We start from the raw sequence: 105,430 nt of genomic DNA, 5'->3' as shown, positions 1-105,430 counted from the left end.
AAGGACTCAAACAAATAAAATCATCATGTCTGTAGAGTTCTACACGTTTTCTCAACTAATTTTGTCCTTCCTGTTCTTTTTAATTTGATATCTTAACATCTGCACAATTGGAGCCACTTCATTAAGTCTCTCTGTGAAGAGTTCAAAATCAGGATATATTCATATTACTGTGTAGTCGCAGATGAGTGGGCATACATCAGGATTTAAGGGCAACACATATTATATTGGATACTTTACTGACCTGTAAACCTTTAGGTACAACATAATGTGGCATTCAATCATGTCACAAAAACTTAACACAGAAAAAAGGCCATGTTCCTTAATTCATGTATTTATTCAAAATCATTTTATGCAGTGATTGAAAAAACCTGAGCAGAAACACCTCACATGTTACCCACCTACTTTATATAAATGTAACATTTACATTAAACACTACAAAAGATTTGTCTCAAGAGAACATTTATATATGAATAAATGTGTGTTCCTCAAAAAGAAACTGTGAGAATAACTTGAATTAGAAAAAACACCGACGTTCAGTAAAGATGTGAATATAGTTCATGGAGTTGAGCATCCACTCCTGAAAACCTTTGGAATAAAAAGTTTGTTTTGTGATTACTGATCCCAGATTTTGCTATAACATTTATCATCTAAGCAATTATAAATCTCAATAAACAGAGTAGCCTAGCAGATGTAGGTATAACAGAAGAATAGGCCTATTGTATTATTCCTTAAATCAGACTTGTCAAAGCCACAGGAATGGCTTCCAAATAGATTTTTATTTTAACCTCACAGAGGGAGGTGGGAGTGTCTTTATTCTCTATATATAGGATTCTGACTCCAACAATGTTCCTGCAGTAGAGGAGGCTGCACTTTCAGGACCGCAGTCCTAGGACCGCATTTCTAGGACCCTAGTGTTTCGCAACAGCGCCACCTAGCGAATTGGATAACTGCAAAAGCGTAACCAAGGCAGTATTTCACCCTGTCTAACTACTTTTACAGGTTTATTCCACCTAAATAATACTTTCTTTCTATCAATTCAACTTGGTTGCTAAGAGTTGCATGTTTGGCAGTTTGTGTAATTAGCTCATTATCTGGTCAAATAAAGATAGATTCATATGCTTTGGCCTTTGCAGTCACTAGATCTCAACCAGATGTTTGAACGGTTGGAGAGAGGCAAGACACAAGGACGACTCTGGGGGCAGACTCATGATTATATACACTGATTATATACACATATATAACCCCACCCATACTGGGTGCTTCTCCTTGCACAAAGAGAGGTGTTTAATGAAGTCCGGTTTACGTGACAGCATTGACTGGCAGTGGATCTGTGAATGGTACATTCTAAACATAAGGACATACAATAGTAGTATTATTCATTTATGATCGTATTATTAAAAAGTATAAATTGTGAATACCCAAAGTCTGAATTAAGTATCTGGTCACCACAAACAAATCAGAGAGGGTCTTCTTTTGATTCATTGCTCAAATGGAACTGATCCTAACATTCAGGCTGCTTTTAATGCATAGACACATTGTACATTTCACAGACATAAATTAGGCCTAAACCTGGTACTGGACCAAAAGACGTTTTGAATCTTCTGTCCTGGATTGAGCTTAATTCCCCCCCTATTTTTCTTTTTAGTTTCATTTAAAAAGCTTTGTGTCACTTTTAAAAACTCACCTGCTTCACCTTAAGTAGCTGTAGAGTGATATTCGTTTTTGCCGGTAGATGGCAGTAGCAGCTTACTATAGCTATACTTATCCAAGACTGTCTTTTTCTTGTATTTGCAGGTGAGATAAGTGGACAAGCCCCACATATATATATATATATATATATATATATATATACTGATGATGTGATAGCAGGGTGCCATTCCTGTAATTCTCAGACACAAGTTTAATAACACACATACACACACAGCATTGCTGTGCACTTTAAAGGCTACTAAGAACAAAACATAAATGGGATAACTTATGTACATTTTTATTCTAACATATACTATTTCTACATGTTTATAGAAACCTCTAATTCATTCATTTAATCTTAAAGCACAAAATATTATTTAAAAATATCAAGAACACTAATTTAACATGCTTACAAACTTGGATAGAAAACACATTTTTGCACCAATGTAAAAATAAAAGATAAGATAAAAATATTTAATCTTTAAAATGATGAAAGAATTTTGTCTCTAGGCCAAGCCGTTTACGAGGTAAACTTGATTATTATAGCGTCACCTTGAGGTCAGTGCGTGTCATTGCATGTGCCTGATTAATGGGTGGAATTTGCATTCCACCTGCCAATTTTTGTGTTTCTAGGTCTTACGGTTGTTGCTGCACAAACGCTTCTTAGCAGAGAAAAAAACAACAACAAGTAGAAATTTTCACGGGGTCACAATAGGCAACCTTCAACCTGATATGACCTCAGTGAGCACTTGAAAACACACCACATGCATGAATTGCCACATTGTTGGCAAGTAGGACTTCGCTGCCTGGGGATTTGAACCGCAGACCTTTGTAGCCCCAGAGAAGGTGAATTAGTGACTGCACCACTGGGGAGCGTAGTTTCCACTAACCTTCTTACATGTTGAGGCAATGACATCACATGTGTTTAAACTTAAAACACTTACAACAGTCAAAATGTTGGTGAGAAACTTCTGAAAAAAATCATACATCATTCTGCTGGTTTCGGGTGTATTGTCAAATATTTCGGTGACATTTGATCCAACACTGAGCAAAAAAGAAAATGTTGTGCATGCAGTACAAATTACAGCAAGATATTGAATATCACTGTGGACTCACTGTTTGACACCATGATATCTACCATCCAGAGAATGTCTGTGTTAATTTTGGTAGCATTTGAATGAAGACTTGTGGAGATATAGATGTTACTTGATTTTGCATATTTTGAAAAATAAGAGTAACGGATTCAACCATAGGTTGCAGTGATGCAAAAATGTCAGCACATCCAAACCGTCCAAATATAAAAAATTCTATTTTTTCTTTTTCCTGGATTGGTCCAGATATGCTATGTGAAAAATATGATGTCGATTGCTCAAAATGTGTAGGAGGAGCAGCTGCTGGGTTTGGGAACTGTAGCTGTTATAGTTTCTGAGCCCCAGATACTTTTAGGGCTTTGCTGCTTGGACCCCTAATAAAGATTCCTGAAAAGAAATCTATCAACATTTTTTAAAACAGATTTAGAATTTCAATTTTAAATTTGTAATGTGAAATAAACTTACATTTAACATTTACATATAAAGCACATAAATCATAACTATTACTTCTTGTTGCAGGAAGCCATCTGTTAGTATCTTTTACTTCTGTAAAGCTATATAATGTGACACATGTCAAAGTGTTTACTTTGTTCATCCCATAAGAGGAAACTCATTCAGTTTGTTTGTCATTCAGGTCTCTGATTCAGTCTCTCAGAGAGCTCAGAGCCGTTGTCAGGAGCTGTAAGGTCAGAAACAAACTGTGAAACAGCGTAAAGTCCACTCATCCTGCAATGAACTTTTCTAAACAGTAAATGCAAGTTCATTTGCACAATAATGTGAAACCCTTTTTAATCTACAGCATAAAGTGTGTGTCAGATCAGTTGAAATAGAATCAAAGTAAGTTTTACTTACGAGATGGAGGGCATTTGGCTGAAATCAAAACAGAAGACAAATAATTTCAGTTACAGTCGTAAATGCCAGAATATCTTTCGTCACCTTATCTACCAGTGAATATGATCCCCTCTTCTACTCACTCAAACTGAAAAAGGAATCCAGTCTACTCTTCTGTTTAGTCCTTACTTTATTTCTTTTTGTAAAAAAGCCCATGTTCAGTTTGTGTTCTTTTATTATAAGGGCTGTACAGCTATTATGTTGGTCATTGAATTTAATTGAGAGGGCGTGGCCTGTTTGGCGATCAGTTTCAATGCGCAAACGGCAGAGTGAAAGCATAGGTCCTGCAGTCTTCTCTCTTAAGCAGCAAAATAATTCAAATTAAGATCTCTTTTTGTAGCGATTTCACTTTGTGAACTGCAGGGAGAATATTTGTGATCTCGATTGGCAGTGGATGATGCTTAATTGTCTCAGACTTCTCGTTGAAGTTTCCTTCATGACGATTTTGGAATGTGCGTCATTGAAGACCTTGAGTTTCGTTTTGAGTATTCATTATATTATTATTATGCCATTTATTCACTGTTTAACTTGATATACCACTGCTAGATTATAATTTATGTAAAATGAATGCGTTTCCTCGATTATGTAAAGTATAGCGCTTTTATGATGGCGAGGATGATCGCCCATTATACAGCTACAATGACGCAGCAATTTCTGTTGTGCTGTTAACGTCATCGCACATTTATGCAGTTTTCTGTTACTGATTAGGTTTATTTGCTTATTATAGAACCACATTTTTGAGTCATACACAGCAACGGGATAAATCAATAACACGCATCATAGACTTTGCAATCTTCAACGCTGACGATTCATCGTGCATCAGGGGACCTGAGACTGCAGCTTAACGACCTTCACATCGCTATCCCGACATCTGATCATCTTAAAGAACTGTGGTGACCAACACAGACTGTTGCACTAATTGTTTACACTACATATTTGTGAGACTAGCCTCCATCTGTATCCTTGAAATCCAAATCTGTTAAAATAATTAAGTTTGTTTATTATTTTGCGTAGGCCTACGCTCTTTATATGTATATTTTATTTGCTATTTTGTTCATCTACTTTGATGGTAAATATATACACAGTGTATTTGATTATTGATATTCAACATCTTAAAGAGTAAATTAATATGATTTAATACAACGTCATTTCTCTCGTGGCCATTGGACATCAGATGTGGTAATCAACTCTCTGAGATGGTTGACACAGTAGTAGTAATTGGTGCATTGGTACAGTTCCTTTCAAACACTTTTCTTATCACTTCTCTCCACATCATCATGGTATAGTCATATTATCTGAGCCTCACAGCTTCAAAGTATGGCGTGCAGGGAACTGATGCTTGTTACAATTTTGCAACCTGGATAAAAGTATCAATTCAAAGACTAAAATCAAAGTACTGAAAAGGTCAATTAATCTTTCCATTTCTCTCTCTCACCTTTCTTCCTTTTGTAAACAATGAATCCAGCGGCAGCGATGAGGACGAGAACAAGAACAACCACTGCAGCAACGATGGAGACGGTCATGTCACTGGGCTTCTCTGTTGAACAAAAAAACAACAACAACAAAAAAATTAAACCACAACAGATAAAGCAGGTTAGTACATCCATCCATCTAGAGGACTGCATTGGGATTGGGATCTCGTGGGTCCCGCGGCACCCAACGCAAATCTCGAGGGAGCGGTGGTTTAAACTTTGCTGAGGGCGGGACCAGGCGGTCTGGAACACACAGGGTCCACACCATTACCACGCTGGCGCACGCCTGCGATGCGCCGAGTAGACGTGGAAAATGCCAGCCGTGCCGCTTTCATCCTTTTATCCAAGGTGCTTGGGAGGTTGCGCTACAGTTGTGCCTGCCGTTACTAAGCAACCAGTCCAAATCACAGTCAGACTGAATGAGTCTGAATCAGTTGCTCTTCCATCTTCAGTTACTTCAGTTTGGCTGACCTTCCAACCGGATGTTGTGACGTCCATGGACAGAGAGTGAAGTAAGTCATGTGAAGCTGATTGGTTCATTCTTGTCACAAGACCTGCGGTGCGCTAGCTGTATTAAAATTAGTTAAGTAAAGAGTGGACAGGAAGCACAAACCTGTCATTTGTGTGGTCAAAACAATAAGGTCTGTAAAATGCTTTAAAACTTTCTATGGCTTTAAGAAAATCAAAAAGGATCTTCTGATAATCTTGTTCAACTCAATTGGGTGAGCAACAAGTATTGGTTTAATTAAATTATTTAATTGGTTTACCCAACAAACCACAGACATGCAGTCCCATTCAGCCCCCTCTAATCTCAGTCTTACCCCAGTTGGTCCTGATCACTGCTTTGTCCAGTCTGGTGACGATGTCGTCCTTCACACCAGAGAGCTGAAACACACAGTCGTACCTCCTCCAGTCTTCAGGTGTGACTGATGAAAGGTTCAGGTCAACACTCATCTGGAAGGATCCATCGTGGTTGGGGAGGATCTCTCCGTGCTCCACCTCCTCATGAAGCTCCTCTCCATCTTTCCTCCAGAACATCACGGCTCTGTCAGGGTAGAAACCTGTAGCGTGGCAGCTGACTGGAGAGGAGGGAGTCTTCTGGAGGAGAGACACTGAGGGAAGCTCTGGAGAGAGAGAGAGAGAGAGAGAGAGAGAGAGAGAGAGAGAGAGAGAGAGAGAGAGAGAGAGAGAGAGAGGACAGAGAGGAATAGAGACAATAGAAGAGGAGCGAGAGAGGGACAAGGGGTATAGAAAGACGAGAAAGGGTGAACATGAAAGGAAAGAAATAAAGGTAAAAGAAAGATGAAGAAATTCAGTAGGGAGAAATCAAGATAAGAAACAGAGAAGCAGTTAAAGACATACTGTATGTGTGTTAGTTGAAAAATATCCCAGCTGTATGCACAGCGAGTGTCAGTATCAGTAGCAGTGGTAGATAATTGAGGCTGGCCAACCTTAAAGGGAGCTCAGTCAATGACAGAAGGTGTGAAAATCCAAGCAACATAAATAAGTAAGTACACACAACAAGACTAAAGTCTACAGCCATGCTAGCAGCTCTGTGAGGCTGTACTGAGGTACAGCAGTGCTTTGAGCTAAATGTTAATGTTAGCATGCTAACCATGATGATACCAGCATGCTGATGTTTGGCAGGTATAATACCATCTGAGTTCTGCATGTTAGCATGCTAATATTTGCTAATTAGCACTAAACATAAAGTATAACTGAGGCTGATGTGAATGTCATTAGTTTTGCAGATATAAAAACTGATAACCGATATCATAAATTGGATTTATTGAAATGGATACATCTTATTAACATTTTATTCAAACACCTGATGATGGCGTTAGATGGCTAATAATGCTAATACTAATATAGACTTTGATGCAAATCATAGCAAAAGGTTTTTTTCCTCTGAGGGCCAATCCCAACATTAGTCTGTGTATATTCTGACATGTGCAGGCTTCAATGAACTCAAGACACAACAGATAAGTTAGACTCACAACATGTCAACAACTTTTCTTTCAGGTAAATGCACTACAGGTACAGGCCCATACACCCATCTTATGAGCTATAAGAACATATGACAGTACTAAATAACAACCCATTTGCTACACAACCACCACACTGTCTGTATATAGACAGAGAAGGGAACTACACCACCACTAAAGAAACTCACTACAGTCAGAGAAGAAGGATCCGCCTGTTTTTATGGTTTACAGCAAAGCAGTCGATCACAGTGTCAATGTTCAGAGGAACAATTTCTATTTTGAAACACTGAAACTCTGTGAACTTACTTAACTCATGCTAACTGTGCACTGGCTATCACAGTCTCAGCTTTGACTGAAAGTAATGTCAGGGCACCCAAAATGTCCGTCTCTACTGATTGGTTAGGGCTAAATCAAATCTTACCGCCACAGAAAACGGCTAAAAAGAAGGTAATGTCAGACTGACTGGAGTGATAATACAAAGGCAGTTCAGTCTGAGCTATATGAACATTGTTGTGTCCATGAAACTACATCAGGTCATGTGATTCTACCTGTTCTCAGCAGAGAGCTCTTCCCAAAGGCCACATACTTCTTCAGCCACTCAGGGAAAATCTCAGTGAGGTAATTCTCATTGTATTTTATTCTAGCTTTGTCAGCATCCCATCTCAGTTTGGTGATGTCAGCCTGTGGTTTCAGAGCGATCCATGTCAATGTCTTCAGGTCGAATGATATGAAGTCTTCTCCATCATAACCATACTGCATAAAACCATTAACCTCTCCAGTCTCATCATCCCACTCACAGCCACATATCCTCTGTAAAACATGGACACCTGAGAGACAGAGACAGAAACAGAGACTGCAGTTAACATGACGTACAGATGATATCTCCAATGGAAAGATGATCTAAACAATATTGTGCATTTCATGATGCACTGCTATTCTCCCAGTCTTGTGGTGTGCTCATGATTCAAGAGCAGATAATCAGTGCACTTTTTCTTTATATGAGTGATGAAACGCAATTTCTATTTCACTGTTTCAAAGTTACAATGGTAGCTATTCTGTAAATTACCAGATGAAGCCAATGGCAGTAAACCAAGTGGTTATATCTTCTTGCATTCTGTGCACATCAAACTGTTATATACACAAAGTCAGGCCAGTGTAGGTCACCTCATATCTTTATGGGTTTATGATGCAGACCTTGTTGGAGTCCAGCTGGAGACCTTTGTTGCATCTTTCTCTCCTCATGTTCTTTAATCTTTTAACGGGTGCTATCTGAGAAAGGCATAAAATAAAATCTAAATTTAAAAAGCCACACCCGTGTGACACCTGCAGCCTTGGATGCAGCCTCAGGTTTGAGTGACCAGCATGACTGGCAGTTATCCAGGAATTCACTGAATCATAGTTATTGCATAACTTCTACTGGATTAGAAATAGAGCAAAGTGGGCAGCTGCAGAACTCCAGGGACCCTGAAAGCTCCAGGCTTACTGTGTCATCTAGTTTGGGAATATGCGCCACTAAAGCACAATACCAACTGACATAAAGGAAAACTATGCTTTGCTCTGGACATTGGTTCAGTTGGTTATGAAAACATTGTACTCACCAAAGTAATTGATGAGATCTCAGAACGTGGCAACATCGCTATAAATACGTCTAATGGGGCGATCATTCAGGTTGTAAACAAGCTGACAGTTTTGCCAGATTAACTAGCACAGATTAACTAGCACTTTATTTGGAGGTTAACCCAAAACTGCTGACATCAGCAATGATAACCTCATCAGATCAAGGCAGCTGTAGTTTTTAGAGCCAGGTACTGAAGGAACTTCAGTGCATGATGGGAAACTCCTGACTGTCTCCTGATCTAAAAGCTCATTGTATCAGATGTTTGACAACAAACATTACATGTTACAGAAACTCACATTTTTGAATTTGTCTGATTTTGTACTATGAATGATTCTGACAACAACTTTAATTAGTCTAATGGGGCTAGTATAAATAATTCCAAATATTCCAGATTCAATATCGTAGAATATGCAGAAACACAAAACTTTAGATGACAAGTGAGGATTCTTGAAATAACACCTGTACAGACGGACGTTAAACCCCATCAGTTCAATCATCTGACAGGTCAGTGCAGGAAATGAAGGATGTCTTGTATTCCTGCTTTTCCTCCTCCTGTGTATGTGTGTAATTTAAAAAAGATATTTTGACTATTGATTGAGGTTTTGAATTTCTTTATCTCAGGATGTGAATGAATTTGTGTTGACAGGCCCAGCAAACAAGTCTAACCAGCAGCTGATTCATGGTTGGCATGCAGACCGGTGGGTAGCGGCCGGCCCCTGTAGGCAAACAGATATGATGACATGCTTTACATGAACTGCAGCTCCGATCTGAACTAAAATTTTAGCTTCACTTAATTGGCTCCCTGTTCATGTCAGATCCGATTTCAAGGTGCTTTTCGTGACTTATAAAATTGTACATGGACTCGCCCCTTCACACCTGTCTGATGTCATTATACTTTATATCCCATCCCGTGCACTGCGCTCTCAGAATACAGGCCTCCTTTCTATCCCCAGAGTTAAAAAGAAGTCAGCTGGCTGCAGGGCCTTTTCCTATCGTGCCCCTTTCCTCTGGAATAATCTCCCTGCTGACATCAGACAGTCTGACTCTGTTGAGGCCTTAAAACTAAGCTGAAAACTCATCTTTTCACCTTAACTTTCAATTAGTGCTTATTCTTCGATGCCTCAGGCCTTGTATCTGTTACCATCATCCTACCGGCGGGTCGGTCTCAGTCTTAACCCTAGTACCTACAGTCCATGTTTGTTCTGCTGGCGAGAAAAGACAAAAAACCTGTAAACTTTCTGATAACCACAGCTTTTCTCTAACCCTCTGTTGTTTTTGTTTCCCACAAACGTCCCAGTGTGCGTCTCTCTCTCTGTTCTCTCTCCCTAGTTTTCTCCTCCTCATCTTCTCTTTTCACGAAGGCCCATGAGATACAGCCTCTCCCCCTCTCTCTCCTCTCTCCCCAGCTTGCAGGCTATCCTGATCTCTCTCTCCTCCCATGTGTTTGTTTGTCCCTCTATCTGTGTGAATGATGTGCTTGCCTTTTCTGTGTTTCTGTGGCCTGTCCTCTTTCCAGGTCTCCATGGTGTGAAGGATGTCGCGTGGCTCAGGTCCTACTGGCGACACCTGAAGTTGCTCAACGGATCCGTATTCTTCACATATGTTTTACAATCTACATGTGTCTGTAATTTTGTCAACTTGTATATACTGTGATTTATTTTCTGTTTGTGATATTGGGCTGCATAAATAAAACTGACTTGACTTGAATTTATATGTAAAATTATGTAGTAGTATGAAGGTTAAAATAAATTTAATGATTTTTCTCGCTGATTACATCTTAATTATTGGTTTGATAACATTTTATACAATCAGGATGTGATCTAATGGAATGTGAGTGTTTCTGTTATTGGTACCGAATTACGAGTCACATCAGGTTTCCCGAAAGTCCAAGTTGAACTAAAAAGGTGAACTCATTCCCCAACACAGTGCAGCAGTGTTTCTATTGGCCGCCCGAGTACTTCTGCCGGTTCCAAGTTGAACAAAAGGTGAACTCTAACCTGCAAATCTGAGAAAACAAGCGGCAACCTCCTGGTTTGAAAAATGAAAAAACTGCAGTTCCTCGAACAGCCACTTGAGGCTGGCTCCAAAACGGAGTCAATCGCCATTAACCCGCATGTTAAAATGCCCAACTTCACAGCAGAAATAAACATGTTTACAGTCTGGTACAAAAAACGGTTTTGGTCAGCTAATTTCCCCTTTCATGACAACTGTACTGGGGTTGAATTTTTATATAACTCACCGTTTAAATTATATTAAGGCTAAAAGTTATGCATAATTAAGGGCGTGGCTGTTTTGAGTGACAGGTGGGTGCCGTCACAGGTGGCTAGCCGCAGCAACCAGGCTTCATTTGGCCCACCTCACCTCCACCGACGCTACACCTCTTTCCCAATTTTTGGATTAGCTGAGAGTTGAGCGGAGTCACGAGTCACAGAGTAATACGTTAGAGTACTCAGATTACTTTTTTGTTGTCACAAGAAACGTAACGCATTAGTTTTGTAATTCAAGTAATCAGTTATTTTCAAATAAGCAATCTGTTACTGTTAAAACTTTACCGTATTTCCCTGTTCCATTTGTTGCCACAAAAAAAGAAAATCCCTGACGCATTCGCACTGTTTGTGTTTCTTTCCTACTTCTTGGAGGGTAGCTGCGTACTAGTGGAAGGTATCCAATCCTACAGTTGTGTCAGTGCTCATGTGTAACTCAGCTAGCGCAATGGCAGAGAGGACAGCCTTTACGTCGTGAAAGTAAATAACTAAGCATTGACTGAGCTGTGCCCAGTTCGCTGTTAGATCGTTGCCACGATCAGACAGGTGCCACATGTCAAGTACCCTCGGTTTCTATTTACTTTCATGTACTTCAAATAATTTTGCTAATAAATAATAAATTGCTTGTTAACATTAAAGCTGGCTAGAAAGTATGAATGTATTATGAATTTTAGCTGAAACCATTTGCTTGATTTCTTGCCATTTGCTTTCAAGTTATGTTAAATAGTATTTTTGTAGATCATATTAGGATATATTGGACATATCTGGATAAAATTGCACTTGTGTGGTTAATAAATAGGCCTGGCAGATACATATAACATATCTATGTAATGTCTTCCAAACTATATTTAAAAAACAAGGATAATCTAATGTATAATCTTTTCAGGGGCATTACTGAAATATATTGGTGCGACCTCCGCTGCACCAGGACCATCTACCTCGTCAGCTGACATGACTGCAGCTGAGGGAACATCGTCAGAGACTTCAGGGGCATCTACGCCCTCCTCCGACGAGACTGCAGCTGCAGAGGTCATAACAGAGCTACCACAGCCTTCTACATCCTCCTCCGACGAGACTGCAGCTGCAGATACTTTGCAGTTGTTAAGTGTTTCTTAACAAATTTTAATATATTTCAATATTGTTTTCAAATAAAGTTGTTGATAATTAATGTATCCATCTCTATTGTGTGTGTGTTAGTGTGTGTGCGTGTGTTCATTCAGTTATGAGCAGTGTGTGTGATTTGGTGTTTGTGCTGGGAGAGTTTTGGCCACCAAAATCCTAGAGCCGGCCCTGCAATTACTGCAAATAAAAGTAATTAGTTACTAGGGAAAGTAACTTTTACGTTAATTTTAAATGTCTGCTTCAGTTCTCTTAATAATGCACACAGAATCAACTTTTGGAGAAACGCAACCCGACATCACGCTGCGGTGGCCAATCCGGCGATCAGACCAATCAAACTGCTCACAGTCACCCTGAAAGATCAGTGACACCAGGAGCTATCCAGGCGGAGTTCATGGACCAAACTATGCTGCTCTGCCAGTTGTGTCCTGGCTTGGTTGATTTCGTGTACCCAGTTTCGAAGATTATAAAGATTTGTTGTTGAAGTCTGTGTCTGGCTTACAGTCTATGCTTAAAAATAACAATACCAAGAAGCTTCCTTTGGTTTGTGTTCATTGGTTTGAGAGAGAGAGCGGCAGCAGTGGTCAAGCGACCAATAGATTGAATGAGGAGAGGGAGCGGCAGGAGTGAGAAAGCTGGTGAATCAGAGAAATAAAACGTTGTTTTCTGTTACGTTCTAAAGCACCACGCCGCACAAACCTGCGGATAATCGCTGCAATGCCTGATTTGGTCTGAATGAAGTGATCGGGTGATGTTAGATCATAAACCGGAAAAACCGGGGAATAGGCTGCGTTTGTCTGCTGTTCTCTGCAGTTGTCCACTATTTTCAGGTAAGACAACAATAATGAGTAACTAGGCCATTTACATTTCAGTAACTGTAATTGTGTTATTTAATTTGAAAAAGTAATTAGTTACATGTCTAGTTAACACCACAAGTAGCATTACTCCCAACACTGGTCATTCCCGTGTGGTGGGGCCAAAAGCTGAGGGGACAGGAAATAGTGCAGGTTGTTAACATAACCTGCTGGAGCTAGCATGGCTAGCGGGCTAACAACAGCAGTCCACAAAATTGTAAATTATACATTTTACTGCAATTGCGCTCTGTCTCTGTCCTTACACTCACTAACTTATAGCCAAACAGCATCCCTTCTTATGTGCTACTTGTATTATTTCGTCGTGCAGTTATAAACTTTAACCCTATTTTCTTGGTTGGTTGCGTTCCCCAGTCCTTTTGGCCTGCGGGTAATAAGCGGGCTACAATAATAAAAATAATCTTCTTTAATTAACACCGACACTGGAGACAGTGTACACACCATAGACTGTATATAAAGATGGACGACTCGTCTCCACTTGCTCCCACTGTATAAAATTAAGCCAAAACATCCTGGATACAGGAGCTGCCATCTTGTGCTGGCGATGTCATTTGGAGCCAGAGTCTGTGTAGTGATCGGGGGTGGAGCCGCGGTATCGAGGTCCCGCCCACACACAGACTCAATCATGACGTGTAAGCCCCTTTTTATAGCATCAAATAAATAATTAAAACCAAACTTATCAGAAAAATGAACACTTGAACGTACATCAGCATGATAAGAACTACCTAAAATGACAGAAACCATCTTTGGGAAAAATGTATTTGACATATACTTTGATTTTTGATTTTGGCTCATGTCCCATCCGCTAACATGGAGGGGGCGGGGTTTATGACCTATACTGCAGCCAGCCACCAGGGGGCGATGGAGATGTTTTGGCTTCACTTTTGGGGAGCTGTCATGTCGTCCATCTTTATGTACAGTCTGTGGTACATCCAACTTCACTCTCTCAGGCTTCACAGCAGATCCCCACTCTACTGTCCCACACGTTACTCCGAGTCTGTTACACTCACAACTGTCCCTCGTAAAACAATAGCAGGTAGGAACTAAAATTACTCCTCCTGGCTCAAGTGGACATAAAATAGCAACTTAAATGTTACACATATAAATATATAAATAAAACAAGTTAAAGTGCTATAAGTGATAATTAAATAATTATTGTATGTAATAATAAAACTTGACTATGCAAGTCCTAAATAATACTGTGGGACTATTCCTACTGAAATGTATATAACTCACCACAGTATACTGTAGGCTACAGTTTAATAAGCAACATACATTAGTATGGTAAACTTAAGTAATTAAAATAACCCCAAAATGTAATGTGTACAGTAACTAAGGTTACATAAAACAAGAGTATAAACCATATTTCCTGAATGAGAGGCCAGTCCCACCCCGTCTCTCAGACTGGCTGGACACTGAAGAACCTCGTGACTTTGGTGTCAAAATTAAATCAGACTGAAGTCTGGCTGGTCACTTCACAAGTGGTCCTGATATTAACTTTACAACTAAGATGCAGAACCATTTAGTAGTAAAAAGTTAAAAATAACAGTAGCCTGCATACTGTACCTCCACTTTGGTTCAAGTCCTGCTTCAAACTATGAATCGTGGTTTTGAAGAAGTTTGGCACATTCTCAAAACACTCTTGGGTGTACCGCTGAGGATCATATTCGAACATTTTTTTCATCCAGTCCTGTTTTCTTTCTAATATCTTTTTGTTGCTGTCGCAGTAAAACGTCTGAACGCCATCAAACTGTGCTGTACCCACAACCTGGAAGTCTGAGACTCCAGAAGATGCAGTTACGAAAAACTTCAGGGAGTGTTTCACTGTAGGACAAACAAGGTTTATACGTTCAGTATAAATATACACACATCATCATCATCATCATCATCATCACACTCATCATAAATATGATGTATTCAGTAGCATTCAGGTAAAACATTTAGTCCGATCAAGTTGAAGTAAAAGTGAAACTAAACCACGAGTGTGATCCTGGGAACAAAAAGAGCTTAAAGTAAAGATTTAAAATGTGATCTTACCTGGTGATGAAACGTGACAGAAGAGAAGCAACAAAAATAATTTGCTCATCTTGTTTTGATAAAGACGTGTGAGTAAACGACCGAGCTGGTCCAGCTGTTTTGGCTTCTGTTTCCTCGCGGGAGTGCTTCTGTCCTCGAGACTAGTGACCAGAGCTGCGTGGTAGAGATGTGTCGGTCGCGAACGAGTCGGCTCTATGAGTCGGCTCTTTTAAGTGAACGAGTTATAGAAGTAGGATAGTTTTTCTTGAAACATCCCACTTTTTAACCATCAGTATGACAGAATATTTCAATGTATTGCAGAAGAATATTGCAGTGACCAGCAGAAGTGGTACTAAATGAAGAACTTTTTGGGAGCCGAAAGAGCCGGCTCTCGGAAAGGAACTGAGCCATAAGATCCGGCACCTTCAAAGAGCCATAATTCCCATCACTAACGGTAATGAAACATGTTGACTGTGGCTGTTTGGAAAGTTCATAAGTCACTGGGGCTTCACTTCATGTCCAGCCCTTCATCAAGTGATGGAAAGTCCACTGCTGGGACTGGCAGGTTGTTTTACTGTTCTCATCCTTACCATCATGTCTTTGTGTAAATCGTCATATTTCTCAATTATTCTCCTCTCTTCTTATCCCACTAATGTGCCGGTATTCTTCATTTGACACAAGATACGACACGATTTTTACTTTCAGGTTTCAGAATCATTAGGCCTACCATGATTTACCGGCAGTAAAACAACCTGCCAGTCCCAGCAGTGGACTTTCCATCACTTGATGAAGGGCTGGACATGAAGTGAAGCCCCAGTGACTTATGAACTTTCCAAACAGCCACAGTCAACATGTTTCATTTCACTGATGACTGGAATAAGTTGGCAATATGTGATGCAGAAACTGCACCATATTATAAGACAAGTTTAAATGACACATTTCACTTTACTGCAGTTCTGCTTTCAGTAACCATTAGTTAGCTCACCATTTGTATTGTGTATCTCAACACGGACATATCAGTCCTACTAGCTGCTTGTTTGGTTCTGATGAGGAAAATGAAGCCCTGATACAGGATTTCTCCCTACTTCCAGTGTTCATGCTAAGCTAAGCTAACCTTGTCTGGGAGCTAACTCTGCCCAGAGTTGAAACTGATATCGATCTTCTCATCCAACTCCTCTGTGAGAATACTGAATGCTCAGGTAATATTCATATTACTGCAACTATAGTCACAGATGAGTATGTGGAGCCAAACTCTTGAAAATTGGGGACTTTATTGAAAAGCAAAACATCAGCACCAAAAGAAAGAGCAATACATTTGATTTTGACATTCAGAAGATAACAACAACAGGGATTTATTCATCTCGTGCCTAACTTTAGTGGATTATAATATATCGGGTATGGAATTAATCTGCATATGCTCCGGTTGAAGAATAAACCAAACTTTTATATGGATGTCAGTTTTTGAGCCACGGCAAAGGCCAAAATATGGCCTGCAACAGACTAGGTAAGCCCATAGACTGTATAAAAAAAAGTAAAAAATTAATGAATGAATTAATAAATGAACAAAGTAATTAATTAAATGGCAAAGTAAATAAATAGGGGAATTAATACAAATGTAAATAATACAGAAGCAAATTACAACAGAAATATCCATTTTTGTCACATTTTTAAAAAATATTTATTGCCTACATTCATTTTAATATTATTTTTGGTTCATTTAATGGCATATTAATTTATTTAATGAGTCATTTTTTTATTTTTTATTTTGGCAGTTCCAGTCCTCCACAGTGGTCATCATTATTTCCTTTGATTATCATTTTACAAACCAGACAGCTGGGGAACAAAGTGCTGACAGATGAAAAGGACTCAAACAAATAAAATCATCAGCATCATTTTCATGTCAAGTAAAACCATAAATTCCTACTTAAGTTGTCTGTAGAGTTCCACACGTTTTCTCAACTAATTTTGTCCTTCCTGTTCTTTTTAATTTGATATCTTAACATCTGCACAATTGGAGCCACTTCATTAAGTGTCTCTGTGAAGAGTTAAAAATCAGGATATATTCATATTACTGTGCAGTCGCAGATGAGTGGGCATACATCAGGATTTAAGGGCAACACATATTATATTGGATACTTTACTGACCTGTAAACCTTTAGGTACAACATAATGTGGCATTCAATCATGTCACAAAAACTTAACACAGGAAAAAGGGCCATGTTCCTTAATTCATGTATTTATTCAAAATGATTTTATGCAGTGATTGAAAAAACCTGAGCAAAAACACCTCACATGTTACCCACCTACTTTATATAAATGTAACATTTACATTAAACACTACAAAAGATTTGTCTCAAGAGAACATTTCTATACAAATAAATGTGTGTTCCTCAAAAAGAAACTGTAATAATAATAAGCAGAGTATTCGCACAACTGGAAAATAAATCATAAACTGACATGTGTAAGTGTGTGTGGATGTGTGTGTATCTGTCTATATAAAAATGTGAATCTGAATGCATAGGAGCGAATATGTGTGAGTCTATATGTACATTTGCATTTGTATTATGAACTAACATCATCCAACCACCAATTCAAAATAATTCAAATACTGAACTGTAGCTACAGTAGATCAGTATCACATGAACACCCAAACCACAAAACTGATTATGTGATGGCAAGCACAGTGATGATTGTGTTCCTATACATGTTGCTTTAACTCTCACCAAAAGAAAAAGAAAGAAAACGTCATCTTGAATGTGTTTAACTATCATGTGGCTGAACACAAGAAATATTTATATCATAAAAAATATTTATATAGACATATCTATATTTGCCTATTTGCAGACATTATTTTTGTCAACAGCAGGGTCATCCTTCCTACTATTTCAATTAATTGTTCATCATTTAAAACAGTCATTATGAGCATTTATGTATCGTCATGGCTATACATACTTATAGGGATGGCGTGTAGTTTTAATGTGGCAAAGATCCACTGTGGATTGAAACATGTCATTTGACGTTCAGTAAAGATGTGAATATAGTTCATGGAGTTGAGGCTCTACATCAACCTTGTTTGAGCTGCCTGGCCAATATGTGGATCACTCGCCCAGATATTTCCCAGCCTGTGTGTCTGGAGTGAAACTCATTTTGCCAGTAGACGCTAAGTCTGATTATCTACTGTTCTAACTTGGATTGTTGTAAAATGTTGTTAGTGTCTGAGACTGAGAGACAGCAGCACAGTTACTCTCCTGTTGTTGGAGATTTCACCTGGTTTTGGTCTCCACCAACTCCTGAGGAAAACATCTGTCGCTTTAGCTGCTAAATGCTCCACTGTGTTCACCAGCTAGCTGCTAACGTTGTCTGTCAGCTGTTCAGAGCTGCTTCTGCTGAAACAGCTGGCTGTTGTGTCTGGAAATGTGGGTTGGTGAGTGCATTGAGAGTGAACCACAATGAGCTGAAAGTTGTTAAAACTTTCTGTAGAGCTGAGGGAAATTATCTGTGGGTTCGTCATTTGATCCATTTTTCATACAAAAATATTAATTAATGCTGCTTCAAAGCCTCATTGCACGAAATAAATGTAAATTATATTCAATTAATTTTGGTGGCATGTGACCCTTTTGTTTATGTTTGGATTACAGATTGTGTCTAAAACATGTTCACTTCTCGTGCAAAGCAGAAGGCTTCTCTTAGAAGTTCAATGTTGCCGACTCCTCATGGACTGGAGTTCATCCTCCATCTTCAAACTGTCACTCTGTTCGGACAAATAAATAAGCAATCAAAAATAAACAGTGCAAAAAGTAATGATGTATCAATAATGTATAAAAAATGGAAAGGTGTCAAACCGCCATGATAAAAAAGGAAATGCTTGTAATATGTGCAAAAACAGACAGACAAAGCCATTAGTTACCTTTGATCAGTGGTCTGGCGCTGGTTAGACTTTCTCTAGAAGAATCAGAAGAACTACTTGAAGAAGTCTCTGACCCTGAAGAGAGAAAAATACAAACTAATTTGAACCACAATCAAGGACAAAAATGGATATGATAAATGTATGTACAGACAGACAGACAGATAGATAGATAGATAGATAGATAGATAGATAGATAGATAGATAGATAGATAGATAGATAGATAGATAGATAGATAGATAGATAGATAGATAGATAGATAGATAGATAGATAGATAGATGATAGATAGATAGATAGATAGATAGATAGATAGATAGATAGAAACCTGATATGCTCATCAAAGTATCAGATGAAGTCGTCAAATCTACAAAAATAGAACAAATATAAATAAAGACAAGGCAGCACTAGCTCAAATAACCAAACCATGATGGACCATGACTTTCTCTACACAGATGTTACTAGTCTATAATGCTACATGCAGTGGATACAGGTGATGTGTCAGCCAGACAGAGCCTTTAGTTACCTTTCATCAATGGTGTGTTGCTCTGTTCAGTTTCTGTAGAAGGATTACTTGAAGGAATCTCTGACTCTGAAGTGAAAAGAGAATACAAAATAATTTGAACAGGACAGAAAGAAAGACAGACAGACATGACTTCCTCTACATAAATTAAACTAGTCTATAATGTTACTACTCATGTAATTGAAGACAGTACTTCTTCCCCACTAAATATCAGGTAGAAAGATAACAACATTGTCATAATCTCCAGTGTTTTGGTCAGTGTCATGAGGGCTAATACAGCTGGTGTGGTTCCAAAATGTTGCTTGGTATATAGATTGAAGTGCTCTGACTTTACACAGCAGTCTCCACATCCATTCAATTCTTTGTGATAATGCCTTTTTCTACCCAGACTGTAAACCCTTTGCAGACAAGGACTGAACCCCGAGTCTGTGTGGTGGAGTGAAAGAGTTCTGCATAAGCCCCTTAGAACAGAGTTGGGCTGTGAGGCATTTTCTTTGTATGAAAACGTAGTTTTACTTAGAATGTGTGGTTGGCATGGTTGCTGTAAATTTTGATCATTTAGATGTAGCTCATTCAACTTTTGCACTCAGTGTAACCCACTCTGGACATGAGCATCTACTCAAAGTATAACATTTGAAATACAATAAAATATAGTTCTACTTACCATGTGGAGGAGATTTAGCTGAAATAAAAAGAAAAGAAATATGATTTCAGATGCCACAGTTGCAAACGCCAGAGTATCTCCTCTCCGCTAAATCTGACGCCCTCTCCTTCTCACTTACAAAATACCTTCTACCGTTCTGTTTAGGTCTTAATTTATTTTCATATTACTTCTCTCTAAAGTCATTAAGATAGGGTCATATTATCATGACACAGTGGCTCTGAGTCTTACACTGCTTACTGGCGGCTGCTTCAGACTGTGGTGCGCACTGAACCGACATTTGATTCAATTTTGCAAACTGGATAAGAGTATCGACTCTTTCATCTCTGAACCTTGCATCCCACACTGCTGGTTGCTTCACATTTTGGTGAATTAGGAATTCAACCAACTTTAACACTCAGTAAAGCCACTTTAGAAACTCAAATCACAATCTAAAATGTAAAAACACAAAAACAAGTTGTACTTACAGGGTTGAGCATATTTGGCTGAAAAAAAACAGAAAGACAAATAGTTTCAGTTGTCAGGTATAAACGACACTGATCCCCTCCTCCTACTCAATCAAACTGCTTAAAAATCCCTTCTACCTTTTCGTTTGGATTTTATTTTAGTTATCAGTTCTCTCTTATATTACGATGGTACTGTCATATTATCACAACACTGTCTGAGCTTTACACTGCTTACTGGTGGCTGCTTCAGACTGTCGTGTGCAAGGACCTGACGCTTGTTTCACTTTGCAATCTTGATAAGCATTAACTCAAAGACTAAAATCAAAGAACTAGAAAAGTCACATTTGGAAATCCTTGGTTCTCTCACCATTCTTCTTTTTATAAATGATGAATCCAATCACAGCGATGAGGACGAGAAAAAAAACAACCACTGCAGCAATGATGATGAGGTTCATGTCACTGGGCTTCCCTGCTGAGCATAAAAAAACAAAACAAACAAAATAATCCCAACCTGTACAGTACAGAGTAAATGATTGGCTATTACTTTAAAAGACTGTCTCTGTGCTAAACACTTGTATTCTTAACTGCAGAAATAATCATTTGAAATTAATTATACCCCAATTAAAAACTTAAATAAAGAAACTAACAAAATCAATATTTTTCTAAAGTAACAAAACTAAAGTCCTCTTGAGTTTAAGTATAAACCATGAAATAAATGTTTTCTATGTTACATTACTGACCTTGTATCTTTCAGAGGTCAAAGAGTCAAAAAGCAGCACAAAGAAACAAGTCTTTGGGCCTCGTGCAAGATCATTTTCGTATTCTTATCCTAAATCTCTCTTTTTCTGTGAGGTTTGCTCGTACAAGTGTTCCAAGTTGGATTCACCCAACTCTCTTAACTGGACAAACTTGTCGTTTGTTTCAGCCTGATGAACGCCACCTGTTCATGAGGAGATGCGTGTTCATGAGATTTCATCATTAGCATAATCTACGCCTCTAAAATCGCTACATGAGGCTGCCTGTTCCCCTCCACTCGTGGGAAAGTTTCATTTACAAAATGTTACCAAAGAGTAAAAAGAAGAATTTCACGCTGCTGCTGTTGGAAATCAGCAAACAGGTCCAGCAGTGTCAGCGTAGTGGTATTAGAGGACCCGAAGCAGTTAGAAAATATTAACAGTACAGCTGTTAACGACGTGTTGGGAATGATTGGGATGCTACATAACGTCTTTCTAAAGCAAAGTGGTCCATATGAGTCCATGTGACAGTCACAGAGATATTTTAGACGACAGAATATTATTTCCCACAATAGGTGATGTTACACTGTTGGATGCTACAGAGGATGATACTGGACATAAAGACCCTGAGGAAGCTGTTGGACTGAGATCATTTTACTAACAACAACTGAACTGTGTAAGTATCATGTAATCTAAAAAAAAACCCTCCGTAAATCTAAAAAATAAAATAAAAAACTCAGTAAATTTTCAAGCCATGATGATGATGATGATATGGGAGATATTAATTTTGCATTAAGTTTGTTTTAGTGAATTTCGGTATCACATTGAAAATCCAAATTCTTTCAGATTAAGGCATTATGATTTCAGGTCTAGTTAGTGTTTTTTCTCCTGTGCAGAGCGGCAGACTGTGTGTATATGACTTGTACGACAGGGCTGGACCACTCGTGACTTTCATTTGTACCTAAGAGAAAATTCTAAATGTGAGAAAATTGGTTCTTGCATGAGGCCCACTGTGTGGTGAAAAACAGCAAAATTACTTTAAACAAGAAAATTCATCAGCTTAAACCACAAAAGCACAAGTTGGACTCAAAAATCAGTCAACCGCAGAACAAATTACATTTGTGTTTCCCACCTTCATCATTTCTGATACCAGTCTTACCCCAGTTGGTCCTGATCACTGCTTTGTCCAGTCTGGTGACGACGTCGCCCTCTACACCAGAGAGATGAAACACACAGTCGTACCTCCTCCAGTCTTCAGGTGTGACTGATGAAAGTTTCAGGTCAACACTCATCTGGAAGGATCCATCGTGGTTGTGGAGGATCTCTCCGTGCTCCACCTCCTCATGAAACTCCTCTCCATCTTTCCTCCAGAACATCACGGCTCTGTCAGGGTAGAAACCTGTAGCGTGGCAGCTGACTGGAGAGGAGGGAGTCTTCTGGAGGAGAGACACTGAGGGAAGCTCTGGAGAGTAAAGACAAAGACAGTTTATAGGGTCTTTATTATTATGTACTGTATATTAATATTATCATTCCTGTTTAATGTAATGTATTTTAAATGCCTTAGAAACACATACACTATATATAAACCTCATTGAAGTGTAAATGAGAAAAGAAGGGAGGGACAGAGGGGAAAAAGACAGATGAAGAGCGATGAGGAGGGGGGGCAGTGAGTGTGAGAAGTGACAGAGAGAAACTGAGACAAACAGAAACATGGCCGAGAGAAAATGGAGGGAACGAGTGGTGATAAGTGTGTGGGAGAGAGTGAGAGGAAATGGGGTAAAGGGAGAGGGAGGCAGAGAGATGAAGAGAGGTGAGAGAACATGAGAGGAAGAGAAATGTGTGTAAACAAAGTGGGTTTCTGTATGTTGGTTCACATTTATTGTAATGTTACTGTTGGTTAGAAACAAATGAGGCATATTAACATTGTTGTGTCCATGAAGCTTCATCAGGTCATGTGATTCTACCTGTTCTCAGCAGAGAGCTCCTCCCACAGTCCAAATACTTCTTCAGCCACTCAATGCACTCCTGGGTGAGGTAGTTCTTGTTCTGTGCGATCAAAACTTTGTTATGATCCAACTTCTGTTTGGTGATGACAGCCTGTGGTTTTGGAGCGATCCATGTCTCTGTCTTCAGGTCAAATGCTATGAAGTCTTCTCCATCATAACCAAACTGAGTGAAACCATCAACCTTTCCAGTCTCATCATCCCACTCACAGCCAACCATCCACTGGAAAATGTGGTCACCTGAGAGAGAGAGAGAGAGAGAGAGAGAGAGAGAGAGAGAGAGAGAGAGAGAGAGAATTGAATTTTAACACTTTTATTACAAGAAACTCTCCTATTCACAATACACTTCTACAAAGTAAAAAAATAAAAAAAACAAATAAATAAACTCACAAAGTATGCGAAAAAATCAATTCACCCTCAAAAACAGAGCACAGAGCCTCATTACAACACCAAATACATTAAAATGTGACGAAATCATCAATAGACTTATAATACAAAAAGTCAACCATAACTCTTGATTTCACCAAGTTAGAAAACAATGCTATTAAGTTCTGATTTATATTTTTATCTATTTTCTTTTTCCTACTTGTATAAATGGCCAGTTTTTCTTGGCCTAGAACAAAATTCAGACGCTGACAAACAAATCTTTTTTTCCTTACATATTTGTACCCCAAAATAAACGTCTCCAGAGAAAAGGTCTCATTACAACTCCTAAAAACATTGCTTACAACTAGAAATAAAGGCTGCAATCTACTACAATTCATAAAAGCATGAAATACAGTTTCTCTATTAGAGCTAAAAGGGTATGTAGACGCAACCTCAGGGTTTAAAACAGAAACAAAAGCATTAACCGCGACTGCACCATGGAGAATTCTCCATTGTAAATCACCTGTTCTCTTGGTCAGCGGTGGTTTATACAAGGATCTCCACTCAGGTTTTGTGCCTTGATCCAGTTTTAAAAAATCAAGCCAGGGAGAATTTTCCATTTAACACCTTTTTGTTAAAAACTAAAACACAAAGCCTGTACAAAGATTTACCAATACTCGAGAAAAAGTTTACACACAAAGATGCACCACTTTCAATGAAAGGGGATGTAATCCCTTCAACACTGATCGACAAAACCAAACAGGGGAAAGAGTCTTTGGGATTAGGAGCACAGGAACCTACACAATGCTCTGTTAACAAGACTATTTCAGTTGTTTTGAGGGCAGCTTTCCATTTCATGAGCAACTGGGTAACCAACCGAATCGACCTGATTCCCAAGTGTTGAGCTAATACTGCTCCATTCTTTAAATCCGGCCCTACAATATTTAGTAGGTGACTCAGAGTAATAATGTTGTGTTCAATCAGCAACCTACTAAGTCCAGGAAAAAAAGAGCTGTCCGTTAGGTCCAACCGAGAGCCGTGGATTAAAGGTTCCTCCAGTAGCCAGTGAAGAGAGTGTGAGCTTTCTGGTTGTTGAACAACAAAGAGACTCCAAACTTTAAAGATGTTCTTAGAAAAAATTGGCAATGTAGAAGTGTCCATTTTTAGGGGATCCATCAAAAAAAGTCCTTTGTTCAGCCCCAAACCTACAAAACTACGTAAAATCAGGCATGAAACAGCACGCCAGCTACAATTTAAAGGTCCATCCAACAGTCTAAGCACGAACTGCAGACGAAAAGTTGCAATTCTGCTTTGAAGATGCATCAGTCCTTGACCACCTTCCTCTTTAGGCAAAAACAATACATTTTGTGAGACCCAATGTAACCTATCCCAAAAAAAAATCCACCATGATATCCTGGATTTTTGATAGTAGCTGCAAAGGAGGATCTACACAGGCAAACTTATGCCATAAGGAAGAGGCCACCAAATTATTAACAATTAAAATGCGTCCTCTGTATGACAATTTTGGAGTCAAATACTTCTATTTGTCTAGGCGTCCTTTGACTTTTTCAATTAAACCTTCCCAATTTTTCTACTATTGTTAAAAAGACACCCAAATATTTAAAACCTTCATTTCCCCAATGTAAACCAGCAGGAAGTTTTGGTTTTCCACTTTTCCAGCTTCCTATCAGTAAAGCTCCACTTTTATTCCAATTAATATTAGCAGAAGATAAAACTTTAAATTTTTCAAGCAATTCAGATAAAACATGTACATCACTTTGCTTACTGATCATAACTACAATATCATCAGCGTATGCTGATAATAAAAAATGACCATTGCAATTTGGCAAAGATATACCATGAAGTTTTATTCTTATTTGCTGAAATAAAGGCTCTATGGCCAAAGAATACAGCATACCTGAAAGCGAACAGCCCTGTCTAAAACCTCTACAAACTCCAAAAGGTGCACATAACCCACCGGTGACCTTGAGAATACTCTGAACGTCACTGTAGAGAACTTTCACCTGATCTATACATTTTTGAGAAAAACCAAAGGCCCCCAAAACTCTCCATAAATAACCATGTTCAACACGGTCAAAAGCTTTCTCCTGATCCAACGATATTAACCCACAATCTAAATTTAACATCTTAGAGACATCAAGAAGATCTCGAATCAAGGAAACATTATCAAAGACTGACCTGCCGGGGACGCAGTATGTTTGCTCAGGATGTATGACCTGGTCCATAACCTCTGCCAATCGATTAGCTAAAACTTTAGAGAGCAGTTTGTAGCCACTGCACAGCAAGGAGACTGGCCGCCAGCACTTGATGTCCGTCAGATCCCCTTTTTTGGGTAGGAGAGTCAAGACTGCTCTGCGGCAACTCAACGGCAGTAGCCCTCCAGCGAAACTGTCATTCAGTACCTCCAGCAAGTCTTCTCCAAACTCTGACCAGAGAGACTTATAAAAGTCGACTGGCAGACCGTCAGTCCCTGGTGCTTTTCCCAACTCCATACCTTGGAGGGCTTTATACAGCTCCCCCATGGTCAAGGCACCTGAAATCTTTGCGTCATTCCTATAATCTGGACCCAGTTCAATTTTATATAAAGACTCATAAAAAGTGACTGCTCTCCTACGAATGACTTTGGGATCAGTCAATAAGTTTTTCAAACTTTCTTTAAAGCACAAATTACTCAATAAAGTGGTATTAAAATGCCAATACGCACTCTTTGGCTTTACAGAGTTTTAAAAAATAGTGCAATGAACCATACTGTGATCTGAGAGACATGATGGAGTAATAAAACTACTTTCAACAATGCTACCATGATGTTTAAAAACATAAAACCTATCCAATTGTGCTGAAGAAATCACGCCATCACGAACATGAGTCCAAGTGTATTGTCTTTGTTCTCCACCAAGCCGTCTCCAAACATCAATTAAATCATGCATTTTTAATATCTGGACAAGACGTTGTCGTGAAGGCAAATGAGGTTCAATGTGATTTCTATCCAAGTTGGACTCTCAATTAAAATCACCCCCCAAAACTAAATTCTCATCGACAGCAACGCTTTGTAACACAGAACACAAAGTATTTAAAAATAAAATTCTTTCAACAGCTGGTTGGAAGTTGGTATATACACACAAATGAAAACAAATACAACATTTTCAAAAGAGGCTCTTACTTTCAAAAGTCTACCTTTGATAACCTCTTCAACCTGATAAGAGTGTGAGCTGAAACTCTTAGAAAAGAGAACAGCAACTCCAGCACTAATTGAAGTTTTATGACTTAAAGCAGCGATCCCATTCCAGTCTCCTGCCCAGTCCGCAGCATCGTTCACATCAGTATGTGTCTCTTGTAACAGAGTGACATCAGTTTATTTCTGATGAACCACTTCAAATAATTCAGCTCTCTTGTGGATATCTCTAGCACCGTTCAGATGTAGAGTAGCAACATTAACATGGCACATGCTTAAGGAAAATAAATATAAAAATAAACAAAGGAAAAGCCCACATGGACCTTCTGCTACAACAGATGGAGTTAGGTTTTCTCACTGTCCTCGTTACTGAGCTCAGAGTTGAGTTTCCTCACTACTCGTTTCAGCCGGTAGACCTCTTTATCTGTAAAGGAGCCCTCCATCATGAAGCGCTTCGTTTTCTCAACAAACTGCTTTACGTCGGGAAAGTATTCATTGACGCACACTCCTCTCTTATCTTTTGTAGCTCTCAGGAACAGTTTAATGTCGTCAACCTCATAACGACGTCCAGAAAACTCACTCTGAGAAAGACAAACGCTTCAATCAGACGATTCACTATCGCTGTCCATTTCATCCTCATCACTTAACTCAGCTTTATCTACTTTCTTTGCGTGTCTAATAATCAGATCTTTACCAGCCTTCTTCCTCTTTAACGGGACTTTAAAATCTGTTTGCCCTGTTTCCTTTTTTTTTTTAAATAAATCTTTATTAAGTTTTAACAAGTTAAATACAAAGTTTACAAAAACACAGCATAAATAATTCAATACAATTCATACAAGAATACTAAACATAATACAAAGTGGTAAAAGTGCAAGCCAATATGAAGTGCCAAGCAATAAAGTGCACAAAAGGTAAAATATCAAAAGTCCAGTGTGTTCCAGGGGAATAAAAGACTTTTATCTAAATTTCTCCTCCTCCGGAGGTCAGTCAGCACGTGTTTCACGACCATGTCGCTGTCAATGACAGTCTACTGTAAAACCATGGCGCATCTGGTTTTCCAGATCTTTACACAGACAATACTGATGACCAGTTGAAACAGTTGTTTTTGTTTTGGAGGCATCTTCTCTTGTAGGAGGCCATACATGACCGAGTTGTAATTTACATTGAAAGAGAGACCGAGTCCTTTTGCCCTGTTTCCATTCGAGTGTCATCACGTGTTTCTCCCAGTAGATTGCAGGTCACTATTAAAATCATCGTTTAGATGCCTGTCTGTCTCAATACCAACATTAGACACCTCCACATCAGAAGCTGCACTTTCACACGCTAATTCTGCAGCATCAGTCACCGTGATCGCAGGTAAAACACCATCATGTTTGTTCTCCACTGCCTGTAGCCCTGAAACCCCCGGAGCTCCGTCTGCCGGCCCTGCTCCACCGGCTCCAGCGTTAACCACCAGTCACTTCCGGCAGCGACGCCAGCATCAGCTGACGAGTTTTTTGCGGGACACGCGCGGATTAAATGGCCAGACTGCCCACAATTAAAACATTTCATTTTGTCAGTCGTTACGTAAATAATGTAGTCGTAAGTGCAGAGACACATCTACACCAGCATCGTCTTTCATAATCATGTAAACGAGACAACATGTTTTAGTAACTGCGACTCACTGCTGATATTTCATCAGTAGAAAGTGAAACATGAACAAACCTCCAGTTTGGTTGAAGCGCTGCTTTGCAGTTTCAATGTTGGCTTTGAAGACCTGCTGGTCACCCACCCAGTTCCCAGTCTGCCACTCCCAGTACTGAGGCTCATCTGCTGTGACTCTGCTCATCCAGTCCTGTTTGGGTTCTGCTTTCATGGTGTTACTGTCATAGTGAATGATCTGAACTTCATCAACCAACCCAACAGCCACAAACTCTGGGAAGTTTGGGACTCCAGAAGATCCAGTGTTGAAATACTTCAGAGAGTGAGTCGCTGTAAGAAAAAGTTCATGATTTCAGTTTTTAGATCACAGTTTTATAAATCACTGAACGATGTTATTTTCCTGCACACAGAATCAAAAACAGCTTCAGCACATTCAAAACATCCTAATAATCTCTGTTGTGCAGTCAATAAATACAAAAATAAATGTATAGATAAAAACTTTTGCTCCAGAAACTCTTTACTTTAATATTTCTGATGATTTTGTCTTGAAAAACGTTTTTATTCTGAAATAAAATATTAAACGAGTCAAATATTTAGCTCATGCAGTCGTGTACCGGACTTTCACTGACAGGAAGCAGTTTGTAAAAACAGGCGTCATTTTGTCTCTAGTGCTGGATCTCAGTGTGAAGTGAAACTCCAGTTGAGTTTCCAGTTAGTGGAGTCATTTATTCTTCAGGATGCTTCATCAGCAGCTTTCACTCCTCGCTGTCGTATTAGTTTGAAATCTGAAATCACAAACCTCTGAACAAAATATATACTATATATTTTATTTTCTATATTCAACAGATTCAGACCTTTTCTGTTTGATTATATAACATCTCTTATCGTCTCTGTCTTATAATATAAATTGTGACCAATGACAACTTAAGTTTCTTCTTCCGAGGTTTTGAATTACAAATTTGAACTGTGAGTTTCCTGAAGATAAATCCTGCAGCAGTTTTCCTTCAGTTTTCAAAGTGGGTTGTTTTGCTCTTTTCTGTTGGTGTTGACTTTTTCAGAGTCGAGTAATCATTGATTTCATTTCTTTGTCAGAGGGTTTGTGGATTTCTAATGTTTGAGTATAAATGTTTTTTAATACAACCAACAAGAAAATAAATATCCGTCCCAGTTCTCTTGTGTATCTCACTTTCATATATCTTGATTTATGTAAACTGAAGAATTATATTTAAGTTTAACTCCCAATATCTTTGATAACCAATATTTTGTTTTAAAACCAAATCTTCTGTATTTTATGACAATCCCAGAAACACTTTAACTGACAACGCTCTGTATTTAAGAAAGTAATATTTTTATTTCTCATGAAGTCTTTCTGTACAGTTTCTATTAGTATCAGTTACAAAATGGATTAAAAGCAGATTTTTTATTTAATCAATCATATTTCTGTGTTAAGATGCACTTTAAAAATTCTCCACTGTTCACATCAAAAAAGTTTTGCAAATCTGTCCAAGAATAAATCGATTACCTGTTAATAGATCAAATCCCTAAACAGTTTACTGGATTTTTGATACTGACATCGCTAATTTTAGAAATGAAAGATAATTATAGAAATTAAAAATCTGATATATCGGTTGATAGTATTTCTTTTTTAAATATAGACACATAACATAAAGAATAAGTTTTTGTGACCAAGATACAAACTGAGCAGAACATGTCAGAGTTAGAAAATAAACCTGTCAGCGCTCTCTGGTGGACAAACTGTGTAAATGAGCTCAAACCTAATTTGGCTTTTCTGTTCTTCAGTTTCTTGTTACTTATCGGCCGACATTTACACTTACCGCTGATATCAGCTTATTGCAGATATATCTGTGGCGATTGATCATCTGGCTCTACTAAACAGCCTGCTACTGTACATACAGTCAGTGTAATAACTACCTGTGTGATGGAATCAGACCCAGCTAACAAACTCAGGATGGACGAACTGCGTTAAAGCATATGTGTGTTTCAGTGTGTGGAGTCAAACTGTGTCATTCTCTGGTGAATCGCTTAAATTGCTGTTTAAATATTATATCATTTAAGAAAATATCTAGAGGTCAAACAATACGAACTTAATATTTATGTTCAGCAGGTTTTACTTGATTATGTGTGTGTTTTTCTGTGTTCACCTATGTCAAATTAGAAAATATTCACAGATATCTACGTTTGTTATTTATTTATTATGAGAGGGGGCTATATATTTGTCTTCTCCTCGCTCCTTTTCAGTCATGAAATATGTATTATTTGGTTACAGATTACAATTTATATTTTGTGTTGGGAGTGTACCTTGAAGAGATTAAACAAAAGATAAATAATGAGTCATCATTATGTTACAATATCAGTAATGTTGTTTATATACATTAGTGAATGATATTGAATATTGTACCAACAAAGCAGGAAGTTGTTTTCAGCAGGCGTCAGTATCTATAAAAACACCATCAACTGACTTGTTGGTTAAAAACAAAAATCTAAATCTGCACAGCAGCCTGCAGAGGTGTTCAGAGGAAATGTAGTGACGTTTCTAGACTGTGGAAATATGTGAATTATTCCTAATGAATGCAAAGAACTAATACAAAACATTTACATAATTTCTAAAGCAGACAACAGCACTAAATGAACAACAACACACCTTTTATATAAAACGGTCATGAACAACAAGATTGAAATTGACGAGTGCGCTGTATAGCCTACAGTTTTGGACTACTAACCTGGTTTCTATGTGTTTTCTTATCTATTTTCTTTATTTACCTGAGAGTGTTGGACTGTTCTGCGCTGCGTAGTTAGGCTGCCATTTTGGCATCGCGGATAAATCAGACAGTATTGGCCTTAATGGTCCCGATATTATAGGCTAATTATAATTGCCCAAATAAAAGATGTGAAAGAAAAGACAAACTTTTTAACATGGTCAATTTAATGGTATTGTTAATATTTCTATAATCTGCAAGGAACTAAACATCAAAGTCTATCAATAAACATGAAATGTACATACAGGCCTAGGACTGCGAATCGGCCGATAAACACCCGAAGCATTTCTTTCTTTTACAATCAACCGACTAAAAGTTTCTAACTCACCTGCTGCTGCGCCATGCAGACCTATTCCCAGCAGAGCCAGGAGGACCAGGGTCTTCATTGTGACCTATCCCATCGAAACTTTGATAGATTAACGACTAATATGATTCTTTATCCAGAGAAACAGATAATGTAGGGATACTTCCAGTGGGAACACTAAGGGTGAAATGAGGATATAAAATGGGGCGTTAATGTCAATCTCCATCTGAGCCAATGGGAATTTAGTCTGAGCTGAACGTCACTCGGTTAAACTGAGGTTGTTAACAAAAGTGAAAGTAAACTGAGCTCATTTCAGCCTGTGGGAGAGGATGGGGAGACATGCGGGCCTTTATGTCGCTGTCTCATCTTTGTTCGTATGAAAGGAGTATTAAACCTGCTGCTGCTCAGATCTTGTGTAATGTTTTGTAGGCTGATGTGATGTAATGTGCAGACGTGTGTTCATGTTCTGGGAGGTCAGAGGTCACTGTCAGCTATAGATAGATAGATAGATAGATAGATAGATAGATAGATAGATAGATAGATAGATAGATATAAACCTGATATGCTCATCAAAGTATCAGATGAAGTCGTCAAATCTACAAAAATAGAACAAATATAAATAAAGACAAGGCAGCACTAGCTCAAATAACCAAACCATGATGGACCATGACTTTCTCTACACAGATGTTACTAGTCTATAATGCTACATGCAGTGGATACAGGTGATGTGTCAGCCAGACAGAGCCGTTAGTTACCTTTCATCAATGGTGTGTTGCTCTGTACATTTTCTGTAGAAGGATTACTTGCAGGAATTTCTGACTCTGAAGAGAAGAGAATACAAAATAATTTGAACAAGACAGAAAGAAAGACAGACAGACATGACTTCCTCTACATAAATTAAACTAGTCTATAATGATACTACTCATGTAATTGAAGACAGTACTTCTTCCCCACTAAATATCAGGTAGAAAGATAACAACATTGTCATAATCTCCAGTGTTTTGGTCAGTGTCATGAGGACTAATACAGCTGGTGTGGTTCCAAAATGTTGCTTGGTATATAGATTGAAGTGCTCTGACTTTACACAGCAGTCTCCACATCCATTCAATTCTTTGTGATAATGCCTTTTTCTACCCAGACTGTAAACCCTTTGCAGACAAGGACTGAACCCCGAGTCTGTGTGGTGGAGTGAAAGAGTTCTGCATAAGCCCCTTAGAACAGAGTTGGGCTGTGAGCCATTTTCTTTGTATGAAAACATAGTTTAACTTAGAATGTGTGGTTTACATGGTTGCTTTAAATTTTGATCAATTAGAAATTATAGCTCATTCAACTTTTGCACTCAGTGTAACCCACTCTGGACATGAGCATCTACTCAAAGTATAACATTTGAAATACAATAAAATCTAGTTCTGCTTACCATGTGGAGGAGATTTAGCTGAAATAAAAAGAAAAGAAATATGATTTCAGATGCCACAGTTGCAAACGCCAGAGTATCTTCTCTCCGCTAAATCTGACGCCCTCTCCTTCTCACTTACAAAATACCTTCTACCGTTCTGTTTAGGTCTTAATTTATTTTCATAATACTTCTCCCTAAAGTCATTAAGATAGGGTCATATTATCATGACACAGTGGCTCTGAGTCTTACACTGCTTACTGGCGGCTGCTTCAGACTGTGGTGTGCACTGAACCGACATTTGATTCAATTTTGCAAACTGGATACGAGTATCGACTCTTTCATCTCTGAACCTTGCATCCCACACTGCTGGTTGCTTCACATTTTGGTGAATTAGGAATTCAACCAACTTTAACACTCAGTAAAGCCACTTTAGAAACTCAAATCACAATCTAAAATGTAAAAACACAAAAACAGGTTGTACTTACAGGGTTGAGCATATTTGGCTGAAAAAAAACAGAAAGACAAGTAGTTTCAGTTGTCAGGTATAAACGACACTGATCCCCTCCTCCTACTCAATCAAACTGCTTAAAAATCCCTTCTACCTTTTCGTTTGGATTTTATTTTAGTTATCAGTTCTCTCTTATATTACGATGGTACTGTCATATTATCATGACACTGTCTGAGCTTTACACTGCTTACTGGTGGCTGCTTCAGACTGTCGTGTGCAAGGACCTGACGCTTGTTTCACTTTGCAATCTGGATAAGCATTAACTCAAAGACTAAAATCAAAGAAGAACTAGAAAAGTCACATTTGGAAATCCTTGGTTCTCTCACCATTCTTCTTTTTATAAATGATGAATCTAATCACGATGACGAGACCAACAACAACCACTGCAGCACTAATGACAGTAATGATGATGAGGATCATGTCACTGGGCTTCCCTGCTGAGCATAAAAAAACAAAACAAACAAAAGAATCACAACCTGTACAGTACAGAGTAAATGACTGGCTATTACTTTAAAAGACTGTCTCTGTACTAAACACTTGTATTCTTAACTGCAGAAATAATCATTTGAAATTAATTATACCCCAATTAAAAACTTAAATAAAAACTAAAGTCCTCTTAGAATATAAAATGTACATAAGTTATCCCATTTATGTTTTGTTCTTGCAAGTAGTATTTTATCCTAAATCTCAAGCACACAGCAATGCTGATGAACGCCACCTATATGTGTGTTATTAAACTTGTGTCTGTAGAGAATAACATTTAGGAATTTTTAAAGTACACCCTGCCATCCCATGACCGACAGGGCAGGCTGACACCGCACCAGATGGTCTCGAGTGTAGTGGCTGCTCCAAGGCCGCTCTCACGAGATAGACCTGACAACACCATTTTGTTTCTTTTCTTATTGTAGCAGTATATACTTCCCCCACCCCTTAGAAAACTATGTAACAGGGAATCTCCTAAACTAAATAAAAAAGAGGAGGCTGCATGGATGCACTTCAGAGTGAGTAGGAGATGTAACTGAATGCATCTATGCTTACTCTCCTCGAGTAAAACTTAAGTTAATGCCTTTGTCTTTCTTTCCTTGTATATGATTTAAATGTTCTAGGTATCTTGAACCTGACATTAACTTGGTCCTTCGAGCCGGATTCCAACATATCCAGAGTTTCCAGTGGACGCGGAGGATTCCAGGGAAGACTGTGCACAGCGGACCCCTAGGAGGGCTCCTAAGATCCTTTTGAGAGGAACTGGATTTCCTCCTCGTTGGCTGGAAACCGAGGATTGACGGAATCTGGAGGAGTTAGACGAAAGGCTGAGGACGGCGGAGTCCTGTCGCTGACTTAAATTCCGTGAGTAGGTTTTAAGTTAAAAACCTGTGTGACTGCGGCTGTTAGCGCGTCAAAAGGGAAACCTTTGTGACTGCGGCTGTTTAGCGCGTCAAAAGGAGAGCCTTTGTGACTGCGGCTGCTAGCGCGTCAAAAGGGAAACCTTTGTGACTGCGGCTGTTTAGCGCGTCAAAAGAAAAGCCCTGAGGATTCTAGACCCTATCAGGCAAGAGAATAATTCGGGTGGGACGGGGGAATCCCCTTTTAGTGAGACTAAAAGTTAAAACCCCATGGTAAATTAGTAGGCCTCAAAAGTGTGCGAAAAAGACGTCTGTAAATAAGTAAATAAAAGTGTGAATGATTGTGTGAGTGAACGGAGACAGAAATACCATTTGGTATTTTTTCTCATACCAAAGCAGTGGGAAAGAAAGCAATAAACCTTACAGGAAGCAAAGGCAAGAATTCTCCACTCGAAAGAGTTGAAGTGAGAATTACCTGGAAAGGTATTTTAATTATTGCCCCACTGATAACATCCCAACGTTTAGAACACCCTAGGTGTTAACCCAGCGTTGGACCAAAACACATAAAAAACAGCTCCAGTATGGGCAAGAGTCAAAGTAAGCCCAAAACTAGGGAGGATTTACAATGTAAAGATTGGAAGTATATAGAAAAACAGGATCCTGATAAAATAAAATATTTGGATAAATGGGTAAAAGATTACGGGTTTAATGGTAAACTAAACATCAAAAGAATTAAGCTACTACAGGAAACAATACAAAACAACACTAACAAAGATCCTAAAAAGATGAAAAAATCAGGTTATGAAGAAACCAAATATTGGATAAAAGTAGCTGAAAAACGTGAAGCTGGAGAAAGAGACAGAAAAAACAGGGAAAAAATAGGAGAAGTAGATGAGAAAACTGAAAAAAAACAACAAGTAATGTTTCACAGACAGGAGGATGATGAGACAGGGCCGGTAGGAAGAAGGGCAGAACAGAGAAATGAGGAAGGTGCCTCAGGGGGACTTCCTCCTACAGCTCGACTATACCCTGATATTCCCCAAGAGGAACCCCCTGAGTATGATACCACGCCTCCCAGAACACTAAGATCAACCCGAGGTACTGCAGGCCTCGGATGGTCTAAGAAATTGGGAGCAGTTTTTTCCCCAACTAATCCTCCAACCGTTGATATAAAAGTAGCAGATGAGTATCCTATGATACAAGTAGCTAATCCAAACAGGGATGAAGGCCAACCACCAACAATCCTTGTTTATAGAACTTGGAACATGAATGATGTTAAAAAAGCCTTAGAGGGCATAACTCCATACAAAGAAGATGTCACGCAATTTGTAATTGACATGGAAAATGTGCGAAAATCCTATCATCTAAATGGACAAGAAGTCCAACAAATCTGGATGTGTGCTCTGGGACCAGATTGGCATAACGTTAGAGGAGATTGGAATCCTCTGAACACAGCAGGTGATGCTCCTCTTCCATGGGACAGCCAACAAATGGCAGTAAGAGTAAACGGTCTGGCAACCAGAGCCACAGCTAGGTTTAAACAAAAAGCAAATTACACTGAAATAGGCAGAGCAAGACAAAAAGATGATGAAACTTTTGATGACTATAGACACCGCATGACTACAGTGTTTAAAATCCATTCGGGACTAATTGACGACAATAATGACCAAGGAGCTTACAGACAACAGTTGAAAAATGCTTTACATGCGGGCTCAAAAGACGCAATCAGAATCTGGGTGCAGAGGCACTACATTGGACTGTCTACTGGTACCCTTGATGAGTACATTAATCATGCTTTGCACGCAGAAAAAGTTGCTAAAGAAAAAAAGAAAAAGACAGTAGGAACGTTTTTTGGTGAGGAAGAGACTGAAGAAGTGTTTTACCATGACCAGAATAGAGAGAGGGGGAGAAACAATAGAGGGCGTAGATTTCATAGAAAAGGACAGAGAGGAGGCAGAGGCAGAGGAGGTTTTGGACAGAGAAACAGACAGAGAGAAGCAGAGTGTTGGAACTGTGGGAAAGATGGACACTTTGCTGTAGATTGTCCAGAGAATAAACAACAAGCATGACTAGAAGCTAATGCTACTCAGACACCAAGATTAGATGACGTCAGTGATCATGATGAAGTTCTAATAAACTACCAGGACTTGCTTGCAGTACATTTTGAGAAACCGATGGTGACTTTATGTGTAAATGGAAAACCAATTGATTTTCTTTGTGACACAGGAGCATGCAGAACAACTTGTAAGGAAAGTTTCCCTAGGGCTAAATCTAGTAATAGCAGTATTGCAGTACGAGCAGCAGATGGCAAATTGACTCATGTGGAAGAATCTGAGCCAGTCTGGTTGAGGGATCCGCAGGGACAGTCATGTCAGATATCTGTCTTGATGTTCCCAGAGTGTCCAGTAAATCTGTTGGGACGAGATGCTTTGTTTTTGTTGGGATTAGCTCTTGTTCCTACATCACAGGGAAGGATAGAGGTAAAGAGAAAAGCAGAACTAACCCAGGAAGACATCTTTGTCTTAAAAGGTTCAGGGCTACCTTATTACTACTATTCTTTAGATGTCCCAAATAAACCCCACACGACACTGCAACTGCATTAATGACAGAGGGAAGACAAGTTATTTCCAGACCACAAGACAAAATGGAGGAAGGAAATTTGCATGTCACTCTATGGTTCAAAATCACTCCAGGACCAGACACAGAGTATGAAGCAAAATTAGACAGAGCGACACCTGTTAAAATCACAATAGATTACATTTATTCGGATGCAGAAAATACTGCCGTTGCAGGTGTAATCATACCAGATAATTTAAAACCACTAAACAGGATGTGGCTCCCATCCCATATTTCGCTGTACAAAAATGAAAACTTGCAGTGGAAAGACCTGGGAAGCTGGTTCAGCAAGCCAAAGCGGCAACTGACTGGACAGCGACCTCCGTCAACACATGGACAAGCGCGTCCACAGGCCTGACTAAAAAGCACTGTTTTGGTCAGTCCAAGTCCAAAAGGCGTGCACCTCCGTGGTGCTAGTGTAAAAATTGACATGTGTTTTTACTCAGGAAGAAGAAAAGCTAATTCAAAGTGTTCCTGACTCATTATGGTCCAAGGGACCAACAGATGTAGGGCTAGTTAAAGGAGCATTACCTGTCCAGATTAGAGCTAAGACAGAATACCGTCCTTGTGTGAAACAATATCCACTGAAAGCAGATGCACGTGAAGGCATTAAACCAGTGATCGAAGATCTGATAGCTGCAGGAGTCATTATAAAATGTGACGATTCACCATGTAATACACCAATATTTCCAGTAAAAAAACAAGCACCATCAGTGGGTTGGCGAATGGTACAAGATCTGCAGGCTGTAAATAATGCTGTAATACAAAGAGCACCTTGTGTGCCTGATCCGCACACCCTTTTGAACTCATTAAGACCAGATGCTAAAGTCTTTACTGTAGTTGACATCAGCAATGCATTCTTTTCAGTCCCAGTTGACAAAGATAGTCAGTTTTGGTTTGCTTTTACTTACGAAGGTCAACGTTATACATATACCAGATTGCCCCAAGGATATTGTGAAAGTCCCACAATATACTCACAAGTGATGAGTGCTAGCATAGCTAAGTTCCAACCCCCAGGAAACAGTCAAGTTTTGTTGTATGTAGATGACATACTTTTAGCTTCTCCAGACGAAGACATTTGTAAAAAGAGACCATAGCACTGTTGACACATTTAGCTGAGCAAGGCCACAAAGCAAGTAAAAATAAGTTGCAACTGTGTAAAACACAAATAAAATATTTAGGTCATAATCTTAGCTCAGGAGGAAGAACAATAATTGAAGACAGAAAGACAACAATCTTAAAGGCTCCAAAACCACACACAAAAAAGCAATTGATTTCACTTTTAGGGTTAATGAATTACTGCAGGTGTTGGGTACCTAATTATGCTGAAATAACTGCTCCACTCCAGAAATTAATGTATGATGAAAACATTAAAATGACTACTCCATTGAAATGGACAGAAGAGGCAGAAAATGCGTTCTGTACTTTAAAACAAACTCTCGTTTCCAGTGCAGCATTAGCATTACCTGACTACAGCAAAATATTTGTGCAAATGGTAGACTGCAAAGGGAAATTTATGACTTCTGTTTTGACACAACAGCATGGCGATAAGATGAAACCTATAGCCTATTTCTCCTCTAAATTAGACAGCGTAGCATGTGCCCAGCCACACTGTGTTAGAGCGGTGGTGGCTGCTTCTATGGCAGTAGAAACTAGCACTGCTATTGTGTTATTTCACCCATTGGTGTTGAAAATACCACATGCAGTTTCAGCGCTGCTGCTGCAGACAAACATGACTTTTCTGTCTCCAGCGAGACATCTGTCATGTATGTGTTGCTTTCACAATCTCATTTAACTATTGAGCGATGCACAACCCTCAATCCAGCTACAAGAAAGAAAAGGATTTGTGGGTAAAACACGGAGCACAACTACAAAATGACATCTATGTATGACCAGAGAAAAAACCAATCCTTCCACACAACCTATACAAATGGGCTGGAACAACATTACACAACCTATGGATTTAACTCTTATTCAAAACATTTTTGTAGAGCATGCTTGATCTGTGCTAAGCACAATTCTCAGGGAAACTTAAGACCTAGAAGAGGGTGTTTCCCCTCACCACAGTATCCGTTTCAAGTAATACATATGGATTTTATAGAGTTAAATCAGAGTGAAGGAAAAAAGTATTGTCTGGTCATAATAGATGCCTTCTCTAAATGGGTAGAGCTGTTTCCAACCAAACACCCAGACGCATTAACAGTGGCAAAAGCGTTATGTAAAGACATAATATACCCGTTATGGAATTCCGGAAAAACTTTATAGTGATAATGGAGCACATTTTGTAAACCAATTGATCAAAAAGATAGGAATAATGTTTCACATTAATCTAAAAAACCACTGCGCATATCACCCTCAAAGTGCAGGATTAGTGGAACGAATGAATGGCACTATAAAAAACCGTTTAAAGAAATGTATTGAAGAAACAAGGAGACCTTGGACTCAGTGCATAGATTTAGTGAAAATGTACATCAACATAACAGCAACTTCAGGTTTAACTCCATATGAAATGTTGTTTGGTAGACCATACAGGCTGCCACAGTTTAAAAATCAATGGGAGCTGAGTGAAGAAACCAACCTAGCAGACTATATGAGAAAAATGTTAGAAAAACAAAAAGGAAAACAAGCTGATGAAAATCCTTCTGTTTCTCAACAGGAGATCCAATTAGTGGGACCAGGCGATTGGGTGCTGATACGAAGCATTAAGAGAAAACATTGGCACTCTCCCAAGTGGGAAGGGCCTTATCAGGTATTGTTGAACACTCCCACAGCCATAAAAATAGCTGAAAGATCCACGTGGGTACATCTTACTCATTGCAAAAAGGTCATCTCCTCCGACAGTTCCGCAGAGAAAAGTGACTCACAGTCTGATAATAGAGTGGACTCAGGTGTGTAGAACCTGAGTAGACTCGAAAGTCAGTGAAGTATTTCCAAGACACCAGACTCATTAGAGGACACTCTCGGGGAAGATGGCGACTAGATGGATAAGCGATGCAATTAGGTGCTGGGGAGTGACAATTGTATTCATATTAATTTTTCTTTTTACCTGGTACTTATGGGAAGCTCCTGGAACTTCCCTAAATAGCACTCATGTTCCGCCCACTTCATCCCAAGGTATCACCCAACCACATGCTAGAGTAAAACGCGGAGTAGGATATTATCGGCCCACTAGCGTTCTGACGACTTCAAAAAACCATGTAATGCGACCGGAGAAACGACGTCTAGGACCTATATTTGCTACAATACCACTACCTTTATCAGCACAGTAATCATCCCTATGAACTCCTTTCAGTTGGGCGGTTATGTAGGAAGCGAGTGGTATGATTGGACATTCTATTTAAACTCAGTGGGTTTTAAACAAACAGGTATAGACTGGGGATGGGTTTTCGCCACCACTGATAAAACCTGGAGGTCCGATTCCTATGGCTGGCGACCATGGGCACAATATTGGTCACGTGTGTTAACTCTAGAAAAGATAAAACTTGGAAACTCACCCTCCTTAGTTTTAAGATTTAATACCACAGTCAATCCATTATTGGAAAAAACCCCGTCGATGCCTAACTATCCAAATCCACCTTGTTACATTTTAGCTCTGTGTGCCTATTGGCCAAGTCATACAGACCCATGCACTTATGTGGCACTGTGCCCTAACATTACAGAAACACCCACTGCCGCAACAGACTCAGATTTGCAACCTGTGCCAGGACTGACGTTGGGGCCTAGGTCCACAACTAAAGTAAAGATAAAGATCCTCAATAAAAGACCTGACACTGACGAGTGGTTTCAAGTAACCACTGGAGTGTCAGGGAAAAACAATAATTGGCTGTTAATGGTAGAGCAGGCAGCAAATGCAACTAAAGCCGACTGTGTTGTGTGTATGGGCCCCCGCCCCTTACTACAAATAGTTCCTGCACCTATTCCAGCTGAATGCCTGTTGACTGTCATGAGCAAGACAGTTCCAGGACCAAATTGCAGTTATTGGGATGGTATCTTTCCAGTAACAAAAGGCGTAAGAATCAAACCTCTATTCCCTAAACATGTAGCACCAGGAAACTTCTCATGTATTAACCTGACCGGTAGGGGAACTCGTTTAGGTAGCCTTGCAGAGATAGCATGTCCAGTTACACTTCCTGTTTTTACACCCTTCACCCCAGTGTCTCGGGCTGACATATGGTGGTGGTGTGGGGATGAGAGATTATTTGACAAATTGCCTAAAGGTAATACAGGATTGTGTGCATTGGTAACCCTATTGCTACCAGTAAATGTGTACCCCATATCAGCTGATGCTCTGTATACACAAATAAACAGTACAATGCCCAGTGAGTGGAGACAGAAACGCTCCTCCTGGCGCTCTGAAACTGATCCTACATATATAGACGCTATAGGAGTTCCTCGCGGCGTACCAGACAAGTACAAGATAGCAGATCAGGTGGCTGCAGGGTTTGAGTCCCTGTTCTGTTGGTGGTGCACGATTAACAAAAACGTAGACCGAATCAATTACATCCATTATAACGTACAGAAATTGGGCAATTGGACACAGAGTGGGTTTGAGGCTGTTCATGGACAGCTTTCCTCTACGTCACTGATGGCATTCCAGAACCGCATAGCTCTTGATATGTTGCTTGCAGAGAAAGGAGGAGTGTGTGCTATGTTCAGAGAGCAATGCTGCACCTTCATTCCTAACAACACTGCAGCGGATGGCAGTCTCACCAAGGCCATAGAAGGGTTGAAAACTCTGAATGGTAAGATGAAAGATCAATCTGGTGTAGACGGCACTATGTGGGATTCTTGGTTGGATGCTTTTGGGAAATACCGAACCTTGGTGTCCTCAATTCTAATATCTCTAGCAGTCTTTGCTGCAATATTGACCTTATGTGGATGTTGTTGTATTCCGTGCCTGCGTTCTTTGTCTACTCGTCTCATCACCACAGCAATTGCACCTATGGAGGACCGCTTAACCCAGATGTATCCACTCCTGCAACAAAAACAAAATGACGATGAAGACACAGATGACGAATCAGAATATTGGCCTGATTTGTTCCCTGATCCAGGTGACTATGAGTCGCCCCTGTAATTAACCTAACACACACTCTGAGTGTAAACATTTTGCCAGACTCATAAAAATGATCTTGCAGTCGAAAATCTAGCGAAGAGACTGATTGAGTGATATGAGAATTTGAGAACAAAATGTGATAAACAGGAGGGAAATGTTAGAATAAAAATGTACATAAGTTATCCCATTTATGTTTTGTTCTTAGTAGCCTTTAAAGTACACAGCAATGCTGTGTGTATATGTGTGTTATTAAACTTGTGTGTGAGAATAACAGGAATGCACCCTGCCATCCTATGACCGACAGGGCAGGCTGACACCGCACCAGATGGTCTCATGAGTTGTGGCTGGCCTCAAGGCCGCTCTCACGAGATAGACCTGACAACACCACTTTGTTTCTTTTCTTATTGTAGTAGTATATACTTCCCCCACCCTTTAGAAAACTATGTAACAGGGAATCTCCTAAACTGAATAAAAAAGAGGAGGCTGCATGGATGCACTTCAGAGTGAGTAAGAGATGTAACTGAATGCATCTATGCTTACTCTCCTCGAGTAAAACTTAAGTTAATGCCTTTGTCTTTCTTTCCTTGTATATGATTTAAATGTTTTAGGTATCTTGAACCTGACAGTCAGAATAAGGCAGAGACCAGCAGGACCATTATGGAGACTGGGAGGCAGTCTGTGTGTCCTGATTGGTCCATCCATCAGTCAGTCATTCAGTATAACCAACAGCTGTTTCCACCTGCAGATGTTGGCTTGATGCTGCTGCTGGGACGGACCAACACACTGTGGTCAGCACAGTAGAGTTAATCTAATCTAATCTGCAGTTCTACTATATATTTACAGCTGAAACCAATCACTCTTTTCATTATCAATTCTTTTATGATTCATCGATTAACCATTTACTTATTTTAAAATGTCAGAAAATAGTGAAAGACGTCCATCACAAGTTCCCAGAGGCTGAGGTGAAATCTTTAAAAGCTTCTTTTGTCCGACCGACTCTGAACAGTTTTTAATATAAACTGATAGAAAACAGAGAAAAGTTGCAAATTCTCATATTTGAGAAACTGGAACTAGAACATATTTGGCATTTTTGTTTAATAAAAGACTTAAATGATCATCTGATTATCAAAATGTTTGTCAATTAATTTTCTGTTGATCAATCAATCGATGAACTGACTGACTGTTTCAGCTCGATATATGTTTATTATGGCAGAGACACGTAAAGTTAATCTAATCTAATCTGTAGATCTGTTCTACTATATATTAATATTATGGGATGGACACACTGTGTATCAGTTCAGTCGAGTTAATATAATATAATCTGTATTCTACTACATATTTAGGGCTCAAACTAATTATTCTTGTCATTATTGATTATGTAATTACTATTTCTTTCAGATTAATCAATAAGTCGTTTACCTGTTTATACAGTATATATTATGGGATGGACACACTGTGTATCAGTTCAGTCGAGTCGTGCTGTTAAACGTTTTAAACCTCTGATCTGAATGAGACATTTACCACGTCGTCCTGTCAGCCAGCTTTATTAAAACATGCTGCTGCTCCTCTCATATGGGGACCCAGCAGAAGCAGCCTGCGTCCCGTTTACAGTCCTGCTCCGTAGTTTAGGAAACCAGGCGGTACTGTTCCTCTGTCAGCTGTGTGTTGTGAAGCTGTTGTGATGAGTTATTATGGACCAACTCGCTGTGGGCAGTTCAGTCAAGTTATTCTGATCTAATCTAGTGGAGATAAAGTGTTAATAATCTGTGCTGGTTATTATGGGATGGACAGAAACATATCAGTGTAGTACAGCAGCGCCCAGTAGTCTCAGTCTCAGTAATGTTTCTGTTGAGTCTGACTGTGTTTCAGCCAAGAAAAGCCTCCATCAAACAGTTTAATCTACGAGAATAAAACACACAGACAGATGAAGAATGGTGTGTGTGTGTGTGTGTGTGTGTGTGTGTGTGTGTGTGTGTGGTAACATCCGTTTACTGAAATACAGGATGAAAATATAAACAACATTTCATCAGTAGAAAGTGAAACATGAACAAACCTCCAGTGTGGTTGAAGCGCTGCTTTACAGTTTCAATGTTGGCTTTGAAGACCTGTTGGGCAGCCACATCGATCTCTGTCTCCCTCTCCCAGTAGTCAGCTCTGTCTGCTGTGACTCTGCTCATCCAGTCCTGTTTGGGTTCTGCTTTCATGGTGTTACTGTCATAGTGAAACATCTGAACTTCATCAACCAACCCAACAGTCACAAACTCTGGGAAGTTTGGGACTCCAGAAGACGCAGTGTAGAAATACTTCAGAGAGTGAGTCGCTGTAAGAAAAAGTTCATGATTTCAGTTTTTAGATCACAGTTTTATAAATCACTGAACGATGATATTTTCCTGCACACAGAATCAAAAACAGCTTCAGTACGTTCAAAACATCCTAATAATCTCTGTTGTGCAGTCAATAAATACAAAAATAAATGTACAGATAAAAACTTTTGCTCCAGAAACTCTTTACTTTAATATTTCTGATGATTTTGTCTTGAAAAACGTTATTATTCTGAAATAAAATATCAAACGAGTCAAATATTTAGCTCATGCAGTCGTGTACCGGACTTTCACTGACAGGAAGCAGTTTGTAAAAACAGGCGTCATTTTGTCTCTAGTGCTGGATCTCTCAGTGTGAAGTGAAACTCCAGTTGAGTTTCCAGTTAGTGGAGTCATTTATTCTTCAGGATGCTTCATCAGCAGCTTTCACTCCTCGCTGTCGTATTAGTTTGAAATCTGAAATCACAAACCTCTGAACAAAATATTTACTATATATTTTATTTTCTATATTCAACAGATTCAGACCTTTTCTGTTTGATTATATAACATTTCTTATCGTCTCTGTCTTATAATATAAATTGTGACCAATGACAACTTACGTTTCAGAGTCGAGTAATCATTGATTTCATTTCTTTGTCAGAGGGTTTGTGGATTTCTAATGTTTGAGTATAAATGTTTTTTTAATACAACCAACAAGAAAATAAATATCCGTCCCAGTTCCCTTGTGTACCTCACTTTCATATATCTTGATTTATGTAAACTGAAGAATTATATTTAAGTTTAACTCCCAATATCTTTGATAACCAATATTTTGTTTTAAAACCAAATCTTCTGTATTTTATGACAATCCCAGAAACACTTTAACTGACAACGCTCTGTATTTAAGAAAGTAATATTTTTATTTCTCATGAAGTCATTCTGTACAGTTTCTATTAGTATCAGTTAGAAACTGGATTAAAAGCTGATTTTTATTAACTTTAATAAACTTTGATAAATTCAAACGTTGCCTCCACCATGAACTAAACATATTGTATTATATATTTATTCTCGATTTTTTTTTAAATATCAACAGAGTTGACTTTCTGCAGGTGTTTGTGAGTTTTGCCAGTTAAATTATTGTTGATTTCAGAATCCTTCACTGTCCTCTGCTGTCTGAATGCATGTAGATCATACTTCTGTGTTAAGCTGCACTTTAAAAATTCTCCACTGGTCGCATCAAAAAAGTTTTTGCAAATCTGTCCAAGAATAAATCGATTACCTGTTAATAGATCAAATCCCTAAACAGTTTACTGGATTTTTCAGGCTGATACTGATATCGCTACTTTTAGAAATGAAAGATAATTATAGAAATTAAAAGGCTGATATATCGGTTGATAGTTTTTATTTTTTTAAATATAGACACATAACATAAAGAATAAGTTTTTGTGACCAAGATACAAACTGAGCAGAACATGTCAGAGTTAGAAAATAAACCTGTCAGCGCTCTCTGGTGGACAAACTGTGTAAATGAGCTCAAACCTAATTTGGCTTTTCTGTTCTTCAGTTTCTTGTTACTTATCTGCCGACATTTACACTTACCGCTGATATCAGCTTATTGCAGATATATCTGTGGCCGATTGATCATCTGGCTCTACTAAACAGCCTGCTACTGTACATACAGTCAGTGTAATAACTACCTGTGTGATGGAATCAGACCCAGCTAACAAACTCAGGATGGACGAACTGCGTTAAAGCAGATGTGTGTTTCAGTGTGTGGAGTCAAACTGTGTCATTCTCTGGTGAATCGCTTAAATTGCTGTTTAAATATTATATAATTTAAGAAAATATCTAGAGGTCAAACAATACGAACTTAATATTTATGTTCAGCAGGTTTTCATTGATTATGTGTGTTTTTTCTGTGTGCACCTATGTCAAATTAGAAAATATTCACAGATATCTGTTTGTTATTTATTTATTTATTTATTATGAGAGGGGGCTATATTTTTGTCTTCTCCTCGCTCCTTTTCAGTCATGAAATATGTATTATTTGGTTACAGATTACAGTTTAGATTTTGTGTTTGGAGTGTACCTTGAAGAGATTAAACAAAAGATAAATAATGAGTCATCATTATGTTACAATATCAGTCATGTTGTTTATATACATTAGTGAATGATATTGAATATTGTACCAACAAAGCAGGAAGATGTTTTCAGCAGGCGTCAGTATCTATAAAAACACCATCAACTGACTTGTTGGTTAGAAACAAAAATCTAAAACTGCACAGCAGCCTGCAGAGGTGTTCAGAGGAAATGTAGTGACGTTTCTAGACTGTGGAAATATGTTAATTATTCCTAATGAATGCAAAGAACTAATACAAAACATTTACATAATTTCTAAAGCAGGCAACAGCACTAAATGAACAACAACACACATTTTCTATAAAACGGTCATGAACAACAAGATTGAAATTGACGAGTGCGCTGTATAGCCTATAGTTTTGGACCAGCCTGAGGGAGCTTGAGAGGTCCTGCAAAGAAGAATGGGAGAAACTGCCCAAAAATTGGTGTGCCAAGCTTGTAGCATCATACTCAAAGACTTGAGGCTGTAATTGGTGCCAAAGGTGATTCACTTTTTCCCCCAGTTTTTTATTTCTAAATAAAGATTTCAAACAAACACGTTGTCATTATGGGGTATTGTTTTTAGAATTTTGAGGGAAATAAAGAATTGAATCCATTTTGGAATAAGGCTGTAACATGAGAAAAAGTGAAGCGTTGTGAATACTTTCCGGATGCACTGTATTTTATGAAGTTCTTAACTCACCTGCTGCTGCGCCATGCAGACCTATTCCCAGGAGAGCCAGGAGGACCAGGGTCTTCATTGTGACCTATCCCATCGATACTTTGACAGATTAACGACTAATATGATTCTTTATCCAGAGAAACAGATAATGTAGGGATACTTCCAGTTCGAGCACCAAGGCTGAAATGAGGATATAAAATGGGCGCTGACATCAACCTCCATCTGAGCCAATGGGAATTTAGTCTGAGCTGAACGTCACTTGAGGTGCTCCCCCCAGTGGTTCAAACCTGCAGCTGCTGTGCAGCAGTAGCCTTGCTTATTCTACTGTTTTATGATTCGCTTTTATTGTTTTGTAGTTTTCATGATTTGTTTTGTCTTCACAGTGATCACAAGAAATTCAGTGTTTCTGTGAAACCCAAAGTGGACACATTACAACTAGAGTTGTAATGTATATCCCATGATTATATCGAACATGACTGGATTAGATTATATAGCTCATTTCACTTTACATAACACAACATTTTGTGGCAGCTTTTATCCAAAGGGCCTTGAATAGTAGCCTACGTGCATTTTCTGCAGGTAGCACTTGTAGGAATCAAACCCCTGACCCTGTCAGTGCCATGTTGTACCCACTGAGCTACAGGACTTTAAACTTAAATCAATCATGTGGCTCTGATTTATTTAAACTATAGTTTGTCTAGCATTTTATAGTCATATGTACAGCATCGTCCTATTTGCTGGGTTGATATGAAGATCCATATAAAAGTGTAGATGTACACCAATGCTCCAAAACAGCTTTATTTATTAAAAACTAGACAAAGGTTCAACCCAACAGTATTCATCAAGTCTCCAGGACAGTGTCTGACAGCAGAACATAACATGGGTTATTCCAAACATATTTACAGTTTATTGTACACTCAGCAAGAATCTTTGAATTCTCAGCTCAGAAAAATGCTATATTTCTGAAACATTTTTGACATGTTTGTGTATAGATCAAAGCTGTAATCTAGTCATGTTCAGAAATTAAACATTGTCTAATTAACTAATTGTCCTTCATTGAATGAGCTTTTTCTCATAATCTCTATAACTTGTGTTGTGGAACTGTGTAACTCAACCCATTGAATGGAGCACTTTTACACAGCCTAAATGATTCCACTGAATGGGCTTTTCCTCAGTTTTAAAGAAACATACAAGCAAACTTTTTACACAACTGGAAAATAAATTTTGTACTGATGTTTATATTTTGTGTATGTGTGTGCATAGGAGAGGCATTTAGTGATGTAGCAGTAACCAGATGGAAATATGTGTCCAATAAATGATGTACAAATCAATATAATTCAGCACAGTGATGTAAAACTCCATCCATACATTTCCTGTCCGGCTCGTCCTGCTGAGAGTCGCGGGGGACTGGAGTCAATCCCAGCATGCACTGGGCGAGAGGTGGAGTACAGTGTATCACCAGGAGTAACACCGACAGACAACCATTACATTGACACCTACAGGCAATTTAGGGTGACCAATTTCCGTAGAACATTTTAGTATGCTGCTGATTGATTTGCAGTATTGCCTACAGTGATCTAATACAACCAATTAAACAAAGAACGGCTTTATCAGTATATATACTATAGAAAACTCTCTGCTGGTTGACAAATATCTGTTATCTCAAGGTATATATCATCATATTGCCAGAACCTATGAGTATATATTTATGAAAATGGGAATGTGTGTGTGTGTGTGTCAATATATGTGTATTTACAATCATAATTGATTTTATCAGAAAACCCCAAAACCAGAAGTATTAAACTGTAACTATGGTGGATTTGTTTTAGATGAACACACAAATGTTTAAATCAGTTATGTATGTATGAAGAGTGCTGTGATGCTTTTATTGTTTTGAATCTTGTGTTTTACTTCTCTTCAAGAAAAAAATATAAATCGTCCTCGTTTGATTTTCCCACATTTAAGAAAACATTTTATCAGAGGAAATGTCACAAAATTAAACTAAATGATTAAAATAATTTAATGTCAACATTTATTTTTAAATATTTGTCAAATATTTATCAACTTATTTGTAAATTTGTTTTCTTTGTATTCAAACCAATAAGCATCAACTACTAGATTCCCAACCCTGATTCTATCAGTTTATGATATGATGACGAATAACCAATGAAGTCCCAGTTTACGGAGGACGATGTGGAGGCACCGCTCCTTGTTCCAGTGCAAAATTTATCCATAAACCTAAAGAGACAAACAGAAAAGAAATGGCATTAAATAGAAAACAAATTAATTTACTATAAACGTTTGAAAAGTTCAATTCCACAAAGCCTCAAAATTACAGTTTCATTTAGACTCGTGTCGTCTAAAGTGGATAAAGAAACAATCTCAGCAGGTTCTTTTACACACAGTTTAAAGCAGCTCTGTTTAACAACAGGTGTGAAATTCATGTCCCGTATGAAGCAACTCACTGTGTTCAGGGTGGTGTGTTTTTCATTTAGGCCCTTGGATTCAGCTCCTCCAAGACGTCAGAGCCGTTTACAGCTGTAAGGTTAGAAACACATTGTTAGCCCTCATCCTGCTCTGATCGGACTCTGTGTTTTACAAACTGCTGACACTGCAGGAAACAGTCCTGAAAACGTTCTTCAGCACAAAATCCAGACACCCTTTTTAATCTACAGAGAGCATGTCAGGTCAGAGAAAATAGAATAAAAACAGGTTTTACTCACGAGATGGAGGGCGTTTGGCTGAAATAAAAAGAAAAGACAAATTATTAATGTTGTTACAGTTAAAAATGCCAGACTTTGTCACCTTCTTTCCAGTGAAGATCCGCTCTTCTACTCACTCAAACTGATAAATAAATCCCTTCTACCTTTCCTTTCGATCTTTCAGTATTTCTTTTCCTATCACCTCTCCCACATCATCATGCTACAGTCATATGATCATGAAACTGTGGCTCTGGGCCTTACATCGCTTACTGTTGGTTGAAACGATTTTGGTGTGCTGGGAATTAAACCTGGTTTCACTTTTGGAATCTGAACAAAACATCAACTCAAAGTCTAAAATCAAAATACAAAAACAAAAGAGAGACTGTTTTCGTTTTGGCCTCTCACCATTCTTCTTTTTGTAAATGATGAATCCAATGGCAGCGACGGCGACAAGAGCAAGAACGGCCACTGCAGCAATGATGACGATCATGTAAATGGGATTCCCTGTTGAGCAGAAAACAACAAAACATAGTCACAACCTGTACAGATGAAGCAGGTTAGAGGAGAAGAACATCCATTTGTCAACCAGACCTCAGTCCTGTATATAGACATCATATGTTTGTTTGTCCTGCTGTTGTTAATTTAAATGTTTATCCCCACTCGTCTGGACATAATTACTGTATCTATGCTTGTTTATTCTGGTCTAACTTTTTTGTCTTTGTTGGTTTCTGTCCCATATGTTGGTTTTTGGCACAATGAGAGCTTCTGACAATCATATTCAAACTCCTTTTTCACTGTCAGCATACTTGGCCAATAAACTTCATTCTGTCTGATTTACTGATAGTTACATACATTCACCCAGTTATTAAATAATTCAATCTACTCATCTTCTAAAACTGACCAGTAGTTGAGTCAATACAGTGTCAATAATCTCTGAACTGCGGTTACACATGGTCTGAAAAAAAAAAGCTCTCAAACTTTAAGTAATTTTTTTTACAATGATTTAAAAACTAAAATAAATTTACAAAGTTGGTAAAAAACAGATTTCAAAATATAAAACGAAACCAAAAAAACGTTTTATGTTTTGTATGAAACATTATTTTTCTTTATTAATCAAAGCAGCACAAAAACATTGTGGTGGACTACTTTGACTTTAACTGAAATAAACTTTTCTTTTTTTAAAAAGGTGGGCACGTTTACTGGTTTAAAACTGATCTTCGCATTAAAATTAGATATAAAACTAGATCAAAGAGACTGACAACAAAACAATATGAGGAAACAAAACTTCCCATCCAACACATGAAAATACATGAACTGCAGGACTGTTACGGTAAAATAAAGATTTCCCACCTTCATCATTTCTGATACCAGCCTTACCTTCGTTGGTCCTGATCACTGCTTTGTCCAGTCTGGTGACGATGTCGTCCTTCACACCAGAGAGATGAAACACACAGTCGTACCTCCTCCAGTCTTCAGGTGTGACTGATGAAAGTTTCAGGTTAACACTCATCTGGAAGGATCCATCGTGGTTGGGGAGGATCTCTCCGTGCTCCACCTCCTCATGAAGCTGCTTTCCATCTTTCCTCCAGAACATCTCGACTCTGTCAGGGTAGAAACCTGTAGCGTGGCAGCTGACTGGAGAGGAGGGAGTCTTCTGGAGGAGAGACACTGAGGGAAGCTCTGGAGAGTAAAGACAAAGACAGTTTATAGGTTCTTTATTATTATGTACTGGATATTAATATTATCATTCCTGTTTAATGTAATGTATTTTAAATGCCTTAGAAACACATACACTATATATAAACCTCATTGAAGTGTAAATGAGAAAAGAAGGGAGGGACAGAGGGGAAAAAGACAGACGAAGAGGGGTGAGGAGGGGAGGCAGTGAGTGTGAGAAGAGACAGAGAGAAACTGAGACAGACAGAAACATGGCCGAGAGAAAATGGAGGGAAAGAGTGGTGATAAGACGACATGAGAGAAAGAGAAATGTGTGTAAACAAAGTGGGTCTCTGTTTGTTGGTTCATTTTTATTGTAATGTTACTGTTGGTTAGAAACAAATGAGGCATATTAACATTGTTGTGTCCATGAAACTACATCAGGTCATGTGATTCTACCTGTTCTCAGCAGAGAGCTCCTCCCATAGTCCAAATACTTCTTCAGCCACTCAGGGCAAATCTGGGTGAGGTAGTTCTTTCTCTGTGCGATCAAAGCTTTGTTATGATCCAACTTGTGTTTGGTGATTTCAGCCTGTGGTTTTGGTGTGATGTATGTCTCTGTCTTCAGGTCCAATGCTACGAAGTCTTCTCCATCATAACCATACTGATCAAAACCATTAACCTCTCCAGTCTCATCATCCCACTCACAGCCAACCATCCACTGGTTAATGTGGACACCTGAGAGAGAGAGAGAGAGAGAGAGAGAGAGAAAAAGAGAGAGAGAGAGAGAGAGAGAGAGAGAGAGAGAGAGAGAGAGAGAGAGAGAAAGAGAGAGAGAGAGAGAGAGAGAAAAGAGAGAAAAAACAGAGAGAGAGAAAAAGAGAGATTTCTTACGTTTTTTTTAAAAACTCAAAGTATGCGAAAAAATCAATTCACCCTCAAAAACAGAGCACAGAGCCTCATTACAACACCAAATACATTCAAAAGTGACAAAATCATCAATAGACTTATAATACAGAAAAATCAACCATAACTCTTGATTTCACCAAGTTAGAAAACAATGCTATTAAGTTCTGATTTATATTTTGATCTATTTTCTTTTTCCTACTTGTATAAATGACCAGTTTTTCTTGGCCTAGAACAAAATTCAGACGCTGACAAACAAATCTTTTTTTTCTCACATATTTGTACCCCAAAATAAACGTCTCCAGAGAAAAGGTCTCATTACAACTCCTAAAAACATTGCTTACAACTAGAAATAAAGGCTGCAATCTACTACAATTCATAAAAGCATGAAATACAGTTTCTCTATTAGAGCTAAAAGGGCATGCAGACGCAACCTCAGGGTTTAAAACAGAAACAAAAGCATTAACCGCGACTTGGAGGAACTGAATCCAAAGAACTCTCCATTGTAAATCACCTGTTCTCTTGGTCAGCGGTGGCTTATACAAGGATCTCCACTCAGGTTTTGTGCCTTGATCCAGTTTTTAAAAAATCACGGCAGGGAGAATCAACTTTTCCATTTAACACCTTTTTGTTAAAAACTAAAACACAAAGCCTGTACAAAGATTTACCAATACTCGAGAAAAAGTTTACACACAAAGATGCACCACTTTCAATGAAAGGGGATGTAATCCCTTCAACACTGATCGACAAAAACAAACAAGGAAAAGAGTCTTTGGGATTAGGAGCACAGGAACCTACACAACGCTCTGTTAACAAGTCTATTTCAGTTGTTTTGAGGGCAGCTTTCCATTTCATGAGCAACTGGGTAACCAGCCGAATAGACCTGATTCCCAAGTGTTGAGCTAATACTGCTCCATTCTTTAAATCCGGCCCTACAATATTTAGTAGGTGACTCAGAGTAATAACGTTGTGTTCAATCAGCAACCTACTAAGTCCAGGAAAAATAGAGCTGTCCGTTAGGTCCAACCGAGAGCCGTGGATTAAAGGTTCCTCCAGTAGCCAGTGAAGAGAGTGGGAGCTTTCTGGTCGTTGAACAACAAAGAGACTCTAAACTTTAAAGATGTTCTTATAAAAAACTGGCAATGTAGAAGTGTCCACCTTTAGGGGATCCATCAAAAAAAGTCCTTTGTCCAGCCCCAAACCTACAAAACTACGTAAAATCAGGCATGAAACAGTCTATACATTTTTGACAAAACTCTCCATAAATAACCATGTTCAACACGGTCAAAAGCTTTCTCCTGATCCAACGATATTAACCCACAATCTAAATTTAACATCTTAGAGACATCAAGAAGATCTCGAATCAAGGAAACATTATCAAAGACTGACCTGCCGGGGACGCAGTATGTTTGGTCAGGGTGTATGACCTGGTCCATAACCTCTGCCAACCGATTAGCTAAAACTTTAGACAGTAGTTTGTAGTCACTGCACAGCAAGGAGACTGGCCGCCAGCACTTGATGTCCGTCAGATCCCCTTTTTTGGGTAGGAGAGTCAAGAGTGCTCTGCGGCAACTCAACGGCAGTAGCCCTCCAGCTAAACTGTCATTCAGTACCTCCAGCAAGTCTTCTCCAAACTCTGACCAGAGTCGACTGGCAGACCGTCAGTCCCTGGTGCTTTTCCCAGCTCCATACCTTGGAGGGCTTTATACAGCTCCCCCACGGTCAAGGCACCTGAAATCTTTGTGTTGACTTCCTCTGCCACTCGAGGAAGATTATCAAAAAAATCACTGTCATTCCTATAATCTGGACCCAGTTCATTTTTATATAAAGATTCATAAAAAGTGACTGCTCTCCTACGAATGTCTTTGGGATCAGTCAATAATGCTCCAGATTCAGAACGTAGAGCATGAAGGACCCTGCTCTGTCCACTTTTCTTCTCCAAACCAAAAAAAAACCTTGACGGTACGTCCATCTCATTTGCACTTAGAAACCGTGACCTGACCAAAGCACCCTGCGCTTTAACCCCTAACAGATCAGATAACTGAGTCTTCTTATTTTTAATGAGAGACTCCACATCACTTTGATTTCCATGCAATTGAGCCAATTCTTGCAGTTTTAAAATATCAGTCTCTAAGGTGTTCAACATCACAGTTACTTCTCTAGTGACGCTCTGAGAGTATTGCTGACAAAACTGTTTTATCTGGACTTTCCCAAAATCCCACCATTGCTGCAGTTCCATAATGGAATGATGGAGTAATAAAACTACTTTCAACAATGCTACCATGATGTTTAAAAACATAAAACCTATCCAATCGTGCTGAAGAAATCACGGCATCACAAACATGAGTCCAAGTGTATTGTCTTTGTTCTCCACCAAGCCGTCTCCAAACATCAATTAAATCCAGCGTTTTTAATATCTGGACAAGACGTTGTCGTGAAGGCAAATGAGGTTCAATGTGATTTCTATCCAAGTTGGACTCTCAATTAAAATCACCACCCAAAACTAAATTCTCATCGACAGCAACGCTTTGTAACACAGAACACAAAGTGTTTAAAAATAAAATTCTTTCAACAGCTTGTCACAGTCGGTCTTGTTCGCTCCCCTTCACAGCGCACTCCTTCACCTGAGTATTAATTCCCAGCACCTGTCACCCATCGCACACCTGCACATAATCAGCCACTCTACTCCCTATATAACTCAGCTCCTCACCTCAGTCAGTGTCCGGTCTCGTTCATGGTAAAGGACAGAACGTTAGTTCCCCTGAAGCCTAGAACAATTTGGACTCACTTTGCCTAAACCTAACGATTCCCTGTAACTGCTTTTCAGTACCTCTTCCCTGGCTCCATCGTGTTCCTGTCTTCCGTGTGGTTCACTCCAGCTCCAGTCCCCATTGGTCTCCTGTCTCCCGTGAGTCTTCCACTCCATCTCCTGGGTTCGTGTGTCTCTCGTCTTCTGTGGGTGTTCACTCCAGCTCCAGTCCCCATTGGTCTCCTGTCTCCCGTGAGTCTTCCACTCCATCTCCTGGGTTCGTGTGTCTCTCGTCTTCTGTGGGTGTTGCTCCAGTCTCCTGGTTCGAGTTGAGCTTCTCATCTGGACTTCCCATTCTGCTCCAGATCTCCGCCAACTCCAGACTAAGGACAGTAGCTTTCCCACCAAACCCTATCCATGTTGTTGGTGTATAAATAAAGTACTCACTATTCTCCTTGTGTCTCCGGCCTGATCTGTCCGTAACACAGCTGAAGTACAAATTAAGCACAAATGAAAACAAATACAACATTTTCAAAAGAGGCTCTTACTTTCAAAAGTCTACCTTTGATAACCTCTTCAACCTGATAAGACTGTGAGCTGAAACTCTTAGAAAAGAGAACAGCAACTCCAGCACTAATTGAAGTTTTATGACTTAAAGCAGCGATCCCACTCCAGTCTCCTGCCCAGTCCGCAGCATCGTTCACATCAGTATGTGTCTCTTGTAACAGAGTGACATCAGTTTATTTCTCATGAATCACTTCAAATAATTCAGCTCTCTTGTGGATATCTCTAGCACTGTTCAGATGTAGAGTAGCAACATTAACATGGCACATGCTTAAGGAAAATAAATCTAAAAATAAACAAAGGAAAAGCCCACATGGACCTTCTGCTACAACAGATGGAGTTAGGTTTTCTCACTGTCCTCGTTACTGAGCTCAGAGTTGAGTTTCCTCACTACTCGTTTCAGCCGGTAGACCTCTTTATCTGTAAAGGAGCCCTCCATCATGAAGCGCTTCGTTTTCTCAACAAACTGCTTCACGTCGGGAAAGTATTCATTGACGCACACTCCTCTCTTATCTTTTGTAGCTCTCAGGAACAGTTTAATGTCGTCGACCTCATAACGACGTCCAGAAAACTCACTCTGAGAAAGACAAACGCTTCAGACGATTCACTATCGCTGTCCATTTCACCCTCATCACTTAACTCAGCTTTATCTACTTTCTTTGCATGTCTAATAATCAGATCTTTACCAGCCTTCTTCCTCTTTAACGGGACTTTAAAATCTGTTTGCCCTGTTTCCATTCGAGTGTCATCACATGTGTTTCTGTTGAAATCATCGTTTAGATGCCTGTCTGTCTCAGTAACAACATTAGACACCTCCACATCAGAAGCTGCACTTTCAGACGCTAATTCTGCAGCATCAGTCACCGTGATCGCAGGTAAAACACCATCATGTTTGTTCTCCACTGCCTGTAACCCTGAAACCCCCGGAGCTCCGTCTGCCGGCCCTGCTCCACCGGCTCCAGCGTCATCCACCACGTCACTTCCGGCAGCGACGCCAGCATCAGCTGACGAGTTGTTTGAGTTTTTTGCGGGACACGCGCGGATTAAATGGCCAGACTGCCCACAATTAAAACATTTCATTTTGTCAGTCGTTACGTAAATAATGTAGTGAGCCGAGCTGCGACCAAGCCTTTAAAAATCTTCAACACATCCAGAGAACCCTGTCCAGACAACTTATTTTTTCTTGATTTCCAGATAGCAAGTTTTGCTGTACCAGACAAAAAATTCAATAAAATCAACTGACTTTTCCTTTTTTCTGTATATTTTGGACCATATATAAACATTTCAAAAGAGAAAGCTTCACCAATTTCAATAAACCATTGGGATTAAAGTGAAAACAATTCATTTAGCCGAGTACACTGTACAAATAAATGGAAAACTGTTTCAACATCTGTACAGAAGGGACAACCCACCCCAACAGAAGGATCGCCCCATGTACAATCCTCCACTGAAGGTCACCTGTTCTTTTATCAATTGGGCGTTTGCATAAGGACCGCCAGCAGCCTCTAGGGGAAGAAACAACTCCAAAAAATTCAGTCCATTTTGTTGAAGTCAGTCCACTCAAAAGAACAGCATTAGATGCTTTTACACAGGAGATATATAGGGCTTTTTTCCCTACTTCTTCAAAAGTTCCAAGCTGAGGGGTTTTAAAAGACAAAAGACTCTTTCCATCATCTTGCCAATCTCCCACAGCAATATTTAAATTAAGAGAGGGGAAAACATAAGGAATCCCCTTTCTCCATTGATCAACTGCTATGGAGTCATTTGCCAAAGTCTTATGATCCCCATGCAAAGACGTTAAAATTTCCGTAGTAGCTTGTTCCAGCAGGCGCAAGGATCTCACCCCAGTCCTTTCACTCAGTTCCTCTATGCTTATAGTCAAAATATGTCCCAACTTTGTACATCCAGCAGCCGTTAAACATGCACGCAGACTGATACCAGACATAAGTCTTGAAGGTAAAAATTGTTCAGAAAAAGTGGCTCTTCAAAAGCCATAATCCATAATTTGTTTCTGAATGAACGTGAAATGGTAAAAACCTTCCATGCCTCCATGACTGATTTATAGAACAACGTAAGACTCGCGCCCGATCTTCATTCTGAAGCTCCATTAAAAACAAATGTTTATCCAGTCCCATACCTCTGACCGCCTGAGAAGAGCAGAAGCTGTCTTTAGCCATGATACATCTGTATGATACAACAATCTTTGAGCTGCTTGTAGCCGGAAAACCATAATTCGGGCTCTGATGTCTATCAATCCTTGACCTCCTTCTTGAACAGGAAGGTATAAAACAGCAGCACGTATCCAATGTTGTCCGGACCAAAAAAAAGTCACAAGTTTCCTTTGAATTTCTTCAATCATTCCAGCAGGTGGTTGTAACACACTTACTTTGTGCCACAATGTAGAAGCAACTAAATTATTAGTCACTAAAATCCTCCCCCTATAGGACAACTGAGGTAGCAACCATTTCCATTTAGACAACTTGCTGCACACTTTCTCCACTATACCCTCCCAATTTTTCTTTTGAAAATCATTTGACCCCCAAAAAACTCCTAACAATTTAAGTCCCTCCTTACCCCACTTAAGGCCCCCAGGTAGTTTTGGGAGATTCTCAGATTCCCCTTTAACAGCCCAAAAAGCTTCACTCTTAGCCCAGTTCACTTTAGCTGATGAAGCTTTCTCATAAAGATTGAGTACCTCAGATAAACACTTAATATCTTGAGTATGATTCACAAAGACCATAATGTCATCAGCATAAGCAGAGAGAAAACATTTTGAGTCTAAAAAAAACAAACAGGCACTTTAAAACCTGACAGTCTTTCTCTAAGTTTAATAAGCAATGGCTCAATTGCTAAACTATATAGCTGACCAGACAATGGACAGCCTTGTCTAATACCCCTTAAAATAGGAATTGGCCGACTCAAAGTGCCCCCTATCTTAACCATACATGATGCACCGTTATATAATAACCGTATCAAATTTAAAAAGTTTCACCAAAACCAAAAACCTTCAATACATTAAAAAGATAATTGTGATCAACACGATCAAAAGCCTTCTCTTGATCCAGAGCAATTAGTCCAACATCCATATTAAACCCATTGCAAATGTCTATAATGTCTCGTACTAAAAACAAATTGTCCAAAATAAACCTCTTTGGAATACAATATGATTGAATTGAATCAGGCTAAAATCTCCTTTTTTTGGCAATAATGATAAAACAGCATACTGACAGGTAGTAGGTAAAACACCCTCTTTTATAGATTCACATAAAACATCAAAATAATCATGTCCAATGCAATTCCAAAACTTTTTATAAAAGTCTGCTGGCAGTCCATCTATTCCAGGGGATCTTCCAGAACTAAGTTGTCACAGCAGCAGTAATTTCCTTAAATGTTATACTAGCATCCAAGACACTTTTAGATTCAGATTCCAGTTGAGGAAGACCTTGAAGAAATTGTGTCATCAATTCGTCATTTTCACAGTTTTCTGCAGCATAAAGACTTGAATAAAAATCCACAGCATGGTTTCTCATTTCTATAGTCTTATATGTTATCCTCCGATCAGGAGTTTAAGACATGGCATTTGTTTTGTTGAGCCACCTTATATTCCAAGTTAAAAAGAAAGAAGTTGGTGCATCCATCTCTGCTAAAGACATGAAACAGGACCTTATCAAAGCTCCCTTTACTTTTCATTTAGGACTAGACTTAGCTCTCCTTTTTTCTTTTGTAAATCTTCATATAGTACAGAATTATGTGCATCAACAAGCTGCAATTCCATCAATTGAATTTGCTCTCCAAGTGATTCAATCACATTCTTTATTCTACTACTACAGTTGGCTGAATACTGCTGACAAAAGGTTTTAATCTGAGTCTTACCTACATCCCACCACTGTTTCAAGTTTTCAAAAGGAACCTTTTTCTTTTTTCCAATTTTCCCAAAAGAAAACAAAATTATCACAAAAAACAGCATGAAGCAATTTAACATTAAAATGCCAATAAACAGATTTTCTAGGAACATTTGACATTGTCATTGTCATAATAATTAGATGATGATCAGAAAAACCTACAGGACAAATGCAACATTCAATTACTCTACTACTGAAATATTTAGACACATAAAATCTATCTAGTCTGGCAGCACTGACTCTATTATTAAAAGTCTTAATCCATGTATACTGTCTATCATCAGGATGTTTTATTCTCCACATATCCAATAATTGGAATTCTTTTATAAGTTTTGTCAATGCACTTGAAGACTGTATATGAGGTTCTTCAGTATTACGATCTATAGTAAAATTTATTGTGCAATTCCAGTCTCCACCAATAATAACACATCCTTCACTGGAATACTTTTTTAGACTCTCATTGAGGATACCTAGAAAATGTAAGCGTTCCTGTCCCACTGTTGGCGCATAAATATTAATTAGAAAAACAAGCATTCCTTCAATCTTAGCTTTAACTACCAATAAACGACCCTTTACTGGTTCCTCTGTACTTATAATATCTACCCTTATAATTGGAGAGAAAAGGATTCCTACCCCTCTACTTAAATTTGTACCATGACTAAGTATTTGATGTCCCTTCCACCACAAATTCCACTCAAATTCATTCTTTATATCACTATGAGTTTCTTGCAGGAAGACAATATCAAGTTTTTTTTGTTCAATTGCTTCATAGACTACAGCACGTTTTACACTATCCCTCCCACAATTGATATTTAAAGAGCCTATCCTCAAAACCGCCATGCTCAAAATTAAGATGGAAAGTAAAGAGTAAAGCATGATATGAAAGCAAGGAAAAGACACCATGTGGTACATGATTGTTTTAGATTTTTGATTTGTTCTTTTTTCTAGTCATTGCTTTGCCTTTTCTTATAGTGGTAAGATGCTTTTTCAGCCGAAAACGCTTCTTCTCACTAAGTTCCTCAACTCCAACAGTCCTCTGATAAAACATAACAGATTGAACAAATCTGTCTACATCAGAAAATAAATCGTTTATGTTAATTTGTTTACCATACGTCTCATCCAGGAAACTATTGATTTCTTCAAGACTATACAAAGAATCTTTCTTGAAACCTCCTGAAAAAGCTGCCTGAGACACATTAAGTGCAAGTTCCTGTGACCCACCCTCATTTCCACACATAGAAACTTGTGACTCTGTATCATCCGATTGCTCGTCCTCCACATCCTCATCATTCAAGACGCCTAAATACGATTTTTTTTCAATTCCGTCATTTGCAATTTCCAGCTGTTTAGTACCACTAGTACTAGCTACTTCATCAGTAACATCGGGAATTAAATCCATTACGCAATTCTTTGGGCCTACATTAACTACATCACCGTCCTTTTCAGTGTCAACAACCAGCAATGCATCATCTGAATTAACAGCACTCACCTCAACAGGTGGAACAACCTCGTCTTTGGACGCCGCAACCAGATCACCGTTATTATTTGCGACCCCATTCTCTGATCCAGCCGCGCTCTCCTCACCTGTGTTCTTGTGTGGACACGTAAGGTGTTTGTGTCCGATTTCTCCACACTCGAAACATCTTATGCTACCAGTAGTTGCATACACCGTATACAACCTTCCCTCATGTTTCACACGGAAATTGATATCCAGTGTTTTCTCAGGTGATTCTAGCACCATGTAGACGTACCGTCTGAAAGACGCAACGTGCTTCAGAGCCGGATGTTTACATCCAAGCGTAACAGTTTGAAAGGGACTAACAACTTTTCCAAAACGCACTAACTCACGTTGCAAAACATCATTAGATATGAAAGGCGGGATATTTGAAACTGTGACCTTTGTTGTCACAGTATACAGCGGAGACAGTTGCACGAACGCCTCATTAACAGTAAGACCAGTTACTATTAAACGATTAACTAGATTTTGTTCCTTCAAGAAAACAACAACAGCCTGATTCATACATGATGCCGATACAATATTCTCATGACCAATCTGATCACCAACTACAATTAAAACATCCTCCACAGTAGAATTATCCTCAGGAACGCACCTGAAACCATTACGGAGTGATAATGGCGGCGTCTCATCAAGAGACGCCATTCTGCCAAACACTCACCAGTATTCAACTATTTTACAGTTTCCTTTCTAAATCATGTATTTTCTATATAGAAAAGAAACAAAGAAAAGAAAAAAAACTAGATTTAGAAACTCTCACCACCACCACCACTCTCACCAACTCCCAGCATGCAACAGACACAGAGAGAGAGAGAGAGCAGTAAACCAGAGTGAGGTCACAGTCCAGCCATCATCATCATCATCATCAGTAGATATCACATCTTCACCACAGAGACACACTGACACCAAAACAGAGGATCTACACCTCCTGCTGTTATTGGCTGGATGGCAGCCACTCACAGCCAATCATCATCTGGACAGCGTCGATGTCTTACAGAGAGGCAGAGAGGCTGCTGGGAAACAGAGTTCATCTCCTCTGTTTTACCACAGAGACACACTGACTCCACTGAGACCAACAGTTTATCTCCACTGTTGAAGGTGGTGTGGCTTCATGTGAGCTGCAGGAACAGACACACACACTGAGGTGGAGTCCCGACTAGCAGACGCAGATCAAACCTGATCCTGGACTGAACTTTGCACCCACTGAGACCCTACAGCCAGTGGATCAGACCAACAGCATCCTCTTCCTGTGAGAAACTACAGAGCAGCCTGTCCTGAGGCTGCTCTACAAGCTTCCACTGAAGGACAGCTTCAATCCAGGAGTAGTCACTAGACTCCACCTGCTCAGCCGGGACAGTGTGTCCTGTTCAGCAGTGTGTTACTACAACTGGTCAGAATCAGGCAGAGACCAGCAGGACCATTATGGAGACTGGGAGGCAGTCTGTGTGTCCTGATTGGTCCATCCATCAGTCAATCATTCAGTACAACCAACAGCTGTCTCCACCTGCAGATGTTGGCTTGATGCTGCTGCTGGGACGGACCAACACACTGTGGTCAGCACAGTAGAATTAATCTAATCTAATCTGCAGTTCTACTATATATTTACAGCTGAAACCAATCACTCTTTTCATTATCAATTCTTTTATGATTCATCGATTAACCATTTACTTATTTTAAAATGTCAGAAAATAGTGAAAGACGTCCGACCAACTCTGAACAGTTTTTAATATAAACTGATAGAAAACAGAGAAAAGCTGCAAATTCTCATATTTGAGAAACTGGAACTAGAACATATTTGGCAGTATATATTATGGGATGGACACACTGTGTATCAGTAGTCGAGTCGTGCTGTTAAACGTTTTAAACCTCTGATCTGAATGAGACATTTACCACGTCGTCCTGTCAGCCAGCTTTATTAAAACATGCTGCTGCTCCTCTCATATGGGGACCCAGCAGAAGCAGCCTGCGTCCCGTTTACAGTCCTGCTCCGTAGTTTAGGAAACCAGGCAGTACTGTTCCTCTGTCAGCTGTGTGTTGTGAAGCTGTTGTGATGAACAGGCTCCTACAGGAGAGTTATTATGGACCAACTCGCTGTGGGCAGTTCAGTCGAGTTCTTCTGATCTAATCTAGTGGAGATAAAGAGTTAATAATCTCTGCTGGTTATTATGGGATGGACAGAAACACTGTATCAGTGTAGTACAGCAGCGCCCAGTAGTCTCAGTCTCAGTAATGTTTCTGTTGAGTCTGACTGTGTTTCAGCCAAGAAAAGCCTCCATCAAACAGTTTAATCTACGAGAATAAAACACACAGACAGATGAAGAATGTGTGTGTGTGTGTGTGTGTGTGTGTGTGTGTGTGTGTGTGTGTGTGTGGTAACATCCGTTTACTGAAATACAGGATGAAAATATAAACAACATTTCATCAGTAGAAAGTGAAACATGAACAAACCTCCAGTTTGGTTGAAGCGCTGCTTTACAGTTTCAATGTTGGCTTTGAAGACCTGCTGGGCAGCCACATCGATCTCTGTCTCCCTCTCCCAGTAGTCAGCTCTGTCTGCTGTGACTCTGATCATCCAGTCCTGTTTGGGTTCTGCTTTCATGGTGTTACTGTCATAGTGAAACATCTGAACTTCATCAACCAACCCAACAGTCACAAACTCTGGGAAGTTTGGGACTCCAGAAGACGCAGTGTAGAAATACTTCAGAGAGTGAGTCGCTGTAAGAAAAAGTTCATGATTTCAGTTTTTAGATCACAGTTTTATAAATCACTGAACGATGATATTTTCCTGCACACAGAATCAAAAACAGCTTCAGTACGTTCAAAACATCCTAATAATCTCTGTTGTGCAGTCAATAAATACAAAAATAAATGTACAGATAAAAACTTTTGCTCCAGAAACTCTTTACTTTAATATTTCTGATGATTTTGTCTTGAAAAACGTTTTTATTCTGAAATAAAATATCAAACGAGTCAAATATTTAGCTCATGCAGTCGTGCACCGGACTTTCACTGACAGGAAGCAGTTTGTAAAAACAGGCGTCATTTTGTCTCTAGTGCTGGATCTCAGTGTGAAGTGAAACTCCAGTTGAGTTTCCAGTTAGTGGAGTCATTTATTCTTCAGGATGCTTCATCAGCAGCTTTCACTCCTCGCTGTCGTATTAGTTTGAAATCTGAAATCACAAACCTCTGAACAAAATATATACTATATATTTTATTTTCTATATTCAACAGATTCAGACCTTTTCTGTTTGATTATATAACATCTCTTATCGTCTCTGTCTTATAATATAAATTGTGACCAATGACAACTTACGTTTCAGAGTCGAGTAATCATTGATTTCATTTCTTTGTCAGAGGGTTTGTGGATTTCTAATGTTTGAGTATAAATGTTTTTTTAATACAACCAACAAGAAAATAAATATCCGGCCCAGTTCCCTTGTGTATCTCACTTTCATATATCTTGATTTATGTAAACTGAAGAATTATATTTAAGTTTAACTCCCAATATCTTTGATAACCAATATTTTGTTTTAAAACCAAATCTTCTGTATTTTATGACAATCCCAGAAACACTTTAACTGACAACGCTCTGTATTTAAGAAAGTAATATTTTTATTTCTCATGAAGTCTTTCTGTACAGTTTCTATTAGTATCAGTTAGAAACTGGATTAAAAGCTGATTTTTATTAACTTTAATAAACTTTGATAAATTCAAACGTTGCCTCCACCATGAACTAAACATATTATATTATATATTTATTCTCGATTTTTAAAAAAAATATCAACAGAGTTGACTTTCTGCAGGTGTTTGTGAGTTTTGCCAGTTAAATTATTGTTGATTTCAGAATCCTTCACTGTCCTCTGCTGTCTGAATGCATGTAGATCATATTTCTGTGTTAAGCTGCACTTTAAAAATTCTCCACTGGTCGCATCAAAAAAGTTTTGCAAATCTGTCCAAGAATAAATCGATTACCTGTTAATAGATCAAATCCCTGAACAGTTTACTGGATTTTTCAGGCTGATACTGATATCGCTAATTTTAGAAATGAAAGATAATTATAGAAATTAAAAGGCTGATATATCGGTTGATAGTTTTTATTTTTTTAAATATAGACACATAACATAAAGAATAAGTTTTTGTGACCAAGATACAAACTGAGCAGAACATGTCAGAGTTAGAAAATAAACCTGTCAGCGCTCTCTGGTGGACAAACTGTGTAAATGAGCTCAAACCTAATTTGGCTTTTCTGTTCTTCAGTTTCTTGTTACTTATCGGCCGACATTTACACTTACCGCTGATATCAGCTTATTGCAGATATATCTGTGGCCGATTGATCATCTGGCTCCACTAAACAGCCCGCTACTGTACACACAGTCAGTGTAATAACTACCTGTGTGATGGAATCAGACCCAGCTAACAAACTCAGGATGGACGAACTGCGTTAAAGCAGATGTGTGTTTCAGTGTGTGGAGTCAAACTGTGTCATTCTCTGGTGAATCACTTAAATTGTGGTTTAAATATTATATCATTTAAGAAAATATCTAGAGGTCAAACAATACGAACTTAATATTTATGTTCAGCAGGTTTTGATTGATTATGTGTGTGTTTTTCTGTGTGCACATAATTGTGTTAATTGGACACAATTCAGATACAGTGACGTTTATCGAGACTGTGAAAATATGTTAATTTTGCCTAATGAAGGAAAAAAACGAATACATTTTTAAACAATATTTCTAAATTAATAATCATGATTAATAACACTAAACACTAAAACACACTTTTTATATAAAACGGTCATGAGTAACTTAAAGACTGAATTTGGTGCTACATCCTTGTTTTGTTTTCACGCCTTGTTTTCATGTTTTTGCTTATTGTCTTGATTTAACGGAGTGTGTGTTGGACTGTTCTGCGCTGCTCTGTTGCCAGTTAAGGTCGACGCAGTCTGATCGATCTTAAGAGTCCTGATATTATAAAATAAAGTCCCAAATAACGGGAAAGAAAAGACAAATACACTTTTTAACAGCTATTTTCAGAAATATATCATGATTTCCTTCTAACAGTAACTATTAGGGATCAATGAGGTGAACAGACGGGATTTACTATCGTGAACTTTAAAATAATGGGTTTGTTACTTTTTAATATTTCTATAAGTAAACAACTGAACATCAAAGATTCAAAAGAACCTTAAATTCACATTAACAGTATATAAAGACACGACGCATTTTTTTCTTTTACAATCAACTAACTTAAAAAAAAAAAACCTTAACTCACCTGCTGCTGTGCCATGCAGACCTATTCCCAGGAGAGCCAGGAGGACCAGGGTCTTCATCGTGTCCTGTCGCATCAAAAGCTTTGATAGATTAACGACTAATATGATTCTTTATCCAGAGAAACAGATAATGTAGGGATGCTTCCAGTTCGAGCACCAAGGCTGAAATTAGGATATAAAATGGGGTGTTAATGTCAACCTCTATCTGAGCCAATGGGAATTTAATCTGAGCTGAAGGTCACTTATAACTCGGTAAAACTGACCCACTGAGGTTGTTAACGAAAGTGAAAGTAAACTGAGCTCATTTCAGCCTGTGGGAGAGGATGGGGAGACATGCGGGCCTTTATGTCGCTGTCTCATCTTTGTTCGTATGAAAGGAGTATTAAACCTGCTGCTGCTCAGATCTTGTGTAATGTTTTGTAGGCTGATGTGATGTAATGTGCAGACGTGTGTTCATGTTCTGGGAGGTCAGAGGTTACTGTCAGCTACAGCTCAGATGCTCTGGAGTCTGTGGGGATGCAGTAGTGCCTTATTGTTCTTTTGTTGTGTGTGGCTGCCCTGGGACTGAAAACAGTCCTGATCAACAACAAACAACAAATCCAAGTGTGCTTTCATTGATGTTATAGTGAGTAAATGTGGGGAGGTGCTCCCCCCAGTGGTTCAAATCTGCTATAATAAAACACAAGATAGTTTCTATGAAACAACATTTCACCTTCAAGTTTGACTTTGAAACAAAAACAAGAACCAAAGAAATAAAATGGGAGCAGAAAGAGAGTCCGAGAGCTTCTTAAACACAAACATCAGATCAGCTGGGCTCTGTCCTCCAGGCTAAATGCTCCGGAGCTGATTTGGAGCTGTGGACGCTGCAAACTGCTTGAACAAGAGAAATGTAACACCTGTGTTGATGCTTGAACACCTGATGCTGCTTTTCATTTTGCTCTGTTTCAATCCTCACTTTATTAAAGGTTATAGAATTGATGTTGAATAAAAACTCTTTTGTTCTCACTTCTTCAGCTGAGACAGTTTTATTCATAACTAGGAGAGTGCACTCAGTAGAGCGCAGATCTCCCCAGGTGTGTCTGGGGGCATGTGGGTGGGGAACAGGGAGTGCAGGGAAGGCTGAGTGTCCAACGTGTATCCATGAGAGTAGTGGAATGAAGGGGAGAAAGTTTTTTTTGCATAATATAGTGTAAGTTTTCTCATATAGATGTATGCAACATTTTTAATAAAGTGCTTTTTATAGTAGTATAGTCTGTGTTCTTTAAGATGCATAGAATTGAGTAATGGTATTGTAACTGAGTGTCCTGGGTTCGCCCAACTATATAAACTTAATAAGGAAACAATAATCGGAACGATAAGTCTAAACTATATGTAGAGCTCTTCTTAACATAAGAAGAGCTCTACACATTAACATTATTGAACACATTAACAGTAGAAAGTTAAAGGCAGTTATTCTCAGCCTTGATGCTGAAAAAGCCTTTGATTCAGTTCAGTAGGATTTCCTCTACCTGGTAATGAAAATGTTTGGATTCTGTAGTGATTTTATAAAATGTATTCAGGCTCTCTACTCCTGCCCTACAGCCCGAATAAAGATAAATGGAAGCCTTTGTGACCCGGTACAGCTGCAACGTGGATGTCGACAAGGACGTCCTGGAAGTCCAAATTTATTTAACTTATTTATTGAGCCCCTAGCCCAAGCAATACGCCAGGAAAGTGGATTAAAGGGTATTCAAATAGGCGGGGAGGAATATAAAGTATGCTTATATGCTGACGATGTTTTGATAACAATAACAGAGCCTGACACTGGTGTACCAGTTCTGATGAAAATGTTGGAACTGTATGGGTCATATTCCGGCTATGTCCTCAACATTCATAAAACACAAATTTTATGACATTTAACTTTCATCCTAGTCAGGAACTGATGTCTAAATTTAATTTTAATTGGTATGCTGACCACATCAAGTACTTAGGGGTTTCTTTACCCAAAGAACTATCGCAATTGTTTGAGAGAAATTACAACCCCATTAACCAAGAAATATATAACAACCTTGATAGTTGGAGCCTGCTCCCCTCTTGACTTTGGGAACAGAATACAGGCGATCAAGATGAACATTCTTCCTAAATTATTGTACCTTTTTTATTACTGCCTGTGCCTGTGCCTGACAAACAGTTCAGGGAGTGGAATAAGCAAATCTCAAGGTTTATTTGGCTCAATAAAAGACCTAGAGTTAGGTTCTCCACCTTGCAGTTGCCGAGGGAAAAGGGGGGACAGGCTCTGCCTTCTTTGCGGGACTATTACATATCAGCTCAGTTGAGGCCACTGGTTTGTTGGTGTAACCCATCTTATGATGCAAAATGGAAAACAATTGAAATGTCCTTATCCAATGTGCCAATTCAGTGCAAGGTCTGCCACATTGCCTTTGAGAGCAAACATTTTCTGACAACCAGCCAGTGGGTTTATCTGTCACTTAAAATCTGGAAGTTGGAGGTGAGACAACTACAACTTCAGGAGGAGGTTAAACTACTCAGATGGCTTGCATACGAACTCTGATTTTCCACCTGCCTTCCAGGATGCTAGATTTAGACAGTGGGCGTAAATGCGGTGTTACAGTTGTGTGCTCTGTATATGAAAACTCTAATTTAATGCCATTTGAAGTTTTGTGTAAGAAGTATGATCTGGAAAAACAAGATTTCTTCAGATACTTGCAGCTTCGCGACTATATTACTAAAAAAATTCGATGTAATGTTAATGACTCTTCAGCACTCGTTAATATTTTCAGTAATGCCTATAATTCATCAAGTCTTAAAAGTTTAATAAGCAAGCTATACCGCAGTTTGATCACACTTAAGACAGCAACTTACATAAAGCAAAAATGGGAGAGTGAATTGAATGTTGTGATTTCAGAAGACATGTGGACTGAGGCCTGCGCAGTGCCGTTCTCAACGACCAATTCCAACACATGGAGAGACTTCTGTTGGAAAAACTCAGTCCGCTTCTTCATTACACCGAAACAAAAGTCCAAGTTCAGCTCGGCCCCCGCTCACTGTTGGAGAGAATGTGGGGAGGTATCAGCAGACCATGGACACATTTTCTGGTACTGCCCAATCATTCAGCCTTTCTGGACAGAGGTGACGAAAATAATTTCAAAAACATGTCTACCTCTTAAAAATCTTGTTGGCTTCGGCCAAGAAGTCCATAACAAAACATTGGTTACAGAAACAGCCCCCCACCACAAACCTCTTCATCTCTGTGGTAGAAAGTATTAAAACCATGGAGTGTATGACTTATACCCTGCGACTTCAGGAAGAACTAGGAAGAAGACGTTGGAAAAAATGGCGGAATTTTTCAGATTGTGAAAGTACTTGATTCAGACGAAACAAATGTGAAATGTACACTCGCTTTATACTTTATATTTTTGTCACGGTAGCCACCCCTAACCTCATGTGTTTCTTTGTGTTATAAAACTGTTATAAATGTTGTACATAAAAAGTAAAAAAAAAAAAAGATAAAACCAAACTTTTATATGGATGTCAGTTTTTGAGCCACAGCAAAAGCCAAAATGTGGCCTGCAACAGACTAGGTAAGCCCATAGGCCGTATAAAAAAATGTAAAAAAATAAATAAATGAACAAATTAATTAATTAAATGGAAAATTAAATGGTAAAGTAAATAAATAGGGGAATGAATACAAATGTAAATAATACACAAGCAAATTACAACAGAAATATCAATTTTTGTCACATTTTTAAAAATTATTTAATGCCTACATTCATTTTAATATTATTTTTGGTTCATTTAATGGCATATTAATTTATTTATTGAGTCATTTTTTTATTTTTATTTTGGCAGTTCCAGTCCTCCATGGTGGTCATCATTATGTCCTTTGATTATCATTTTACAAACCAGACAGCTGGGGAACAAAATCATCAGCATCATTTTCATGTCAAGTAAAAACATAAATTCCTACTTAAGTTGTCTGTAGAGTTCCACACGTTTTCTCAACTAATTTTGTCCTTCCTGTTCCTTTTAATTTGATATCTTAACATCTGCACAATTGGAGCCACTTCATTAAGTCTCTCTGTGAAGAGTTAAAAATCAGGATATATTCATATTACTGTGCAGTCGCAGATGAGTGGGCATACATCAGGATTTAAGGGCAACACATATTATATTGGATACTTTACTGACCTGTAAACCTTTAGGTACAACATAATGTGGCATTCAATCATGTCACAAAAACTTAACACAGAAAAAGGGCCATGTTCCTTAATTCATGTATTTATTCAAAATAATTTTATGCAGTGATTGAAAAAATCTATATATACATATCTATATTTACTTATTACAGACATTATTTTTGTCATTTACACAGTCATTATGAACATTTATGTATCGTCATGGCTATACATACTTATAGGGATGGCGTGTAGTTTTAATGTGGCAAAGATCCACTGTGGATTGAAACATGTCATTTAACGTTCAGTAAAGATGTGAATATAGTTCATGGAGTTGAGGCTCTACATCAACCTTGTTTGAGCTGCCTGGCCAATATGTGGATCAGATATTTCCCAGCCTGTGTGTCTGGAGTGAAACTCATTTTGCCAGTAGACTCTAAGTCTAATTATCTACTGTTCCAACTTGGATTGTTGTAAAATGTTGTCAGTGTCTGAGACTGAGAGACAGCCCGACAGCAGCACAGTTACTCTCCTGTTGTTGGAGATTTCACCTGGTTTTGGTCTCCACCAACTCCTGAGGAAAACATCTGTCGCTTTAGCTGCTAAATGCTCCACTGTGTTCACCAGCTAGCTGCTAACGTTGTCTGTCAGCTGCTCAGAGCTGCTTCTGCTGAAACAGCTGGCTGTTGTGTCTGGAAATGTGGGTTGGTGAGTGCATTGAGAGTGAACCACGATGAGCTGAAAGTTGTTAAAACTTTCTGTAGAACTGAGGGAAATTATCTGTGGGTTCGTCATTTGATCAATTTTTCATACAAAAATATTAATTAATGCTGCTTCAAAGCCTCATTGCACCATATAAATGTAAAAGATATTCACTTCATTTTGGTGGTGTGTGACCCTTTTGTTTATGTTTGGATTACAGATTGTGTCTAAAACATGTTCACTTCTCGTGCAAAGCAGAAGGATTCTCTTAGAAGTTCAATGTTGCCGACTCCTCGTGGACTGGAGTTCATCCTCCATCTTCAAACTGTCCCTCTGTTCGGACAAATAAATAAGCAATCAAAAATAAACAGTGCAAAAAGTAATGATGTATCAATAATGTATAAAAAATGGAAAGGTGTGAAACCGCCATGATGAAAAAGGAAACGCTCGTAATTTCTACAAATTGTGCAAAAACAGACAGACAAAGCCATTAGTTACCTTTGATCAGTGGTCTGGCGCTGGTTAGACTTTCTCTAGAAGAAGCAGAAGAACTACCTGAAGAAATCTCTGATCCTGAAGAGAGAAAAATACAAACTGAAGAAATCTCTGATCCTGAAGAGAGAAAATGAAGTCGTCAAACAAAATAAATGAAGACAAGGCAGCACTAGCTCAACTAACCAAAACTAATTCAGAACCACAATCAAGTAAAGGACAAAAATGGATATGATAGATTTATGTACAGACAGACAGAAAGACAGACAGACATGACTTCCTCTACATAAATTAAACTAGACTTTAATGTTACTACTCATGTAATTGAAGACAGTACTTCTTCCCCACTAAATATCAGGTAGAAAGATAACAACATTGTCATAATCTCCAGTGTTTTGGTCAGTGTCATGAGGACTAATACAGCTGGTGTGGTTCCAAAATGTTGCTTGGTATATAGACTGGAGTGCTCTGACTTTACACAGCAGTCTCCACATCCATTCAATTCTTTGTGATAATGCCTTTTTCTACCCAGACTGTAAACCCTTTGCAGACAAGGACTGAACCCCGAGTCTGTGTGGTGGAGTGAAAGAGTTCTGCAAAAGCCCCTTAGAACAGAGTTGGGCTGTGAGGCATTTTCTTTGTATGAAAACAGTTTAACTTAGAATGTGTGGTTGGCATGGTTGCTTTAAATTTTGATCAATTAGAAATTATAGCTCATTCAACTTTTGCACTCAGTGTAACCCACTCTGGACATGAGCATCTACTCAAAGTATAACATTTGAAATATAATAAAACCAAGTTCTGCTTACCATCTGGAGGAGATTTAGCTGAAATAAATAGAAAAGAAATATGATTTCAGTTGCCACAGTTGCAAACGCCAGAGTATCTTCTCTCCGCTAAATCTGACGCCCTCTCCTTCTCACTTACAAAATACCTTCTACCGTTCTGTTTAGGTCTTAATTTATTTTCATATTACTTCTCCCTAAAGTCATTAAGCTAGGGTCATATTATCATGACACAGTGGCTCTGAGTCTTACACTGCTTACTGGCAGCTGCTTCAGACTGTGGTGTGCACTGAACCGACATTTGATTCAATTTTGCAAACTGGATAAGAGTATCGACTCTTTCATCTCTGAACCTTGCATCCCACACTGCTGGTTGCTTCACATTTTGGTGAATTAGGAATTCAACCAACTTTAACACTCAGTAAAGCCACTTTAGAAACTCAAATCACAATCTAAAATGTAAAAACACAAAAACAAGTTGTACTTATAGGGTTGAGCATATTTGGCTGAAAAAAACAGAAAGACAAATAGTTTCAGTTGTCAGGTATAAACGACACTGATCCCCTCCTCCTACTCAATCAAACTGCTTAAAATCCCTTCTACCTTTTCGTTTGGATTTTATTTTAGTTATCAGTTCTCTCTTATATTACGATGGTACGGTCATATTATCACGACACTGTCTGAGCTTTACACTGCTTACTGGTGGCTGCTTCAGACTGTCGTGTGCAAGGACCTGACGCTTGTTTCACTTTGCAATCTGGATAAGCATTAACTCAACGACTAAAATCAAAGAACTAGAAAAGTCACATTTGGAAATCCTTGGTTCTCTCACCATTCTTCTTTTTATAAATGATGAATCCAATCACAGCGATGAGGACGAGAAAAAAAACAACCACTACAACAATGATGACAGCAATGATGATGAGGATCATGTCACTGGGCTTCCCTGCTGAGCATAAAAAAACAAAACAAACAAAATAATCCCAACCTGTACAGTACAGAGTAAATGATTGGCTATTACTTTAAAAGACTGTCTCTGTGCTAAACACTTGTATTCTTAACTGCAGAAATAATCATTTGAAATTAATTATACCCCAATTAAAAACTTAAATAAAGAAACTAACAAAATCAATATTTTTCTAAAGTAACAAAACTAAAGTCCTCTTGAGTTTAAGTACAAACCATGAAATAAATGTTTTCTATGTTGCATTACTGACCTTGTATCTTTCAGAGGTCAAAGAGTCAAAAAGCAGCACAAAGAAACAAGTCTTTGGGCCTCGTGCAAGAACATTTTTGTATTCTTATCCTAAATCTCTCTTTTTCTGTGAGGTTTGCTCGTACAAGTGTTCCAAGTTGGATTCACCCAACTCTCTTAACTGGACAAACTTGTCGTTTGTTTCAGCCTGATGAACGCCACCTGTTCATGAGGAGGTGCGCGTTCATGAGATTTCATCACTAGCATAATCTACGCCTCTAAAATCGCTACAAGAGGCTGCCTGTTCCCTCCACTCGTGGGAAAGTTTCATTTACAAAATGTTACCAAAGAGTAAAAAGAAGAATTTCACGCTGCTGCTGTTGGAAATCAGCAAACAGGTCCAGCAGTGTCAGCGTAGTGGTATTAGAGGACCCGAAGCAGTTAGAAAATATTAACAGTACAGCTGTTAACGACGTGTGATCAGAGCAGCACTGTACTGTGACAGAAATAAAGAGGGAATGATTGGGATGCTACATAACGCCTTTCTAAAGCAAAGTGGTCCATATGAGTCCATGTGACAGTCACAGAGATATTTTAGACAGCAGAATATTATTTCCCACAATAGGTGATGTTACACTGTGGGATGCTACAGAGGATGATACTGGACATAAAAACCCTGAGGAAGCTGTTGGACTGAGATCATTTTACTAACAACAACTGAACTGTGTAAGTATCATGTAATCTAAAAAAAAACCCTCCGTAAATCTAAAAAATAAAATAAAAAACTCAGTAAATTTTCAAGCCATGATGATGATGATGATATGGGAGATAGAATATAAATTTTGCATTAAGTTTGTTTTAGTGAATTTCGGTATCACACTGAAAATCCAAATTCTTTCAGATTAAAGCATTAGGATTTCAGGTCAAGTTAGTGTTTTTTCTCCTGTGCAGAGAGGCAGACTGTGTGTATATGACTTGTACGACAGGGCTGGACCACTCGTGACTTTCATTTGTACCTAAGAGAAAATTCTAAATGTCAGAAAAGTGGTTCTTGCATGAGGCCCACTGTGTGGTGAAAAACAGCAAAATTACTTTAAACAAGAAAATTCATCAGCTTAAACCACAAAAGCACAAGTTGGACTCAGCACAAAAAAATCAGTCAACCGCAGATCAAATTACATTTGTGTTTCCCACCTTCATCATTTCTGATACCAGTCTTACCTTCGTTGGTCCTGATCACTGCTTTGTCCAGTCTGGTGACGATGTCGTCCTTCACACCAGAGAGATGAAACACACAGTCGTACCTCCTCCAGTCTTCAGGTGTGACTGATGAAAGTTTCAGGTTAACACTCATCTGGAAGGATCCATCGTGGTTGGGGAGGATCTCTCCGTGCTCCACCTCCTCATGAAGCTGCTTTCCATCTTTCCTCCAGAACATCTCGACTCTGTCAGGGTAGAAACCTGTAGCGTGGCAGCTGACTGGAGAGGAGGGAGTCTTCTGGAGGAGAGACACTGAGGGAAGCTCTGGAGAGAGAGAGAGAGAGAGAGAGAGAGAGAGAGAGAGAGAGAGAGAGAGAGAGAGAGAGAGAGAGACAGGGGGTATAGAAAGACGAGAAAGGGTGAACATGAAAGGAAAGAAAGGTAAAAGAAAGATGAAGAAATTCAGTAGGGAGAAATCAAGATAAGAAACAGAGAAGCAGTTAAAGACATACTGTATGTGTGTTAGTTGAAAAATATCACAGCTGTATGCACAGCGAGTGTCAGTATCAGTAGCAGTGGTAGATAATTGAGGCTGGCCAACCTTAAAGGGAGCTCAGTCAATGACAGAAGGTGTGAAAATCCAAGCAACATAAATAAGTAAGTACACACAACAAGACTAAAGTCTACAGCCATGCTAGCAGCTCTGTGAGGCTGTACTGAGGTACAGCAGTGCTTTGTGCTAAATGCTAATGTTAGTATGCTAACAATGATGATACCAGCATGCTGATGTTTGGCAGGTATAATACCATCTGAGTTCTGCATGTTAGCATGCTAATATTTCCTAATTAGCAATAAACATAAAGTATAACTGAGGCGGATGTGAATGTCATTAGTTTTGCAGATATAAAAACTGATAACCGATATCATAAATTGGATTTATTGAAATGGATACATCTTATTAACATTTTATTCAAAGACCTGATGATGGCGTTAGATGGCTAATAATGCTAAAACTAATATAGACTTTGATGTAAATCATAGCAAAAGGTTTTTTTCCTCTGAGGGCCAATACAGGCCCATACACCCATCTTATGAGCTATAAGAACATATGACAGTACTAAATAACAACCCATTTGCTACACAACCACCACACTGTCTGTATATAGACAGAGAAGGGAACTACACCACCACTAAAGAAACTCACTACAGTCAGAGAAGAAGGATCCACCTGTTTTTATGGTTTACAGCAAAGCAGTCGATCACAGTGTCAAAGTTCAGCGGAACAATTTCTATTTTGAAACTCTGTGAACTGACTCATGCTAACTGTGCACTGGCTATCACAGTCTCAGCTTTGACTGAAAGTAATGTCAGGGCACCCAAAAATGTCCGTCTCTACTGATTGGTTAGGGCTAAATCAAATCTTACCGCCACAGAAAACGGTTAAAAAGAAGGTAATGTCAGACTGACTGGAGTGATAATACAATGGCAGTTCAGTCTGAGCGATATGAACATTGTTGTGTCCATGAAACTACATCAGGTCATGTGATTCTACCTGTTCTCAGCAGAGAGCTCTTCCCAAAGGCCACATACTTCTTCAGCCACTCAGGGAAAATCTCAGTGAGGTCATTCTCAATATATTTTATTCTAGCTTTCTCAGCATCCCATCTCAGTTTGGTGTTGAAAGCCTGTGGTTTCGGAGCGATCCATGTCAATGTCTTCAGGTCGAATGATATGAAGTCTTCTCCATCATAACCATACTGATTAAAACCGTACGTAACCTCTCCAGTCTCATCATCCCACTCACAGCCGTTCATCCTCTGTAAAACATGGACACCTGAGAGACAGAGACAGAAACAGAGACTGCAATTAACATGATGTACAGATGATATCTCCAGTGGAAAGATGATCTAAACAATATTGTGCATTTCATGATGCACTGCTATTCTTCCAGTCTTGTGGTGTGCTCATGATTCAAGAGCAGATAATCAGTGCACTTTTTCTTTATGTCTTTTGTCATATGTCATTCTTTATAACATCAGCAACGATAACCTCATCAGATCAAGGCAGCTGCAGTTTCTAGAGCCAGGTACCGAAGTTTCTCTTTGACTGTAAAACTTGGCTGTCTGCCTGGCTATCTAATATTTGACGACAAACATTATGTGTTATAGAAATTCTTCATTTTCTGTTTAATTTTAAAGATTTTGATTTTATTAGTCAGATCTTATACTATGAAACTAATTTTTAAGTATTAAGCAGCAACACAAAACTTTAGATGACAAGTCGGGTGTGAGGATTCTTGAAATAACACCTGTACAGACAATTATCCAATGCAGTTTTTAGAGCCAGGTATCTGACAGATCAATGCAGGAAATGAAGGATGTCTTGTATTCCAGCTTTTACTCTTCCTGTGTATGTGTGTAATTGTGAGGATATTTTATCTATTAATTGAGGTTTTGAATTACTTTATCTCAGGATGGGAATGAGCTTGTGTTGAACAGGCCCAGCAAACAAGTGTAACCAGCAGCAGGCAGGGCTGGACTGGGATTGAAAAATGGCCCTGGACCTTTTGACTCAGACCGGCCCACCGTACCCCCCCGCCCCCTCCCGCAAAACACGACCACCCAAACAACCCAAGCCACACAACAACAAGATTATCGAACAAAATTTATAACAATAACTTTTAGTAAAATGATAATATAATAGTATGTTATTACATTATTAATAAATGAACTATAATAATGTTAGTATATTCATATAAATTCATATAATAGTATACTATATGCCACTAGTGTAATATTAATTCCAATTGGACAATACAGCTGTTTAAAAGTTCTACTGATAATATTTTTACGTAGACGAATATTAAAAAAAAATAAACATCCACAGAGCTTTTAGACAGGTGCAGAATAAAGGTATCACTTTGATTGTGAATTAATCATTTAAAAAAATTTGATGATGAATTTTTTGTTTATCTCTGTGTGAGATGTCTGACGTTTGGTTCCTGCTTCTAACAAGGCTTGTGAGCCAATAGTATAACGCCGTCGGTATCACGTGGTATAGTTGCCAGTTGGTGTGTATTGTCCGTTCTGGACCCTGACATTAGCACATATTAGCTATCTTAGCTTAATAGTCCAAACAACAATAACCCATAAAATTACAGTTCTGCATATTTAAACAAAATAAACAACAACTACCGACAGTCATAGTCCTTACAACCTTAACTAATGTATTTTCACCGGTTAGATTGTCAAAATTAAAAAAAATAACAGCTTCAATCGCTGAGGAGCTACATTAGCACAAGTGACGGTTGCGTCCAGTTACCTAACTTTATAGTTCCCTCAAGCAATGTAAAGTTATAATGAAGATGCGTATCAGAGGGGATTTAGAAGTGGGCCAGGGTCCGTCCGGGCCAGTGGCGGACTGGTCCGCTTATGAAAAGACGGTCGCTCTTCTTTAAGAACAGAGTGGACGTGGGATCCCAATATATTACCAATGTGTCATGTTGAAGGTAAATTAAAGTTCAGAACTACTGTAAATCTGCTGACCACTCGACCATGAGATATGCAGGTTGTGCAACGAACTGGGAACCACTTGAATGGAAGCGGGGAGGGGGAGTGCACCATCTGGTGGCTGGATGTTATCAATAGCACCTTTAATTTTTGTAGGTTTTAATCCTTCATTAAATCCTTGTGCAAGAAAAATGGTTTGTCTTTCATTTGGTAATGCGAAGTCCTAACTTGTCATTAATACAATTCATGCACAGGGCCCAGGTAAAGTTAGAATCAACTGGACCAAAAGTAATTGGCTGGGAGAGAGGCTGACAGATGTAATACCTAACCGCAGTATTTTATTTTGTGTATACTTCACATCATGCCTGATAACCTTGGTGAATATGGTGAAGTTTCTTCTTTCCTAGCAAAAGTTAGAGTGGGATACAAATTATTTTAGATTGCATTTTTGGCCCTCCACAAAACGCAACCCCACCAGAAACCATGACAAAAATACTATGAAGGGCACATATTCTGAACGCTCACTCTGAAACTGGTTTCTGGCTTCCTTGTAGCTGTGAATTATTAAAGCTTTCTATTCACCAAGGTTATTAAGCATGATGTGAAGTATACACAAAATAAAATACTTGATAGTAGGCCATCATCTGTGCATTATGATTGCATATTTTGGCAGATGTCCAGCCTGGTAGTAGAAGTAGCCTACCTTAATCGCTTTGTGTTATGAAAAGTGATATTTAATGACAATGCATTATCATTATGATGATTATTATGATTATTATTATTTAGCCTTTATGGGGGGGATTCAGAAACAATTACAACAATATCCAAAGGCAGGCTATCATTTGCAATATAAACGTGGATTACAAGGACAAAATATTGTTTACAATACTCCATTCAGTTCAGTGTACATTTCGAGTCAGGTAGATGCAGGCTAAGTGAGGCGAGCAACGTGTTTACAGGTTACAGTCATCTTGATTTTATCTTCCGCAGCTGTTTGAATGAACAACTTCCTCACAAAAGGTTGCAGCGTGTCTGGATCTAGCTTCCAAAGAGTCACATACAATGACCAAGTAATTGACTCCGTGGTAAAATTTTTCATTTACTCAGGCGAAATCGAAGCGTAGTAATGAAAGTCAACCTTCACCCAATGCATGCGCGCTCCCGCGGCCACGGGCACACTTCCTATCGGAGGTTATTACCCTGGCCCTGCAGGTGTCCCCTGGGCCAGTCAGCCATACTGGTGCATCGGGCCCCTGTTGGCAAGCCGATGCGATGGCGGCGTCCTGATTATTATACAACCCTGTAGACGGTCACTTTACTTTACAACTAAGATGCAGAACAGCTGAGCAGTAAAAAGTGAAATATAACATAATACATAACTACTGTACCTCCACTTTGGTTGAAGCGCTGCTTCAAATTATCCATCCTCTTTTTTAAGGAGTTTGGCTGATTCTCGACACACTCTCCAATGTAAAGCTTCAAGTGCTGAGGATCGTCTTCGAATAATTTTTTCACCCAGTCCTGTTTTGGTTCTACTATGTTTTTGTTGCTGTCGCAGTAACCCACAAGAAGGTCATCAACCAGTGCAGCTGCCACAAACTCTGGGAAGTTTGGGACTCCAGAAGATGCAGTGTAGAAAAACTTCAGGGTGTGTTTCACTGCAGGACAACAAGGTTTATACATTCACTACAAATATACACACATCATCATCATCATCATCATCATCACACTCATCACAAATATATGATTCATTTGAAACACAGTCTGATAAAGTTGTGAAACTAGTGAAACTAAATTAGTGTCCTGGAGCTACGCAGGAGCAAAATGCAAAGAGCGTAAAGTAAATATGTAAAATGTGATCTTACCTGGTGATGAAACGTGACAGAAGAGAAGCAACAAAAATAACTTTTTCATCTTGTTCTGATAAAGACGTGTGAGTTAAAGACGTTAGTTGCGTATCGCAACTCCAGATTCTGAGTATAGACTTCGCCCTCTAAGGCTGTCGCTAGTGTGATAAGGACGAAGCAGGATATGGTGCCGCCATAAAATAATATACAATATTCTCCATGAGGGGGGCTGGGAATAAATAAGTGTTGTGACAAAGCAGAGACGCAGTAACAGTCCAGCGAGGGGCGGAGTGGGGACAAAGGGCAGCTCTCCGTGCGCCGACAGGCAGGAGGGAGAGCGCATAACCGAATCCCCTGAGAACAATCACTCCGACAAAACTCTCAGTACAGAGTGAGTCATAGAGAAGGAGACATCCCGCAGATAGAAGCGGATCAAAGAACAAGGAGAAGACCATGAAGCTGCAGTGCAAATGTCTTCCACTGTCATTCCTCCGCGCAAAGCCGTGGAGGATGAACTCCCTCTGATCAGGCTGTCCTCATTCAGTTTTCCTACTTACGAAAAGTAATGTACTATAATTCGTATATAACCCACGTAATAGCGTGCCGGGAGGCAGTGATCACGTGACTTATGCGCTGCAGGTCATTGCTAGAATTAAGGCATATCGTTGCATTTAGTTGAAATTCATTATAACTTCTAAAATCGATGATCACAAACATTTTTCTTCATCTCTGTTTTATTGTAAGGTGAGAGGTGACGTCGCCACTTTGGTTAAGGTTAGGGTTAAGGTAAAGGTTAGGTTTATAGACAACTTAAATAGACGAAATATAAAGAAATAAAACACACAAAAGCAATAAAAAAAACAGCCAGTTCAGGTAAAAATCAGGATCTGCTTTCAGATAAAAATGTGTTTTGAGAAGAGACTTAAACGAAGACACTGACTCAGACAACTAATATCTTCAGGCAAGTTGTTCCAGAGCCTCGGGGCCCTGATAGCAAAAGCTCTGTCCCCCTTAGTTTTCATCCTGGACTCAGGAACAGACAGGAGACCCTCGCCCGAAGATCTCAAACTATGTGAAGGTTCATAAGGGATTACAAGGTCTAAAATATAATCTGGAGCCAGGCCATGAAGAGCCTTAAAAGTAATCAGCAAGATTTTAAAATCAATCCTAAATCAAACAGGGAGCCGATGTAAAGAGGCTGAAACAGGTGTGATGTGGTCGTACTTCTTGGTCCTGGTTAACAGCCGAGCAGCTCAGTTTTGTACAGTCTGCAGTCGTGTCAAAGTTTTTTGATTAAGACAAGTGAACAGGCTGTTACAATAATCGAGGCGTGAGGAGATAAAAGCATGCACAACAGTTTCTGCATCACTAAGATTTAGAATAGATTGGATTTTTGCATTGTTTCTGATGTGATAGAAACATGATTGGACAGTTAAGCTTAGTGATATGTTGCTCAAAACATAAATTGTTATCAAACAGGACACCAAGATTTGTTGCAACAGGCTTGATATGTTGTGACAGGTAGCCAGTGGATGGCAGTATTTGTTTAGTGATGTGTACTGTAAATGATTCGATATTTTTTTAAATGTTGGCTCAAGTTGATGACATACATCATCTGTGGGAACACCTGACATCTCTCTGTTCAGCCCACATCCTTTATCTTAGTGTCCAGCATAAGCAAAATGTCTCCAATCCAGGAGGCAGAGTCAGGGATTCTCAGTCAGGGGTGTCGCTATCGGTGTAAACTATTTATTATACTATTTAAGTTTACAGGTCGTAGGGCTGTCCTCGACTGAAGAGATAGTCTAATAATAAATAAGTCAATAGTCAATGAGTTTATTTTATTGACAAATCTGTAAAATTGTGTTTCCCATATGCAGTCATGTTGAAGTACCTCTTTAAATCTAGTGCTTACCAGAGACATGCTTATACATTTTCAGGAAATAATTAGGCAAATTGAGTACGAAAAACCAACAAACATTTAAAGCGACTCATCGACTAACAAAGTGTTGATCAATGAAGACCAAAGCGACCAATTAATCGACTATGAGAGGCCAGCCCTAGTCAGAAAAAAGTTTAAAGGTGTTACGATACACGGAGATTCTGGACTTAAAAGCACGACTTACACCGAGAGAGATGGAGTGATTAGTTTCAGTTTATTGTAAACGCTAAGAGACACCAGGTGTGTAGAGGGAAACGCCGGGAGACGGTGGACTAGGCGATGACGGCTGGCTGGCGAGGGACTGGTGAGAGCAGGCGGGCGGAGCGAGGACAGCAGGCTGAGGTGGAGCAGCAGAGAATCTGTGGTAAGCGGTTGCTGGAGGAGCCGGTGAAGGGTTGGAGATCGGTGTCGGTAGACGAGGTGAGCCTGGACACAGGAATTCAGAAAGTTAGTCAGGGGTTCAGAAAAACAAGCAAGAGACTCTTTCACAGATCCTGAGGCTGATGCGTAATACCACGTAGGTAAACAGGCGAGCTGGCAAAGACTGGTGAGAAGAGCCAGGTATGTATACTGCCAGGTGCTGATTGGTGGATGGAGAGCAGATGGGTAACAGCAGGTGAGTAGCAGGTGTGTCAGTTCCTGATTGGAGGCTCCTCGGAGGCCAACAGGGGTCAAACAGACAGAGACACTAGGAATGGTACAGCTGTACCTTGACAAAAGGGTGCACCTGTATTCCTAACGGAGCTGTAAATTGGCCCGCTGTACATTCCAATGGCTTTGAGTGAACTAGGCTAATACGATCAGTATCACACTCTTTAATTGCAATTAGTTAATAAGTGTTTAATGTCACCCTTGTTTTTGTTTAGTTTCCCCTCAGATATCTAACTTTACGCTTAGTCATCCAGAAGTTAATGCTATTCCCACGTAATGTCAAACTGTAATAGAAAGAGTAACTGAATAATAATGCATTTTTATTTTCCCCTTTCAGCTGGAAAGCCGGGCTCTACGATGAAACTGCATATCTTGCATGCGACACATATGTGTTGCATGCAAGATATGCAGGAAGTAATTTGTTACTTGTGATCTCTTTGTCCGATCTGCACCAAACTATTCATGTGTACTACAATAGCAAGGAGGTCTGTGAGGTTTTGAGTTATTTGGCTTCATGGTGGCGGTATTCTGACAAAATTTACATTCTCCTAAGCCGTTCATTTCACTTTCAATAAACTGTATGTTTGGCATCTATTGACCACTATTTAATAGAGTTGGTAGGCCAAACTGTTTGACCAGCTCAGGGGCGTGGTCAAAAGGCACCACAAGGCTTTGGGGCATTTCAGGGATCTACCCTGTTGTCTGCCACTGACAGCATAAATTGCTCTCATTTTAGTAGTTCATCCACTTTGATTATGTTCCTAATTTGTTTGCAGGTTCAAGTTGGCGGGTTTACACCCTTTTTTTTGTTTGGATATAAAAAAAAGACTGACCGTGTCCTGTGAAAACCTCAGTGGCCTGGAGGCAGTCACGGACCAAGAACATGCCACAGTCAAAGCCATACACAATCTGTATGAGAGCCTCTTAAAAGCTTAGTCCACAGAATATTTTATTTGTGCTTGTTTATTCTTATTTTATTTTCATTTTTTTGGTTCATTTTACAACTTAAGATCTCACAGCACCAACTTGGGGTGGATGCACTCTACAATAAGCTATGAACACTATTGGAATGACTTTCTAACACTAACTTTTAAGATTGGAAACCAAAGTAGAGGAACATCTACAACCCCTGGGGCCTCGTGTATAAAACTGCAGACAATTCTACACTAAATGTTTTCGTACAGAAGAAAGATGAAACCTTTGTACAGCTAAAAATACTCTGATGTATTGCTTGTGTATGCCTACAAGTGGTAAGCAATGTGGCCTAAATTTCATATCATGATAACTTAATAAGAAATAACTTAATATTTCTGTCTTGCTGATTGAATTTTCCAAAGTCATCCTTGGTGTATGGAAAAGACAAGCTTAGAGTCTCAGTTACTTGATGACTACAAATAAGATTAACTACTGATAAGCCTACAATACTGATAGCTACACCAACAGTGAAAATGTAAACCAAACTGGAAATATTGTCCTGCATTCTTTGCATTCAGCCATCCTATAGTCTATAATTTTGTTAATTATTTCATCGTGCATTAGCCACGACATTTGCACAAACTGGTTTCTGTAATTGCACCTGAAACCCCCTCAGGATAAACATGTCAAAGGTTGCTATTTTAAGTCCAGTGATGGGCGTGTGAAAGAGGAGGACTGATATATATCTGCAAAGAAAACAGAGGTGAAAAACAGCAGAGATCATAGAGGGGAACCTGCTCAACTGGAAAATGAAATATTTGAAACCATATGATGCATTTCTACAAACTACTAAAGTACAACAACAAAGATTTACTCAGAGTAACTTTTTACTCAAGTTTTAATCAAATCAAACCATGTTACTAATCGTTCTGTCTTCATGGGGTCAAGGGTCAACTCCTAGATTGTGAACAATTCATTCATTTCCCATCAGGGAGAATGGGACACATCCAAACTCTGACGCTCACATGTTGATTAGATCGCTCACCCAGTAACATTTGATTAGTTTCTCAACTTTTCTCTTTCTAAATGTGTCACCAATAGCTGCAGTTTTGACTTCATGAATGGAATGGGAGACCAATTGACATATTGATATGCTTTTAGCAATGATTTATTAGGAATAGGTGATGAAAGCATCCTTTTTCAACAGTGAAGTGACCAGGAAATCCATACATTCCTAAATATTGGGAATGAGAGGGGGCTTCTCAAGATTTAAAAACATAAATTTCTTTAAAACAGAAACAACAGTTTGTTTTATGTACAGAACAGCATTGTGTACATGTGGTGTATCAAAGGGGCAGTCCAGTAATGTCCATATATGTCCACTGTAACAGGAAGGATTTGTGCCTTTTTGTACATCAGCGTAGATTGGAATCAAGAAATAAGTGTTTGATTTTATGCATACTGATTTTATGAACCCATGCTTTTTCTACCCTGGGATGGAGAGGTAGCATGATGCTGCTAAACAGGTCTGATGAGATTCAGCAAAAATCTCTCTGGGTTTGTTGCAAATGCTTAGAGTAATCAGTTTCTCTCATTTAAACCCTCTGTAACATCTCATAAAACATACTGTACATTATTTTATCACCTTGATACCTTACAACTTTCCCTAAATTTGTAGAAAATTGTAGAAATGAACACGATGTTGAACTGATGACACTGATGAATTAGTTCTGTTTGAGCTGTCAGCTGTAAAATATGGTCAAATAAAAAATTCCCAGTCTTTATCTCTCACGTGTGATAACAAAAATATTACATTAATATTATACTCTATTAAGTACACCAATGAGTAAAGGATTACTTTTTTTTTTTTTGCTTGTTGTCACCTATATTGTATTATGATTTGGCAAATAAATCAACAAATTGTGCGCATGTGTAAAATATACCATGTCTATTAAAAAGTAAATATAAAGAGTATCAACAGTGTCCTTTAACTTTGAGAATTCCAGTATGGACGTCCCAAGTCCCAGTTTCCATCACATGAAGAGAAAACACAACAGTGAAACAGCTCGACCGTGCAACACTGCACCTGTAAAGGCCATCTTTCCCCAAACTTGACTCTGTGGGCACCAGTCAGTAGTCTGATTTCCTGTATGTTTCTCCCTGTAGATACACTCATCTAGAACGTGGACAATGCCACCGTAACCTCTGGATTTTTCCAGCAGCTTTAGTGGAATCTGACAGCAGAAAATGCTTCAGAGATCTAAAACATCGAAAGTTCACTGCATGTTTTTATTTTGAATCAAAAGGTGAGGGGCTTCTTTGTGGGGCACCATTTTTTATCAGCAATCCATACATTAAATAATCCAGCAGAGCTCACAGGAGCAGTTGGACCACAATGCAATGTAACAACAACAGACTGGGGTTTGAATAATATGGAAACTAACGCTTTTACTTCCAATAATACAAGCTATTATTTACTCTGAGCATTTAAAGCAGACACCAGAGAGAATTTTGCTAAATTGAGGATAGTAGTTTCTCCATCCTCTATAACAATGTAAAACCCTTTGTGTCAGTATTTGAGAAATTGTGTTTGTGCTGAAACAGATTCACCATAAAATAAGGTCACTTGGTCTTATGGACCAGGTCTTATAGGCAAAATATTTTTCTCCAGGGCTTCTCAAAGCTTGTTAATTGTTCTTACTTACTGACAGTCACTTACTGCATTTTTCTGAAAATAATTACAGAGAAAAGCAAAGTTACTCAATGGACTGCTGCAGGTCACAAAAAGCTAGTTTGGGGAGTCCAAACCTTTTAAGAATGTGTAAATCTTCCACAAGTCTTTAAGGGCGTGAACGAGAAGGACCTGCATAAAAAGCGACAGATCGAGACACACAGCAGGCACATCTGCCCGAGAGCTGATCCTGAGACAGGTTCGACACCGACCTCCATCTGCAGAGCTTCATCTCCCTGCTGCTCCACCCAACCTCCAGACGGTAAGACCAGCTGCACGCTCTTCCTCTCTCTGCCTGGCTTCATGTGGACGATGCTTATGCACTTACAGGATGACTGCAGATCTTTAAAATCCTTCTGGTTCTATAAAGATGCGTCATGCCAACTCAATTAAGAAAATGCACTTAAATGTATCACTTCTCTGTTATATTCTTATATACCAGTCACACAATACATTGCATTGCTATTCATTTTAGACTTGTAAGATTCTTTTGATTACTTTCAAAGCCCTCCACAGCTTATTTCTGATCTTAGTTAAAGGTTTCACGGTCCAGGCTTAAGAAGAAGCTTTTAGTCTATCAGCTCAAACACAGTGGAATAAACTCCTCCTCAGTGTCAGATCAGCTGAGTTTGTGCCACATTTTAAAAAAGCTTTAAAAAAGTTTCATGTTGTTCCCATTTTGTTTAAATTCTCTCAATTTGATGATTTACTCTTGTTATGTTTTACGGTGAAACTAAAGTTCCTTACAACATCAACCACTTCAATGTTTCCTCATGGCCTTTACGTTTGACACACTCAGACGCAGGAGGGAAGTGTGAGCAAAATGTAAAATGGGTTCATTGGATGATAAAAAAAATAAAAATTAGACACTACTAGTGCTGCTGATAATAATGTACTCAACGTGATGTGATCACTGAGTTACGGCCACTAATGTCCACTCACAATCCGTATTAATCACCTTTGCTCAGTGCGACTGCGTGGGCCTCATCTAAAAGAGTTCACATGGAGCCTTTTGCAGTCAAACTAATTTCGTGAATAAGCCACAACTTAAGGGTTTATTTAAGGGATTTTAGATACAGTAAATTGCTTTTTTTAATAACCCTATGCAGCATGCAAGAAAGGCATTAAAACACTCATCAATCAAATCATGAATACTATCCCTCATACTGTGCTGTGTATATTTGCATGGATTTTACTATGTGAGCTGTATCTCTCCCAGCTCTCCAACAAGTCACTGCCGGGGCTCCATCATGGCGAAGCCGGGTGCTCTGCTTCTCCTTCTGGCAGGTAAGCTAAGCCAGTGAAAAGTGTTTTAGACTAGAACCCTTATTTTAAAGGCATTTGATGACTAGCCTACATTTTCAACATGTAGCGCGCCCTACAAGAGATTTTATTTTACACATTTCTTCCCTGGAACGATTTGTCTATATTGTGCTAATTTCCAATACAAAATTGACCTGAATGATACCTTTTTAAAAACATATGCTCATCCATGAAATCATTGTAAATGAATAAGGGTAAGGGCACCTTTTAATCAACATAAGTAAGTCAAGTTGGGGCAATTTTGTTTCACTGGAGAGATTTTGCACTAGATTCTAGTTTATTGCTCCACTTCTTCATGAGGTGCTTAACCTTTAAGTCCTCACATTTCTGAATAAAATAATACCCTCAGAATGAAGCCAGCTCCTGTAGTGATGATGGAAAATATGTTCTACAGTCTGAGTATTTATTTTATTAATTCATTCAGTCTTTTACACCCAGAAATCCTTGCCTTGATAAATGCCATTTGATGTTAGAATTGGTGTGAATTGGGAATGAAAAGAAAGAAAGTTGGTCTTGATAGATTGATGTATGATGTCTCATTTCTTTTCCCTTCACATTCACGCTGTAGTTGCTGCCAGCCATGTTGACCTTCTGTCTGCTGAAGTTATTGTTAATTCTGGAGTGGTGGACATCAGCTCGTGTCCCATCACCTTTTATGGACGCAAATACTCCATGGTGGATGTGAGTAAAATGAAAGATTGTTTGAGAAAAGGCTTGTCTTTCCCTCTACTGTTGTTACTGTATCTAACAGACAGACTGTTTGACTGCTGGTGACTGTCTATTAGCTAAGATATCTAACACACATTTCAGCGACAGTTCAATAAAGAGTTCAACATTTTGGGAAATGCGCTTATTTGCTTGAGAGTTAGATGAGAAGTGAGGCATCACTCTCATGTCTGTACAGTAAATACGAAGCTACAGCAGCAGCCTGCAGTGGTAGAAGAAGTACTCAGATCTTTCAAAGTAAAAGTAGCAATACTACAGCGTAGAAATACTCTGTTACAAGTAAAAGTCCTGCATTCAAAGTTTTGCGTAAAACAATGCAATTGTGACCCCTTGTCACAAGCTTAATAGTTAATGTATAGTGTGAGCAGGTTGTAGCTTCCCTGCTGTTTCTGTGCTGGATTAACTTAAATAGTCACCTGCTGTAAGAGATCAATCAGAACCACACAGATGTCTTCAAAGCCAAAGCCTTTATTTCCACCACCACAACCACATTCCTTCTGCACAACTGATGGGGAAGAAGTGGTTCTGTATGAAATCAGAATAATATACAAGAAAGAGATAACTGTAAATAACACAATACATGTATACAGTATACATGAAACATGCAAGCTGCTGAACTAAAACTACATGCAGATTACACTGTGCAATGTAGTGCGACCAGCAGTGAAATAGCATGACAGTGTACAGGCTAGAGGCATCTCTGAAGGTGAAACAGCAGGTTTAAGTCCATTGGTAAGGCAGCGCTGTCCTCTGCTGGCCGATAAATGATGTGCAGGGTAAATTACCAACGGCTGCCGCAGAGGCTGAGTTTCATCTGCTGTGCATGCCTTGTTATTTAATGAGCGCACCTACGACGTGGCCCCTGCACATTAATGTTAGCAACACTGCAAACTAACCCAAAGCAAACTTAACTCCAGCTACAGAGTAATACTGAAAGCATACTAGCATACAAGCTGGCGTAACTTAAATTCTTCTAGTCAGTGTGTAGCAGGTCAGCTGAACATACAAAGATGTGCAACTTGTCAGCAGGCAACTCAACTCAACATGTATGAAAAATAAATGGGTACTTGGGTTTAAATGGAGCAGTTCTTTCAAGAAATCTGTTATTAAACTCAACACAACTAACTGAGCTAACTGAAACAGCAGTCTCAGAACAGTGTGTTTATTTTCCCTGTGATCAATATTCAAACTGCATAGTTCTTTCCAGGAAACCTCCAAGAAATGATTAGGAAAGTATGAGGAAGTAACAGAGCCGCAAGAGCATTCGGGCATTACCGAATTCTTATCAGCCTCAAAGAGTAAAACTATCCAGTATTTAAAAATGCAATAATTATTTAAAAAACTGAATTTTGTGTTGTAGAGTGTATTTTTAATTGTATCCTATACTGGTAATAATCTTCTGACCTGTCAGATTTTTTTTTTATAGAACTGAATATCGCCCACAAATCTCCAAATTTCCCCCCAGCTCGCTGTGAACATCTATTTATTCTCTCTATGGCAAAACTGTTCATACAAGTAAAAAAACGACATATTTTGTGGTTTAGGTGTGAAGACTTGTTGGACTGAAAGGTTTTGCACCAAAATGAGAAAGATGTTTTGATGTCATTATTGACTTGATCTCATTATATTTTGGAGTAATTCATGTCTGGTGTCTCTCTGTTTTTGCAGGTGTCGTTCAAAGATTCATCTGCTGTTATTTGTTTCAAAGAGTCCAAAACTGAAACTCCAACAGACTGTGTTTTGATAAAAGATCAGCTGACTGCGGACAGAATGAATGTGACCGTTTCAGCTTTCCAAACAGTTCCTGGATCACCCATTCATCTAGCTGTGCCAAACATCAAGACCACTTCAGACTGCAATGTTCAATTTGACTTAATGGATGGCAGTTTGAGCCTATATGTGAGTGATCATCGGTTCCATGTTTTTAGATCGACTGACTGTCCAGCCTTTTGTACAACATTTCAGAGACATCGTGTGGCAAAGGAACTTCAAATCAAAGTTTATTTCTAACATATTTTGGAAGCCATTTCCTAATATTTTCAGTGTCTTGTCTGTTTATGCTTTCAGATCATTGTTAGTTTCTTCAACTTTGGCGCACAAACAGCTATGTCAAGCACGACATTTTTGGGATATACTTTGGCTACTTATGTAAGTATATGGAAGACCTAACTTTGGTCTCAGAGACGAGCCTGAGTCTGTTACTATGGCAACTTGTGTCCTTCAACTATTCTGCTTCATGGCAAGTTAACTTGATCCCAACCTCAGGCTGTGATGTTAGACTCCAGCTTTCAGCCAGAGGTTAACCACTGGATTTCACAGAGTCTCATCCCTGAGAGGAGCCTCTTGTTCCTCTCGTGTATTGCACCATTACAGTTGAGTATTGTGACCCGAGCATTCAATTATCCTAGAAATGAGCCCAGAAGGTCGTTTAACAAGAATCCTCAAAGACTCTTCTAACCATCTTGATTTAAAACATTCTACCTGCAGCAGGACAACAACAACAACAACAAAAGATTTTTTCCTCTTTCCAAGTTTTGGTTCTTTTAATATTCTGGTTGTGTTTTACAAAAAGACCAAGGACTCGTGTCACTTCTGGCTGCATGGCAACTTGTGAAATGGATTTCAAAAGTATTTTTTGTTGTGCAACGGATTCTGGAAATACCTCCAGAAGCGCGGCACATGTGACCTTCTGGGTTTTCAAACGTTGCCGGGTAATTATTGGGAAATGCTTAGATCTATGAGAGGTACAAACTGGGGCATCCTATGAGATGATTAGCAGTTTAGGAATTGAGCTTGAAACAGTTACTCACTGCTGATATGCAATGCAGTGATGCAATGGTTTGCTCTGTACTCGGCATGCTGGATTTTAAATGAACAGTGACAATGACATTAAAGTGACGATCGGCTTTTGTTTTTAGGGTATTTACGTCCACATAAGATGGAGAGTGTAGGAATTGTGAACCAAAATGTATTTTGAATAAAAACAGCACCAATCTGTATATATATTTTTTAATATTAACAATAGTCATTGTGTAAAAAGAGAGAGCTCACTCACAGTCTAAACCCACAGAGAATGATGAGTTGTTAAGCAGCAGCAGGCAGCTGTTCAGAGAAACTGAGTGCACACTACCTGCCCAGCACCAAACAGCAGACAGACACACGTACTGACTCGCAGCTGAAGAAAATGGAACATTTAAAGCCAGATACTTTTCTCAGGAGTTGGTGGAGACTAAAAGTGTCCAAAAAGGTTGATTAGGAATAATTAGTTTTAATAATTACACACAGGCGAGTGGTGCTCTTAGACTTTGCCTTTGCCAGTCTGGGAATTGAACCGCTGCCATCTGGTCATATGTCGGCTCATTCATCCAATGCTTAGGTCACCACTGCTCCCACTGTCCCACCGAATTGTCCTAAAATTGGAGAAAAATATTTATACACATATAAAAAGGAGGATTGAAGTCATTCATGTTCACTCAGTATTAGAGTATTACAGTATTACACTATTAATCTTGATTTTTGTCAATGCCTTTTCTAGAGCCTGAATGCAACGGTCGGTAGCTCATCTCTGGGTTCGTGGTCGTTTCCTAAATCTACAGACTGGAAATACGTGGACGTGAGCGGATGCAGACTCTCAGGTGGGCAAAGACGGGGCTGGGACTCTTCAGGGCTCCACAAAACAAATTGTGATATTTTAAAATGACTGTTACTTCCTTCCTTCCTTCCTTCTTAAATGTTGTACACTAGTTGGTGAAGTTTACTATTAAACTAATTTCATTAACCTCCTATCACCTCGCAGATGCCCCTTTTGTAGTCAATTCAAGTTACAAGAAGTTGAACCCAGAACAATGCTCCATGCAAGTTTGTGATGCGTCTGCATCCCTCTCTCCTGTCAGTACATGTGGAGCCCAGGAGTTCTGCCAGAACAGCAAGTAAATATGTTTTCTTTATATTATATTATTTCTAAAAATCCGTCTATTTTTTTGATCAGCTGATTAATCTTTCAGTATATAAAAAGAGTTTTCCAATGGTTTAGCATTTCAATAACATTGTCGGACTCACGATGGACAGTTTTTCTTCCTTGTCAAAACCTACATTACCCACAATGCAACTCATCTGCTGTCAGTCCTTTTGGAGATCTGGGTGTGTTGGGCTAGTAGCGGCTAATGTAGCCCGAAACCCAGGGTAATGTTTCAAATCTCTTGTTTTGTCTGCCCAACAGTACAACATAGCAGCAAATCCTTTTTGAGAAGCAAGAAACAATGAATTGATTGACGTCTTTTACGCCATTAATACTAACAACTACAAGCAGTACACCCGTGGAATGACAGACTCCAATAACCCTCAAAATAGTACTAGTAGTAGTAAAATAGTTTTCCCCATGATGAGGAGGAAAGTGACCTTTAGGTCTTTACTTTGCTTTCAAGTAAGGATTCCTATGAACTGGAAATGACATCATCATACGATCAATAAAAAGACATCTGTCCCTTTCCGTCTCCATCAGGTGCGTACAACCCATTCCCGTGTGCACTGTGACTGGCTCCACTGTCATCGATTTCTCCGGCAGAGTCTACTCTGTCCCGGATCGGTGTGTATACGGTCTGATGAAGCCTCAACAAAGCTCGAATTTCACCCTATTGGCGGGTTTCATGGAGCGACGCCGTCAAGATGTGCCGTTTTTGGACCACTTGATACTGCAGCTGGAAGATCCAGGTGTAAACATGTACCTGGAACAAGGTGGGAGAGTCCGGGTAAGCTGCCACAATCCATCTAAAAGCGAGTAACAGAGTTTTTATGGGGTAGTTTTCAAAGGTTTGACCAATCGCTGAAGATCATTACATGCCAGGAGTCACTTTGTGTTGATACATTTAAAGTATAGACAGGTGTGGTGGTACCTTTCCTTTCTGAATTATAGTGGGGCAGAAGTACAAAGCAGCGTAAAATAGGAATGGAAAGTTTTTTACAATTAACTCAGTATTTGTGTTCAATTGTTACATACTAATTGTCAGAGTATTATCTATTTGTGATGATATTTATTTATGTGTAGCAAAATAATCTAACTTTAAACTTCCACTCTTTGGCTTTGGCAGCTTTCAGGTGAGAGATATTTACTCGTTGTTATTTATTCATTTCATCAGTTAGATTTGTATCTAGTTTTTAGTATCATATTTTACTCCTCATGACTAGTAACTAGAGCTGCCAAATGTAGTTTTTAATACAACCCCCTTTATATGGAGAGATAATTAAAGATCCAGATGCACACTATCATCCTGTGTTCTGTTTCCTGCACCTGTGGGTGTAGAATGATCTGTCCAACATTGTTTAAAATGAACTTTTGAATAATAAATGTTTTATTGAGCCACACAAACAAAACATTTAGGTTACAGCCTAAATCCTGCACAGCCATGCATTCAGAAGTTCTCAGAATGCAACATTTTTTATGTGAACCTTACAGTGTAGTGATTTCAGAGCGTTCAACTTAAATACATTATCTGAAAAAAACCCCAGACAAATCAAAAATGACCAGAACCAGAGTACAAACCTGTACAGAATTACAACATCTTCATCATTTGTAAATAACAGCCATTTGAGGATTTCTACCTCTGATGGATGGATTTCTGCATCTATGACTAATGAACGCTGGTGCAACAGGAACATTGTGACAAAGCAAAAATATGATTTGTTTTTTTACCAATGTTCTTATTTACTGACGTCTTCTGTCACTTCTGTCATCTGTTACTTTTTCAGTGTGCTCTTGTTTCATCGTTCTCCCAGGAAAAAAATTAGAAGCTGTTATTATAACTATGAGTGAAGAGAGGAGACATTTTGATGGTGTAATCTGAGCTAAAGATTATTGTCATTTACTGAGTGTTGCCGTGAAAAAGCCTATTTAAGTGGGAACAAGCGCACATGCAAAGCACATGTATGGATGTATGGATGTATTTGTGATGTTTCAGCCAGTGTTTCTGCTGTGATGTAGGTTGACGACCAAATACTAACGCTCACCACCACGACTCAGCTGGTCCGCGGTGTGGAGCTCTCCAAGGACCAGACTGGAGTTACTGCCAAGATACTTTCCCTCAATACGATAGTCTTTTTTGATGGCAACACTGCACATGTGGCAGGTACAGAAAACTAAAGAAGGACAAAATATGTGTACCTTTTTAAAAGTATTTACGAATGCCAGCTGTGCTCATTAGGTTGAAAGTTCATTGGTTTGTCTTTAATTGTCTCTTGACATCTACCAGGACCTGCTGGAGCTGTAAAGGGCTTGTGCCCCACTCCAGCCAGTCAGACCACCACCCTGAGTGCAGAGAAGTCCTCTTCTTACAGTGCACGCGGGTACAACTCAGTCACAACAACATGAATGCACTGACTGATGTTACCTGTTTATTGATGTTGTATGGGTTTCAAATTGAATGTGCTGCGCTGTTTGTCTCCCCCTAGCTGCGAGCGTCAGCCCAACGACACCGTGGACAGTACGATCGTCTGCAGCCTCGCAACTGAACAGTAAGAACTGACCCATTCAAACACACACTGAACACTCCTGTCAGCCTTAAAACAGGAACGAGTCATCTTTATCACACAGTCCTGAGGTGCCATGACTCTGTTCAGAAAACTGGTCATTTACTCTCATCCTTCCTCTGTGAACAGCTGTAATCTCATGAGGCAGGCGCCCTTCACTGCTTGCCACAGCCTCACTGACCCAGAGCCCTACATAACCGCCTGCACAAACACTTTGTGCAAATACCCAGAGGTGGACGATCTCAAGTGCCAGTTTTTGGAGGCTTACGCCAAGTCCTGCAACCTGAAGGGCAGCATCGGGCTGGAGGACTGGAGGTCAAAGGCCAGCTGCTGTAAGATCGTCACTCACTTTCACTTCTGTGTTTCATACGATGAAATGGGGCGAGATGAGATAAGCGAAAATCAAAATGTATTGATTTCTGCCTGCTGTTCCAGGCTGAAACAAATGAATCATACAGAAGAGAGAAAGTAGAATTATTGACAGAAACAGAGCAACTTGGGGTTAAATACACCAAACACAAGCTTAAGTCTAAATGTATTTAAAATATATATGATATACATATACTAGTAAACAAATTTGGTGCAGTATACATTTGTTTAGTTAATTCCACTTGATCGTTGCGATGGTGATGGAATTCAGTCCCTTTACTTAAGAAACTATAATAATTTACAACTGCGTAAATACTGCAGAATGATCAGCAAAAGGTACTTAAAGTAGAAATATGTAGCAATGTAAGCAGCATTTTAATGTTCATTTTAAATGTTTTTTTAATCTGGTGTTATTTAAATATACCTTTTTTACTAAATCTATAATAATGCACCACATTTCATAAGATCATGACATGTTTTGTATGTATAATCTTGATCTGAAAAGTAACAAGTTGCTATTGCTGTCAAATAAATGCAGTGGGAATTAGAAGTATAAAGAAAAAAAAAAAAAAATCCTTTTTAAGATGTTCATGTCATTCATCCTTCACTTGATAGTGAAGCTCATCATGTGTCTGTGTGTCTGTCTGTAGCTGCTGTCCCTCAGGCCTTCTGTCAGGACCAGTACTGCAGCCCTCATGAGTTCTGCGGCGAGAAGCTCGGTGGAACCCGCTGCTACTGTCGGGCCATTTTTGCCTCCAAGTACAAACCAACAAACGCTTTAGGTACTGAGCAACAACCGTGGCGTGAAAAGACACCGTTAAGGGATGTAATGTTTCTTTAGAGGGAGAGTTGATCCAGACGTCCTGTAGCATTAGACAAAATCATCAGGATCAATTTGATGATTCCCTCCTGACCACAGCTACTGAATGGGGTTTTATTTATTTATTTAAATTGTTATAGCAAATCACCAACCAGTAGAGTTGGCTTTCTTTTATCTTGGTACATCATGTTTTGATCCTGTTATGAGAAGATTAACAGTTAACTTTGGTGTCCCCCCTGACTTTTTCTCCTCGGATTAGTGTTTAATTAAAAACGGGATGTGTTTGTGCCTCCATAATAGCTCTGAATCAAAGAAATGGTTGTAAATTTTAAAAAAAGATCAGCACAAACCAGCTGTTGCTTACTGAATACCTCGACCCCAAATAAATCCATATTGACGTGGCGATGGCTTCTTTGTCCTGTTGGGTGTTCAGGCGAGCCGACAGTCTGCATGAATAACTCTGCCACTCTTGCTCTGGCTGGATGTCTGCTGGAGGACAATGGCATCGACTACTCCGCCTTACAGCTCAATGACCAGAAGTGCAAAGGTTACATGGACGAGCAGACCCACATGGTGACTTTCAGCTTCGACGGCAGCAACACCTGCGGGACGGAGGTTACGGTGGGTACTCTCCTCTAGTTTTTTGCTCTCAACATGTACACACATGCTGTTTTTGCTGATCACTTCCCTGCAGACTGTAATGGCATAGTAATGAGTCTCAGCCAGGCTGCCATATATTAATATTTACAGGAAAGGTTAGGCTTCCAGGAAAGGCCTTCCTTTGGCATGTGAGTTTTTCTTCACCTGTTCCTTTCACAATCTAGACGAAAGACAACCAAATCATCTACAAGAACGCCATCAAGATGAGTACCAGCTCCGGCATCATCACCCGCGAGGACCAAGTATATATCGACTTCTCCTGCTTCTACACCCAGCCAGACGTCAAGAGTGTGGCCTTCAAGATCAAAGATGGGTGTGTGCTGAGCTTCACCTGGTTGTTAATGTGCTGACTGAAGCTTATTGTAGTTAAAGTTTAGGACAGCTGAAGTGTGTGTGTCTGTGCTCTCTAGCTCTGTGGTGCAGCATATTGTATCTGGAGTTTGGAATTACACTCTGACGATGAACGCCTACACCAACGCCGGCCGCACAAACCTCATCAAGCCGGACACTGAGATCGGGCTGAACCAGAAGATCTGGGTGGAGCTGAAGACGGAGGGGCTGGACGGCAACATGGTCGCCTTGGTGACCAAGTCCTGCTGGGCAACCAACCAGCTGTCACCTACTGATAGTCTGCGATACAACCTCATCATTAACGGGTGAGAAAAAGCTCAAACTGAAACTTTGTCAGTGGCTTTACTGCTGATGAAGTCATCATGACCGTCTTCCTGTTTCTGAACAGATGCCCGAACCCCGATGACCAGACGGTGAAGGTGGAGGGAAACGGACTGGGAACGTCCAACTCCTTCTCTTTCAACATGTTCCAGTTCTCTGGGAAAAGTGGCGAAATCTACCTGCACTGCAAACTGGAGCTGTGTGCCACACAGGGCCATTCCTGTGCTCAGGTAAGCAGGGTGGAGGAAATACTGCTTTACTAAAGTCAAAGTAGTAATACAACAATGTAAAAATAGTCCTGCATAAGTACAGAAGTATTATCATCAAATTGTACTTTAACAAAAGTAAAAGTACTCGTTATGCTGAATGGTTCCTTTCATGGTGTTATAAAATTATTATCATTGATCCATTAATATGTGAGCAGCATTGTTGTTGTAGCTGGCTGAGGTGGAGCTGATTTTAATACTTTATAAAACTCCAATGTTACAAAATCATTTCTGTCTTAAAAACCTTGTTTTGCTGTGTGTCAAGAATATTTCAGCCTGTTTTCAATTTAAATTTTGTTTGAAGTTTAAATTGAATGATTCTGAAATAATAACATAATAATAATAATATTAATAAGTTTCTGTGCTATATAATTAATACATAATGCTAAAGAGATACTATAATATTTGTATACAAAAAGCAAAACATTCACAAAGTGTTGTTGACCTTCATAAAGCCGACACAGTCTGAAGCCTGAACTCTAGCCATCCTCTCTGTCTTACAGTCCTGCGGTACAGGTGCTCTCAGGAGGCGCAGATCTTCCAGGTCTAAATATGCAGATGAAAACCCAGCCCTCATCACTATGGCCTGGAGTAACTAGGTAAACACAGCTCCCCTTTTGATTCATTACATGGTATGTATAAAGCCACTCAGAGTAAAGTCTGTCAAGGCTCTGAAGTCTAAAAAGCTCCCGCAATATTTAAGAGGGCTCCAGAAGTATCCTAACCCGGAGGAAGAGGACTCACACATTCCTGAATTTAATTTGTTTTTAATTAATTAATTTTGATCTTAGTAACTAACCAGAAAGACATTTGAGAGAGAAAGGTTGGATTGAAAAACATCATGCTGGTGATTTAGCTTTTCATGGAGCTAAACATGTAAAGTTTGTCCTGTGGGTGGCGCTAGAGGAAAGGTCATGGAGTCATTCAAATTTTGATATTTTCCTACATCAGAGATCAAATATAAATCACGACGAATCTGAGTTTTGTCTGGTTGTCTTCTCAGCTGATTCCCGACTGAACCTGCGTCCCGATAAGGAGCCTCACTGGTTTTGGAAGGTTGTTTGAAGTTATTGTTGCTGTGAAACCAGATATAATTGCCATAACACCGATCTTCATTTGACCCACCTGAGATATTACATATTATTTCTGCAGAATCTGTGGGGTGCTGATTCAGCCCACTGATTCATGCAAATTATTAATGAGATTTTGAAATGGAAGATAATCTTTGATGAAATAATAGATGTGAAGAAGTGAAGTGAAGAAGAAAAATAATCAAAGAAGGGTTTTATTTACTATTTGCACTACTTCCTGGCACTGTGGGTTCTTCTAAAATATATATATATATTTCTTTACCATGATGTTAACTGCCTACTTTAAATGCACACAGCCTAAATGCTACCCAGTGAATGCAGAAACTGAATTTCTGTGTTTTAGTGACATGAAGTTAAAAGAAATTTGTGACTGAAAGACGCTTTGCAGCAAGAAGGTTTAGAGATCCAGTGGAAGGAAAATACTGATGTGAATGTGAACGCAACATTAAAATGATGATTATTAGTGGATTGAAGTTACTATAAATGAAGATTATCAGTTGAAACTGGCTGTAATTACACTGAGACGTGCTGTTGTACCATTGTTATGTTATTATTGTTATTAGCATAGAAATCCCCCAAAAAATAAAGGGAGTGGGTTAAAACAAACATGAGTTCATCTTTTTTTTGGCATCAAAACCTATTTGCTTGATTTACATTAGCGTGTGTGTGTGTGTGTGTGTGTGTGTGTGTGTGTGTGTGTGTGTGTGTGTGTGTGTGGGAACAGATAATGTGGCTAACACAGAGTTAGTAAACTCAGATGTTGATCTTAAGATAATGAAGGAGCTCTAACATCAAATCATTAAGGAAATGTCCTTCACTTTTATTTGCATCGCTGAGACTTAACTTCAGCATCTTTAAGCTACAATATTATACTGTATATATTTTTTAGTCTGTTGTTCTCAAAAACATCTTAATATGTAATCTGAAGTGACTAAGGCCCTAAAATGTAAGAAAATGTAAAATGTAAGACAGTTACCACGCCCTCTCAAAGTCTCAGGTCTGCAGAGACACCCTACTCAGAGAGACACCCTACTCTGGCATGGGCTCTTCTTCTTCTTTGAGGTTTTACGGTTACCGGTTGGCCGTAAACATCGTAAATGTCTTGCAAAAAGGGCGAAAAGGGCAGGTGCTTGAGCACCACCTGGGGTCTATCTGTGCACGTGCCTGGAGTTGGTGTTGTGAGGTGGGGAAGCTTCATTTAATGGTAAGACAACATTTGGTTTCAGCCATGTCGCACATAAACAAATCACATCCAGATTATGCTCAAGAATCAAATAATTTATCAGTTAGGATTCGGTGGATAATGATCTGATATTCATAAAACCAAACTTGACGGTCTTGTTAGGGCTGCAGCTTTCAATACTAGACAAACCAGTTGAACGCACACTATTGTTTAAAATATCATTGTAGGTTGTGGCATTAAGATTTCCTGTAATTGGACATGTGGTGTATCAAAGGGGCAGTCCAGTTTATCCAGTAATGTCCATATTTGTTCACCGCAACAGCAAGAGTTTGTGTCTTTTTGTGTTTGGGCTGTCAGCTGTAAAATATGGTCAAAAAAATGCATAGTATTTAAAATGCACCTTTTTCCACGTGCGTGAGAGCGGGCGTGTGTATGTGAGTGTGTGTCCGCTGGAGCCATTTGGCTCCCAAGGCCCCCCCCAATCAAATTGTATTTTCCATAAAGTCAGATGCAGGATGTAAAACAGCAGTGTCTTATTCTCTTCATGTGATGGGCTCACATCTGTGGCTGTCTGTGATGGGAACTGGGACTTGGGACGTCCATACTGGAATTATCAAAGTTAAAGGACACTGTTGATACTCTTTATATTCACTTTTTAATAGACACAGTCTATTTCACACATGCGCACAATTTGTTGATTTATGTGCCAAATCATAATATAATATAGGAGACAACAAGCAAAAAGTGTCATTTAAAAAAAAAGTAAACCTTTACTCTTTGGTGTACTTAATAGAGTATAACATTATTGTAATATTTTGTGATCACACTTGAGAGATAAAGACTTGATAAGATTTGTAACAGGCTATCTAATCAGGAGATGATGACTTGTTATTTAATCACAAATACATTTCTGTTCACTTTTTTACCTTTAACTGAGGAAGATCATCTGTGGTTAATAATAATTCCAGTCTTTTCCAGGGAAAAGGCAGTACTGATGGTGTTTTTTCTTGTTGCTTTTCATTGACTTGCTGCTCAAGTTATTTTTCAGTAAATACTTTTGTATTTTGTGAAGTTGTTATTTTGATGACTACTTTTACAAACTACTAAAGTACAACAACAAAGATTGATTTGAGTAAAACTTGAGTAAAAGTTACTTTGAGTAAATCTTTGTTGTTAGTAATCATGTTAGTAATCTTTCTGTCTTCATGGGATCAAGAGTAACCTCCTAGAGTGTGAACAATTCACAGGGGTGCCCAAACTCTTTCCCTTGGAGGGCCAAAACTGAAACTTAATGGTGGGCCAAAAGGAAATCCCTATTGTATGGTATTGTTAAGATGCAAAATGGTACTAGGATCCAAAGTTCCCTTAATTGACTGACTTCCTGCTCAAAGTGTCACTCTGATAAAACAGATATGAAAATAAAACAGCATGAACTTTTTAAAAATAAAAATCTTTTCACTAGAAACATCTGGCGGGCCCACTTTGGGCAGCCCTGCACTAAAGCATCATGACCAATAAATAACACTGACAACTATTTAGTGAAGTCTTTACAGCCTCATTCTGTTATAGTTAGTCCAAAAGTGGACCCAAGCGCAGAACACAGACTAAGAGGCAGGTGAAGTTGATTTATTGAATGGGTTGAGGAGATGCTTTGGCTGGTTATGGCAGAGGGTTGAGGAGGAATGGAGAACGGCAAGGCAGTGGGGCCGGCAGAGGTAGCGGGGAAGCGTTGGTTAGAAAGCAGGCAGGAGTTCTGAGGCACAGGATCCAAAACCAGAGTTAATCACTGGAAGAAGAACAGTATTCTTCTATTGTTATTTAATTTCATATACTTCTATTTATCTATTTAATACGTGTCTCTCTTTATCTGGACTTATTTGTGTTCTTGTGCTGCTGCAACACCTGAATTTCTCCTCTGAGGATTAATAAAGGCTGATCTTATCACGGGCACAAGAGGAAATTTATATCCAACGCTACTACATACACAACATTTATTTTACGAGTTTGATTTGGTCTTTTCTCATTGGTCTAGGTGCTTATGAATGAAAAATTCTCTGGATGTATTTTCCAGATGTGAGTTATGTGTACAGTACTTGTTATTTTTAGCGGTAGTAGTATTTAGGTTTGACCCTTTCCTGTACTCCTCTGAGGTAAAAAAAAAAAAAAGTTTTTTTAAAAAAAAGGATGTGAAAGCAGTTAATTAATAAAAGAATGTTTTAAAAAACAACCTTCTGTTTAAGGAAGGCACCTGAAGAAACTGTTTGACAGAGTGAGAGGAAACCACAGGTCCAGCCACAGCAGGGGGGGAATTGGTTAAAAGCACAGTACATTTTATTTTTATGATTGTTAGCTGTATTTGTAATTGGCCCTTTTCTCTACTCTGTTGATTTAGAAAATGTTTAAAAAGTAATTTCAAAAATGGTCACAAACAGAGGTGAAAGACAGCAGAGATCATAAAGGGGATCCTACTCAACTGGAAAATGAAATATTTTAAACCATGTGATGCATTTCTACAAACTACTAAAGTACAACAACAAAGATTTACTCAGAGTAACTTTTACTCAAATTTTAATCAAATTAAACCATGTTACTAATCGTTCTGTCTTCATGGGGTCAAGGGTCAACTCCTAGAGTGTGAACAATTCACTAAAGCATGATAACCAATAAATAAATAACACAGCCAACTATTTAGTGAAGTCTTTACAGCCTCATTTCCCATCACACACATCCAAACTCTGACGCTCACATGTCGATTAGATCGCTTTGCGCAGTCCTGTTTTGGTTCTACTATGTTTTTCTTGCTGTCACAGTAACCCATAAGAATGCCATCATCCTGTGCAGCTGCCACAAACTCTGGGAAGTTTTGTACTCCAGAAGATGCAGTGTAGAAATACTTCAGGGAGTGTTTCACTGCAGGACAAACAAGGTTTATATGTTCAGTATAAATATACACACATCATCATCATCACAAATATATGATTCATTTGAAACACACAGTCTGATAAAGTTTAAGTAAAAGTGAAACAAAATTAGTGTCCTGGAGCTACGCAGGACCAAAATGCAAAGAGCATAAAGTAAATATACAAAATGTGATCTTACCTATACTGCCAGGTGTTGATTGGTGGATGGAGAGCAGATGGCTAACAGCAGGTGAGTAGCAGGTGTGTCAGTTCCTGATTGGAGGCTCCTCGGAGGCCAACAGGGGTCAAACAGACAGAGACACTAGGAATGGTACAGCTGTACCATAACAAAAGGGTGCACCTGTATTCCTAACGGAGCTGTAAATTGGCCCACTGTACATTCCAATGGATTTGGGTGAAGTAGGCAAATACGATCCAGTATCGCACTCTTTATTTGCAATTAGTTAAGTGTTTAATATCATCCTTGTTGCAAAGATGAGTGGGCCAAAATTCCTCCACAGCGCTGTAAAAGACTCATTGCAAGTTATCGCAAATGCTTGATTGCAGTTGTTGCTGCTAAGGGTGGCCCAACAAGTTGTTAGGTTTAGGGGGCAATCACTATTTCACACAAGGCCATGTAGGTTTCCCTTAATAATAACAACCTTCATTTAAAAACTGCATTTTGTGTTTACTTGTGTTATCTTTGACTAATATTTAAATTTGTTTGATGATCTGAAACATTTAAGTGTGACACACATGCAAAAAAATAAGAAATCAGGAAGGGGGCAAGCACTTTTGCACACCACTGTACCCTGTTGTTTGCCACTGACAGCATAAGTTGCTCTCATTTTAGTAGTTCATCCATTTTGATAATGTTCCTAATTTGTTTGCAGGTTCAAGTTGGCGGGTTTACACCCTTTTTTTTGTTTGGATATAAAAAAAAGACTGACCGTGTCCTGTGAAAACCTCAGTGGCCTGGAGGCAGTCACGGACCAAGAACATGCCACAGTCAAAGCCATACACAATCTGTATGAGAGCCTCTTAAAAGCTTAGTCCACAGAATATTTTATTTGTGCTTGTTTATTCTTATTTTATTTTTTATTTATTTTTTTGGTTCATTTTACAACTTAAGATCTCACAGCACCAACTTGGGGTGGATGCACTCTACAATAAGCTATGAACACTATTGGAATGACTTTCTAACACTAACTTTTAAGATTGGAAACCAAAGTAGAGGAACATCTACAACCCCTGGGGCCTCGTGTATAAAACTGCAGACAATTCTACACTAAATGTTTTCGTACAGAAGAAAGATGAAACCTTTGTATAGCTAAAAATACTCTGATGTATTGCTCGTGTATGCCTGCAAGTGGTAAGCAATGTGGCCTAAATTCCATATCATGATAACTTAATAAGAAATAGCTTAATATTTCTGTCTTGCTGATTGAATTTTCCAAAGTCATCCTTGGTGTATGGAAAAGACAAGCTTAGAGTCTCAGTTACTTGATGACTACAAATAAGATTAACTACTGATAAGCCTACAATACTGATAGCTACACCAACAGTGAAAATGTAAACCAAACTGGAAACATTGTCTTGCATTCTTTGCATTCAGCCTTCCTATAGTCTATAATTTTGTTAATTATTTCATCGTGCATTGGCCTTCCTTTACCATCTACATCACTATTTTCAAATTCTTCCAAACCATCCGTACGCAAGGGTTAAATTCACACGAGTAGCACACGCATCATTTCAGCCCTGTTTTGTGCAGAAGCAGCATTTACACACGAGGCCCCTGGTTTCCATCATCTACCAGGCACCAAAGACGACCTGCTCAGTGCCTTTTGGTGTGATGGATAATGTCATACCTGCCAACACTGCAGTTTCTACCATTTTTCCTGGGTTT

The 105,430-nt window shown here is 39.0% G+C and overlaps 6 protein-coding genes across 17 annotated transcripts; 3 read left to right on the top strand and 3 right to left on the bottom strand.

The window, feature by feature from the left end:
- Positions 1-2,337: 2,337 nt before the first annotated feature.
- LOC122864742 lies at positions 2,338-67,025 on the bottom strand. The gene is made up of 17 exons (XM_044172353.1): positions 66,851-67,025; positions 28,551-28,817; positions 23,249-23,527; positions 22,444-22,746; positions 20,918-21,022; positions 20,572-20,589; positions 20,108-20,125; positions 19,447-19,512; positions 19,249-19,287; positions 18,925-18,999; positions 15,039-15,191; positions 14,568-14,825; positions 7,677-7,955; positions 5,965-6,267; positions 5,107-5,208; positions 3,633-3,650; positions 2,338-3,459 (listed from the first exon to the last, which is right to left on the bottom strand). Exons 1-17 carry the CDS (start codon positions 66,921-66,923, stop codon positions 3,407-3,409), a joined length of 2,409 nt encoding a protein of 802 aa, XP_044028288.1. The 5' UTR covers positions 66,924-67,025; the 3' UTR covers positions 2,338-3,406.
- LOC122864405 (major histocompatibility complex class I-related gene protein-like) lies at positions 32,028-47,765 on the bottom strand. Its single transcript, XM_044171778.1, has 6 exons — positions 47,606-47,765; positions 44,538-44,804; positions 33,450-33,467; positions 32,986-33,003; positions 32,324-32,389; positions 32,028-32,164 (listed from the first exon to the last, which is right to left on the bottom strand). The coding sequence occupies exons 1-6, from the start codon at positions 47,661-47,663 to the stop codon at positions 32,043-32,045; spliced, it is 549 nt and encodes a 182-aa protein (XP_044027713.1). The 5' UTR covers positions 47,664-47,765; the 3' UTR covers positions 32,028-32,042.
- LOC122864394 lies at positions 34,255-43,015 on the top strand. Of its 5 annotated transcripts, XM_044171748.1 has the most exons (3): positions 34,255-34,819; positions 40,088-42,482; positions 42,789-43,015. In XM_044171748.1, exons 2-3 carry the CDS (start codon positions 40,709-40,711, stop codon positions 42,950-42,952), a joined length of 1,938 nt encoding a protein of 645 aa, XP_044027683.1. In that variant the 5' UTR covers positions 34,255-34,819; positions 40,088-40,708; the 3' UTR covers positions 42,953-43,015. The 5 variants fall into 5 exon arrangements, with proteins under 5 accessions (XP_044027683.1, XP_044027686.1, XP_044027685.1 ...); XM_044171751.1 differs by lacking the exon at positions 34,255-34,819 and having other exon boundaries at positions 39,672-42,335; positions 42,385-43,015; XM_044171750.1 differs by lacking the exon at positions 34,255-34,819 and having other exon boundaries at positions 39,672-42,338; positions 42,388-43,015.
- Positions 34,817-37,389, top strand: LOC122864398. Its single transcript, XM_044171759.1, has 2 exons — positions 34,817-36,775; positions 36,834-37,389. The coding sequence occupies exons 1-2, from the start codon at positions 35,397-35,399 to the stop codon at positions 36,853-36,855; spliced, it is 1,401 nt and encodes a 466-aa protein (XP_044027694.1). The 5' UTR covers positions 34,817-35,396; the 3' UTR covers positions 36,856-37,389.
- Positions 67,026-69,510: 2,485 nt separating the features above from the next.
- Positions 69,511-81,147, bottom strand: LOC122864399 (major histocompatibility complex class I-related gene protein-like). Of its 8 annotated transcripts, none has more exons than XM_044171760.1 (9): positions 80,772-81,147; positions 80,295-80,564; positions 76,950-77,231; positions 75,392-75,721; positions 73,835-73,951; positions 73,491-73,508; positions 73,027-73,044; positions 72,224-72,298; positions 71,107-72,058 (listed from the first exon to the last, which is right to left on the bottom strand). In XM_044171760.1, exons 1-9 carry the CDS (start codon positions 80,818-80,820, stop codon positions 72,033-72,035), a joined length of 1,185 nt encoding a protein of 394 aa, XP_044027695.1. In that variant the 5' UTR covers positions 80,821-81,147; the 3' UTR covers positions 71,107-72,032. The 8 variants fall into 8 exon arrangements, with proteins under 8 accessions (XP_044027701.1, XP_044027702.1, XP_044027695.1 ...); XM_044171763.1 differs by having other exon boundaries at positions 73,835-73,948; positions 75,419-75,721; XM_044171762.1 differs by having other exon boundaries at positions 75,419-75,721; positions 80,772-81,144.
- A 5,952-nt stretch (positions 81,148-87,099) lies between these two features.
- On the top strand, positions 87,100-100,047 carry LOC122864393. Its single transcript, XM_044171746.1, has 19 exons — positions 87,100-87,254; positions 88,212-88,279; positions 88,884-88,996; positions 90,710-90,940; positions 91,109-91,189; positions 92,577-92,676; positions 92,838-92,970; positions 93,543-93,789; positions 95,019-95,163; positions 95,287-95,380; positions 95,486-95,548; positions 95,693-95,895; positions 96,583-96,714; positions 97,186-97,373; positions 97,577-97,725; positions 97,823-98,068; positions 98,152-98,314; positions 98,854-98,949; positions 99,354-100,047. Exons 2-18 carry the CDS (start codon positions 88,243-88,245, stop codon positions 98,947-98,949), a joined length of 2,421 nt encoding a protein of 806 aa, XP_044027681.1. The 5' UTR covers positions 87,100-87,254; positions 88,212-88,242; the 3' UTR covers positions 99,354-100,047.
- The last annotated feature ends 5,383 nt before the right edge of the window (positions 100,048-105,430 follow it).

Source organism: Siniperca chuatsi, linkage group LG17 (genome assembly GCF_020085105.1).
Source record: "Siniperca chuatsi isolate FFG_IHB_CAS linkage group LG17, ASM2008510v1, whole genome shotgun sequence".
Taxonomy (NCBI): Eukaryota; Metazoa; Chordata; class Actinopteri; order Centrarchiformes; family Sinipercidae; genus Siniperca; species Siniperca chuatsi.
This window is presented reverse-complemented; position numbering and strand designations above follow the sequence as displayed.

What these genes read in the sequence shown, in the direction of transcription:
- LOC122864398 (XM_044171759.1), top strand. Translation starts at nt 35,397, where the DNA reads ATGGGCAAGAGTCAAAGTAAGCCCAAAACTAGGGAGGATTTACAATGT. An exon ending in GGACAGAGAGGAGGCAGAGG is followed by an intron (nt 36,776 to 36,833) that starts CAGAGGAGGTTT and finishes TGGAACTGTGGG; the next exon opens with AAAGATGGACACTTTGCTGT.
- LOC122864394 (XM_044171748.1), top strand. Translation starts at nt 40,709, where the DNA reads ATGAACTCCTTTCAGTTGGGCGGTTATGTAGGAAGCGAGTGGTATGAT. An exon ending in TGATTTGTTCCCTGATCCAG is followed by an intron (nt 42,483 to 42,788) that starts GTGACTATGAGT and finishes TATGACCGACAG; the next exon opens with GGCAGGCTGACACCGCACCA.
- LOC122864405 (XM_044171778.1), bottom strand. Translation starts at nt 47,663, where the DNA reads ATGAAGACCCTGGTCCTCCTGGCTCTCCTGGGAATAGGTCTGCATGGC. An exon ending in TCTGCATGGCGCAGCAGCAG is followed by an intron (nt 44,805 to 47,605) that starts GTGAGTTAAGAA and finishes TTTTTCTTACAG; the next exon opens with CGACTCACTCTCTGAAGTAT. An exon ending in CAACACACCATTGATGAAAG is followed by an intron (nt 32,165 to 32,323) that starts GTAACTAACGGC and finishes CTATTTTTGTAG; the next exon opens with ATTTGACGACTTCATCTGAT.
- LOC122864742 (XM_044172353.1), bottom strand. Translation starts at nt 66,923, where the DNA reads ATGCGACAGGACACGATGAAGACCCTGGTCCTCCTGGCTCTCCTGGGA. An exon ending in CAACACACCATTGATGAAAG is followed by an intron (nt 19,288 to 19,446) that starts GTAACTAAAGGC and finishes CTATTTTTGTAG; the next exon opens with ATTTGACGACTTCATCTGAT. An exon ending in CGCCAGACCACTGATCAAAG is followed by an intron (nt 15,192 to 18,924) that starts GTAACTAATGGC and finishes TCTACCACGCAG; the next exon opens with CTCTGGTCACTAGTCTCGAG.
- LOC122864399 (XM_044171760.1), bottom strand. Translation starts at nt 80,820, where the DNA reads ATGAAAAAGTTATTTTTGTTGCTTCTCTTCTGTCACGTTTCATCACCA. An exon ending in CTGTCACGTTTCATCACCAG is followed by an intron (nt 80,565 to 80,771) that starts GTAAGATCACAT and finishes GTTGTCCTGCAG; the next exon opens with TGAAACACACCCTGAAGTTT. An exon ending in GCGCTTCAACCAAAGTGGAG is followed by an intron (nt 77,232 to 80,294) that starts GTACAGTAGTTA and finishes TCTGTCTCTCAG; the next exon opens with GTGTCCATGTTTTACAGAGG.
- LOC122864393 (XM_044171746.1), top strand. Translation starts at nt 88,243, where the DNA reads ATGGCGAAGCCGGGTGCTCTGCTTCTCCTTCTGGCAG. An exon ending in GAGTTCTGCCAGAACAGCAA is followed by an intron (nt 92,971 to 93,542) that starts GTAAATATGTTT and finishes CGTCTCCATCAG; the next exon opens with GTGCGTACAACCCATTCCCG. An exon ending in CCTGCGGGACGGAGGTTACG is followed by an intron (nt 97,374 to 97,576) that starts GTGGGTACTCTC and finishes TTCACAATCTAG; the next exon opens with ACGAAAGACAACCAAATCAT.